The sequence below is a fragment of the Epinephelus lanceolatus genome, chromosome 12, assembly GCF_041903045.1.
Source record: "Epinephelus lanceolatus isolate andai-2023 chromosome 12, ASM4190304v1, whole genome shotgun sequence".
Taxonomy (NCBI): Eukaryota; Metazoa; Chordata; class Actinopteri; order Perciformes; family Serranidae; genus Epinephelus; species Epinephelus lanceolatus.
The window spans coordinates 23,217,028-23,342,372 of NC_135745.1; the positions used below are offsets into that span (position 1 = coordinate 23,217,028).

At 40.5% G+C, this 125,345-nt stretch overlaps 10 protein-coding genes across 24 annotated transcripts; 8 read left to right on the top strand and 2 right to left on the bottom strand.

Moving 5' to 3' along the window:
- Positions 1-3,475: 3,475 nt before the first annotated feature.
- col6a2 (collagen, type VI, alpha 2) lies at positions 3,476-31,300 on the top strand. 3 transcript variants are annotated; one of them, XM_033650383.2, is made up of 32 exons: positions 3,478-3,679; positions 8,554-8,645; positions 8,818-8,918; positions 9,034-9,177; positions 11,095-11,454; positions 11,545-11,565; positions 11,651-11,716; positions 11,827-11,925; positions 12,022-12,048; positions 12,211-12,237; positions 12,344-12,388; positions 12,486-12,539; positions 12,630-12,692; positions 13,931-13,993; positions 14,124-14,177; positions 14,266-14,301; positions 14,390-14,452; positions 16,129-16,191; positions 16,308-16,370; positions 16,454-16,516; positions 18,531-18,581; positions 18,666-18,764; positions 18,857-18,919; positions 19,108-19,143; positions 19,235-19,280; positions 19,367-19,519; positions 19,636-19,730; positions 21,122-21,303; positions 21,395-21,573; positions 21,685-21,723; positions 28,572-28,906; positions 30,275-31,300. In XM_033650383.2, exons 2-32 carry the CDS (start codon positions 8,570-8,572, stop codon positions 30,542-30,544), a joined length of 3,036 nt encoding a protein of 1,011 aa, XP_033506274.2. In that variant the 5' UTR covers positions 3,478-3,679; positions 8,554-8,569; the 3' UTR covers positions 30,545-31,300. The 3 variants fall into 3 exon arrangements, with proteins under 3 accessions (XP_078029246.1, XP_033506274.2, XP_033506275.2); XM_033650384.2 differs by having other exon boundaries at positions 8,558-8,645; XM_078173120.1 differs by lacking the exons at positions 28,572-28,906; positions 30,275-31,300 and adding an exon at positions 25,719-28,490 and having other exon boundaries at positions 3,476-3,679.
- A 2,801-nt stretch (positions 31,301-34,101) lies between these two features.
- Positions 34,102-48,178, top strand: LOC117271741 (D-serine dehydratase). Of its 5 annotated transcripts, none has more exons than XM_078173122.1 (12): positions 34,104-34,166; positions 34,546-34,686; positions 35,159-35,244; positions 36,231-36,386; positions 36,487-36,616; positions 39,013-39,163; positions 39,243-39,423; positions 41,119-41,237; positions 42,543-42,669; positions 45,850-45,912; positions 47,631-47,736; positions 47,830-48,178. In XM_078173122.1, exons 3-12 carry the CDS (start codon positions 35,159-35,161, stop codon positions 47,917-47,919), a joined length of 1,209 nt encoding a protein of 402 aa, XP_078029248.1. In that variant the 5' UTR covers positions 34,104-34,166; positions 34,546-34,686; the 3' UTR covers positions 47,920-48,178. The 5 variants fall into 5 exon arrangements, with proteins under 5 accessions (XP_078029252.1, XP_078029248.1, XP_078029251.1 ...); XM_078173124.1 differs by lacking the exon at positions 34,104-34,166 and adding an exon at positions 34,431-34,447; XM_078173125.1 differs by lacking the exon at positions 35,159-35,244.
- A 1,608-nt stretch (positions 48,179-49,786) lies between these two features.
- On the top strand, positions 49,787-57,095 carry orc2 (origin recognition complex, subunit 2). Its single transcript, XM_033651470.2, has 16 exons — positions 49,787-49,924; positions 50,179-50,253; positions 50,452-50,607; positions 51,835-51,921; positions 52,020-52,109; positions 52,203-52,234; positions 52,379-52,436; positions 52,589-52,890; positions 52,973-53,082; positions 53,172-53,304; positions 53,478-53,574; positions 53,652-53,798; positions 53,883-54,054; positions 56,367-56,428; positions 56,528-56,646; positions 56,748-57,095. The coding sequence occupies exons 1-16, from the start codon at positions 49,876-49,878 to the stop codon at positions 56,829-56,831; spliced, it is 1,773 nt and encodes a 590-aa protein (XP_033507361.2). The 5' UTR covers positions 49,787-49,875; the 3' UTR covers positions 56,832-57,095.
- An 11-nt stretch (positions 57,096-57,106) lies between these two features.
- cfap410 (cilia and flagella associated protein 410) lies at positions 57,107-62,394 on the bottom strand. 2 transcript variants are annotated; one of them, XR_004502944.2, is made up of 8 exons: positions 62,157-62,394; positions 61,991-62,009; positions 61,792-61,838; positions 60,709-60,938; positions 60,461-60,611; positions 60,237-60,336; positions 59,925-60,148; positions 57,107-57,255 (listed from the first exon to the last, which is right to left on the bottom strand). XR_004502944.2 is itself a non-coding variant. In XM_033651471.2 (7 exons), exons 1-7 carry the CDS (start codon positions 62,231-62,233, stop codon positions 59,984-59,986), a joined length of 789 nt encoding a protein of 262 aa, XP_033507362.1. In that variant the 5' UTR covers positions 62,234-62,394; the 3' UTR covers positions 57,107-59,983. The 2 variants fall into 2 exon arrangements, 1 of the variants encoding a protein (XP_033507362.1); XM_033651471.2 differs by having other exon boundaries at positions 57,107-60,148.
- A 180-nt stretch (positions 62,395-62,574) lies between these two features.
- Positions 62,575-65,726, top strand: rpl37a (ribosomal protein L37a). Its single transcript, XM_033649494.2, has 4 exons — positions 62,575-62,662; positions 63,407-63,535; positions 64,103-64,185; positions 65,563-65,726. Exons 1-4 carry the CDS (start codon positions 62,660-62,662, stop codon positions 65,624-65,626), a joined length of 279 nt encoding a protein of 92 aa, XP_033505385.1. The 5' UTR covers positions 62,575-62,659; the 3' UTR covers positions 65,627-65,726.
- Positions 65,727-67,861: 2,135 nt separating this feature from the next.
- On the top strand, positions 67,862-77,111 carry pecr (peroxisomal trans-2-enoyl-CoA reductase). Its single transcript, XM_078173136.1, has 8 exons — positions 67,862-68,018; positions 69,504-69,637; positions 71,284-71,449; positions 74,055-74,136; positions 74,226-74,322; positions 74,416-74,526; positions 75,926-76,037; positions 76,145-77,111. The coding sequence occupies exons 1-8, from the start codon at positions 67,907-67,909 to the stop codon at positions 76,225-76,227; spliced, it is 897 nt and encodes a 298-aa protein (XP_078029262.1). The 5' UTR covers positions 67,862-67,906; the 3' UTR covers positions 76,228-77,111.
- A 478-nt stretch (positions 77,112-77,589) lies between these two features.
- On the top strand, positions 77,590-84,232 carry ndufb3 (NADH:ubiquinone oxidoreductase subunit B3). Its single transcript, XM_033649579.2, has 3 exons — positions 77,590-79,358; positions 83,758-83,886; positions 83,994-84,232. Exons 2-3 carry the CDS (start codon positions 83,759-83,761, stop codon positions 84,145-84,147), a joined length of 282 nt encoding a protein of 93 aa, XP_033505470.1. The 5' UTR covers positions 77,590-79,358; position 83,758; the 3' UTR covers positions 84,148-84,232.
- A 951-nt stretch (positions 84,233-85,183) lies between these two features.
- On the bottom strand, positions 85,184-92,356 carry LOC117271876 (UDP-glucuronosyltransferase 1A1-like). The gene is made up of 9 exons (XM_033650389.2): positions 91,678-92,356; positions 88,951-89,014; positions 88,720-88,868; positions 88,274-88,401; positions 87,237-87,330; positions 86,970-87,095; positions 86,793-86,880; positions 85,659-85,878; positions 85,184-85,552 (listed from the first exon to the last, which is right to left on the bottom strand). The coding sequence occupies exons 1-9, from the start codon at positions 92,218-92,220 to the stop codon at positions 85,282-85,284; spliced, it is 1,683 nt and encodes a 560-aa protein (XP_033506280.2). The 5' UTR covers positions 92,221-92,356; the 3' UTR covers positions 85,184-85,281.
- Positions 92,357-92,698: 342 nt separating this feature from the next.
- LOC117271877 (uncharacterized) lies at positions 92,699-105,833 on the top strand. 8 transcript variants are annotated; one of them, XM_078173130.1, is made up of 9 exons: positions 92,699-95,640; positions 95,789-95,882; positions 97,418-97,495; positions 98,063-98,101; positions 101,960-102,040; positions 102,613-103,085; positions 103,333-103,408; positions 104,984-105,112; positions 105,213-105,833. In XM_078173130.1, exons 1-9 carry the CDS (start codon positions 95,637-95,639, stop codon positions 105,589-105,591), a joined length of 1,353 nt encoding a protein of 450 aa, XP_078029256.1. In that variant the 5' UTR covers positions 92,699-95,636; the 3' UTR covers positions 105,592-105,833. The 8 variants fall into 8 exon arrangements, with proteins under 8 accessions (XP_078029256.1, XP_078029254.1, XP_078029255.1 ...); XM_078173128.1 differs by having other exon boundaries at positions 92,699-95,882; XM_078173129.1 differs by having other exon boundaries at positions 92,699-95,870.
- Positions 105,834-108,648: 2,815 nt separating this feature from the next.
- On the top strand, positions 108,649-110,895 carry LOC117271758 (C-X-C chemokine receptor type 4-like). Its single transcript, XM_033650122.2, has 4 exons — positions 108,649-109,306; positions 109,415-109,623; positions 109,718-110,001; positions 110,095-110,895. The coding sequence occupies exons 1-4, from the start codon at positions 109,292-109,294 to the stop codon at positions 110,688-110,690; spliced, it is 1,104 nt and encodes a 367-aa protein (XP_033506013.2). The 5' UTR covers positions 108,649-109,291; the 3' UTR covers positions 110,691-110,895.
- Positions 110,896-125,345: the final 14,450 nt, after the last annotated feature.

The following is a 125,345-nucleotide window of genomic DNA, read 5'->3' on the forward strand; positions in this document are numbered from 1 at the left end:
AGCCCTCCATACCTTCAGATGAAGTTAAATTAAAAAGCACGAGGGACCACAACATCAAAACTTGCATGTATAAACACGTCTCTGCAAATGTAGCGCCTGCAATGACCAGTCCAGATCAAACTTTTACCCCTTTGATGTGATATTCTCAAAGATATTAATTCCAGTCTCTTGCACCTGCCATACTCAGCTGACCCAAACGACCCCTTCGTCTCCCTCTCCACGCTGATAGCCTCTCATGTAACGGATGTGTACTTGGATGTAAACCCCCTGTTCCCAACATCGCCTCTCATGTCCTGGCCTGGATAACACATTAGCGGCAGTGTTGCTGGTTAATGCATTGGCAGCTCTGCAGGCCGCATCAGAGAATTCAAGCAAATTGGACACTCTGATATGCACAGCAGCCAACACAGAGTCGGCCCTACCCATTGGGAGATGTAAGCTGTTGCCAAGGGCCCTCCTGGTCTAGAGAAGATTTTTAATGAATATGAGACAATAAGGAAATAAAAACTTGACTTCTGATGGCCATTTTTGCCAACAAATAGTGACGAAACAATGTGCTCAGAGACAAGCACAATGGACAATTTACCATCTAATGCTATTTTACTGTCCCCTACAGAGCAATCACTCCCATTATTCTGTGGTAAAAAGGGGTTGACAGACAAAAACTCTATGTACTGTAGTCTATTTAAAGGGAACGTCTGGATCTTATCAAGTGGGGTTGTTTGAGGTATTTATCCATAGTCAGTGTATTACCTACAGTAGATGCCAGTAGGCACGCCCCCGGTTTGGTGAAGCAGGCTGGAGTACCACCATGTGCTGCTGTGGACAGGGGCAACAGCAAAATGTATTTTAGCCACGCAAAAAAAAATCTGTATCAGTCCAAGTGTACGCTATATTTAGAATATTTTAACTGCTTTACCTTACCGCCAGATAGCACTTTCCAACAGGGAACTGGAGCCGTTACATCACTCTCTTTGGAGCCAGACTCCATTGAGAAAAACAGAGATTTAACATAGCTGAAAACAGGAGCTGCTGGTTTAATGCTGTCTCAAATGGTTGGTTGGTTTGTATTATTGTGTGACTTTGGTGTTTTAAAGGGTTGGTTCTGATTCACCAAAGTCACACAATAACACAAGCAAGCTAACTGATTGAGGTAGCGAGGGGACCAGCAGCTCCCATGATCAGCGAGCTAAAATTAGTTTTTGTCAATGGAGTCTGGTGACGAGACTATAGACGGGTAATTGACGCCGTTAACGGCTCCCCTGTCAGAACAGGCTGTCTGACGGAAAGATAAAGAGGTGAAAATACTCTCAATATTGCAGTCACTCAAAATTATATAGATTTTTTTAGGTGGCTAAAATACATTTTGCCGCTGTCCCTTGCACAGCAGCACATTGCTTAGCTTCCGTGTCAGTACTCCAGTCTGCTTCTCCAAACTGAGGGCATGCCGACTGACGTCTACTGTATGTACTACACTGACTGTTGATAAGTACCTCATACAACCCCAAGTAGCCAAAATGACCTGACCCAGCATCGGCTCAAACTCAGCATGCCGGAAGAAATTAGTTGGGCCCTGTCCAGTTGCCCAACTCGGCTGAGACCCATGATGGATGACACCTTAAGGTGCTGACACACCAAACCGACATCAAAGAACTAGCGGCAACGAAAGCCAACTGTTGCGTCGTCTATGTTGCCTCACGTCACCCTGTGTCAGTTGCATTTGAACACACTACAAAGACTACATCTGACGGCCAAGTAGCACGTACGTTCTGCGTGTGCGTGAGAGGAAAAAACGCAAAAAGGGAAACCGGAAGTCCGAGGAACGCATGAGATAAACAAAGTAGCGGAGTGAGTGAGTAATACATCCTGTCAGCCAAGGGGTTTCCTATCTGTGAAGCTGAACACGGACTATTACTTCCAGACGGTCCCGGTGTTTCCTCCACAGGTTCCACTTCACTCAGCTGCCCGACAAACCCGCTGCTTCATCCCACTTTAACCTGAATAACAAACCGGGGCTTGGTGCTCCAGTTGGATCCAAATAGAGAGCCAGGGCTAGCTGGAAGGGTAGCGGAGGCTAACTGGCTGTGTTTCCCTACGGTCATGCTGCGGCTATTCAGGTTAGAGAGGGAAGAAGCAGCGGGTCTGTCGGGCAGCTGAGTGAAGTGGAGCCTGAGGAGGAAGCACCAGTTAGCGCCGGTTTCACTGGAGGCAGATTCACTCGCTACAGGGGCGAGGAAATAAAACCTGAACAGCCAATCAGAGTGATCTCTCTCACCGACAAGCTCTGCAGCCGATTCAACATGCTCAATCCGCAAAAACTAGGCCGACAGACGCTCACCAACGGCCTGACTTTGACCGACGGCCAACCGTCAGCTTGGTGTGTCAGGGCCTTTAGACTGCAACTGCTGGCAATGCCATCCCTGGGACCGTGCTTCAGAAGATCCAAACTATCTCTTTGAGTGCTATACCACAGGCAACTGGACTTGCTAGAGTTCCTTGAAGACGTTTCACCTCTTATCCAAGAGGCTTCCTCAGTTCTGAAGGAGATAACCATGACCTGGATGACTGACAGTCTTCACCAACATATTTAAAGATAGTGTTGCTGCTAATGGGTCCCACTTTAGTCTTTACTTGATTATTTGTACATTATGTGTGCTCAAACCAATACACAAGTAACTCAGTGCCATGAGGACACACAACACTGAGGGGGGGACCACAAACCAAATCCTGCTTACTGCCCCCAAAAGTCTCGGGCCAGCCCTGAGCCAACACATGATCTGCAACAATGACACGACCAGAAATGTGCTTTACATTCAGTGTCGATGTCAGTATGTTCACAGATGTGTACATACATGGTAAATCCTCTAACGGGGAGACCTCCCACCATGTCCACCAATGCTCCGACACATACAAATAGCACCTACATGCATATAAACATGGTGAGCAGACTCATGGACGGTCTGCTAGTGTTTATATCAAGTATAAACTCCTCTCACTCGGCCTACTAATTGCAACCAGATCACCAGACACAAATGAGGTCCATTTGTATGTGTATGTGTGTGTGTGTATGGCGGGGTTAAGTCTACTCTCTATCCTGTTCTATTTCAAACTGGCTCACCACATGTATGAGATTATCTGTGAGAACCTCCTGGATGTTCTATCCCGGGGACATGAGATGGTGTCCACCAGGTTGCCATGTGTTCCACTGAGGGCCACATCCATAAAATTGTCATTTCTCCTGATACTAAACGGACAGTACAATCTGTTTGTGGACTTTAATGTATCTACAATGAAGGATTCTGTTGAAGTCTCCAGCTGCGCTTTGGCATCCTCTTTTACTGGCTCATGGCAGTGATACATGGGGGTACACGCGCGCGCGCTCACACGGGTTCCTGCGGAGCCATGGCGCCTCCAAGCGGACAGCAGCGGGCACTGGGGTGCGTCGTGCGCGCACAGGAGGAGGGATCAGAGCTGGTCGCTGGGGCTGGACCGGGACAGGAGAGCAGCGAACGGACGGCTCTTCTGCGGGAAGTAAACGCGCATCCAGGGCTTTATTTCCCATTTTCTACCTCCCCGTATCTCCCTTTACTTTCTCGGCTTTCCATCCTGCTGAGATGAGGAGATAGTCAACAGAGGAACAGCTGCTCACGAAGTTTTGAAGTTGTTGGAGAGAGTTCGGGTAAGCAGCACTTTTACGCACAACATTGTGCCAATCTCTCTGTCTCCCTCTCTATGTCCTTCCTTACCCCTGTGTGGCTCTGCATGTCTCTCTCTCTCTCTCTCTCTCTGACCCTCTCTCTGTCTCTTTGCACGTTTTCAAACTTAATCTCGTGAACAGAAATGAGGATTTTTTCTCAGCCAAACCAAACTTTGAGTACGCAACCCCGACCAGTTCCCAAAGCAAAAAAAAAAACTTAGTTACATATAATATGAGTTCTACCAGTCGCGCTTTTATCTCTGCATGTTTCTTTGCATGATATTTACCTGTGCAGTGGTGAAAATCTATGAGGACTCCCACTCAGTCCTCTGGACATGGGGAGAGGAGTGGGAACATCTGCAGGAGCGACTCCTCCGCAGCTCCCAGCTGTCAGTCCGCCAGAGGGAGCCACAGCAGAGCGCGGCTGTTGGTCGGTGTGCACTTTAAGAGGGCCTAAAATGATGTGTCTGAAAATACAGTTTTCCTTAAAGTGTTTTTAAAGCTACCATCAGGTGTGAGGCCATTTGGCTTCAAATGGCATTTAAATTTTAGATAATATTGTTAAAAATGACAATCTCATGGCAAATTGTTTGGCTTGTGGGGTGGCATGTATGTTCACTGGGAATTATGAAAGTTTTTCTCAAGAGTGGGATGTTTCACTTGTTTGCCAGTTGTTAGGGTGCAGATGTGTAAAAATGTTGCAGTGGGCATCAGCTGGCAGATGATCCAGTCCCGGACGCTGGCTGTAGAGTGATGGACAGACATCAGACCAGCTGAAGGCTTTGCTGACATGTTGCTACTTGTGTCAGTGTTCACTGGATGTCAGTGCAGTCAGCTGCCCCCCAGAGGCCTTCCCCTCCCACACAGCCAGCAGGGCTGGAGTTTTAATCAGGCAAAGTGGCACCGTCCCAAGCCCCAACTCTCAGGGGCCCTGAAGGCCTCGAATCAACTGGTTGGTTTGTGGTTATTAAATTGATTGTTTATTTGTTGTGGTCCCACATGATTAGTTGTTGGATTTACATGATTCGTATCCCTTTGTAACTTTGTGTTTAGCCAAATTACAAAGTGCAAGGGCCCCCTTACTGGTTAATAACATCAATAAAAATAACTTTTTTTATTTGCTTAAAAAAGTTTCACTAAATCCACATGATAGCACATGAGACAAATTATGTTTGTCTTCCTCTTCGTACTGCTTTTAATGGCATTTGCTAGAATTTACACCAGCTGCTGGAAAACAACCAATCAGAGGCGAGGAGTCTCTAACACAGCTGTCAATCCTGTCAATCACAGTTCTGTTACTGGATTGCCTATATTTTGCCTCAGGTGTCTTCAGAAACATATTTTAGTGTACTGTTTAGCTGTGAAATGAGAGGACACAAACATTCTAATTTTACAGCTAAACAGTACACTAAAATATGTTTCTGAAAACATTGACAGAATCTGATCTCATATTTGATCAACACCACCTAGTTGCACAGTTTGACCGCAGTTCACGAGCAGCGATTGACATAAATGAAAGCTGCGTTAGAGACTCCTGAACCCTGACTGGTTGTTTTTGTTAATGTGCTGTGGATTCTTGCAAGAAGCACACGTTATCTGTTTCATGTAATACTGTGTGGATGTAGTCACAGTTTCGGCAAATATGACAAAACATTATTTCTGTAAAAGTTGCAGCTTTAATCAGGCGATGTCAGCCAGTGAACAAAGATTCTCTGCGAGGGCAGGGAGCGCCTCTGGAGGGCAGCAGACTGAGGCCTTGTGAAATCATGTGGTTTAAAACCAAAATGTGAGTCTTATATATTCAGTCAGCAGCTTGCTCTCTGCTGCCACATGCATCCAGTCTGTTCATTTTGTGTCATCACTCAAAGTCGTGTTTGTATATTTTCTCCTTGACATGTGAGGATGAGGTGCTTTGTGTAGATAAGATAATTAGTTCCATTTTTTGGCGTTGAACTCAAAGGTCACATTTGGTGAAACAGTGAGTCCTTGGGCCTGTATATATTAACTGGATCTGATTGAATTTCCATGGATTACGACTGAAGTTTGGAGGCATGTTAAAGAAGTATTTCACTGATGGAAAGATGATCTTTCTTATAAAACTAGGCTGTCTGTGCAGTAAAGATGCTAATACTTTTGAAAGTGGTGCTATGTGACCAGGAAAAACCAACAAAAAAGCAATAAACACTCCTGGTGATGGGTGACATAATGCAAGTTTCTCATCCAATATGGTTGCAGGCTGCTAACAAACAATCTCAATTAACAGTTACAGGGCAAGCTAAGATGTGTTAAAGTGAGAAAAAGGCAGCGCATTTACTAAATCCTGGTTCATATTTGATCTGCAATGTTTAATTTAACAGTTTGATCTCACTTTTTTCAGCCTGCATCTTTACAATACAGGAATATGGGGCAGTATGGCGCCAGCTTCCTGTTCAAAAATTCTTATATTACAGACAAACAGTTCACTAAAATTTGTTTCTGAAATATTTTAGGCGAGAAATAGACAATGTAGTAATCAAATCTTAGTATATATTTGTTCAGCTCTGTCTAGTTTTACAGTTTGGTCTCAGTTTGAGAGAAAAAAGAGAGACAGGGGCAGGTCTCTCTCTCTCTCTCGATCTGCTTCTATACTTTTTGGTTATGTCTGTCAATTCAATTTTAGAGCCCTGTTGTTTGAAGAAACAGAGCGTTCTACTCTTACACGAATTTCTACATGAGTTAATGAACAGTTAAGTTAATCACACGTTCACTCCAATTGGCGCTGCTGCTCCGTCTCCCCAGACAGAGCGCTCAGAGTACATTCTGCTGCTCCAAGTTCGTGTTCTAAATAACTTTACAGTTCATTCCAACAGTGCTCTGAATTTACGATGGGTCCAGTTTGTATTTCCGAATGCACTCTTTATGTCAGGTGGTGGCGGGCATACGAAAATCAAGGTAACCACAAACACAGAGCGCATTCAAGTCCCGCCCCTACTGGAGGGGAAAATAATTCATTGCTCTCCACTGACTTTGTATCGCGTGAAGATGCCTCCATGTCATTTACACCTGCCAGCAAACAACACAAAAATTCCTAACAGCTGCTTTTTGGTGGGATGCACTGCCAACATGGTAAAGAATCCATAACTAAGTTTTAACAAGCTGCGGCACTGACACGTAAGCTTTTAAGCAGTATGTTGTGAGACATCAGCAGGAGGATATGGGAAAACTGTGGGATCCTGACACTAGGGGTGGGGATCACCAGAGGATCCACAATATGATATTATCGCGATGCTTAAGTTATGATACAATATTATTGCGATTTTAAACTCTGTTTATCTCACTTCAGCCATTTTATTTGCAGAAAAATGTATCTAGTGGACTAAAAAAGCAATTGATGATATCATTCTAGTAGGCTACATAAAGTTTAATTTGTGTTTGTCATAACCTGTCATAAACATTATGTACATGTCATTAACGTTTATGACTGCTGTCATTAAGTGTCATTTGGTTTTTGTAATGACAAGTTGACATTGTTTGGGTTGTCTTGATTATGACAACTTGACATTAATCAAAGTGACATTACCAGAAGATGTCTTTGTCATGACAATAATAATCCTTATGTCACCTTGTCATAAACACAAAAAGAGGTGCATTTATTGAAGACAAAGACATCTTCTGGTAATGCCATCCTGGTTAATGTCAAGTTGTCATAATAAGGACATCCCAAACAAATTTAATGTCAACTTGTCATGACAAAGACATCTCATGGTAATGTCACTTTGATTAATGTCAAGTTGTCATAATCAAGACAACCCCAACAATGTCAACTTGAAATTACAGATACTGAATGATACTTGATGACAGCAGTCATAAACATTTAAGACGTACATAATGTTTATGACAAGTTCATGAGAATGTCATGTCATAGTTATGACAGTGTCATGTCACTCTTATGTAGATACCTTCAAGTAAAGTGTTATCAAACATAGTTTATAGCTTCTTGGGGCGACCTCTAGTTCGCTCTAGTTTTGTAGCAGCCCAGTTTTGATTCCAACCTGTGGCCCTTTGCTGAGTGTCATCCCCCCCCTTTTCTCTCCCTGCCTTCCTGTCACTCTTCAGCTGCACTATAATAAAGCCAAAAAGCAAGGAAATTTATGGTTTCCTTGGCAGAAATGGGGCAGCACTATCTGTACTTTGAGCTAGCGAAAAATCCACAGGTTGAGCTGAGAGATGAGCAGGGAGATTGTAAGATGGAGGGACAGTTCATTTAGACGTACTACCCACATTTCTATGATACAAAGCCGGTCCAAAATCGGTAAAGTTTAAGTCCTGTCTCCAGGTTTTTCCATTAATAATTCATAACACAGCAGATGTCAGCCTTTGTTATGATCAGTCACTTCTCCTAGCTTCTGTTGTTTCCAGTTCCACCATTAAACACAGGAGGGAAGAGCCATGTTCAACTCCCCATCCCTTCAAACCTGTTACATAACTGTGGCAGCCATTTTGTTCCCTGGGCAACAGTCAGTAGACTGTTCGTCGTAAAGCTTAAACTGATACCAGATGCAGAATCCAGATGAAGAAAGTTGAGTTATTTTGTAAATTACTTTGGCAGTCAACTACAACTCACTACATGACAAAATCATAAAGCATGTGGAATAATGAGAAAGGTCTGTATTCATAGACTATGCAGGTTATTTTAAAATAATCACTGTGTCATTTCTTGATTTAGGCTGAAAACTTGTCATCTGTGTTTTTCTATTCTGCACCCTTTTTTCTTTTTCACAAATTCTCTATTCACTTTATTGATTTTAAGAGATGAAGTGAGAAATAAATGAACATGTTGTCAGCTCAGATGTGTGTCTTTTGCCTTCATGTGTCAGACAGAAGAAGAGGAAGATGCTGGGGTTAGAGGTCGCCGCGCTCTGTCTTCTTTTAGGAGCCCTGACCCATGGCCAGCCAACAGGTTGCAGCAGTGAGTGCCATAAAAGTGAACCCTTGTTGCCTCACAGCCGCAGTAACATGACATGTTAATATGTTAACACAGTTTAAGTGACATCACATGGAACATTTCATCCCGCTGATTTAATTGATTTGTGATTTTCCATGGTCGTTTTACATGTGCTTTGTGTGTGTGTTCCCTCCAGAGACGAATGAATGTGCCATAGATGTGTACTTCACCATAGACACATCTGAGACCATCGCCCTGCAGGAGCCGCCTCCTGGAGCGCTGGTGGAAGGCATCAAGGTTCCCCTGCAATTTCATCAACACAAAATTGCCCCGTTTCACGGTGTCGTCATCCCTGAAGTTGGCTGCCATGTTGTTGTGTTGTTGTATAATGTATCGTGTCTTGCCCTTGTAGAAGTTCACCGAGGAGTTTGCACAGCGTTTTCAAGACGAAGAACTCAGAGGTGTTGTGAAGGTCAGCTGGAACATCGGTGGACTGCACTACTCCCAGAGACAGGAAGTGTTCAGTCCCATCGCACCCAGGGATGACTTCATCAGTGTGAGTGACACACACACACCAACTAGGGCTGGGCAGATCGAGATATGAGACTATATATCGTCATAGATTTTGGATATCATATCGTGATGTGGCTTGAATGGTGTTTTTTCATCTTGTTGTAAAGGCTGCATTACAGTAAAGTGATGGAAATGTATAAGCTTACCAGACTTTTTATTTATTTTAATGCTTGCCTTAACCCACTCGGTCCTTTTATCCACATTATTGATGATTATTCATCAAAAATCTCATTTAAAAATATCAAGATGTCTATATCAAGATATAGCCTAAAAATATCGTGATGTAATTTTCAGAGCATATTGCCCAGCCCTAATGCCGACACACATATGCCTACACATCCCAGATACCAACATGTTTAAAATGCGTTATGCAATGTCCAAATAAAGACAAAAAAAACCCAAATACCATTCATTCCAAGAACAGTGGTTGTTATAATGTTAGCACACTTACAGTTTTCTATCTTAAAACTGAATTAAAATGATATTCATTCATTAAAAGAATAGTTTGACATTTTGGGAAATACGCAAATCCATACGATTATGGTTATGTGAGAGTCTGTTAAATATTAAGCAACAGCTGGTTAGCTTAGCTTAGCACAAAGACTGGAAACAGGGGGAAACAGCTAGCCTGAATCTCAAATAAATCTACCTACCGGCAGCAAGATTGCAACAATACAGACTGTTTATTTACTGTGAGCAGTTACTTCCTGAAGTCTCTGCTGGCCGCCTGGCAAGTGGCTAACACATAGTCCAGCACATAACCCCCGTAAAGCAAGGAGCCAGACTAGTCTTTGTGCCAACTAACCGACAATATAGTAAACAGACACGCATGAGAGAAATTTTACTCGAACTGTTCTCCAGAAAACGAATAAGCGTATTTCTGAATGGTCTGCGTATGTCAACCTGTTCCTGGGTCCCTGAGCAGTTGCCTGCTTTTCCTGATTGGTAATCAAACCATAACAAGTCACATTTGACACTGTTTGTAGAATGGATGAGGAAAAAACAAAAAATGAATAACAATTAAATATAAATATAGAAATAAATAAATGAGTGAATGTATATATAAAAAAATATTAATTATTGTGTAAATAAATACAGGAATTTTTTTTAAGTTAATAACTATAAATAAATAAAGGTCTAAATGGATATAGCAATAAGCAAATACAGAAATATAGAAATAAATAAAATAATAAATAAATATTGAAATAAGAAATGCAGAAATAAAATAATTAAAGAATAAATACATACAGGGCCTGTGGCCCTTTGCTGCATGTCATCCCCCTCTCTCTCCCCCTTTCAAGCTTACCTGTCCTGTCCATTAAAGGCAAAATGGCCAAAAAAAAATCTTAAAAAAAAGAAAGGAAGAAATACATGAATGTAAAGATAGATACAGGAATTATTAAATCAATGCAGATATATATATATATATATATATATATATATATACATATACATGAATACAGGAATAAGAAAGTAAAAGAATAAATTAGCAACACTGGAATAAATATTGAAATGAGTAATGCATAAGTTAAAAATAAATAAATGTCAAAAAAAATATGAGACTAGATAGATAAATACATAAATAGGTAAATAAAACTGATAATAATTAAACAGGGCATAAATAAATACTGTACATTTATTTCTACATTTTTTTAACAACTACATTTTTTTTATTTATGTATTTACTGTGTCTGTCAGTTAATGATGTCAGAGGTCCTAACCTCTGCATTTATTTATTTATTTGTTTTTATTTATTTATTTATTTCCATTTTTATTTCAGCATTTATTTATTCTTATAGTTATTTATTTCCATATTTATTTCTTAATTTCTCAATTCATATAGACATTTATTTATTAATTTATTGATAGTTAGGTAATTTTTTTGTCCTCCGTATTTCAGGCCGTCAGAAGAATCAAATACCTGGGTAAGGGCACCTACACCGACTGCGCCATCTTAAAGATGGTCGAGGAAATAAGGGGCTCACCCAACAAAGGTGCCCTGCGCTTCGCTGTGATCATCACCGATGGCCATGTGACTGGAAACCCATGCGGAGGCATCAAAGTGGCAGCAGAGAAGGCTCGCGACGAGGGCATTCGGTTGTTTGTCGTGGCGGCATCGAATAACATCGATGAGACAGGGCTGAGGGAGATCGCCAACTCTCCAGCAATGGTCTACAGAAGTGAATTCATGGCTGTGGATCTGAGCTCAGGCAGACCAGTGACACATATGGACACCATCAATAACATCACCAAAACAATGGTAACGCACAAACACCCACAGAAACACAGAGAAGCATGAAACACAATCAGCACTTCGTCTGCTCACGCCTTGTTCCTTTTGTCTTCACAGAAACATTTAGCATATGTAGAGGTAAGAACGCACACACAACCAATGATCATAAAGGTTTATCTTTCAGGCTGCGTCAATGCTGACTGTTTGTCTTCATTTCCTGTAGTGTTACAAAGTGTCCTGTCTGGAGACGCCAGGGCCCCGCGGTCCAAAAGGCCACAGAGGACAAAAAGTGAGCTTCACACACACACACACACACACACACACGTACTCACACAGAATTTACACACTAGTCATTTTAACCTTCACACATATTTTCTCCTTTCAACTCGTTGACTGCAGGGAGCCAAAGGAGACAACGGCGACCCAGGTCTGAAAGGAGATAGAGGTCGCCCAGGAGACCCCGGTATCGAGGGTCCCATCGGTCAGCCTGGTACCAAAGTAAGACACTGAACATCCACCTGCCCATCATTCATCGTTCACTACCATGCGACAAAGCCTGAAACGATTTTTCTTTTCCTGTTTTCTCGTCTGTAGGGAGAAGCAGGTTCCAAAGGCGATAAGGTGAGATATCACTTTCCTTTTGTATTCATCAATGCATGACTGAAGTCTTTGCACGCATTACTGGGTTTGTAGAGGAACGATAATGATTTCTGGTCTGTTAATAAAGGAGCACATCATATTGATCGTACATAAAATGACTGTTGATCTTCTGTCTGCCCACAGGGAGAGATGGGAACTCAGGGGAAAAAGGTAGGACCATTTATGAATTATTATCCAACTGAATCTATTAATTATCATTCATTTTTATAAAGTAGTTGGTCTTCCACCTCTAATTGTCTCTTCTCTTCATCGTCAGGGTGTGGCTGGTATCCCAGGACGTAATGGTACAGATGGACAGAAGGTAAGGACTGACAAAACAAAACACCACTGACAATCATTACTGACTTAGTAAAGCTGAGCATAGTGGACGTTTTGTAATTTTCTCTCTTCGTCTTCAGGGTAAAATCGGACGGATCGGCGCTCCCGGCTGCAAAGGAGACCCAGGCGACAGAGTATGACATTCAACATGATTTCAAATGATCAGTGCGTCCATATTGTGTTGTGTTCTGGCCTATTTATGATGTGTGTTTGATGCTTTGTAGGGTCCTGATGGTCACCCCGGAGATGTCGGTGAACGTGGTTTCCCTGGAACTGATGGAGAAAAGGTACACGCTCTTCACTTAAAGGAACGGTGTGTAAGATTTAGTGGCCTCTGGTGGTGAGGATTGCAGATTGCAATCAGCTGAAACTTCTCCCGGTTAGAATTCCTTCAGTGTTCATTGTTCAGGAGGTTTTTACCGGGAGCCGCATTATCCACAGAGGTCTCTTCCTCTCCAAAACAAATGGATCAGGTGATAAAAACCGGTAGAAACACTAAATAAAGCAGTTTCATGTTATAAATCAATGTTTCTCCAACACTGTTTGGCACGTCAGAAGCAGCCTAGCCTAGCATTGCTAATGTGTGCTCACCTTTATTCTCTGATAACTTCAGATCCAGACGCTCAGGAGGTTTTTTCCAAGAGCCGAATTATCCACAGAGGTCTCTTCCTCTCCAAAACAAATGAACCCTGTGATCTAAACCGATAAAAACACTGAATAAAGCAGTTTCACGTTACAAATCAGTGTTTTTTTCTGTGCTGTTTGGCACGTCACAGATGAGCCGCTCCGCCAGCATCTGCTATGTATGATCCCCTTTTTTTCTCTGATAACGTAATTTGTGCTCACCCTGTTTCTGATCCAGACGCTCAGGAGGTTTTTCCCAAGAATTATCCACAGAGGTCTCTTCCTCTCCAAAACAAACAGACTGGATGATGAAAATTGGTAAAATCACTGAATGAAGCAGTTGCACGTTACAAATCAGTGTTTCTTCAACATTGTTTGGCATATCAGACACAAGCTGCTTGCCTAGCACCTGCTCATGTGTGCTCACCTTTATTCTCTGGTAACTTAAGATCCAGATGTTTGCAGGGTTTTTACCAGGAGCCACATTTTCTGTAGAGGTCTCTTCCTCTCCAAAACAAACAGATCCGGTGACGCTGCTTTTTTGCAGAAGGGCTGCTACCTATGGTGGCTGACACAGAAACACGAAAAAGCCAATGTCCCTATCTAGAACCAGTGTTTGGTTTGTCCATTCTGGGCTACTGTAGAAACATGGTAGTGCAACATGGCGATCTCCGTCGATGAGGCCCTGCTCCCTATGTAGATATAAATAGCTCATTCTAAGGTAACGAAAACACAATGATTCTTATTTTCAGGTGATTATGCACTAAAGAAAACATACCTTATTCCTTTTCTGCCCCTATATTGCCCTAAATCCTACACACTGGACCTTTAAAACAAAATTCGTCTGCCATCCAACCTGTGGTTAAACTCTGCTAACTGTATGCTTGTGTCCTGTCTTTAGGGTGATCCCGGTCGCCCTGGAAGACCTGGTCCCTCTGGCCCGCCTGGAGAGGCTGGACCAAAGGTAAATCACAACACAGACGCGGGATATTTGTTCTTTTCTGAGACAGATATTAGGTCTGAGGTCGTGTTAAACGGCTTGAGGAATGTTGGAGGTGAAAGGTGGAGGCTAAACTCTGGTGCTTCTTCCACAGGGAGAGAGGGGAAGTCCTGGATCACCTGGTGTCCCTGGACTGAAAGGAAACCCCGTAAGACAAATCACCACTAGCAGTAACACGTTCAAACACACTCTCATTACATGCATCATGTATCTCACCTGTGTGCTGTTTTTTTTAGGGGGTCCCTGGACTTGCAGGATCTAGAGGAGAGCCGGTAAGAACATCTGAGTTACTCATAACTTAATGTCCCCCTTTGTTGTTCATCTACATTGGCTTTGTGTTGAACTGTTCTTGTGTTCTAGGGGAGAAGAGGAGACTATGGGCCAAAGGGTGCTCAAGGGCCAGACGGAGTTAAAGGAGACAAGGTAAGAATTTATGAACATAATTGCACAGGTGTGATACATGTCTGTGTTATGAACTTTTTGCCTTGACTAATATCATAATGTCCCTAAGTGCAGCCCACGGGCCAGAGGTGCCCCCCAGAAGCATTTAGTGCGACCCCTGTGCGTGACATTAAATGCCTGTATTATATTTTAATCATCCACGGTCGATTTCAATGTTTTCACTTTCAGTAGCTTACAATTAATCTAGTGGGCTGAAAAAGAAGCCAATGTGGAAATGCCATGATCTGGAGTTCTTTGAACAGCCACTTGAGGCTAATTTCAAAAGCCAGTCAATTCCTATGGATAAAAATATAAAATAATGGATGTAGCTATGGTGACAGCCATCACCATCTTGTTTTTTGGGGGCCAGACGTGACCATATTTGGATGAGAGGGTGGAGGTGTGGAGGAGTGAGGGGTGGATCTGACTCATAAAGTGGTCCTGCCCTTAATTATGCATAGTTTTAAGCCTTAATAAAATGTAAACGGGTGAGTTATGTAAAATTCAGCCCCTGTACAGTTGTCATGAATGTTAAATTAGCTACAGAGACCAAATCTATTTTTGTACCAGGCTGTAAACATGTTTATTTCTGCTGTAAAGTTGGGCATTTTTTTACATGGGGGTTTATGGAGACTGACTCATTCTTGGAGCCAGCCTCAAGTGGCCATTAAAGGAACTACAATTTTGGCTTCATTTTTTTAGCCCTGGTGATTGCCACTTGCCACCGCTGTGTTAAAATGCCCAACTCTACAACAGAAATAAACATGTTTACAGCCTGGAACTGAAACAGTTTTAGTCCGATTCTAGCCCGACACAGCGTCGTACGGTGACAGCTCTGATTGTGAACGACGAGTGTCGTACGCGCTAATCCATCGTTTCATCTCGTGTAGTATGTCATGGTAGACGACAACCGACACCACGTCTGGGACCTCTCACAACGTTCCAACAGAGAGTCTAGCATTTTTGATTTTCTTTTTGTTGTTTGCAACTTCTCCCGTCACAGCCGTCACTTTGACCAATAGGAACACAGTGTTAGCTGCTGCCATAGACAACTGTATGACAACAACAGTGACTGAAATAATAGTAATAATAATAAAAATAGGACAAGAATAACCTGATGACATCGCACACGTCGTAAAATGATTGGTGTGGACCATCATGTAGTCTGTCATGTCTGTCGGCCAAGTCACAAGACTTACATACCGCAAAATTAAACCTGAAAGCTAAGAACTTTTTTTTTGGTTTATGTACCAGGCGAGTACATTTTTGTTTTATTGGTTTTAAGCCTGTTTTTCACCAGCGAAAATTAGCATTATTGTTACCACAGTCAGCCATAGCTGTAAATGTGCTGGGCCAACCATGCTAGGAGCTGCCATTAGGGTAAGATCCACCCTCTCATCCAAATACCGTCCAAGATGGCGACAACCAAATGCCAAACTCGAGGCTTCAAAGCAGAAGAACATAAAGCAATGGGTGGCGTCATGGTGGCTACATCCATTGTTTGGTACAGTTAGATGCATTTATTACACTCGGCTACTGCGTCAAACACTAACAAATATCAGTCATGAAAACACTGAGCATCTCTGGCTCAAATGATTTGTTTCCTGAGATACATTACTCAATCACAAGGGGGCCTCAGTGCTGATTTTATGTTCCAGGGTGAAATGGGACCAGAAGGCTCAAGAGGACTTCCAGGAGAAGAAGGACAACCAGGCGCAAAGGTGAGAGGAGCCATGATATACTTGTAATGTGTTTATTTTCATCTGAACACCATACGCACCTATTTAGTGTAGCCCCTTCTGTTACACCTGCAATCAACTTTCTCTCCTCTCAACAGGGAGACAATGGGCTGCCAGGCCCCAGGGGACCACCGGGGACAGCAGGAGAGCCTGGAAAAAATGTACGTTAGAGGTTTCAGTGGGGAATCATATGAAAAAGATACAGTACTTCATTTAGTCCACATTAACACTGTTTGTATTACAGGGCACCAGAGGTGACCCTGGTGATGCTGGACCTAGAGGAGAATCTGGACCACCTGGACCAAAGGTATGTGTCTCTGTGTCTGAGTTAAGTCTGATTTATACTTCTGCGACTGTGCGGCACATGCGTGTTGTGCTTAGAGCTCTTTTTGATTTCAGCTCTTGTTGTTGTAATGGATGTGAGGTAGTTGTCTAGAAATCTCAGCTCTGATGTCCAATCAAAAGTCTGCAATGCATAGTGCGTTGTCACATTGTTCAGGAGGTGTGCAGCATAATTCTGTAGCTCCGTGGAGCCCCGCAAACCATCTCTGTGGCCCAGCGGAAGCTGTGTGCGGAGGGATATATTTTCACTGAAGAGCGCTGCACAGTGTAGATGTGCACACGTGATTATGTATGTGCACGCGCTTAGGTAAGATGGCTGCCAACAAAGAACAAAACTGGTTGTTTTTGTGCCACCAAATGCAGGCATTTTTTATTTATCTAACCATAACCAAGTGGTTTTTGTGCCTGAACATAACTACATGTTAACCAAAGCATTGTGCAAATGTAAAGTTTCAACATAACCGCTGCGGAATAAGTTACAAATGTTACATATCCACGGTTTGCGGAAACCTACAGTTCAAACACTTATTCTTGCAGTTGGGTTGAAGATCTACAGGAAACCTGCTCAGATGTACATCAGTGGTTCCATCAGTCCAAAGAATGCGTGCTCTCCCTCCTCAGACACAATTTGTCTGCGGACTGCATGGGTCAAAATTTAGAATATTTCCTTTTGAAGGATGGCAGACATCCAGTTGTCTGTTAGCTGAAGCTACTCACATCCTCTGGGCAAACATAACGTTTCGTCGGCTCATCTGCCCCTCCATCAATAGCTGCTTTCACACTACATTCCAGTGGATATGCCCCCACAGTGGAAGCCCCTTGTATCAAAGATATTCTGTGGATCTAAAAAGCAGCTCCAAAACTGTCTTGACAAATTTCTGTGTTTTTTTCTCAGCCTGATTAGTTTGTCCCCAATATTGAGCAGCTCCTGGTTCCACAAATCTCTCCCTAAGTTTAACGTTAACTGTCCCATGAGCTGACTCCCAACCGTCGCACTTTAACCTGATGTGATGACATTTTTCACATCAGACTGGAGGAATGAATTAAATTTACACATTTTAAACATATTTTTATGCTCACGTGTCGGCGATAGCTGTGGCCAGAGCCACTATGATTTTGGGTTGTTCATTCGTCCTATCCTTGTTAGCGCAGTATCTCAAGAACGCCTCAAGGGAATTTTTTCAGATTTGGCACAAATGTCCACTTGGACTCAACAATGACCTGATTAGATTTCGGTGGTCAAAGGTCAAATATCAAGGTAACTGTGACCTTGTCTGTCTCATTCTTGTGAACGTGATACTTTAAGAATTAGGAATTTCCTTAAGCTTGGCACAAATGTTGGACTCAACAATGAACTGATTGGATTTCGGTGGCCAAAGGTCACTGTGACCTCACACTAATATCTAACAGGATAAATGAATGAAGTGATGATATTTTATATCCAAAAGGTCAAAGGTCAACTTCACTGTGACATCATAATGTTCTGAATAAAACACTTTTCTGGCCATTACTCAGTCATATCTCAGCAACAGAAGAAGAGACGTTTGGTCAGATACTTAATTGGTGACACAAATTTTGGGTGTCCACCCTGAAACTGTGCAGATTGTACAGCATGTGTGTGAAGCATCCATGTTTTCACAGACATGGATGCAAACTGTAAGAGAAACTTGACTAGTATGCAGAGGTGGTAATTCTGCTTTCATATATTTCCTGGCAGGCTGTATCATGTGCCATTCGGAATTTAAAACAAATGTTCAGAAGGCCCATGAATTATGGTAAAATAGCCAACTATTTTCAGGCTGTGTCAATAGGGGGTGCTTCAGCACCCTCAGCACCACCTTTCCACACCCATGGCAGAAGCTCTGCGCAAGTTTTTCCGCAGACGTATAAATTAAACTGAAGTGTGTTAGCATCTTCCTCAGATGTTTTCAGGTGGCAGTTGCAGTTTGTCTTGACTCTTTCTTTTGTGTTTTTTTCAGGGAGACCCCGGAAGACCTGGCTTCAGCTATCCTGGGCCAAGAGGAGAACCGGTAACGTGAACATGCGCTTCTCCTTACAGTGGCCAGAAGGAGTGATACACGTTGCTAACAAAACTTCCCTCTGCTGTTGTACAGGGTGGCAGAGGAGATGGCGGCAGCCGTGGACCTCGTGGCAGCAGAGGAGACTGTGGTCAAAAGGGTGAACCAGGAGACCAAGGAACTCCCGGAGAGCCAGTGAGTAAACTCAGTGTTGTTTCATGTATGCTGTTATGAAACAAAAGGTGTACAGTGCAGGTACACGATGCTAATTTTTCTGCTTCCAACAGGGTGAGCCAGGTGCTCAGGGTGAACCTGGTCTAAGAGGGCCCAGAGGAGAGCTTGGGCGTGATGTAAGTATGCAAAAATCACACAGGTTAACCCACATACAGGTTCTCTCCTATAATATCAGTTGCATCCAGCTAGAAAACGCAAACCTAAGCTGATGTTTTCGTATGTTTACTTTTTGTTAACGTTATCTGCTAGCAACCGGAAAAGCTGAGAGGCAAGATGTGATTTTATGTGTTCTCCTTCTCTACAGGGAGATCCTGGTCCTGAGGGAGATCCCGGCCTCACTGTGAGAACACTTCATCTTACCGCTCTTTTATCACCAACACATTAACAGAAACATGATGGATATAATGATGATATAACGTTTGTTCTTGCAGGAATGTGATGTTATGAACTACATCAGGGAAACCTGTGGCTGCTGTGGTGAGTTTAATGACCACTGTGCAATCATGATCCGATGGCACACTGATAGGTCGTCACATTCTCACAGTTCGTGTTTTTGTCCGCAGACTGTGAGAAACGCTGCGGAGCCGTGGACATTGTGTTTGTGATTGACAGCTCAGAGTCAGTGGGTCTGACTAACTTCACCCTGGAGAAGAACTTTGTCATCAACACCATCAACAGACTGGGATCCCTTGCTAAAGACCCTGAGGCAATCACAGGTAGACATGCAAGTCTCCATGCACATGTTCCCTTCCTTCTTAAATGACAACAGAATTAGTCTGTCTTAACAACATGGCTGAGAACTTGGTGTAAACATGGCTGCTTGTGTTCACAGGAACAAGAGTGGGAGTTGTTCAGTACAGTCACAGTGGAACCTTCCAAGCCATCCGGCTCAACGACCCCAAGATCGACACATTGTCTGCCTTCAAGGTCTCAAACACAAACACGTGCAAACTGCTTTGAAGTGTATTTTTAGGGTGTAGCACAGACTGTTGTTTTGCCTTTTTTTGTCCAGATGTTTCTTAATTAATTTGGGCTGATGTGCTGTCTACACACGTAAAGCAGATGGGAGTCATGTGTCCCTCTCACTATACTTAAAACATTTATCAATACATGCAATCTGGGATGCACGGCACCTTAAAGAATAAGGCTGGCAATATTCTATATTTTTCTTGGTGTCAGAATATCCCATAAAAGACCAAACCCAAAAATACATTTATCCTGATAAGAAGTCTTGCCAGTGCAGATAAAAGTTCACGATCATGAACATGACCACTGTAGTGTATTAAGTCAATCCCACATACACTGTCCTGCTGCCGTAAATACTCACTAAAGCACCAAATGTGTATTCGTCCACAACTGAAAATAGTCCCCAATATAATTCACTTTTCACTCCTGATTGAGTAATGTTTGCTAAAAGCTACAGTGCCCAGGGTTTAAAGAAATTTATTAGACTTTGTAGAAAATTATACGATATGCTTGTGACCTTCTTTTTATAAGGCTTACATCTTCACTGGGACCCAGTAGGCTCTGGACAAAGTGACAAAGACACGGCACGGACATTAGGAGACAGACTAACACATTGTTGGGTTTTGGTCTTTTGATGGGGATGATTGACAATAAGAAAAATAAAGAACACCACACCTTTTTCTTAATGTTACGTTACCCTCAAAGTGACCTCACCTAACTTTTTAGGGTAGCTCAAACCTAATTTATTCATTTATGACATATTTTACCTTTTTTGCTAACACTGTGTTTGGAGCTGATGTTTGCATTTCTGGCACAAGGGCCTTGGCAGCAGATTATTTGAGCCCTGTGGGTTGTGAGGTGGGGTATCAGTACTTCCCGCAGATGCTTGATCAGATTGGGATCTTGGCAATTAGGAGGCCAGTTGTGACGCCTTGAGCTCTTTGTCACGTTCCTTGGACCATTCCTGAACAGTTTTTGTGGCATGGCACATTATCCTGCTGGGGGTCCACTGCTATCAGAGAGTGCCGCTACAATGAGGGGGTGTTCATGGTCTTGCAACCGTGTTTGGGTGGGTGGAGCGCATCAGGTTGCATCCACGTGAAAGGACCAAAGGTGCCCCAGCAGAATGTTGCACTATAACAAGACGGTTGATGTTTTTCACTTCACATATCAGTGGTTTTAATGTTGCGGCTGATCAGTGTATATGTGTGTGAACAGGTGTTTCCATTTTTGCCATCAAAATTTGAGAATAGTACTTTCATTTGAAAGTTGCGATCTTTTTCACAGAACCAGCCCACAGTAAGGTTATGTGAACTAGGAGCACCTTTGTAAAACTGATCTCCACGATTCAGGATGCAGTGAAGCGCTTGGAGTGGATCGCTGGAGGAACATGGACTCCATCTGCTCTGAAGTACGCCTACGACAACCTGATCAGGGACGGCCGCAGAGCCAAGGCCAAAGTCAATGTGGTTGTCATCACAGATGGACGCTTCGACCCCAGAGATGATGACTCGCTGCTCACCTACCTCTGCAGGTGCCTGACACTGGGGCTGCGCTTAGAGATATGTTTAAGCATTTGCAGAGAAGAAGAAGTTCTATCTCATTGCTTGTATTTGTGTGAGCAGTGATTCCAGTGTTGACGTGAGTGCCATCGGTATCGGAGACATGTTTGACCAAGCTGAGGAGAATGAGAGTCTGAAGAGCATCGCCTGCCAGAAGGATGGCAGGGTGCTTGGCATGAAGCGTTTTGCAGACCTGGTAGCTGATGAGTTCATCGACAAGATTGAAACAGTGCTCTGCCCAGGTACACTCATTACAGTGGCAAACATTATGTACATTACATTTATCTAGTGGATCATGAAGCTGTTTTTGTTTCTGTTTTGTCTCTGACATTCTGTTTTTATCTGTGCTTTAGATCCTGTCATCGTATGCCCTGATCTCCCTTGTAAATCAGGTAAGATTTTACAACAACATCACTTAATGTCTCAGAAGAATTTCAGCATTTAGGCCTGGGTAACAAGCATTATTAAACAGTTCAGATTATTTGAAGTGGGGTTGTGTGACGTACTCATTTATAGTCAGTGTATTACATACAGTAGATTTCTGGCAGCACACCCCTAGTTTGGAGAAGCAGGCTGGAGTACTGACTTGGAAGCCATGTACTGCTGTGGAGGGGGGCAGCAGCAAAACTTATTTTAGCCACTTGTAAAAAAAAGTCCCAACCAGCAAACTCAATATCAGTTTAAGTGTGCGGTACATTGAGAGTATTTTTAACGCTTTACCTTTCCATCAGACAGCCTGTTCCAATGGGGAAGCCGTTAACTGCTTTAGTTCCCAATCTATGCTCTCCTCAAAGTCACCAGACTCCACTGACAAAAACAGTCATTTAAGCTTGCTGAACACAGGAGTTGCAGGTCTACTGCTGCCTCATTCAGTTAGTTAGTTTGTGTGTTGTGTAACTTTGGTGAATCCAAACTAACCCTTTTTATCACCAAAGTCACACAATAACCCAACTATCTATCCAGTTGAGGCAGGGGCAGACCAGCAGCTCCTGTGTTCAGCACTGTTAAATTACTGTTTTTCTCAATGGAGTCTGGCTTTGAAGAGAGCGATACAACGGCTTCATTTCCCCATCAGAAATTACTGTCTGACAGTAAAGTACAGCAGTGAAAATTTTCTGAATATAGTGTATACTGAAACTGATAATGATTTTTTTTAGGTGACTAAAATATGTTTTCTTGTTGACCCCTCAACAACAGTACATTGCTTAGCTTCTGCGGCAGTAATCCTGCCTGCTTCTCCAAACTGGGGGTGTGCTGACTGCCATCTAGCAACACACTGACTACGATAATTCAGCCCATTCAACCCCACTTGAAAAAAATCTACCTCTTTAAGGCGTCAATATGCTTCAAATGAAGTTCTTGTCAAATTGTCAAACAGCATTTGAAAAAGCGTTGGATTTGAGAGGGATGTGTCTGACAAGTTTTGTATCTTTCGAAAACCAACAATTATCTTTCATGAGCTAAAAAGCCACTCTGAAATAAGGACATGTACGATTACAAGTATACTCTGTGAATCTGGGGTTACATCGTTGTTACATTACCTAACTTACGTTGCCTCCATGGTAGAGACACCCACCTGTCACTTAAAGTGACCATGCCCCAATTTGCCTAACTTTAAGCCTTAATAACCTTTAAACAGGTGAGTTATTTAAAAATGTATCCCGTGCAGTTGTCATGAATGTTGAAATTAGCTATAGAGACCAAAACTGTTTTTGTATCAGGCTGTAAACATTTTTACTTCTGCTTTAAAGTTTGGCGTTTTAACATGGGGGTCTATGGGGATTGACTCAAGTGGCCATTAGAGGAACTGCAGTTTTTGGCACTCCCACTGTGGCTTAATTTTCAGCTCTGTAGGTTGTCCCTTGGCCAAAACACATTACAAAATCCCGAAAACACAAATGCATTAATGGAAAAACACGAATTCAAAAGCCACAACCTCAGTGAGCGTCGGCAGATGTTAGGAATGAAAAAGGCAGACTATTAATGCTTTAATATTCACATTTAAGTACTCTACCATCTAACATTATAATGCTATAATGAAGCTAGCTATGCAGTAATATTAGCATTATGTCATTTAGCTAATGTAAGTCAGTCAGATGTAACCTAAGCTGTACTTGTGTATGGAGACAAAGCTATAATAATGCTGATTTATGGCAAGTCACTCAGCATTTTATTGTAAGTGGCATTTGACAGAAACTAAACAGTCGTGTGTGGTTTTCAGCTTAAGCTTCAGCTAAAGGTTTTATGTTGTCTTCATGGTAACCTGAGAGTTACTTTCATAAATATGAAATTATAAAGACAATGTACAACTTTGCGCATTTTTGACAATCACATAGTAGTAGTCATCATAGTTAGCAAGCGAACAACGTTACACTTCCAGACCAGCAGCTCCTGTGTTCAGCACTGTTAAATTACTGTTTTTCTCAATGGAGTCTGGCTTTGAAGAGAGCGATACAACGGCTTCATTTCCCCATCAGAAATTACTGTCTGACAGTAAAGTACAGCAGTGAAAATTTTCTGAATATAGTGTATACTGAAACTGATAATGATTTTTTTTAGGTGACTAAAATATGTTTTCTTGTTGACCCCTCAACAACAGTACATTGCTTAGCTTCTGCGGCAGTAATCCTGCCTGCTTCTCCAAACTGGGGGTGTGCTGACTGCCATCTAGCAACACACTGACTACGATAATTCAGCCCATTCAACCCCACTTGAAAAAAATCTACCTCTTTAAGGCGTCAATATGCTTCAAATGAAGTTCTTGTCAAATTGTCAAACAGCATTTGAAAAAGCGTTGGATTTGAGAGGGATGTGTCTGACAAGTTTTGTATCTTTCGAAAACCAACAATTATCTTTCATGAGCTAAAAAGCCACTCTGAAATAAGGACATGTACGATTACAAGTATACTCTGTGAATCTGGGGTTACATCGTTGTTACATTACCTAACTTACGTTGCCTCCATGGTAGAGACACCCACCTGTCACTTAAAGTGACCATGCCCCAATTTGCCTAACTTTAAGCCTTAATAACCTTTAAACAGGTGAGTTATTTAAAAATGTATCCCGTGCAGTTGTCATGAATGTTGAAATTAGCTATAGAGACCAAAACTGTTTTTGTATCAGGCTGTAAACATTTTTACTTCTGCTTTAAAGTTTGGCGTTTTAACATGGGGGTCTATGGGGATTGACTCAAGTGGCCATTAGAGGAACTGCAGTTTTTGGCACTCCCACTGTGGCTTAATTTTCAGCTCTGTAGGTTGTCCCTTGGCCAAAACACATTACAAAATCCCGAAAACACAAATGCATTAATGGAAAAACACGAATTCAAAAGCCACAACCTCAGTGAGCGTCGGCAGATGTTAGGAATGAAAAAGGCAGACTATTAATGCTTTAATATTCACATTTAAGTACTCTACCATCTAACATTATAATGCTATAATGAAGCTAGCTATGCAGTAATATTAGCATTATGTCATTTAGCTAATGTAAGTCAGTCAGATGTAACCTAAGCTGTACTTGTGTATGGAGACAAAGCTATAATAATGCTGATTTATGGCAAGTCACTCAGCATTTTATTGTAAGTGGCATTTGACAGAAACTAAACAGTCGTGTGTGGTTTTCAGCTTAAGCTTCAGCTAAAGGTTTTATGTTGTCTTCATGGTAACCTGAGAGTTACTTTCATAAATATGAAATTATAAAGACAATGTACAACTTTGCGCATTTTTGACAATCACATAGTAGTAGTCATCATAGTTAGCAAGCGAACAACGTTACACTTCCTTCTCAAACGGCAAAAACCTTCCTCCTCCAAATGTGTAGGCAATAATAGTTCCCCTTTGCATTTGTGTCGTAGCTTTTGCATTTGTGTCAAAGCCTTTGCTTTAGCATTTGTGTCGTAGCTTTTGCATCTGTGTTGTAGCTTTTGTTTTTGCATCTCTTTTGTTGCTTTAGCATTTGTGTCCTAGGTTTTGCATTTGTGTTTTCTGTTAATGCGCTTATGTTTTTCAAATTTGCAAAGCCTTAGATATGCAGATGATTTGAAACATCTCAGACACCGTACATACAGAGAAGGTATAAACATTTTGGCCTTCATGTTTGGACAACACTTGATACCACCTAGTTTGTTTGAAGCATACTGACGCCTCTAAGCTATGTTAAGGATTGGACATGTTGCGGCTTGAATTAATGTCAGTGTGTTTTTAACACAATTACGTCATTTCACCTCCTTTGTTGTGATGCAATAATTCATGTCCCTGTAAAGCCAACACAAAAGACCAAACTTTCAATCTAGTGCAACTCGGTGTAGCCGCGGCATCTTTGTTGGCTGTGTTGATGCGTCGTGTCTGTGGGACCCCGCCCACAATGTTATTCCGCCCGCTTGTTTCAGGAGGGGGCATCAGAGCGGGGCAAACCCCTCTCCCTTGGAAGCCACTGGCCGAGGAAGGCAGCCCCTCATTGGTCCCTACCTCTTTGGAGGGTGTGACCAGACTGCTGAACGGCCTGAGCGAGCAGCAGTACGGGGTTGGCGTTGCAACCATGGCGTACACAGCCCAGAGAGCCAAACTCGCCCAGGGGGAGGACAGGCAGCAGTGGACCCAGCTGTTCATCGACTCCTTCAAATATGTCTATGGAGACATTATGGGAGACCCAGAAAAAGCCTTAGGACTCTGCTAATGCTAATATGCTAACCATGCTACCTCGCCATTATGGACGCCAATAACTAATAAGCTTACTGCTGGACATAGAGTAGATTTTATTAAAACTGTGGGCATTTTTTGTAAGCTCTACGAGTGCAATATACACTTAGGCTGATGCCATAGGATTGCATGATATAAGGCTGGCCCTGTCCCAAAATTTCAAAGCAGCATTATATACACTTATTGTATATGATGGGCCGAAATTCAAAATGTGATGCTCCTTCTCCTCATAGAGTATTTCTAAAACAAAGGAATTCTTAACTCACAAAATGACCCTTTGTATATTAATTACTCAGAGCATGTTATCTTGAATTCACAAGGAATGCATTGTTTTTCTTACATGCCTATACCATGAACGAAGAATCCAAAAAAACCAAACATTCTTCATGAATTGAAGTAAATGGGGAACATGATTAATGACAGCAAAACTATATCAAAACATGGGTTTACAAACACTCCCACAACATGTGCAGAATAAACCAAGTCTTATATATCCAAGCAAATGCTAAGTACTTCTTAAACGCATACATCTTGGTAAAAGTTACGATTTATACAACGTCTGTAACAACAGTCTCATGTGCGGCCGAATGGCATGCCTGGGTAATCTATTTAGCATTAAAATGTAAATTAAATTAAATCTTTCAAAAGTCTTAAAAATCCTAAAACATAGTATGTAGGATATTATTTTTGTCCATCTGCCAATGTGGCTGCTGGATTCCAAATCATAATAATAATAATAATAATGATACCATTTAGACGCTTGCATTTTATACCAGCATTTGGCTTGTGGCTGGTGCTATCTGCATTGTAAAATCTCAAAAAAAATTGGTACCAAATGCCTCTCACATTAACATAATAATGCTGATCAAGAAGAACCAACAACACTCATATTCATCTACCATATCCAATTAACCGGACAAGCTTTTTTCAAAGCAACCCAAATAGATCCTTTTATGATAGTAAGTAAATTGTTTTTTTCACATGTTCCAATCTAGAAAGTTTTAGTCTAGAAAGATCATCTAACTTTTTAACTTGACCAAAAGTCATGTTTTATGTTACAGTAAACATTTTGGCAGAATTGTTCCTAACCCTGAGAGGGACTCTGGTTCAAACCTGGGGTGGGGGGGGGGGCCTTTTCTGCGGAGTTTGTACGTTCCCCCTCTGTCAGCATGGGTTTTCTCTGGGTGCTCCGGGTTCCTCTCACAGTCCAAAGACATGCAGGTTAATTGGTGACTCTAAATTGTCCATAGGTGTGAATGTGAGTGTGAATGGTTGTCTGTCTCTATGTGTCAGTCCTGTGTCCTGGTGACCTGTCCAGGGTGTACCCTGCCTCTCATCCAATATCAGCTGGGATAGACTCCAGAAGATGAATGAATGAATGTCCGTAACACCAAGCTTATTGATGTCGGATCATGTTTTCTTTTTTCACTCTTGGTTATTATTATCAAATCGGCCTTAAATTTCATTCTCAAATTCACTCAAATTTTATATTGTAACGTTCTAGCATACATGCATGTAGTTTTGCTGCCCATTAAACATTGTCCCCAGTGACTTCTAATTATGGAGAATGTTTGCTTTTTTTGGATTCTTCATTTATTGTAGAGGCATGTGAGAAAAACAAAGTTTTCTTCACAAGCTTCAACGTGACACGCATTGAGTTAATGAAATAAAAATGGTCATTTTGTGGGTGAGGTATTCCTTTAACGTACAAGGAGCTGCCTCTTAGAAAAGTATGTCTGTTACAAATATGATACATATCATTCCTTCCATCTAAGTGGAGCAACATTTTCCATTCACATGGAAAGCGGATGTCGTCCATTTGTTGGAGGCAGAATGGTCTGTAGAGCCATTCTGTGTAGTGTACAGTGGCTCTTTGATGAAGCCTAATTTCCACTGTGAATCACGAGCTCGCTGAATCACTCCGATGACATTTTTTTTGCTGTTTTGCACATATCCATGGTTACGGCCTTTACTTTTTTTTCTCGTTTTCTCTGTGAATGAGTCATGTTGGTGAAAAGGCCATGACATGTGGAAAATATCTGGTTTTATACATGTCACAGTATACTGTATATGAGTCAGAGGTTGGTGTATGTGGATGTTTGGTTAATTGTCTTGGCACTGACAATGAAGGAACTATTGTATGTTATGCCCTTGATTGGTGCATGTTTTTTTGCATGCGGCTTGGCTTGTGTGATGACTAGAAGAAAATGACTACAGAGCAGCTTTAACCAAATTTCATGTTAGCTCTGTGACTGAAACTTGCTGATGTGAACTATGTTGTGAGATGTATTCATGTTTTAATGTCTCAAGAGAATAAAATCATAGAGCAAACTAAAAAAGTGCTTTCTTGATGAGGCTACTACTTATATCAGAGGGTTTACATGATGTCAGACAGATCGACTGCAACAAGCATGTAAGGAAGTACATTAAGTTACAGTATATCTTTGCTGGCTTTGACCTCCGAGCATCTGTGTTCCAGCTGCAGCTCACCGAACACCATGTTTGGTTTAAAACTTGTAAGTCTGTGTGTGTGTCTGTTCCAGAGCCTGCAGTGGCTAGCTGTGTTCAGCGGCCAGTGGATGTGGTGTTCCTGTTGGATGGTTCTGAGAGGATGGGACTGGAGAACCATCGCATGGCCAAAGAGTTCATCGCAAACGTGGCCAGTCGCCTCACCCTGGCCAGTGGCCCAGATGACAAGAGGAATGCCCGCTTTGCCCTGCTGCAGTACGGCACACCTTCAGAGCAGCGAGTGGAGTTCAAGCTCACAGGCAATCTCTCAGTGATCTCTGATTCACTGGCAGCGATGAACTACCTGGACTCCTCCTCTTATCTGGGCAGCGCTATCATCCATGCTGTCAACAACCTGGTGGTTCCAGAGGTATAAACACAAACACTTGTCCTGTGACAGAAACGTGTAAAGGAATAGTTCAACATTTTTGGAAATTTGCTTGCCTAAGTAAAATAAGACCAGGCCTGTTATGACAGCCAGTCCACCCCACCTGATCCGCAAACGTATGCATTATTCAATGACCTGTACCCGACCTGCAGTCCTGCAAGCCGGGGCTGAAAGTTTCTGGTCCATGACCATCCTTTATAACAACCTACCTGCTGTTGGCTATGTTGAATGTAATTTTCAGTATAAATCAAAATATAAAAAGTGTTTTTCGTTTAAAAAATACAAACATAGGAAGAAAGCAAGTACTCACCCATCTTTTAAGTGGTTGGAAAGTGACGCAACAGTAGTGCATATTTAAAAGATTCAGTGTGGACAGAGAGGTGCATGCTTGCTCTTAGGACACAGTGATAGGCCTACATATTTTGAGAGGTACGTAGTTTTACTAGACATTATGACAATAGAGATTTACGTATGTCAGACTTCAACAGATTTTCCTGGTCAAAAACTGAATAAGTGAAACCCTGAGAGCAGCAGCTCTGATGAGAAAGCTGCTTCCTGTATGTGTTTGAGAGACAGAGAGAAAAGAGAGATGGAGAGGGGCAAGAGAAGGTGGAAGGTGGACTGTTGCACAGTGTTTCTGTAACTTATTAACTTTCTCAGAAAGCTGCTTTGTCACTTACTGACCTGCCCGAAACCTGCAATACTTTTTGACAAGCTTACCCAAGCTGGTTGTGGGTCAACCAGTGCTTCACTAGTGGGAATGTTTCTTGGCTAGATGTAGTGACTTCTCTCCTGATTGCCTGGCAACCTGAAAGGAATACTTCACGCCCCAAATGACCTTTTTGCTTTTTTTAATTAATTACTCACCATGTGTTACTTTGAATTCGTGAAGAAAACATTTTCTCACATGCCTCAAGTGAGCAAAGAATCCAAAAACAGAGAAAATTCTTGATAGGATTGAATCTTTTTATCCCTGTTCAAGTTAGCGGAGTGCTAAACTGGAAGTTAGCCGCTCAGTTGCACTCGGCAGTGCTCGGCCATTGTATGTCTCCAGTGTGTTTGCTCTAAGGGCTGCACAGTGCTGAAGTAGTGCCGATAATCTCCGGATCATGAGGGTCATTTTGTACATGGCAGTTGAACCATTTTGGCTTCATGTGCCACTGAGAAACTTTCATAGGCATGAACGGGGCCCCTCATTCAATGCTATATCCAGTTCTCCTAAGAGATCCATGGATCCAGTGGCCAATGTAGCATCTATGTTTCTATATCTATGGTATCAATCTTCTCATCTCGGCTCTTGGCAAGAAAGCAAAAAGTGTATTCCTTTAACATTTCCTGTTTCGTTTGTAGGTTAGAGCAAACCAGGCTCGTCGCCACGCTGAGCGTGCCTTTGTGTTCATCACCGATGGCATCACAAGCACTGACCAGCTGAGTGAGGGCGTGGAGGCCATGAAGCGAGCCCAAGGTGTTCCCACGGTGATCGCCATGGGAACAGAGACGGATGAAGAGGTGCTGAAGAAGGTGTCGCTAGAGGACTCGTCGGCCATCTTTAGAGGAGTTGACTACACCATGCTGAACAAAGCCTCGTTCTTTGAGCGCTTTATCCGCTGGATATGCTAGTGAGGAACTGTCAATGCTCTGCACCACAGAATTAGAATCCACAGAGTGAAAGAAGGGCCAGCTCCTTCAAGCGTACACGTAAACACACACAGAGGCGTCAACAGACCTCTGTGGTTATTATCATTACTGGATGTAAGGCACTGAGGCGGCTACATATCCCGTTGTCATGGGTGAAGATTCTTTGCAAAACAATCCACGTAGGACCGGCCGACACACAAACACATAGGCATGCAATATCATTTGTAACTTGATTGTTCTATTCTTTCTACATCTATGGTCAGCATCTTTCAACCAAAGACACTCATAAGTATCCCAGAGGAGAGGTGTATGATTATTCAATGTGTACGAAACTAATAGTACGCTTTATTTTGTTTTTATTTTGTACTGATTTTCAGTTTGCAGAAAAGAATTCTCTCTGTCTCTTTGTCTCTTTCTCTCTCCCTCAGTCTGTTTACACAAAATCAGTATTTACATTAAAGGTGCTAAAGTAGAAATAAAGGACAAAGCCATCTGAGGGGTTCTCAAAACTTTTTTTTTTTTTTTTACATCATGTTATGCTGTAATTGCTGTAGTTTTTTTCAGGGGATAAAGACATGTAGACATATCTTCTCTAGGGCATAAAAAAAAATATCACGAACTCAGAGAATCGCACAAAGCTGTATGCTGTAGTTAATTACACATGCATCGAAAGACAAACATAAAAGAACCAAATCTGTAAACACGAAGTCCAAATAAAGCCTAATGTGGTGACCCCAACACTGTCGTCTGTTTTTACAAGATATGATAATGTGTTAATATGTTTATAATCAAAGTGCAGATTGTTATTAAATCAGTGTAACTTTAGGGACTGTTCTTTATTTATCAGAGGAGGGGGAGGGTGGCAGCTGGGGTGTCACTTTGGTTTTTTGTTTTTTACCCTCTCCATAGCTACAAATATTTCTCCTTGAGCCTCCCAGAGTGACTGAGGGAAAATGAATGACCCTCCCTCCATCATAAATTAGTGATTAGATTTTAGAAGTTACCCTCTGGCATTTGAAAGGTGAAAGTTGAGGATGAACTCCTGGAGTTGAAAAAAGCCTCAGTTTTTCAGCTGATTTGTAGGGCTGCCCCCTACTAAGAATATTCCTAGTCGACCAATAGTCGTCATTTAGGGCCATTAGTCGACTAGTCGCCCACATGTTTAAGATATTAATTTAATTAATAAATTATATATCTTGAGCGGGGCAACACAATGGTTTGAGTTGAAGGTGTGAGGAAGAATAGTATCAGTAACATTGTTAACACTGTGCTACATTACAGAGAAATACAAAACCGTACTAATGAACCTTCATTAATATAGGCCTATATTTTATCTACAAGTGCACGTCACACACTGAGCGAGCCGCCTGTTAATGACGCTGTCAGCAAAGCAGTCATGATTGTGCTAAGTGGCTAATGGGCATGTAGCTACTTCCATGTTTCAGATGATACGTCATGTTTGTAGTCGACCAATGAAGATGAGTTTACATATCACCTTGGGTTCGTCCTTCAGCTTCTCAAAATGATCCCACACTTTGGATTTCCTGCCCGACATTTTATTAACTAGCCTGTGTAGTAACCACAGATACCAGCCCTGGAAATTAACCTGACTCCTGTCTGACTGCTGAGCGTGGTTACTTCCTGTGTCTGTCCTTTCAAATTAAATTCCCACATGGTCCAGTCATATAGGTTTGGATTTACTTTGACAGGATGCAGCTCCTGACAGAGTTTCACGTTTGTTTTTTGTTTGTTTATTTGTTTGTTTTTTCTGCAACTAAGCGATCAATAAAATCCTGCCAATTAATGACCTTTCTTGTCAACTAACATTTTGTCGAAATAAATTAGGAACAGTCCCTGAGAGGAATGGAAGTGGCTCTCAACAATGATTTTAGTAAAGAAAAGACGTATTGAAAATGTAACACAAACATACATCATACAGTTCGCCCTTCTTGAATGTAATACTAATAATTGAAATCAAAATTATTTGGATCCAATGAGACAAAGTGTCTTGATCCATAATATCAAGTGTGAAAATGGGGGTTAGTGCATTTGGCTCCCTCTGCTGTACACAGGAATACAGAGCTGCAAATTCAACAGTGTATTCAGACTAATCCATTACATTATACAATTCCGAGCGTTTACACATTTTTAAGGCAAATAAACTTTTCACTGCACGTTTATTTGACAGCTTTAGTTCCTAGTCATTTTGCAGTTTCATACAATTAATACAAAATAAACATTTTGCCAAATCAAGTAATAAATTATGACACAATATTGTAGATGAAGCTACCACGCAGTATATAAAGTAATCAAATTTTGCCCCATGAAATCACATTCACACAAGGATATACTTTTATTTCATGTTTGTCAAGCCTGTTGTTTTTGCCTATCCTGGTGCTCGTGCAGAAGAATGAGTGTAAATCTTTATTTAGAGTGACACATCAAAATGGAAGCCCATTTCTGCCACCAATGTTATAAAAAAAAAATCCTGAAGTTTTTAGAATAAGAAATGAGCTAGTATTTTAAGATGATAATTTACATTTGCAAAAATAATGACTTATCTCAAAATAATGACTTAGTATTTCAAAGTAATGAGTTGGTATCACAAAATACTAACATAATATCTCAAAATAATGACTGTTTAGCAAAATAATGATGTATTTATCTCATAATAATGACATGATATCACTAGTATCTCAAAGATAATGACTTATTTATTTCATAATAATGACCTAGTATCTCAAAAATAATCACTAGTATCTCAAAGATATTGACAACAGATACTAAGGCATTATTTTTTAGATACTAAGTGATTTAAAAAAAAAGAGTTTGTCATTATAATTGGCTTAGACGATTTTTTAATCACATAGGAGGGAATGGGCCTCCATATAATCAAACTGGTGCTTTTTTTATTAATAATTTTATTTATTTATTGAAGAAACAAAAGTATATTATATATTTATATATATATATATATATATACAGTACAGGCCAAAAGTTTGGACACACCTTCTCATTCAATGCGTTTTCTTTATTTTCATGACTATTTACATTGTAGATTCTCACTGAAGGCATCAAAACTATGAATGAACACATGTGGAGTTATGTACTTAACAAAAAAAGGTGAAATAACTGAAAACATGTTTTATATTCTAGTTTCTTCAAAATAGCCACCCTTTGCTCTGATTACTGCTTTGCACACACTTGGCATTCTCTCCAAAAAAAAAAGTGGTACAAATCCAGTATCACTGGAGTTTAGTCACTTTAGTTTCTTAAATTATGTTTAATATCCACCTAAAATATTCTGGCATACATACAGTGATAAAACAAATCACAAATTATTCTCGTCCTTCACAGAAAATAAAATAATTTTCAATATGAAGTCTAAATCTTTACATTGTCTCTTTTGTTGAAAATACTGGATGCAATATTTTTTTTAAAGTAAATCTATTTAATATATTATTCATAAAGAATTTCTCCCAAGCTGCTTTGTATCAGTGAATGACTCAATCCGGTCAGGAGGTTTGACCACTCCAGGACACCGTAAGTGACGTGACTACAACATTATCACATGTCGGAGAGAAAGTAGAATCACTGCCTAACGGTAAGTCATCTGTAATGGTTAATGCAACTTCCATGCATTGTCTAGTTTTAATATTTGTTAGATATGTCGAAGAGTCAACAATGGCTGTTGCTAAAATAATAATAAAAATAATAATAATATAGAGCTTTTTAAACCTTTTTAAACATGTATTCAGTGGGAAAATGAGGGCTGTGTAATAACCCAAAAAACATTTTGGTGTGTAGTTCAAAGTTCCAAGTCTGTACAGTAGTTACATAAACACGAGGCCTTGCAAAACTGCACAGAGTTGGGAAGAAATGCAGGTATGTGCTGATGCAGACTGGTCTCGTGCACTGTTCATACCTTTTATTGCACAAAGTAATGCACCAATATTCCTACATATTACATTGACTGTGTGCAGAACCCATGTCTTTGGGAGGGTGCGGTCACGTTACCAAGGCGCTGATGGGAGCAACCAAGGAAGCGGTCCTTTAAGGACGCGGGTCGGGGCGCTAGGTGGTCTTCACGGGACTCTCCTCGGGACACGGGTGTCCGAAACCGAGTGAGTGTTTTAGACATTTTAAGGTACACCGTCACCACCTTTGTTTCCCTAAACCTAACCACGGTGACTTTACCTCAAATACGCAACGTTATTCGTGGGCACTAACCATTGTCTGAGCATACGTTGCTACCTTAAGGTCCAGCGTCTAGGTTTTAGGGGGACTTTTAGGTTGAATCCAGTGGTGAGGGCTGCAAATTGCAACCAGCTGAAACGTCTCCCGGTTAGGATTTCTTCACTATTCAGTGTTCAGGAGGTTTTTACTGTGAGCCGAATTATCCACAGATGTCTCTTCCTCCCCAGAGTAAACGGACCTGTTGATTTAAATCATAAAAACATAGATTAAAGCAGTTTCATGTTATAATTCAGTGTTTTTTCTACAAGGGTTGGCTTGTCAGAGACAGGCTGCTTGTAAATCTGTGCTCACCCTCTTTTCCTCTGATAACTGAAAATGCTCATTGTATTTCTGATCCAGATGTTCAGGAGGTTTTTTACTGGGAGCCGAATTATCTGCAGAGGTCTCTTCCTCTCCAAAACAAACGGACCTGGTGATTTAAACCGGTAAAACACTGAATAAAGCAGTTTCAGGTTACAACTCAGCATTTATACAAAGCTGTTTGGCATGTCAGAGACCAGCTGCTTACCTTGCTTACCTAACACAGGCAATTCTGTGCTCATCTTTTCTCTTTGATAATTTAATTAATTAACACCTTAAGTTTTCTCCTGAAGTATGACATCTTAAGACTTAATTTCTCCTTAGCTGGGTGACTTACATAGTTGCACAGAATCCCTTAAAAGGTTCCCTTAGTCAATGAAAGACATTAACTCATTTACTGCCTTGAAAGAGATTTTACAGTAATTAAAGTTTCCATAAAGATTGTTTGTTTGCTTGGACTCACACTTTCACACTTCTGATGCCTGTTATCATCTCACAAAGTTGGCTTATAGTTAGATAGTGGAAGAAATGGCAGAAGAAAAGAAGACAAGAAAACCTCTTGTGCAGCTGTTGAGGGATTCCTTAAGTGTGAAACCAAGACAAGGAGAAAACCATAAATACTTCATTGAACATTATTAGGAAATCGTAAGGAGAAGACTTAAGGGTGTTTTTGTGCAACTGATTTATTTGGAGGAAACCTTAACTAGGATCTTAACTTGGTGTTTTTTTTATGCAACCGGCCCCAGATGTTCAGGTGGGTTTTTTTTTTAGCAGGATGTCTCTCCCTCCTCAGAACAAACAGACCAGGTGATTTAAAGCGGTAAGAACACTGAGTAAAGCTGTTTAATGTTTAATGTTAACGTTTTGGTGAGGGATTTGGGACAGTAATATAAAATGGGAATACTCAGTTAAGTACAACTATGTCAATTTTAAATTAAGTGCAGTACTTGAGTTCATGTACTTACTCCCTTTCACCACTAACTGTATGTTTGTTATGAGAAGAATAGAGTCATTGTCACGAGCTTGTGGGCTGAAGCCAGTCATGCACAAGAATTTAATTGCATTAGAAGTAACTGGGGTGTGTGTGTGTGTATGTGTTTGTTTGTCCCAGTGCTGCCAGTATGGAGGGAGAGGCCATCTCCACCCTGTCTACCCCTGCTCTGGTGTTGGATGTGGACAAAGTGAAGAGAAATGCCCAGAGGATGATCGAACGCTGTCAGAATTTGGGGGTCCAGCTCCGGCCACACGTGAAGACACACAAAACCCTGTATGAACACACACACACACATACACACACACTCCTACAATACATTTATTCAGTCTGTCTGAGACACTGATGAGGTCTGTGTATCTGTGTTTATGTCTAGTGAGTGCGCTGACATAATGACAGGTGGATCACGGAGGTGCATCGTGGTTTCCACGCTGGCAGAGGCCTGTTTCTATGCCGACCACGGGTTTGATGACATCCTCTATGCGTACTCTCTTCCCTTTGATAAGGTCCTTTCAACTCACACACTGTAAACACCAGTTCTGTATGTTGTTATAATTGAAAATGACAAAATTAAGTTAACTCAAACAGTCAGTATGCATCCTGAAATCAACTTTTTTGAGCGTGCTGTAAATGTACACTGTTGTCCCATAAAGCAAGAGGCCTGTTTCATAGGAGACATTTTTACAGCTGGACATAAAAAGCACGTGTTTAATGATAAAATAAAAAATGGCTGAATTCTATTAAGTGTCTTCAGTTTCAGTTCAGCTGGCACCAGATGTCATAGCCCGTTTCCCACTGTACACAGCCGCTGTTAGAGAAAGCTGTCCTTGTGTTTGCTTTTGTTTGTTTTTCCTTTAATACCACTTGTGAACACTGTGTGGCAGTTCCATACAGACAGGGCCGTATTTAGATGGGCAGAGAAATGCAGTTTTTTGACCGTGGTCATGGCGTCAGGGAAGAAGATAGTGAAGCGGTAATCAATGCGACTAACTAATCTTACTAACCCGTCTGTGACATTGAACGTGACACACCAGGGGAAAAAAACAGAAAGGCATACTCATCTGATGCAGAGGCGTGTATGCAGCTGTGGTCTACTGGTAATCTGAAAGGGATCTAGGCTAGGAGTATAGCCTATTTTTTGCTGGATTTTTGTGTTTAAAAAAACTGCATACATGTGCTAATTTTAGTGAAAAGGGAGGATATGACATCAGAAAGACAGTGGACTCTTACATCAGACAGACATTGAATTTTGGTTGGAATGAAAATCGGGTTGACGATATTTTAAATGTCTAATGACATTACAATTCCATGTGTGGACGTTGATGTTATTCTTCATACCTTACGACTAAATGTTGTTACTCTCAGTCAAGATGATGATGGCATGAGGCATTTGGAAGACAGTGGATTTTTGTTACTAAACAGCACAACTTTAATCCAACAATATATCACCGTCAAGTATTGCCAGTTTTTAATGTCAAATGGATGCTGGCACTTAACATTCTGACATGAGAATTTGGTCACCTGACATCACAACTGAAATTCAACCAAATATCAAAGTCTAATATCTAGGGCTGCCCCCTACTAAGAATTTTCCTAGTCAACCAATAGTCATCATTTAGGGCCATTAGTCGACTAGTCGCCCGCATGTTTACGATACTAATTTAACTATTAAATTATATATCTTGAGCGGGGCAACACAATGGTTTGAGTTGAAGGTGTGAGAAAGAATAGTATCAGTAACATTGTTAACACTGTGCTACATTACAGAGAAATACAAACCCGTACTAATGAACCTTCATTAATATAGGCCTATATTTTATCTACAAGTGCACGTCACACACTGAGCGAGCCGCCTGTTAATGACGCTGTCGGCAAAGCAGTAATGATTGTGCTAAGTGGCTAATGGGCATGTAGCTACTTCCATGTTTCAGATGATACGTCATGTTTGTAGTCGACCAATGAAGGTGAGTTTACATATCACCTTGGGTTCGTCCTTCAGCTTCTCAAAATGATCCCACACTTTGGATTTCCTGCCCGACATGTTATTAACTAGCCTGTGGAATAACCGCAGGTATCAGCCCTGGAAATTAACCTGACTCCTGTCTGACTGCTGAGCGTGGCCACTTCCTGTGTCTGTCCTTTCAAATTAAACTCCCACATGGTCCAGTCATATAGGTTTTGATTTATTTTGACAAGGCACAGCTCCTAATAGAGTTTCACATTTTTTTTGTTTTGTTTTTTTCTGCGACTAAGCAAAATTAAATCTTGCCAACTACTGTGTGATTGACTGTTAGGGGGCAGCCCTACTAAAGTTCTTGGTAGCCAGCTGGAATTGCACATGCTGGCTCACTTTAAACAGAGTCATCGTTAATGTTATTATTTACATTTTTTCCTGCTGTTTTCCTTCTCTGACAAGTCAAAATGTCTGCTGTGAAAAACGCCTCTGCATAAAAGTAATGGAGAAGTTGCTCACTGCTGCGTTTCATTAAAACAACTGCAGGTGGTGCTGAAACAGCTTTGTGAAGATCTAAAAAAAACCCAAAAGATTTAATGACAAATCAAATAACAATTGTTTTGTTTTTGTGAATTCTGAAGTCACAGTTGCATAATTTTAAATGTTAAATTGATTTCTTGCATACTAACTGTAACCTTTATATTGACCATATGATAATTAGTATGTAGTACATGTGTAATATAAATTAAGTATTGTATGTTATACTATATATTATGTTAAAATATAATTGTATTATAAACTAAAATAGATTTTGGTATTTTACTTACTTAATGTCTTGTGTGACTGAATCAAGTGATCACAATGCAATAAACATACTGACATAATTTTTTTTGCTTTTTTGACTTGAATCACACTCGCTTATGTCTGAATATGTGTGTGTGTTTATAGGTGGAGCGCTGTGCAGCCCTGTCAGAGCGGCTGGATCTCTTCCAAGTTTTACTGGATCATCCTGATGCTCTGGATCAGCTCAAAAAGAGACCACTGAGAGACGGTCGGCTGTGGCATGTCTGGCTCAAACTGGACTGTGGCAACGGGAGAGGTAAACACACAACTCATCTTCAGCTGCTGAGCTGCGGAAGTCAACAGCCTGCTGATCTTCTGTTTGCTCTTTGCTGTAGCTGGTGTCCTGCACTCAGACCCTGAGGCGCTCAGGTTGGCTCAGGCCATCGCCAAGACGGAGGGTGTGGAGCTGACAGGAGTGTACGCTCACTGTGGGAACAGCTATAACTGCAGAGGAGTGGAGCAGATACAGGCCGTCGCCCAGGAGACCACCAACCTAACTCTGCAGTTCATGGAAAAGTATGGAAAAAAATATAAGACCAGTACAGGCCAGTCATGTCGTATGTAACCTGCCACAGAGATTGGTTAAAATACATTCAATGTTTTCTCAGGCACATGAGGCACTTTTTTAATATTAATTACATTTGGTTTACTCTCGACCTACCTGTACCATTTTACCTGAGTTTTTAAAAGAAGTCCATTTTTTCCCTCTCACACAGATTTACACATCAAGTTTCTTTTTTTGGCTTGCACCGGCGATAGCCAAAGGCAGTACGTTTTTGAGTTGTCTGTCCACAGGTCCCACTCTCTAGAACACAATATCTCAAGAACACCTTCATTAATCTCCTTAAATTTGGCACAAATATCACCTGGGACTCATCGACGAACGGGTTAGATTTTGGTAGTCATAGGTCAAAAGTCAAGGTCACTGTGACCTCATCTCTCTCACTCTCAAGAACACAATATCTCAAGAGGACCATGAATTTATTTAAAAATTTTGCACAAACATCACTTGTACTCAACGACGAACTGATTGGAAATTGGCGATCAAGGGTCAAAGTCATTACAACCTTGCATCCTTCTCATTCTCGTGACGGTGACATCTCAAGAAGGCCTTGAAGGAATTTCCTTAAATTTGGCACAAACATCCACTTGGACTCAAGAAATAAACCAATTAGTTTGTGGTGGTCTCAGGTCAAGGTCACTGTGAACTTCCATCCGTCTCATTCTCATGAACAAGATATCTCAAGAACACCTTGAGGGATTTTGTCCAAATTTGGAAAAAAACATCCACTTGGACTCAAGAAATAAATCGATTAGTGTGTGGTAGTCCAAGGTCAAGGTCACAGTGACCTTGAGTCTGTCTAACTCTCATGAATATGGTATCTCAAAAACACCTCAAGGGAATTTCTTCAGATTTGGCACAAGCATTCACTTGGGCTCAAAGATGAACTGATGAGATTGTGATGGTCAAAGATCAAGGTCACTGTGACCTCAAAAAACAATCTTTTGACCATAAATCAAGAATTCATATGTTAATTATGACACAATTTCACACAAATGTCTAATAGGATAAAATGATGAAGTGATGGCATTTTATACCCAAAAGGTCAAAGGTCACCTTCACTGTGACATAAGTTTCGGCAAAAACACTTATCTGGCCATTATTCAAAGTCATATCTCAGGAACAGAAGGGGTGACATTTGGTCACATACTAATCTTGGGTGTCTACCTTGAAACTGTGCCGATTGTATAGATCTTCTGTGTGTGAATTATCCATGTTTTCACTGACATGGATGTAAACTGTAAGAGAATCTTGTCTGGTTCGCGGAGGCATACAACCAAGAGGCAGTAATTCTAATTGTACCATGTGACCCCAGAGGGGCTCTACAAACTGGAGCTTAAAGTAGAGTGAATATTGGACTTGAATGATAATGTTGCATCATGTTTGTTGGTGGATGTGTAAATGGACTGTTTGCTAACATGTTTGCCATATTAGTAGTTCAGTGTTGTGTTTGCAGCTTGTTGCACTGCCCCCAAGTGGCCAAAAAATAAAATTAATGCAGATTTAAGTTGTGTAACCTTATTGATAGTTACCACTATATCACATTAAGGCCTTAGTGCACTTACAAGTAAATAATCCATTATATTTATGTCTTGTGAAATGCTTTCTTGATATGTTCTTTCTGTAAACTTCTCTGGTTTTGTTTTCAGATTGAAGGCTGTCGGTATCACCTGTAAGTCCAGCATTGGCTCCACCCCTTCCTGTAGTCACCCAGTCAAAGACATGGGGCAGCTCAGCGAGGTACATCCTGGAAACTACGGCTTCTACGGTGTGTGTACGGATGTAGCTGTAGTTGTATCAGTGTTAGCAGGGAATTTTTTCATATTTGACACAAGTGTCCACTTGGATTCAACAATGAATTGATTGGTTTTTGGTGGTCAAAGGTCAAGGTCACTGTGACCTCGTGTGTCTCATTCTCTAAAATACGATATCTTAAAGCCCCTACAAGGAACTTTCATTTTGAGTTGATTTTGGCGACCCTGTGGACAAAAACCGTAGTGTTTTGCCGGAATGAAGCCTACATTTCCCATGAGCTCTAGTGTGTATTGTCGTAAAGACGCTTACCTGGCTCGCGCATGTGTTTGATTTGGGGATGAATGAAACAACAAGACGGGAAAACTTTGCCCCCGCTCCTATCGGGGATCCCAGCTCACCTCTGCCGCGCCCCAGCTCCACCTCGGTGCCTCGCCTCTTTATTTCTCGGCACTCGCTGGACCCTGTCGACGCCTGGCTGGTACCTGTCGTCGGCCTGGATGAGATGTTCCAGCCCTGCAGCCCCTGCTCTCCTCGTCCCCGCTGGCGCGGGGTGAATCTGCGCAACCTGCGGCCTCTGTGTGTGGCTCCCCGGACAGCTAACACCGTGGACCCGCCGGCTCCTGCCAGGATTGGGCTGGTAAATGCTAGATCGCTAGCGAACAAAACGTTTATCCTGAAGGATTTCCTGACTTCCCGAGGATTGGATTTTCTCTGTGACTGAGACGTGGCTGACTGTTGGTGAGTCCAGTGCTTTCACAGAACTTTTACCCGATGATTGCTGCTATTTTAACTCCCTGTGGACGTCGGGTCGAGGAGGAGGAATAGCGACTATTTATAAGAGTCACTAAATGTAAGCAGCTCGGTAAGATAAAGGGTGCCGTCTGGGTGCCGTAAATCGCTTCGTCCTGGAAGCGACCTGCAGCGGACCCGGAGACAGTTTCCTAAAGGTATGGATATACACTATATAGAAATAGGTTATCTTCACACCGATGGTCTCATTTGCTGTTGTAGGTCACGCACAGACATCAGCAGAAACGAGAGACTTTTGCATATCCAGTTAAAAGTTCCTTGTAGCGGCTTTAAGAACACCTTAAAGGAAATTTTTCAAATTTGGCACAAATGTCAATTTGGAATCAACGATAATCTGATTAGTTTGTGATATCTCAAGAACGCCTTGTGGGAATTTCTTCAAATTTAGCACAAACATTCATTTGGACATTGGAGAATGAACTGATTAGATTTTGGTGGTCAACGGTCTGGTCTATGTAACCTCATCTGTCTCATTCTTGTTTGTTTTTTTTCTTTTCCTGTCTACTAGATGTGCAGCAGTCTGTGATTGGTTCATGCACTCTGGACGATGTGGCTGTGAGGGTTTTGACGAGAGTCATCGGACACTGTCCTCACAGGAACCAGCTCCTGATTGACTGTGGATGGACTGGCATCAGGTACCTCCATCATTATTGTTTGCCCTGTTTTGTGGTTGCAGAATGAACTTTACCTCTTCACCGTTCTACGATGACATAATCCTTAATGATGCACTCTCCTCAAGTCTTTTTGACTTAGATCCTCCTCCAACAGAACGTTGAGTTACATTCATTTATATGTAAAAGTCCCATACATCAACTAGAGTTTATTTCCTCTCAGCTGATGATGTTCACCAACTGGAGCAGATACATTAACCACATGTTTTACTCACCGCTACATTATTGATTTTTATGCTGAAGCATCATGTTTTCAGGTTTTACTGGCCCATTCTCATGAACGTAATATTTTAGGGAATGTTTTTCAAACTTGGCACAAATGTCCACTTAAACTCAACAATGAACTAATTAGATTTTGGTTGTCAAAAGGCCAAGATCACTGTGACCTTGCATCCTTCTCCTTACATGAACGCAATATCTCATTAATGCTTTGAGGGAATACTTCCAGATTTTGCACACACGTCCACTTGGACTCACGAATGAACTGATTAGACTTTGGTGGTCGAAGGTCACTGTGACCTCACAAAACCTGTTTTCATGCCTCCACGATAGCCGTGGCCTGAGGCATTATGTTTTCAGGCTCTCCATCCCTCCATCTCATTCTCGTGTACACAATATCTCGAGAAAGACTTGAGGGAATTTCTTCAAATTTGGTACAAACAGCCACTCTCAAATGAATTGATTTGAATTTGATGGCCAAAGGTCAAGATCACTGTGACCTTGCATTCTTTTCATTTTGTGAACGCAGTATTTCAAGAACGCCTCGTGGGAATTTCTTCAAATTCGGTACAAACGTCCTCTTGGACTGAAACAACAAATTAACTGATTAGAATATAGTGGTCGAAGTTCAAAAGTCAAGGTCACTGTGACATGTTTTTTTTCCCACCATCTCAAAAATTCTTGCGCTAATCATGACAAAATTTCACACAAATGTCTAATAGGATAAAATAATGTGATGCTGACAATATACAGTCAGGTCCATAATTATTTGGACAATGATACAGTTGTTGTCATTTTGGCTCTGTACACCACCACAATGGGTTTTAAATGAAACAATGAATACCTGCTTAAAGTGCAGACTCTCAGCTTTCATTTAAGGCTTTTTTCAAAAATGTAGTATGAACCGTGTAGGAATGACAACCATTTCTTCACACAGTCCCCCGACTTTAAGGGCTCATAAGTATTTGGACAAACTAACATAATCATTAATTAAACAGTCAGTTTTAATACTTGGTTGCAAATCCTTTACAGTCAATGACTGCCTGAAGTGTTGGACACATAGACATCATCAGATGCTGGGTTTCTTCCCTGGTGATGCTCTGCCAGCCCTTTACTGCAGCCGTCTGCACTTCCTGCTTGTGTTTTGGGTGTTTTGCCCTCAGTTTTGGCTTCAGCAAGAGAAACGCATGCTCAATTGGATTCAGGTCAGATGATATGACTTGGCCATTGCAGAACATTCCACTTCTTTGCCTTAAAAATGTCTTTGGTTGCTTTTGCAATATGCTTCAGGTCAATGTCCATCTGCACTGTGAAGCATCGTCCAATGAGTTTTGAAGCATTTGGTTGAATCTGAGCAGATAATGTAGCCCCAAACACTTCAGCTTTCATCCTGCTGCTCTTGTAAGCAAGACAAGACTTCACTAGAATAAATACAGAGGGTTTATCACAAGATGCAAACCATTAGTTAGCCTTAAAAATGGAAGGCCAGATTAGAGTTTGTCAAAAACCATCTAAAAAGCCTGTACAGTTGTGGAACAGCATACTATGGACAGATAAAACAAAGATCAACTACCAGAATGATGGGAAGACAAGAGAAGGAAGAAGGGAAGGAACTGCTCATGATCCAAAGCACACCACCTCATCAGTGAAGCATGGTGGAGGTACTGTTATGTCATGGCCATGTATGGCTGCCAGTGGAACTGGTTCTCTTGTATTTATTGATGATGTGACTGCTGACAAGAGCAGCAGGATGAAAGCTGAAGTGTTTGGGGCTACATTATCTGCTCAGATTCAACCAAATGCTTCAAAACTCATTGGACGATGCTTCACAGTGCAGTTGGACAATGACCTGAAGCATACTGCAAAAGCAACCAAAGACATTTTTAAGGCAAAGAAGTGGAATGTTCTGCAATGGCCAAGTCATATCATCTGACCTGAATCCAACTGAGCATGCGTTTCTCTTGCTGAAGCCAAAACTGAGGGCAAAACACCCAAAACACAAGCAGGAAGTGCAGACGGCTGCAGTAAAGGGCTGGCAGAGCATCACCAGGGAAGAAACCCAGCATCTGGTGATGCCTATGTGTCCAACACTTCAGGCAGTCATTGACTGTAAAGGATTTGCAACCAAGTATTAAAACTGACTGTTTAATTAATGATTATGTTAGTTTGTCCAAATACTTATGAGCCCTTAAAGTCGGGGGACTGTGTGAAGAAATGGTTGTAATTCCTACACAGTTCATACTACATTTTTGAAAAAAGCCTTAAATGAAAGCTGAGAGTCTGCACTTTAAGCAGGTATTCATTGTTTCATTTAAAACCTATTGTGGTGGTGTACAGAGCCAAAATGATGACAATTGTATCATTGTCCAAATAATTATGGACCTGACTGTATATCCAAAAGGTCAAAGGTCAACCACACTGTATCATAATGTTCTGCAAAAACACTATTCTGGTCATTATTCAACGTCATATCTCAGGAACAGAAGGGGAGACATCATCGTCTGTGCTGCTGGGGTTAAGATGTGTGTGCATCCATGTTTGGAATATGTAGTTTCTTTGCACCAACATCCATATTTGAAGCATTTTTTGACTGTCATGGCTTCAACTTTGTGCTCTGTCCTGTTCCTCTGGTAGTCCACCACAAGCTCATTGGTTTTGCTGATATTGAGCTTCACCTCATTGCACCATGTGACGAAGCTCTCTATCAAGGCCACTGTAAAAATAGTCTCTGAATGAAGACAGCATGTTTCTTATTGGGAAGTATAATTTCCATTTCACCTTATATATTGTTTGAGACTGGACAGACATGGATGTAAACTGCAACTTGACTAGTCATTGAGGCAGTAATTCTACTTTAATATCATCATTGCAGCTCTCTATTGTTTCCATATTGTCTTTAAACCTGTTTTTGATCACTGCTCTCAGTCTAGACGGAGCTGGAAAACTTCCCACTGGATATGCTGTGATTGAAGGACACCCAAACCTAAAGTAATGCTACCTACTCTTGTTTCTAGTCTCAGTACTAAATTTGAGAGTGACTGAAGTTCTGATGAAATACAGTACAGGCCAAAAGTTTGGACACACCTTCTCATTCAATGCGTTTTCTTTATTTTCATGACTATTTACATTGTAGATTCTCACTGAAGGCATCAAAACTATGAATGAACACATGTGGAGTTATGTACTTAACAAAAAAAGGTGAAATAACTGAAAACATGTTTTATATTCTAGTTTCTTCAAAATAGCCACCCTTTGCTCTGATTACTGCTTTGCACACTCTTGGCATTCTCTCCATGAGCTTCAAGAGGTAGTCACCTGAAATGGTTTCCACTTCACAGGTGTGCCTTATCAGGGTTAATTAGTGGAATTTCTTGCTTTATCAATGGGGTTGGGACCATCAGTTGTGTTGTGCAGAAGTCAGGTTAATACACAGCCGACAGCCCTATTGGACAACTGTTAAAATTCATATTATGGCAAGAACCAATCAGCTAACTAAAGAAAAACAAGTGGCCATCATTACTTTAAGAAATGAAGGTCAGTCAGTCCGGAAAATTGCAAAAACTTTAAATGTGTCCCCAAGTGGAGTCGCAAAAACCATCAAGCGCTACAACAAAACTGGCACACATGAGGACCGACCCAGGAAAGGAAGACCAAGAGTCACCTCTGCTTCTGAGGATAAGTTCATCCGAGTCACCAGCCTCAGAAATGGCAAGTTAACAGCAGCTCAGATCAGAGACCAGATGAATGCCACACAGAGTTCTAGCAGCAGACCCATCTCTAGAACAACTGTTAAGAGGAGACTGCGCCAATCAGGCCTTCATGGTCAAATAGCTGCTAGGAAACCACTGCTAAGGAGAGGCAACAAGCAGAAGAGATTTGTTTGGGCCAAGAAACACAAGGAATGGACATTAGACCAGTGGAAATCTGTGCTTTGGTCTGATGAGTCCAAATTTGAGATCTTTGGTTCCAACCGCCGTGTCTTTGTGAGACGCAGAAAAGGTGAACGGATGGATTCCACATGCCTGGTTCCCACTGTGAAGCATGGAGGAGGAGGTGTGATGGTGTGGGGGTGTTTTGCTGGTGACACTGTTGGGGATTTATTCAAAATTGAAGGCACACTGAACCAGCATGGCTACCACAGCATCCTGCAGCGACATGCCATCCCATCCGGTTTGCCTTTAGTTGGACGATCATTTATTTTTCAACAGGACAATGACCCCAAACACACCTCCAGGCTGTGTAAGGGCTATTTGACCAAGAAGGAGAGTGATGGAGTGCTGCGGCAGATGACCTGGCCTCCACAGTCACCGGACCTGAACCCAATCGAGATGGTTTGGGGTGAGCTGGACCGCAGAGTGAAGGCAAAGGGGCCAACAAGTGCTAAACACCTCTGGGAACTCCTTCAAGACTGTTGGAAAACCATTTCAGGTGACTACCTCTTGAAGCTCATGGAGAGAATGCCAAGAGTGTGCAAAGCAGTAATCAGAGCAAAGGGTGGCTATTTTGAAGAAACTAGAATATAAAACATGTTTTCAGTTATTTTACCTTTTTTTGTTAAGTAGTACATAACTCCACATGTGTTCATTCATAGTTTTGATGCCTTCAGTGAGAATCTACAATGTAAATAGTCATGAAAATAAAGAAAACGCATTGAATGAGAAGGTGTGTCCAAACTTTTGGCCTTTACTGTACATATTTCTCTCCAGGTTGTTGTCTATGACCCAGGAGCACGGCAGAGTGGAGCCCATGTCGGGACAGCTGGACTACAGTAAATACCCCCTGGGCTCTCTGCTCACTCTGATCCCCTACCATGTGAGTACAGTTCAGAGTGGAGTGAAGTTCAATGCTGTGTGTGTTTTATTGTGTCACTCTCTTGTTTGACCCTAAATCTATTGATTTTTACAGTCGTGTGCAAGTGCAGCGATGCATCCCGTGTACTATGTGCACTCTGAGGGCCGTCTGGTGGGGAAGTGGACACCAACACGTGGCTGGTGAACAGCTCAATCATACATCACCTTGTTAGGATAGCTACATGAACCCTGGAAGAACAACTTCCTCGAGCTACTCCTGCTACCTGTAGTTCATTCCAAAGTATAAATGTAGAGCTATTCCATAATCACGGATTATCTACTTTTTGTACACTTACTCCCCAGTTTGTTTGTTTTTTATCTGAAGCAACATGGAGGAAATAAGGGAAAAAACACATCTGTCTGCTTTTAAATGATTAAATAAATAAATCTTTCTTTCTTTCTTACATCAGTGTCTTTATAATGAGTCAGTATGTCAGTGTCAGTTAGACCAAGACAGCAGGAGACTGTCCATACACAATTGAATGTAGCCAGACATGCTTCTTTGAACCTTGCTCTTAAAGAAGTGTTCGTGAATGTTTTAAATATATTTTATTTAGTTTTGTATGCAATATTCAGTCACTAAATGTAATTATTGAAAATGTGGGAGAGGCTTTGCCCACAGTTTGAACTACAGAACAACAGCTGCTGGCATGGATTGATTACTGAACGGGCCTATCAGGCACAGGCTCAGGGGCCCAAAGTGTCAAGGGGTCCCCCTGGTTTTCACCTGCAAAATGTCACTCAAATTAATGTGAAATGACCCAAAGGAGACTCGAAATGACCACAAAAGGCATAAAGATTACTTTAAAGAGACACAAAACAAACAACATTACCACAAAGAGATGCAAAGTAACTGCAAAGAGTCACAAAATAACAACAAATAACGCAACGAGACACACAAAAAAGAGACCCCAAATTACCTAATCATGCCTGTTGTCTCATAATCCGCCCATGGCTGCTTGTGAGTTCATCATGATGTATATTTGTGCAGTCAGGGAGTAAAAATATTATATTATCTTAGAATTCTGAGCAAAGATTTCATGAGAAATTTTCTGGATTAACAAGAATATGAATTTAAAATTATGAGAAAGGTTTAGTGTCCACCTTTGTTGTTTCAGAAAAACGAGAAATTACAAGATTTTTATTTCTCTCTCTTTTTTTTTTTAAGAATAGTTTAATGGGCGTACCAGTCACAGGCCCAGGGGCCCCTTCTGGTCACCTGCAAATGTCACTTAAATTAACATAACCAGGAAGAGACTCAAAATGACCTCAAAGAGATGCAAAGGAGCTGTGAAGAGACACAAAATATCCGCAAAGAGTCACATAATGACCAAAGAAGACATATAATTAATTCAGAGACACAAAATGACCAAAAAAAGACATAAAATTAATTCAGACACAAAATGACTAAAAAAGACATAAAATTAATTCAGAGACACAAAAGGACCAAAAAAAGACTCTTGAAAAAAAGACACAAAATTAACTCAAAGAGACACAAAATGACTACAAAGAAATGCAAAACTACAAAACAGAGACACAAAACCACAAAGACATGCAAAAAAACAACACAAAGAGGCAAACCACCACAAAGTCTGTGTGTCTTGCTCCAATGTAGTAGAGGTGGTGGGGCCTTTTGCATATTTGTGCCCATGGGCCCATTGTCTCATAGCCCACCCATGTTCTCAATTTCTACTTCTTTTTCTCCTCTTTTTCTCTTTTTTTAATAATAGGTCTGCAAACGTTTCTGGCACATTTTTAAATAGGTGTCACTGTGATTAACATTTCAGTAATAACAGTGAAGTATAATGCCACTTATATGGTATTAATATTATTATTATTATTATTATTATTGTACTAGCTATCATTCATTACCATCATTATCGCTGTTATAATTGATTAAAATCATAAATCTGAAGTCTCAGCAGCCAGTGAACTGCAGTTGTGAAGCACCGTGCGAAGTGCATCTTGGGAAATGTTGTTTTCACGGAAGCTAACGCTCTGATTGGCCACCGTGTGACCTTTTACTTGTCACGTGGTTTAAAAACTTCAGCAGGATGGCGCGGAAAGTTGTCACACCAGCACACAGTGTGGTTCTCAGTTTATGAAAGATTTGTTTACGTTTTTCTCGGACGATACGGACTCATTATCCGGTAAGTTACCGTCGTTTAGACCCGGTTAGCTAACGTTACTGTTACACTTTACTGTGAGACGTTCAGGGAGAGACTAATGTCCACGGAGAGACTAATGTAACGTACAGCACACTGACTGACAGAGAAGAACTAACGTTACATTAAAAGCAGTAAAGGCTATAGAAGCTAAGTGTGTTTGTGTTGTGTTTAAGGCACTGCTGAGTCGTTAGCTTTAAGCTAGCTGCTGTCACACTGTCTGTTGTGTTTCCCTGCAGTGATGATGAGTGTGTTGGAGGTGAAGTTCATCGGTGATGGAGATGCTCTGGAGCACATCGTGGACAAACAGGAGGGTAAGAGCCACACACTCACTTCACCTCTCCTGCTTACATAGTTTATGTTGTTTGCAGGTGGCTAACTATCACTAAGTGGGACTTTTATACATACTGGTGTTTTCACTGTGTGGTATTAATACCTTAACTGAAGTAAAGGACCAGAGTATTTCCTCCACCACTGCTGACTGCTCTTTCTGTCTGTGTATGAATATTAAGGTGTGCAGAGCAGCAGTGGGGCCGTTCAGAAGATGGTAAAGTTTAAGGGCCCAGCTGGACGACGGGCCAGAGAGGATGCAGAACATGATGGGGATGAAAATGGAGTCCTTGATGAGCAGAACTACGTCCAAGCTCTGGGAGCAGACAACGCAGAAGGTGAGTGAAGGTCTACCTGTCAGGGTTTTTCCACCTCTCTTTGTGTTGTAAGGGTGTTTTTATTGAACTTTATTCAGCCTGCTGCTAAATGATGACTTTGTTCACTCCATTTGCATCAACGAGAGTAGACTTAGTTTGTATGCAGTATATTAAAATATATCGTATTTTCACGATTTATCAATGTGGAGCTGTCGCTGCAGCTGCACTTGAGACTGTCTTTCGTGTGTTGCTGTTCTTCCGTGCTGTTAGATGTTCTTCTTCATCATTTGGCATTTAACAGCAGACTAGAACACTTATTTAGCAGATTTACAAATCCTAGGATAGCAAAGCAATGACCCACTCTACTCTCCCTATGATTGGTAACTACTCGTTGCTTTCGTTGGTTGGATTGATTAGGTTTAGGCAAGAGGAGTGGGATTTGTTAGGCTTAGGGTAAGGCTAGGGTAAAAACTTAGTTACAGTGATACAGCAGATTATTTTTCAGAAAACGTTACATTAGACATCGGGGGTTATTTTTTACTTGTCTTAACAGAAACCTGCACGAGGCTTTGAAGTTACATTTGCCTGAACACAGAGTTACTTGCCGTGGGCAAGCATTAATGTTGAGTCTTGTATTTCACGTAATATTGCATCGACTGTATCGTCCAGGTGTGTCCAAACTATTTTGAATGGGGTCCAGATCAGATAATGTGGCAATGACTGGTGGCCAGCTGCTTTTTGCATCCATGTGTGTTATTAAAAAAAAACAAATCACATACAAATATAAACGCAACCATTTCATCTTTAAGTGAAAAAGTATTCAACTTTACACAGCTCCTGAGGGCGGCGGCCATTGCTCTTGACTTTACGCTTCTTTGCTGTGGCCATGTCTGCTACCAAGCAGGAAATATATGGTCTTAGGTTATTATCATTTGCTTGTTTACCGTGTGTTGTTCCTATTTGGCGTATGTCTACAAACTGCATGATAATCTTGCCATCGTGGAGTGAATGACAAAAATACTAAGTGATCTTGTTTCATTAACCAAAATATTGTGTTAATTATATAGTATATTTTTGAAAGATGAGCTGAGGGTTATTTAGAATCAGTCTGCAGGCTACAGACCAGCCCAACCCTACCACCTGGTATCTGCGGTACTAAAGAAAAAGGAGTAACATTAAGTCATTAAGAATCCGTCTTCGTGGCGTCCCTGGTTACATCTGAGTTACATAATTTTCTTGGTTTTACAGAGGATGAGGAGGGAATGTACAGAATGGCCGGATCCTCCATTTTCACCTTTCAGAAAGCCAAACGTGGACACAGCATGGCCCAGACTGGTGAGAGCCTCCCACCTCTTCTGTCATACATTCTTGACATCAGCTGCATTTATCAGACGATGCTTAACTTGGTTTTGTTTTTGTGTTGTTGCAAACAGCAAGTGAGTTGGCTCGGACTCCCGGGAAAAGCGTGACCTTCAGCACGGCCCCCAACACTGAACCCTCGACTCCCACCCGAACAGGACGCAGTGAGTGCAGCACACTGTCTGTTTATCTTTTACATGTCTGTCCATCCTGTACATTTACATACAACTAAGTCTGTTGTTTGTCTCTCTGACTAGACCACAGAGGTGAAAGCAGGACACCACAGAGGGTGAGACCTGAAGGGATTTTTTGCTTACTTCTCATTTACACGTCAGATCCTACAAGCTTTTATAATGATGTCGCCATTTTTCTTTAAGCTGCAGTGTCAAACATGTTGTTATTTTAGAGTTAACCTCTATTTTCTTTGTGACAGAGCAAGAAGGTTCAGTTTGTCTCCACAACACCCCACAGACTCAGGAAGAGAATAACAAGTGAGTGTTATACGTATGTTACAATTAAAATAGATGGTGGCCAACCAATATTGTGTTGAACGATAATCTCTAACAAATGGTCATTTTGTGGCTGAAACATTCCTTTAAGATATAAAAAGTCCGACTTTAGCTGAGCTGTTTGATGCTTTCAGCTCCCAGCATGAGGTCGGACAGCGATAGCGAGCTGTCGCCCTCTGACTCTGGGGAAGAGGAGGATGAAGATGGGATGGAGCAAGAGCAGAAAGTAAAGAAAGAGGAAAAGGAGAACTCAAAGACTCCAAGAACGCCCAGTAAAGGTTTATCTGCAGCTCTGTACAAGACTCCCGCCAAGAAAAGCAAGACCACGTCTGAAGCCCCCAGTATGATCGAGGAGTACTTTGAAGCCCATGGCAGCTCAAAGGTCTTGACATCAGACCGCACCCTGGAGCGTTTACACACCCCTAAACTCGACAGGGTCAGTATATAACAGCCAGCGTTATAAATGTATTTAATGAGCTGCGTTTCCGTGTAACTGAATCCTTATTTTGTGTTTGTAGGAGACGTTGGTCCAGCTCCTAGAAGGAAAACCTTCCTGCTTCTCAAAAGAGATCCAGCAGCTCCACAACAGACACAGAAAGCACTTTAGCAAATGGATGTTACAGTTACAGTGAGTGTGGTTCGCACTTTCTTTACATCGTGTCTTTTCTTTTGTGATGTTTGAGAGACGGAATGTGAGTCTGTGTTTGTTTTGTGTAGGTTGGGATTCAGCGTGCTGGTCTATGGTTTGGGAAGCAAAAAATCTCTGCTGGAGGATTTCCGTGTGTCTCAGTTGGCTCAGGAAGTCCACCTTGTGGTCAACGGGTTCTTCCCCTCCATCACTCTGAAATCAGTCAGTATGCACAGAAGAATCTCTACAACATAAAAAAGCTTTGTTGGTTACAACTTAGATTTAACACCACACACAATACAGTCATATACCACATGCCCCGCTGAAATACCAGGAAGGTATGAAACTAGATATCGTCCAAGCCTAAAACTCATCATACTTTGCTTTCATTGCAGATCTTAAATGCTCTGACATGTGAGGTTCTGGAGCACCAGGGAAGTTTCCGCACCCCCTCAGACCAGATCCAGTTCATCACTCAGACCCTTAAAGACAGTGAGTGTGTCAGTCGGTCGTTTCTGTTCTCTGCCTGTCATTGAATTCTGTTTTACAACTGAAGCATGTCCTCGCAGGCCCAGATCTCCATGTGTACCTGTTAATCCATAACATCGACGGCCTGATGCTGCGAGGAGAGAAGACCCAGAGTGCACTAGGGCAGCTGGCAGCCCTGCCCAACCTGCACTTGGTGGCTTCTTTAGACCACATCAACGCTCCTCTGGGTGGGTGTTTCTAAGTGTGTGTGCTGCTGTGGTTATTACACTGAAATGTATTCTCGCAGCTGAATATTTCTTGTGTGTCTCCAGTGTGGGACCAGTTTAAGCAGAGCCAGTTTAACTGGCTGTGGTGGGAGTGTGTGACCTTCAAGCACTACGCAGAGGAAACGTCATATGAAAACTCGCTCCTGGTGCAGCAGACTGGCGCTCTCGCTCTGTCCTCCCTTACACACGTGCTACGCAGCTTGACGCCCAATGCAAGGTACCACACACACACACACACACACACACACACACACACACCTTGATGTCATTAACTGTCAGAGTTGTTAAAGGGCGGCTCCATTATTTTTTGTATTTTTTAGGTTTTTACATCATTCAGTAGCTTCCCAGCAGTTATCCTTATGTATTAAAATCTGAAAATTCTTATTTTGATTGTATGTTTTAGTGTCAAAATGCTGTTTTCCCAAGCTCCTCTAACAATGTTTTCCTGTGTGACCTGATGTCAGTGTCTGTGTGATGACATTGCTACATACAAACCCCCCTAACCCAGGTAGTGATCCATTTTGTGACTGAACTAAGCCTTCTTTTAGAGTTGTGTGTTATCAGTCTTCAAAAATAAGCCTTATTCCTCTGAAGTAACGGCGGTCAGCACTCTCCCAGTTTGGAGAAGCATCACGGCATGAGCACTCACCAGTGTACTGCTGTGGACGCTGCATTAGTTAAGATCTGAAAGTCACACAATAACACAAACAAACTAGAAAAGTGCATCCAGTAGAGTGCAGATCTCAGCCAAGCAGCCCAGATTGGGGCCACTGACAGTTCTGTTAATTCCAGCAGACCCAGCACAGTGCGTTTCAAAAGCATCCATCAAGTTTTCCTCACAGGCACTGTATGTGAAATATAAATACAATGGAACTATGACGATGAATGTGTTTTTGTCTTTGATCCATGTTGTTCATAACTTTATCTGTAGGCTACAGCACAACAAAGAAAGAAATAACAACAATAAACACTATTAAAATAGACAAAAAACAAAGTATTTAACCATGCAGCCTACTTACTTACCTGTGGTAGAAGCACCAGTATCAAGGAAAATGACCAAATCAACAAAATCTCTAAGTCTACAAAATCATGCAGGCAAAACACTCCTGGTGTGGTATGACACCATGCAGCAGACAGAACAAAGCTGGGCCGCAGCAACGACAGCTGTAATGCAGCGCAAGATGGCAGAGATGATAATAAAAAATTGGGGACAAATTTATCTCACATTCTGTCTAACTATAGTGGGATGTAACATATCTGGTATGAAATTTATGTGCTGATGCTCTAGTTCAAAATAAGACCACACCTTTCCATGGTTGTCCATTTTCGAGCCTCGAAAAAGTCTAAAAAGTGTCCTGTACCAGGCGATTAATCTTGTTTTAGCCAAGACAAATTTCAGAAAACTTGCAGCCCCTGCCAACTGACTAGGAGGAGAAAGGAGTCAGCAGTCAATAGCCCCTTTTACACTGCCAGATTTTCCACGAATGTTGGGCCGTTTTGCTAGCAAGCTGTGAGCGTTTATACACACAGAGGCGGAATGGCGATTTGATCCAAGGTGCCCAATTTTCCGCCTCCTAGGGTAGACATATTGGCGGAACCCTTTAAGTTTAAACAGACCGAGGCGGCCTTCTGCAACGTGAGGGGCTGTTGAAGACTTGTGGGACTAACAGGAAACAGCTGATAGCAGGAGTTAGCAATCAGCTAGTAGCACGAGGGAAACGCAAACCTGACAGACACTGTAAAGATGAGCAACTGGGGAGACAAGGAATTGCACGCCCTCCTTGCCCTCGCAAACGAAGAGGCCATTAACCGTCAAATGACGGGGACGGTGAAGAACGGGCCGATTTACGAGAGAATCGCCACCTGACTAGCCACGGCTTCCCTCCCACGTCACTGTTTACGTCACATGCTGAGTTACATGTTTTGTTACTTGCTCACGCCCCCCATTGCCCCGAAAAAGGCGCATTATGTATAAACAAAAGTAGATAGGCGGCATTTTCCTGCACTTCCCGATTTTGTTTTTATACTGCCAATGCTGAAAAAAGACTGATTGGGCTTTCCTGCAAATTTGCACAACTCCTAGCTAAAAAGGGCTATTGACATTAAAAAACAGTCACGACAGGTTTTTCTAAAATTCCGAATCACCACAACCACAAGATGTTCTTGACCATGCAGTCATACATGTGCGCACAAAATATGAGGCTGATAGGTCTAGTAGTTTGCGAGATAAGCTGCGGGCAGACAGATACACACACTCTTCACAATATCCCCTTTAGGCTTACACCTGGCAGAGATAACTAACAAATCAAGGTAGCGGTAGACCAGCAACTCATGTTCTAAGTAAAATTACTGTTTTTGTCAAAGTAGTCTGGTGGCTTTAAAGAGAGCGATGTAACGGCTTTACTTCCCTGTTGGAAAAGCCAACCGACATCTACTGTAGGGAATACACTGACACAAATGGAGTCAACCTTTAAATGATTAATGAATTGCTTGAATTCTTCATGGCTCTCTGCCGTTTTCTTTTTGCAGAGGAATTTTCAAACTGTTGGTGAAATTCCAGCTGGAAAACAAAGACAACCCTTCATACACAGGTGTGCACACACAAACCTTCAAATTGCTGTCCAGATTTCACCCCTTAAATGTGTGTGTGTCGCTTTGTGAGTGTAATTTGTTCCCATCATTGTGTGCAGGATTGTCATTCCAAGATTTCTACCAGCGTTGTCGAGAGGCGTTCTTGGTGAACTCCGACCTCACGCTGAGGACTCAGCTGACTGAGTTCAGAGACCACAAACTGATACGGACGCGCAAGGTGGAGTCCTGTTTCACTTTAGAATTCCTAACTCTATATCAGTGATGAAACTCTCCGCAGCCTTGACTGTCTCACCTACTTTTCTTCCCACTATTCTCCAGGGTGCAGATGGAGTGGAGTGCTTAATCGTTGCGGTGGACGCCAGCACACTGATGGATTTCCTGGAGAACGAAGAGGGTGACTGAGAAGAGAAGGCTTTAGATTTATAGTTCATCCACTGACTTTACCAACAAATAGTTTGGTTGAATCTGTCACTGACATAAAGTCCCTGTTACATCTGATCAAGATGAAGACATGAGCCCAGTTTACAGGCTCTGCACAGTTTAAAATCATGGATTAAATTAGTCAGACATGCCTCATTGTAGCAATGTGACATTCACGTCTTGTTTTGATGTAATCACCTTTTCAGCCAACATCTGTATAATTAAAATCAACACTTAAAGAGCTAACGAGTTGTTGCAGTTACATTGCTTTAATTACAGAAATAGATTTACAGTTAGCAAAAACATACATTCTTTTGTGTGTGAAGGCAGGAAGGCATGCTGCTATAACAAAAAAAAAACAGAAAGCAAGGGAAGTTGTTCAATACTCTCCTCCACATGTAAAAACCTGTAACAGAAGGGAGAGGTCAGCAAGACTACACGTGCCATGCAAAATGCCATGTGAAGGTAACGGGTATAAAAGGGAGCGTTTAAGGATCCTGTTTGTAATCCCAAGAAAGAGGTTAAAGGATGAGTTTGGTATTTTTCACCTGGATCCCATGTTTTTGTGTCTAAGTCACTAATGAGAACGATTTTGAAACTGGTCCAATTGGCCAAACAGGCTGCATTGAAACCACTCAGAGCATGTATGCAAAGTCAGTTTACGTCCACTAAAATTGCTTGTTTTTGACACTGACAGGCTCGGTTTGTTATTATTAGTGTCTGACAACATTATGGAGAGGATCCCATACTGAGATAGCCCTTTTTGTTAAAGAGTAAGATCCTTTTGTTTAACCAGAAACAGCCCCAAAATCTTCATTACCAAACCCACCAGACTCCATTTAAATAAACAGTAATTTTAGCCTGTATATAGCCAGCATGTTTTCACATCTAACTGGGTGAATGAAGAGTTAATTTCAACTAAACCAGAGTTGGTGATTGTTGGAACAGTGTAAAGACAAACCAAGACGACTTTTGTAATTTTTAATTTGTATCTGACAGCCCTGAATTAGAGATGTTCCTATACCATTTTTTCCTTCCCGATACTGATTCAGGTGTCTGAACTTGCGTATCAGCTGATACGGAGTACAGATCCAACACCACTGCATTTAAAAAAAAAAAAAAAAAACAGCTGTATACAGCTTACCCTGTACGTATGTGAAATGATTGGTATTGATGTATGGCACCACTCAGGTTAAACACTTTGAAATTCCTGAACAGATACATATAGAGAATCAGGAAAAGTCATGGAATTAGTACAAATAGTTAAAAGTTATGGAAAAGTCATGAAATTTTGTTGTGTGTGCTGAAATTCTTCCAGTAATCTTTTGGTGGATAACCTTCCACGTGATGTATCATAACAGCAAATTAATTTTCTATAGCCGTTGATGTAACGTAGCTCTAATATGCATAGATATGTGACAACGTTTAGATCACCATCACATAGGTTTCTTTTTTTCTCTCCGCCCCCCATCTCCTCCTGAAATTATGTTTAGATAGATTTTAAATATGTGTAAAAAATGCCAGGCAAATTTGGAAAGATTTTTTTTTTTCAGGCCCTTGAAAGGGGAAAGTCTTGAAATGTCCATGAAAATGTGTGGGAACCCTGGAGAATGAATGCCATAGAACTTTGTTTAATCCAGTGTAAAATACTGCCACATTGCTGACATTTTGCTAACAATACGCTATTTACAGAAGATCAATTCTTCTTCACTGCTCTAAAACAGTAGCTGCCAGCAGCTGCAAAATGGAACTTGCTGTGTAGGCCACTGTTTCAGAGCAGCAAAGAAGAATTGATTTCTGGGACAAGTGACCTTCTATCTGGGTGTGAAACTATTTTAAAATTTATTGATATATTTTGCGTGATTTTGGTTCGGTGCATAGACTTGCGTACTCGCCAATGCCCAATCCAGCATTTTAGGCAATATCAGAGGCATTTTTGATACTGGTATCAGCATCAGACCATCTCCTCTTTAAATAAAGTGTGTTTTATGATGGGTTTGGCAGAAGCAATTTTGGGGCTGTTTCTGGTTCAACAAAAAGATAATCTTTGTCGGGATTCTGGCAGCGCAGTGGTGCCAGGTGGTGGTTAGCATTGTCGCCTCACAACAAGAGGGCTCCTGGTTCAATCCCAGGAGGGAGCCCTTCTGTGTAGAGTTTGCATGTTCTCCCCGTGTCAGGATTGGGTTTCTCTCAGTACTCCAGCTTCCTCACACAGTCCAAAGAAATTTTTTTTAGCTTGAATGAAAGATTACACACTCCCCTTTAAAATGATACCAAAGACAATATTGCGAAACATTGACAGATGTCCTCTACATGAGTCTAAACCAGGATATGCACCAGCATCTGAAAAGCCATTTCCTGAGGGGGTAGGTATACTTCATGAGCTGATAACTATGATACAGCTACCACTCAGGAACGGCTATCATACCATAATATCATCTACAGACATAGATCTTTTCAAAAAGTATAAGTAAGCTTTGTCACCTTGAGTGGTACCGACAAGTGAAATTTTGGGCTCTAAATATAAGTTTTCTCTATGCCAATAAAGCCCTTTAAAATCAATTTAACTAAATCCCTATGGACGGCATGGTGGAGCAGCGGTTAGTATTATCCCTCACAGCAAGATGGTTCCTGGTTCAAACCCGGGTAGAAGGGTTTGAACCGTCTGTGTTGAGTTTGTATGTTGTCAGCGTGGGTTTTCTCCGGGTACTCCGGCTTCCTCCCACAGTCCAAAGACATGCAGGTTAAGTGGTGACTCTAAATTGCCTGTAGGTGTGAATGTGAGTGTGAATGGTTGTCTGTCTCTATGTGTCAGCCCTGTGATAGTCTGGCGACCTGTCCAGAGTGTACCCTGCCTCTCACCCAATGTCAGCTAGGATAGGCTCCAGCAACCCCGCAACCTCTAACAGGATAAGCAGTTACAGACAATGAATGAATGTAGGATCCTTTCCATAATGTTGTCAGACACTAACAGCAATCTGAGCCTCTAAGTGGCAAAACAAACACTTTCAGTGGACGTAAATTGATGATACAAACGTGCTCTGAGTGTTTCCAGGTTGAAAACATCAAACTTACCCTTTAAATATAAGAAGCGGAGGGAGAGGTTTGGCCCTGAGTGCATGCTATGAAACGTTTCAGTGTTGGATGTCCGCAGTTTTCTGTGTCTGCAGTGAATCTGTTAGCGTCTCTGAGTCCAGTGTGTGCATCTGGAGTCTGTTCTGAGTCGCTGTGTATACGATGTGAAGCTCCTCTTCATCCAAATCCCTCAGCAGCAGCAGAACTGCGTCCAGAGTGTGTGACTGAAAATACAATTTGAATTGACTGAGATTAAAACGTGTATTCAAACACTGAGTTTTAAAAGGCAATGTTTCGGAGATAAGAGGGCACCTTTTTCATTGATGGTTTGTTTTCTCTGGTTGACGGAGAACAAAGAGAGGGGAACTTGTCTCTGGAGAGCGGCTTCATCCCCAACTCTTCCCTGATTTTGCTAAAAACAAAAATCAAGTTAGAAAGGCTTTGTTCTTAAAATGTGTACACCATTATGACAGATTATTTTCAATCAATGCGTGTTCCATTTCCTGTAAGTTTTAGTGTCCATCCACAGGGCTTACTTGGTCTCCTCCATGTTGTAGTTAAGAGGGTCATTCTCTGTCTCTGCATCTGGAACTCCATTGATGGAAAGCTGGTTTTGGATGCTGCCTGGGGGAGTGGTGACCTCCTCACCCTCCGCAAGAGCAAGTGCAATCTCATCTTCTGTTACAACTGCAAACACACACACAAACACCGTACACATGTCCTTCATTACAATTGCTTAAGCTCGCAATCATTTCTACTTGTCCCACACACACTGCACACTCACCTTGGTTGTCGAGCTTCTGGAGGCGAGGCAGGCAGCGCAGTACAGTGAGGCGATATTGGCTGGAGTCGGTCCCACAACAGGGGTTCTCTGCTAACCAGAGCACTCTGAGACGCGTCAGTGGACGCAGATGGGAGAGCTCAGAGAGTGAGGGAATATTGTTCCTCCTCAGGTAGAGCTCACACAGAGACAGACAGCCAGACAGAGGAGACAGAGACGAGATGCTGTTGACACTACAGAGAGGGAGAAAAGGAAGAAGGTCACAGCTGGGAGTCACTGATCATCTCAAATGATTCAGGTACATCCCCCCCGCTCATGGCAACTCCCAGATGGCAGTGGCCCCCCCAACAGGACAATGCACCATGCCACACTGTAATAACGTGCTCAAGGCGTCAAACTGCCCTCCTAATTCCCAAGATCCCAGACTGATTGTGCATCTGTGGGAAGTGCTGATACCCCACCTTACAACCCACAAGACTCAAATAATCTGCTGCCAACGCCCTGGCACCAGACACCACAGGACACACCCCTGAAGTTGCACCATTCCACATCGGAAAAAAACTGCCATGAATGGCCCAAGGAACGTGACAAAGAGCGCAAGGCCAATCTGATTGAGCAACTGAGGGACATGTCAGTACCTCAGAGGTACACCCCATCCATGGGGCTGGCTCTGACCTGTTGATGCATGGACACAAGAGAAGACCTCTGGGAGCGTTTGCAGTGAGTGCTGTGGTTTATGAGATGGGGTACCAGCACATCCCATGGATGCTTGATCAGATTAGGATTTGACACCTTGAGCTCTTTGTCGCGTTCCTCAGGCCATTTATGAGCTGAGGAACCAGTGCCATCTGGGAGTGCGTTGCCATGAGGGGGTGTACTTGTTCTGCAACAGTGCTGGAGTGGGTGTAGCGCGTCAAGTGTTATCCTCATGAATGCCAGGACCACAGATTTCCTAGCAGAACATTGCATTGTAACAAGATGAGCAGTGTTATTCACTTCACCTGTCAGTGGTTTTAATATTGTGGCTGATCAGTGTAAATGTGTGTGTGAATGTGTCAGAGAGAAAGCAAAGCTTAATGTACCAACCTGAGTGTCAGCACCTCGATGTTGGCCATTTGGGAGAAGATAGAAATCTGGAAAGAGCATAAAGGGGAACACTTTTATTATTGCATGGATACATACATACAACTTTAATTACACATATTAAAAAGAGGAGTAACGTCAATTCAAGCATGAACAGTAAATTCAGTGTAAAATCAAAAACATGAATTAACAGAATACTCACATCAGTCAGGTTGCATCCCCTGCAAGAATTACGTGAAATGTTACCACAAATGGGAGATATACAAAATATATAGGCATTCCTGTCAACCTTGAGTATCATCATGTAAACTAAAAACCAGCGAAATAACTGGTGACGTTAACTGGTATGCTAAAATGTAAACACTTACCAGCAGTTCAGTTTCTTCACGCTGTCCAAGTCGGAGGCCTTAGCCTTCGCGAGAACCTGTTTCCGTGTTAGCTTCATGGCTAATCAGCTCATTCAACTGCCAAGAAATAATGTTTTTAATGCACTATATGCTCACGGGTAACAAAGACCGCATTATGACAGACGAAGTGGACAAACATTTCGAATCAGCAGCGGGGATGTTTCCACCATGTCAAATACGCATGCGCATATCCACCGAGGCGTCCTTAGTTACAGTCATTTCCGGTATAAATATTGCCTACGTAAAGAAATTATTATTATTACTGTTGTTAAAACTGTGCAGAAGCACTACTATTTGGCGAAAGTACTTTATGTTTGATATATATAGTAGAATAGTTTTATTTTTATGTAGTAGCGGCAACATATTGCAAAAACTCAAAGTCCCACAATGCAGCGCACACGAATGGGTAAATCGCGCCTGCGCGGTATGAACTCCCTCTTTGGACCTACGTCTCCACTGAAACGATGGTGAGCGAAGAATGTCCCCTTCCTAATCCGTGTCAATCTGACATATTCTGTGCTATAAATGCTATAATCACATATTTGGAGGCTCTGTGATCTCCATGTTTGTCAGACCTGGCCGTTATTAACGATGATTTTGTGAATATGTCAACAGCAAAAACGATGTTTTCATGTCTTGCTTTGAGAGAAATGGCTGCCACCATTGCTATGCTCTCTGAGCTCCAAGTACCAGGCGGGCCAGTTGTATTAGCTTCCCGTCGTTGGTTAAAACCTAAATTCATGCTGCTTTAGGGAACCAGCAGTGAAGCGAAGTGCTGTGCTTCGTGTTTAAATAGAAATTGTTGTCTTCCAACCCGGTCCACTGTTGCAAAGTCTGTTTGAGTTAGCTAGGAGGCTAACGTTAGCTTGATTGGAAGAAGCTAGGCTAGGCTAGCTGGATACACCGCTTGTGACACAACTTCATTCACCCCGGTTTTACAAGTGTTTCCGTTTAATAGTTTAAAACGTGTGTTGAATACTTGCAGTAACATGACACGTAGTCCTCCCGACTGTATAACCTTCATAGTCACAACTGTTTGCGGGGTTATTTGGAATATTTGGATATCCGGTCTACTGTTGCAACAGTACTACCTGGAAGTTAGGAGGCAGACGTTATCAGCAGTTTTAGCCCAGTATGTCAGAAGTGGTTACTGCTTGTACACCTGCATTGACGTTGCGTATTGTAATTTTAATGTGTGTTCATGTTCACAGGCCAAGCGTACCAAGAAGGTGGGGATCGTTGGTAAATATGGCACACGTTACGGTGCCTCGCTGAGGAAGATGGTGAAGAAAATTGAAATCTCCCAGCACGCTAAATACACCTGCTCTTTCTGTGGCAAGGTAAGGACAACCCAAAGAAACTAAAATACTGTACTGTCACTCATTTATCATCTTATTCGGGAAGCAGTATTCCTATTACATGTACATCGATCAGCCAAAACTGCTCAGGAATGGCTGAGGGATGTGACAAACTTCCCCAGATCCCAATCTGATTTAGGCTAAGTATGATGTGCCTGCACCCCAGAAGCACCCCTAATCCACAGTAGGGCCTCCTTGAATCAGACTTGGCTCTGACCTGTTGAGGCATGGGCATAGGACCTCACTTGGTTTGCAAAAGTGTTTGAATGGGTGGCGTGTGTAAAGTAGCATCCACATGAACACCAGGACTCAATGTTTCCCTGCAGAACATTGTATTGTAACAAGATGTTCAATGTTATTCCCTTCAGTTGTCACTGGTTTTAATGTGTCGGCTGATCGGTGTGTATACTGATGTGAAGGAACACCAGGAATTCCTGCAGCAGATGTCACATTTTCGTGTTTCTTGGAGAGTGCACACATAATGTTTGGATATTATGTCTGGAGAAATTGACAGACTTTTTGTAACTGTGCTAACTTTTATATTGACAGACCAAGATGAAGAGGAGGGCTGTTGGTATCTGGCACTGTGGGTCCTGCAGGAAGACGGTGGCTGGAGGTGCCTGGACTTACAAGTAGGTTTCTTTCTGCTGTGCTGTAATTCTGGCAAGTCATAGTAACCCAAACTGGGATTGTAGCTGTGGATGTGTTCATAGCTATTATTAAAAAGTAGTTTTGGATTGAGGGCTGCATCTTCTGCAAAGCCCAGTGACTTAACTACCAACAATCATATTTCTGTACTTTTGACTGTTGTAAGGGCCACGTCTGGGTTTTGTAACGCTGTTTGACAGTAAATGGTCAGAGCACAGATGGAATTACGCTCATGGAACGAACAGCCATACAATTTGTTTTCAGACAGAAAGCTGGATGTCATTCATGTCAGTGCTAATCAGTGGTGTCTACATTTAATGTCCGACAATGATTAGCCTTTTGAGTTTGTGCAATAAATAGGTTTCCTATTCAGCGCCAGATGGTTCAACGTATCTGCAACAGATTTGTTTGCAAAGCTTATGGGAGGTATTGGTCAGCAACAGTACCACTCATCACACCAACATATCAAATGTCACACAGCTGTACTGTACCTTGTAATCTCTGAGATTACCATGCATATGAAACTAGTGACTCAAGGATTCAGTCAGCTCTTCCAGATTTTCTCAAACAGCCAGGGAACATTTGCAACATCGCAACCTCCCAGTTCTGGAAAAAAGAAATATGATTCAGCAGCTACACGTGCATTTCTTCCCTCAAATTTTGTTAGAAACAAATTTTGTTGGATATTTTGGGGACGTCTGACTTCTCCAAAACCGCAGCCACGTATTTCTGTTAAATATTGGAATGAAAGTTGATGACAGCCCAGGGGACCGCACATTAGTCCAATTAGATGTAGGGAGGGTTCATGTTAGTGTCAACGGAGACAACTGTAAATCTCCCAGTGGGAAGCCTAATTGCAATAAAAAAGCTGTGGCCTTGCCAGACCATAATATGAAAAATGATTGGATGGCTGGGCCAACCTGCCATTTAAAAAAAAAAAAAAATAAATAAATAATCAATTTTATTGCATTGAACAATGTCAGTGAACCACTGAGCCACTCTGTAGAACTTTCAAATGAAGTATTTCTGTGAGTGCAGGTGACTACGATAAACTGGAATTAAAACAAAAGTGTGGAAATGAATATTTATGGAGCTAAATAAACACAGGAATGAGAAAAATACGAGAATAAATTAATTAATTTGGCAAAATAAAAGAATTAGTGCTGAAATACATAAATGCTGAAAATGTTAAAGTAGGTGTAGAAATAAATGTACAAATAAAATGAAGTTGATCATTACATAGAGCATATCAGTAAGCTCACGTTAAACATGGGATGGGTATCTCTGACTATGGAAGTTTGGGATATTCATCATAATGTAAACACCAAGTGTAAGTAATGTCTTTGTTTTGTCTCTTTCAGCACAACTTCTGCTGTCACAGTCAAGTCCGCAATCAGGAGGCTGAAGGAGTTGAAGGACCAGTAAACCAGTGCGATGATCACTGGTGGATTTGGGACTTTTTCTATAATTTAACCGACCTGGACATGGCCTCAACATCCACAAATAAATCGGTCTGGAGCGGAAATCTTTGTTTGTGTCTTTGTTCATCTCTTTTATAATATAGCAGTCGAATCAAGAAGATTCCTCACGAAACATGCACGAGGGAGAAAGTTGCTCTGGATCTCAGGGAGCCAGTGAGGTCAAAAGAAGTACAACTGTCTAAGTAAATTAGCATTTAATTATGCCACAGTATAAGAAAGGGTTCTCCTGGCCTGTAGTTTCTTGACAGTAAATGCCTGTGTTGTTTCCTTTTAGCATGTCAGACTAATAACTCAGTTTTGTGTATGTGCACTCTCTGAAACTGGAGTAAGAAGTATGCTTTATTGTCAACCTGTGGAAAATGAAATTAAAGCTCCAGTACTCTACCATGGTGTTCTAATTATAAAAGGTAATTGGAGAAATACTCAACCACAGCTTAAGTGTGACTATAGACCTTTTTCACAGCAGATATTGACTTGACACAAACAGGTGTAAATAGTGACAGCATTTCATATATCCAACATTTCTGACATCTGGTATCATAAAGCTTTAACGTCCCTGAGGAATCTACCGTACCTACCTACAACATGTACATACCTACACAAGTGACATCATTACATTGCTGGCTCACTGTTTTGATTCGGCACACCTACATGTCCCTAAGGTATTATTGATAACACTTGTTCATTTCCCTCAGCGGCCTGTCAGTGTCTGCCATGGAAAAGATTAATAATGCTTGTTTGTAGTGGAGTACATACTGTATGTAACAGTGGATTTGTATACTGTCACTTTAATTGGATGTAAGAGGATAAAGTTTTGTTTTTTTTTTATCTTAAATGATCCTCAGCACAGGTGAATAAGTACCTACAAATAAGCATACATACAAACAATACAGATTTACAGTAAAAGAAATTGCAGAAAATGTGCAGATTATAGAATAAACTTTTTCGTTCAGGTTTAACTGTTGCACTTATATATTTTAAATTGTCACTGACTTTTGTGAAAGGAATAATTTGCCTGATAAGATTTATAATAGGGATGCACGATAATATCGGCACATCATTGGTATCGGCCAATTTCAGAATCGGCTAACATGTTTTTCTGTTTAATTTATCTGTCAAATAACTTATTTATTGGCAAAATACAATATTGTGAATCCATAATTTATAATGAAACATCTCGTTATCTGTTGTATTGTACAAATAGTGAAAGAGTCCTATTTGAGACGATTAAAGTACAGAAAACTTTAAGTTTTTAATTTACTTGGAAAAAAATGTTCACAGGGCTCGTCTAAGCACAAATCTGAAAATATTTCAAAATCAGTCAGACTGCTTGCTTAAAGTGAGTTCTTCTTATTCTTATGTAGTCTTTAAACACATGACACTACTGTTTGTATTTCATTATATTTTAGGAAAAACCTGGCCCTATGTCCCCAGTGACTACATATAGTATGATGAGGAAATGGCTGTGTCTAAGAAACTACGAGTACAATCAAGTATTTGGTTTCTGTGAACTCATAACACGTTAACTTTCCAAGATATGCACACCTATGCAGTGCAAAAAAATTCCGAAATACTGACTTTAACTACTGATAAAAGGGTGGCTTTTCATGTAATTTTAAAATTTCAGTTTTCCTAGTGTGTCTGCACCACATGTCAACACTTTAGACCATTAGTTCTCAACCTCTTTTTGTGTAAAGGATCCCTACAGTGATACACACGAGGTCACAGATCCCCCATTTGATAAGATTTCGCTTCAGGGAGCTCCATCTGAACAGATTTTGGTTGTCTGATAAAATTAAGACCAAAAGTCTATAGTTGTAAGCTACCCTTATCACATTTACTCTCACTGGACTTCAGAATAAAATACTGAAAATAAACCATTACTTATTTTTCTGGGGACTCCCTGGGACCACTGCCTCAGACCAATAACAACAATTGTTTTGGCATTTTTCCTTATTATTCTAAACATGGTATTTGGATACAAGTATATTTCTTAGTCACATTAAATACCAACAACTCAGTCAGTAGCAATTTCAGTTCAAAAAGACCAGAAAAAAAGTTCACTAGTTCATTATATTTTACATCACGTTTATTGTATTGAAACTGCAGTAAACAGTAAATTCCTGAAGATGGCAGCACCGTAACGCCAAAGACACTCACTACCGTCACATTACCAGCAGGGGGCGTGGCGTCGACTTCTCCTCAGTAGGTTCCAGAACCAGACATGGCGACGTCCAGTGTTTTCAGACCAGGCTTGTTTAACCATAAAGTAGCGATTGTAACGGGCGGCGGGACCGGTATCGGTAAAGCCATCTCTGCAGAGCTGCTGGAGCTCGGTGAGTGAAGCGGTGTGTGGGGTCAGTAGACATTAACTGGACACAAGGTTACAAATGAACAGCAGCTGACTGAGGACAGGAGCCCCGTGAACTTCGGCACAGATCATTTATTATTGCACATGATTCAGTAGATTTGCCCCCTGAAGACAGTCATCAGAGAGTGAGGAGTCATTCAGTGCTTGCTTTATGACACAGGGAAAGAAAATGGTGCTCATCTGACGGGTCACAGTATTTGGTGCAGCACCTGGACAAAGTTATTCTGTTCCCCTCAGATTTCAGTAACATGAGAGTTAATTCACCCCTCGAGTTTGTCATGGCTGAATAAATACTGAATAATAACTTATATATTTTGGCCTGACCTAAGAGAAGTGTCACATTTAATACACGTATCTTTGAATAGCTTTGGTTCTAATCTTTATTACTGAGAGCACTGCCATGCATATGAACAGGGATGGGCAGTATTTCTATTACTTGTATTTAAAATACGTATTTCAATTACATTTGAGTATTTTGTAATTTGTATTTGATAAGGCCCATAAAAAGCAAATGTAATTTGTAACAAAATACTTTTGAGTGAGGTAATTTTGTATTTAAAATACTCAAAATACTTTATCCACGAATCAAAAAACAAAAATAATGGGCTACACATTCTTATAATATTGGATTTAAAAATATTTTTAAAAAAATATTTTTGTCTCTATTTTTTTTTTTAACTTGGGCCATTCAATGTGCCCTTCACTGACCTAGTGGTCTGTTTTACTGGACTGTGCATAACATAGAAAATTGTATGTTGTTGTGGTTGATGCTTGGGATGAGTATGCTACAAATGAATTGCCTCACGTGGGATCAATAAAGTTGTCTGAATCTAAATCTGAATCAATAAATAATATTTTAGGGTAGCCTACATGTCCCTAGCTTTTTCTTTCTGAGTTACTCACAAAAAGAATTGAATCGGTTAGTATAGCGCCACCTATGGACGAATCGTGGGCATTCTTTCTGGTATAGTTACTCAGGGTCTCTAGTTACAGTCTAAATTTTGAGCATTTTTGGTCAAGCACTTTTTGAGTTATTCACGAAAAGCTTTGTGGACCAACTGACCAACCGACCGACCGACCGACCAACAGAGTGACCTATAGAGCTGCAGGTCGCTGCTAAAAAGAAAAAGAAAAGAAGTATTTTCTGTCTTTGAAAATACAAAATACATGTATTTTATTTTGATACCTTTTCTGGCACCAGTATTTTGTGTTTTATTTTGATACATTTATTTGAGGGGTATTTTCTATCAAAATTCATTTTGATGTATTTTTGCTCATCTCTGCATATGAACAATCACACAGGAGCAAGCGCTGAGCGATTCTGACACGTGATTATTCCCAATAATTACATCACATAACCAAATGTTGATTAGAAAAATTATGTTATAAAGTGAGCAGGCTGCCAGTACTGTTATCATAGTTTTGTCATGACTAACTCTTTTGTCGTCAGGTTGCAGTGTGGTGATCTCCAGCAGAAAGGTAGAGAGGTTGGAGGCGGCAGCTCAGGAGATGAGACAAAGAATCCCTGCCTCCAGCCCTGCGTGTGTCACTCCTCTACCGTGTAACATCCGAAACGAGGACGAGGTAAATGTGCACACACACACCTTCAGCCTCTGTATCTGTGTCATGTTGATGTTGTCAGTGCTTGATCACCAGGGGCCTGTATCACGAAGCGAGATCAACCTTTCCTGGGTTACCCAGACCTATCCTGGGCTGACTAACCCTAACAATGGCAATCAGGATAATCGGTATCACGATGCTGGATATCAACTCGGTAACTCAACCCAGGGTTGCTTTATCAAGAGCTGTGAACGCGCACGCAGCGGACCAATCACAATCATGAGAGAAGCGCAGCATCACTGAGCGTCACTGAGCGTCCTCACAGAGCGCTGTATGTGAGGGAAAAAAGGTATTTCTCGTGAGGATCAGAGATTAATTCTACTAAAATATGAGGAGAAAAGCAACATTAGAGAAAAGGCCAACACCGTGGCAGCTGCAGGAGGAGGAAACATGCGTGGCAACGCATAACGGGATGAATAATGTTTAGCTTTAGTTTAGATTAGGCCTAGTTTATTTGCACATAGGCCTAATGTTAAAAACAGACAGTATAAAATTTACAAGATTAAAAAAAGAAAAGTGCCGGAAAGGTTAGAAGCCACTAAAAGCTTATCAAAGAAATTCCCCTGTCAAAACATCAATGAAATCACATAATAGAGAAGAAAAAAAACATGTCAGGAAAGAAGAAATAGAGGAGGAGAGAGGGAAAAATCAAGACAAAACAAGGTAGCAAATAAAATGATGTGTAGGTTAAATTACTCATCACTGGTTCAAGTAGCTACAGTACCTGTACCTGTACATCTGACACTGATCACACCCTTGAATCCCATGAAATCAATGCTGCGCAGATGAATTGCATGTATTACAATTATCGTCTAACATCATTGCGTCTGATAAATTGGTCTTCTTTGTCATAACGTTATATATGCTACAATGAAGCTTAAAACTGACGCCACAATTAAATCATATCAACACCAAATTGATAGTCTGAATAAAATCATCCTGATATTGAGCTGTGTTAGAAATTAACAGCTGCGCAAAAATACACCTAGTCTCCCTCTTTAAAAAACAAAAAGGAAAATCCCTCAAACACCATGAAGTGTAGACATGATAGGCTACTTTCCACATTTCCAGCAGCAAAGCTGTCAATTAGGCCCATTATCTTTAACATGGATCATTTCCTCCAACAAAACAAAATGTTGGGACTAATTAATGGTGCTATTAAGTGTCCGCAAATGATCAGTTTCTTTCTTATGAAGGGGTGGGATGAAATTTTGTCTTCTTTCCACTCCTTTTTGAACAATCTTTTCATTGTCTGTTGTTGTTGCTTTCTTTTCTTTTTTAATGTTCAAAATAAACTTTCAAATCAAAATCAATCAAATGAATTAAACTTCCCGTCATGACTGGGCTGCGTTTCTGTCAGCGGAGTCATTTTTTCCGAACAGCTGATTGGCCAGTGGGTGGTGCTTTTTATAGGATCAGATTCAACCCTGAACTTACCCTGCTCCGGAGCAGGATAGCCGTTCAGAGTAAGTTACCATGGTGATCTACCCCAATAAGAACTGAACCGGCTTCGTGAGACCGAAAACCCAGGGTTAACCCTGAAGTTACCTCGCTAAGACATTAATCCTGCTTCGTGATACAGGCCCCTGTTCTGATTCCCTGTGCCGCAGGTGAAGAATCTGGTGTCATCAGTGCTGAAGCGGTTCGGCAGGATAGACTTTCTGGTGAACAATGGAGGAGGTCAGTTCACCAGCCCGGTAGAACACATGTCCTCTAAAGGCTGGAGGGCGGTGATCGACACCAACCTGACAGGAACCTTCCACTGCTGCCAGGAGGGTAAGCTGACCGCTAACACTGGCTCAGTTATACAGAATGAAAAATGACATAAGTTGGCTATCAGCAAATTAAAATAGATAAAGAAATATGTAAGTAAATAAACACAAATAAATGAATAAAATAAAAAATAAATACAGGGAAAAATTTATATTAATATATATATATATATATATACAGTACAGGCCAAAAGTTTGGACACACCTTCTCATTCAATGTGTTTTCTTTATTTTCATGACTATTTACATTGTAGATTCTCACTGAAGGCATCAAAACTATGAATGAACACATGTGGAGTTATGTACTTAACCAAAAAAGGTAAAATAACTGAAAACATGTTTTATATTCTAGTTTTTTCAAAATAGCCACCCTTTGCTCTGATTACTGCTTTGCACACTCTTGGCATTCTCTCCATGAGCTTCAAGAGGTAGTCACCTGAAATGGTTTCCACTTCACAGGTGTGCCTTATCAGGGTTAATTAGTGGAATTTCTTGCTTTATCAATGGGGTTGGGACCATCAGTTGTGTTGTGCAGAAGTCAGGTTAATACACAGCCGACAGCCCTATTGGACAACTGTTAAAATTCATATTATGGCAAGAACCAATCAGCTAACTAAAGAAAAACGAGTGGCCATCATTACTTTAAGAAATGAAGGTCAGTCAGTCCGGAAAATTGCAAAAACTTTAAATGTGTCCCCAAGTGGAGTCGCAAAAACCATCAAGCGCTACAACGAAACTGGCACACATGAGGACCGACCCAGGAAAGGAAGACCAAGAGTCACCTCTGCTTCTGAGGATAAGTTCATCCGAGTCACCAGCCTCAGAAATCACAAGTTAACAGCAGCTCAGATCAGAGACCAGATGAATGCCACACAGAGTTCTAGCAGCAGACCCATCTCTAGAACAACTGTTAAGAGGAGACTGCGCCAATCAGGCCTTCATGGTCAAATAGCTGCTAGGAAACCACTGCTAAGGAGAGGCAACAAGCAGAAGAGATTTGTTTGGGCCAAGAAACACAAGGAATGGACATTAGACCAGTGGAAATCTGTGCTTTGGTCTGATGAGTCCAAATTTGAGATCTTTGGTTCCAACCGCCGTGTCTTTGTGAGACGCAGAAAAGGTGAACGGATGGATTCCACATGCCTGGTTCCCACTGTGAAGCATGGAGGAGGAGGTGTGATGGTGTGGGGGTGTTTTGCTAGTGACACTGTTGGGGATTTATTCAAAATTGAAGGCACACTGAACCAGCATGGCTACCACAGCATCCTGCAGTGACATGCCATCCCATCCGGTTTGCGTTTAGTTGGACGATCATTTATTTTTCAACAGGACAATGACCCCAAACACACCTCCAGGCTGTGTAAGGGCTATTTGACCAAGAAGGAGAGTGATGGAGTGCTGCGGCAGATGACCTGGCCTCCACAGTCACCGGACCTGAACCCAATTGAGATGGTTTGGGGTGAGCTGGACCGCAGAGTGAAGGCAAAGGGGCCAACAAGTGCTAAACACCTCTGGGAACTCCTTCAAGACTGTTGGAAAACCATTTCAGGTGACTACCTCTTGAAGCTTATCGAGAGAATGCCAAGAGTGTGCAAAGCAGTAATCAGAGCAAAGGGTGGCTATTTTGAAGAAACTAGAATATAAAACATGTTTTCAGTTATTTCACCTTTTTTTGTTAAGTACATAACTCTACATGTGTTCATTCATAGTTTTGATGCCTTCAGTGAGAATCTACAATGTAAATAGTCATGAAAATAAAGAAAACGCATTGAATGAGAAGGTGTGTCCAAACTTTTGGCCTGTACTGTATATATATATATATAGAGAAGTAAATCTAGGATGTACAAAAAAAAGTAAGATATTTATGTATGTCCTGTTTAATGATAAACTTTAATTTCTCAATGCATTTATTTATTTATGTATTTATTCTGTATTTATTTATCTATTCCTGTATTAAATTATACATCAAATTTTTTAAGCCAGTTTTTTTACATTTATTAATTTCTGTATTTATTCCTGTATGTTTTATACTTTTGTTTATTTATTTATTGTTGTATTATGTATACCTTTATTCATTTCTGTATTTTTTTTTCATTTATACCTGTATTTAATTATACCTTTATTTATTTTTTCCTGTATTTTTCATATATTTATTTATTCATTTCTATGTTGTTTATTTATTCCTGTATTTATTTATTAATATATTTTAATGTTAATTAATATATAATTTATTGCGGCATTATTTATAACATTATTTATGTATGTATGTATGTATTTATTTATTTCTGCTTTTTTTCATTCATTCCGGTATTTCTTTATACATTTGATAACTTATATATTTATTCCTGTGTTTAATTACACCTTTATGTATTTTTTCTGTATTTTTATACCTTTATTTGTTTGTTTATTGCTTTATTGTTTTTTTTTGCAATAATATATATATATATATATATATATATATATATATATTTATAATATTAACTTTATTTATGTATGTATTCATTTATCCCTGTTTTTACTCCTGCATTGATTGATTTTTTTTCCTCTCAGTATCAGTGTGTGTTTGTCAAAGCTCTCAGTGTGACTGTGTTGCTGTTGTTTCCACACAGTCTACACAGCGTGGATGAAACAACATGGAGGTGTGATCGTCAACATCATTGCCGACATGTGGAAAGGCTTCCCAGGCATGGCGTAAGCAGCAACACCTCACTAATTTCACACGAGTTTGCAGCTCACACACTCTTCTTCTCTTCTGTTCAAACACTGTATCTCCCTGACAGACACACAGGGGCAGCGAGGGCAGGAGTGGACAACTTAACAAAGAGTCTGGCCATCGAGTGGGCGGCCTCAGGAGTCAGAATCAACTCTGTGGCACCTGTAAGTCCAGGTCATGAGTTAACAAAGAGTAAGTGTAAGAGGAGGTCTGTAATTGTGTCGTAATTTATAATCTGCCCATTTGTCTGCTTGCAGGGAATAATCTTTTCCAAAACTGCAATGGAAAACTACAAGGACATTGGACCAACAATTTTCAAGACGGCCATTCCATTAAGCCCTGCGAAGAGGCTGGGAGTACCAGAGGAGGTGAGTAACCATCTAATGACACCCACAATACCCTGAGGAAAGGTGCTCATGAAACATGGAGGATGAAAAATGACATGTATCGATAAAAAAATGTATAAAAAATACAGAAATGAATTAATAAAAGAATAAACAATTACTGAAATAAATGCAAAAATAAATGAATCATAAATAAAAAAAAATAAATGCAGAGTAAAGGACCTCCCGCCTCATTAACATACAGACACAGACATACAGAAATAAATAAATTTAAGATATTTATTTACTAATATGCTGTTTTGTTGTCAACTTTTATTTATTTGCATTTATCTATTTATTTCAGCATTTATTTATACGTTTAATGTGTTATTTATTTATATATGCATACATTTATTTCCAAGTTTAGTTATTTATTTCTGTATTATTCTGTATGTATGTATTTATTTTTATTTCACTTTGTTTTTAGTTATAACCTTATTATTTCTGTATGTATTTATTTTTGTGTTTATTCATTTCAGATTATTTTTGTATTTATTTATACATTTATTATTTCTGTGTTTATTCACTCCTATATTTATTTATTTATTTCAGTTCCTTTTTATTTATACACTTATTATTTCTGTATTTAGTCATTCCTGAATTTATTTATTTCAGATTTCTTTTATTTTTTTGTATTTATTTACACATTTATTCACAAGAGGTCTCTCTTGTAAAAGAGATTTTCAATCTCAATAATAATAATAATAATGATAATAATAATAATAAATTATATGGGACTTCCTTGTTAAATAAAGGTTAAATAAAAAAATGAATGTATTATTTCTGTATTTATTTATTCCTCTATTTATTTATACATTTATTTATTTCAGATGTTTTTGTATTTATTTGCATTTATTTATACATTTATTTATATCTGCAATTTTTTATACATTTATTTATATATTTATTTTAGATTTTTTAATTTTTTGTTTCGTTTATACATTGTTTATGTATTTATTTATACATTTATTTATTTCAGATTTTATTTATACTTTTATCTATTTCCATATTTATTCATTCCTGTTTTTATTTATACATTTATTTATTGATACTGGAGTTAATTTTCGTCCTCCATAAAGAAACTCCATAAGAGCAGCTTTGTTATATTTAAAAGTCTTTTAACTATGCACTGCAGTGTTCTATAAAAGAATACATATGCAGAACAATTTGAAAATCCCACTTGTTTGGGGGATTTTAAAGTGCTTAATAAAGTCCTTGTCCTACACATGCAAACATCTGTCTATAGCTGATGACACTGTATTGTGAAATGGGCTAAGCTGTATGGAAAAACACACCATAAAATCCATGTTAGCTGTCAGAAACTGTTGTGATTTCTTCTGTTTTGTTTGTTTGTTTGTTTATAAAACTGTGTTTGAATGTTTAGATCTCATCAGCGGTGTGTTTCCTGCTCTCTCCTGCTGCCTCCTTCATCTCTGGAGCCACCCTAAGGGTCGATGCAGGACAGAGTCTGTACCACTCCATGTGGGAGATACCTGGTGCGTACATCTTGCTATAGCATCTAAACAATATATACACTATATATACTATACAGCATTCTATATTGTATGCTAAATTGTTGTGTGTTCTGTGTGTCCGTCTCCAGACCACAGTGCATGGCCCGAGGCTCCAGAGGGAGAGAACCTGGACGCTCTGAAGGACCTGCTCAACCCGCGAAGCAAACTCTGATTCACTTTTATGGCAGAGTCTGAACCCGGGTCATAAACACACAGTTGGCCAACCATCATGGACCATGAGCTGTAAAGGCACCATAAACACAGTCAATGAAACAAGACACCAGAGTGGCCTGGGTAGAAGATGTTCTGATTTGTTATTATTGCAAATAATGTAAATAATTGTTTGTAATTATTAGCAACATGAGTGTCTGATTAGTTTCTTGGATGATAAGCTGTGACATAAACTGTTGAAATGTATGTAGAATGTTTTTTCCAATGCCTTTGTCAGTAAACACAAAGTGCTTTTAACAAAGTGCTTTAAAAGTGGAGACTAAATATAGAAACAGGAAAGGAAAATGGCAGTGATTTATTTTAAATTTTGCACTGATTTAGTGTCTCTGAGGCTGATTCAGGAGCTAAAATATTAAAATCACCTTTGGTTTTTTGCTTGGACCTGAAACGGTTACTGGTTCCACAATAAACAGCAGTAAATGTTTTGATGGTTAGTATCACCATTTCAAATTTGAATTATCCTTAAAAGAAGTGTTTGATTGCTGCACTTTTAAAACTCACGGTAAATATGCAGCATCAACCAAATGTAGCAACAGTCTCCCAGATGCATGGGTTTCTTCTGTAATTCCCTGAGTGGGCGTGCAGCAAATCTGGCTTCTGGTCCCTGTCCTCATCAACAGTGACAGACACTCGAGCAAGCATGTCAAAGACAGACTTTCTCTAATGTTAATTACTGCACATTTGATATGGTTTCCATGTGTTTACATAGGATACAAGCTATGTTATAATTTTAATGTTCATGCAAACAAAAACTGCTGCTAATTTTGTTTGTGGTTTTTAATAGAAAAAAAATAAATTCAATTAAATTAAAAAACACTGACAAAATTATTTCAGCGTGTGTATCAGTCACTTTTGGACATGTTCAGCATATTGTAATAATACTATGATGATACTTAGGGATGTCCCGATGCGGTCCACGGATCAGCTATCAGCACCGATCACGCTTTACAAAATCGGAATCGGTAATAAACGATCTGAGGACTCAAAACAACAAAAATGGCCAGGTTTTTCATCTATGTTGTTCATTGTTGCCTCCGCTTTCCAATGTATTGTAACTGAGCGTCCTGGGTTCGCCTAACTGAGTGCAGCTAATGAGCAATAAATGGACAGGAGTCGAGACAACAGGTTCAGCAGCCACCGCTTCTCTCTTTATTCCGAGCAACACAGCCACACCTAACGGTGCAACCTAGCCTACCACATCCCTACAGCAACTCTGGAGGGACAGTTTGTTTACAATTCAGAATTTGTTTACATTTTATACTGCTGAACCACCGATGAGCTTTTTGGTGGATGCATTCTTTTTTTTTTTTTTTCCTTAATGCTTTGCAAAGTATCAGATCGGATGCAAAAAAATGTGATTGGGACATCCCTAATAATACTTATAACCATGATAATATTGGTTACTATAATTGTGATTATACAGGGAATTGATCATGTAAGTCTTCATAAGACTCAGACTTGTGCCATAGATGATCATTAAGAAAGTAAAATGTTTCAGTGATGCACAGAGAACAGATGCTTTACATTGACTGTCTTTAATATACAGCTACAATACAGTAATTATTAATTTGATATTTTAATGTAACATGATTCCTTTATTTTGTAACTTGTAAGGATAAATAGACAATTAAAATAACTTGTTATCTTAATATATAATCTTACTATATAATGACGAAAACTCTGTGTGTCTAAAGTTACACATTTTTCTCCTCACTGACTTGGCCAATCCATGTGAAACTTTGAATGGGCATATCTCATGCCCCGTATGTCGTAGAGACATGAAACTTTGCACGCCTCAACAACCCATAACTTCCGGTTATATAGATTTTCCGCCATTTTGAATTTTTTGAAAAACATTTAAAGTCGATCTCTTCCTAGGGAGTTTGACTGATCTGCATGAGACTCTGTGAACATAATCTAGGGACCAACATCTAAAGTTCCCTCTAGGCAAAAGTTGGAAAACTTACTAAAACTGAGCTTCTATAAGGCAATGAATATTGTGGAGGGCGTGGCTCATCACATAAAGGTGTATAACATCTCAAGGGTTTCACTGATCACCATGCAACTTTGTAGGCATATGACCACACATAATCTGAGGGGACCCCTCCATTATTGACCCCATCAAACAAAATGGGGGCGCTAGACAGCTAATTTCTTATCTAGGCCTAACCGCCATATTGATTTTTACTAAACTTGGTAGATATGTAGAACAGGATGCCTCAAGGTGACTGGAGAAATTTAACTCTAATTGGCAACTGGGTGGCGCTATAACAACAGAAAAATGCTTAAAAATGGCTAAAATGCGACCGATCGCTGTGGCTCCCCCTGTGGCCCAATGTTTGGTTGTTGTTTTTTCTAATTTTTGGTATCATGGTATGGTATGCTGTACATAATCACAGAAACTGTCAGTGTGTCATTCTGTCTGTCCTACGTTTTTCAAAAATTCTGTCTGAATACATTGCTCTTCTTAATGGGTTCAGTTGACTATCTAATCTGCAATTTCCAATGACCTGTATCCCAAACACACACCATGTGAAACTGTACGTGGGCAACTGTGCACTCAATGGGTATAGACTAGTTACTATAGTTTATGAGACAGAGAATAACATCTGCAGTTATATGCCAATTACCTTACAGGTAATAATCTCAGTGGCCTTCTCCAATGAAATAAATAACTTACTACACGAACAATGAAGCTGCAATAAGTGAAACATTCAGTAACTAAGATATTGGCCTTGCTACATTGATGGGGTTGCTGATGTAGTAATGTAGTAGGCTTGAGTATAATTTCTTGCAGATGAACACATTTTTTTATTTTAACCAGTCTAACACAAGTAGTATAATGTCATTATTAAAACGGCAGGCATTCATGACACAGCAATTAATGATCACTATGTGTTAATATTTACCTGTAAACGGATTTACTTGTTCTCAAGAAGAAGTAGCGCTGCACTGTCAAATCGCGTTTTCCTTTAGTATTTTGTCCCGAATGATTTACCGTAATTTTGCCGTAAAACAACGTTAGCTGTCGTAATCTTCGGTCCAGAAACAGAGGTCACAACACAGGCTCAGGTACAGTGTGTATTTCTGTTATATAAACTCTTACCTTTCCATATTCTGTTGCTTTTTCACAGTGGCTGGCAGCACTATCCTAACACATATGAAGGTGTAGATAGTGCGTCTTACAACAAATGCTGCAATTTTATTTATTTATCGAAGGGGACGTAGCTAGCAGTTAGCTAACGTAACGTTAATGTTAGCTGAGCCTACCATCGCTTCACTGCTGTTTGTCGTCACTTTGACTTAAAATCAAAGTTTAGATCCATCATGAACGACGGGATCATTTATTTTTAGGTGGATCAGTTAGATAAGTAATTAGTCATAGTGAGTGGATTGAGATAGCGAGTCAATGATAACGTCAGGCGCGTGTTAAGTAACGTCCGACACCTGTCAGTATTAGCAGGTTTAAAGGGCAACTAAGGTATTTTTCAACCTGGCCCCTGTTATCACACATGTTTGTGTCTAAGTGAGTAATGAGAACAGCAATTTTTTAAACTGGTCCAGTACTGAGCGAGAGGGCTGCAGTCAGCAGCAGCGAAACAGGCTTGACCACTTGGGGTATCTGTGCACCCTCAATTTATGTCCACTAAAGAGTGTTTGGTTTTGCTCCTGACGGGCTCAGGTTATTGTTGTAAGTGTCTGACAACATCACAGAAAGGATCCTTACAGAGATAGACCTTTGTGTTAAAGGTCTATCCCATTAATATGTTTATATAAGTGTATAATCACTATAAAATAAAATTCGTTTGGTTTTCGTAGCCTTATAATTATGCTTATATATATATATATATATATATATATATATATATATATATATATATATATATATATATATATGTATATGTATGTATATATATATATGTATGTATGTGTGTATATATATATATATATATATATATAGCAAGGGCCTTGCTTTAGAGAGGTCGCCATCTTGCGCCGCCATGTATGTACGGCGGCCCGAGCGGACAATCCAGCCAGCCAGAGAACGCGTTTCACGTGTATAAATAAACCAAGAAGACAGCGGAAGGAAGGAAGAAGGAGGAGGAAACAGCAGAGTGTTAGTAGTTCGTCGATGGAGAGTAGTGAAAAGTTTTTTTAGTTATAAAGTTTGCAAATGGACCACACTTACCACACAACAGGAGAGAATGAACCCGAACTGTCATCTGCGAGGAAAAGAAGACGCAGCTTCACTCCTTGTGATGCACTCTCTGCGGTGCTTTTCCTCCTGGTGATATCTCCCCAACGATGGTAGCAGTAGCACCGAATCCCATTCTGTGCAGCAAAATGGGAGCGGAGGATTCAGCCTCTCTTCTCGCCCGCTCAGCATCCAAGTTCCTCATCTGTATGCTCCAGCTCAAACAGGTATGGCTCTGGGTCTGTGTCCGCTACAAGAAACTCTTCAAAATCGCGTTCAAAGTCGTCCATTGCAGCTACTATAGTCCGGAGATATTGCTAGGCTAAATAAACAGCTGAGCTCTGTTTACCGGCTACGCTGTCACTCAGTGTGCGGGCTGGAGATTGGTGGAGCAGAGAGGGGAGGGGGTACCCGCTAGGTACTGTAAGTGAGTATGAGTGTATGAAGCGTGTGTTACGCTAGAAGAGTCAGAGTTTGGGACGGAGTCTTTTACCCCCTGGAGTGTTACCGGAGTTTTTGGAGTGCTCAAATAAACGGGCCTTTTTCCTGAACGCTACTCAGGTCTCCTGCTTGTGAGGGATTCATTACAATATCGTAACATGGTTTAGATTTCTAAATAAATATTCACCTCGTCGCTAGATAGACCTACTCCTGAAAAACTTGTGTCTGCGCAAGGCTTTTTGTCCCTATGAGGCCACCGTCATTTACCCGACGGGAGGGGTGAGCGAGTGAGCCCTGCAATCTAGAATTTGACCACTGATGTCACTGTTTTCAACCCATTTTACACACTGGCCCTTTTTAAAGGGTAAAATTATTTTGTTTGACCCAAATATGCTCTGAATCTGCCATCATCAAACCCACCAGACTCCATTTAAATAAGCAGTCATTTTAGCGTGTATAGAGCCAGCATACTTTCACATCTAACTGGGTGAATTAATTTCAACCAAACAGAGTTGATGAATGTTGGAAAAGTGGGATGTTGAACCTTGACAGCTTTGTGATTTTTATTTTGTTATTTATTTTGGTCTTTGAATGATTTTTTTTTTTTTAGGATGATAAAATTACTCTTCATTTAAATGGAGCTAGGTAGGTTTGGTGATGACGATAACAAGACTTTTTCTGGTTAAACAAAAAGGCCTGTCTCTGTCGGGATCCTTTCCATAATATTGTCAGACAATTAGAATAACAATCTGAGCCTGTCAGTGACAAAAACAAGCACTATAAGTGGACGTAAATTGATATTGCACAATTGCCCCAAGTGGTTGCATTGTAGCCTGTGTTGCTGCTGCCAGCTGGAGCGGTCTGATTTAATTACTAGACCAGTTTTGAAAACTTGTTGCCATTAGTTACTTGGACACAAAAACATCAGAAAATGGTGTCTAGGTTGAAAAATACCAAAGTTACCCTTTAATGTTTGAAGGGCAGAGACAAGTTTATTCGTTTGGGTATGAATTAGAAAAGGACAGTACACATTTTTAAATTGTAATGTTTTTATTGAGTTTTAAGAACAAAACGACACACATAACATTCAACAGAATATACAACCAAAACAACTCAGTGCAGCTCACGGATCAAACATCTATAAAAGGAAGTGACAAATGACAAGACATGTTAGTCCCCTACTTTATAAGAATAGTTGAAATATAAAAATATAAAAGGCTCCCATGTTCCAGTGAACATGTCATCCTTTGAGTGCAGGATACATGTCAAATAATCCACAAATATATATTCAAGTGTGACCCCATGCCACTGTGTTTTAGTTAAAACTCTGTTATTCAATTCAGAAGTATGCACCTTCTTGCGAAGAATGTTAGTTTATAGAGTTTACCTAAGCTTTTATTAATTTCCTGTCCTGTAACGTCCCAAAACCTCCGTATCTTTCGGCAAGACCACAGGCAGTGGGTGAGACTACCTGTCTCTGTTTTGCACAACATTTTTATTTAAGAACAGCCTGATGGCCCAGGGAAAGTAAAATGCAGCGTTGGGCCAGTAAATCTAGCAACACACTTAGCCAATTGGTCAAGTGGCACTAAAAGAATTAAACACAGGTTTTTTTCCAAAGCTGATGATGAGAACAACATAAAGATAAAGTTTACGAGCTGGAGCACAAGTGAGCATTTCACTTGGAAAGCATTTCACTGAGCATTTCACTTCCTGGAAACTGGAGTTTAGTTGGGTGGCGTTAGAGGAGGTGTGCAAAACTCTGTATTGTGTGCTTTGCCGCAAGTTAGAGAGCAGGGCTTTGCAGTAAAGATTAAACATGAAAATTAGCTTAAGTTTTTGTTGTATTTTATACCTGCTAATAAATTAAACTGTTTTTATAGGGGTAAGTAAAAATTATTGTTGAACCCTGAATTTAATTTATCCATCTTTTAATTTTTTTTTTTTTTCAAAATGATTCAAGCTCTTCTGAGTGACAGTCCACATTTCTGATGTTACAAGTCTTTAAAACTACAGCTGAGCCTAAAACTGGCTTTTTACTTTATACTTGCACTTACCTGTTAACCTAACCCACTCTTATAACCATATTCTCATATAAAACCCCTTCTTACTTGCAATGATTGAATAAGACAAAGATGATTTGTCCAAAATCAGTCTTAAATTTGGCTAAAAAATGTCTTGAACATGTCTTTAAAAGCATTAAATTCAAATGTCTGATACCTGTAGACACCCTGTAAATGTATGGCGTCTGGAAGAGAAACATGAGCTCTGTGTAAAATCATGCTTTGAATAGATTTTATTCTATTTACAAACACAAGGTTTTTACACTTTCCCAGACATCATCCTATTTATCATCTTTAACATTTATATTGAGCTCCTTTTTGCCACATTTCCTTCAATATTATGAAAAAAAAAGTATAGAATTTCTCAGGACAGACAACACTTACATTATACAAACATCAGTATCATTGTGGCATTGTTTGATTGACAGCTCGTTTGGACTCATGGTTTCAACAAAACAAAACATGTAACCACATAAAAACTCAGCATTTGTTAAAAATGTATTCACAAAATGTTGTGATTTCTGTGTTATACAAGGTATAGAAGAAGAGAAATAGAATGTGGCCGATTCAAAAAAAAAAATTATCTGCATTAGAGATGAATGATTAGTTGATTAATCAATTAGTTGATGGACAGACATTTGCTTTAACTGTGAGAAAAATTTTGGCGCATTATTTGTGACTCATGTCTGCACGTTTCTCAAATTAAACAACATAAATATAATGTGTCTACCAGTAGGCTGATATATAATCGTACATCTGTGTCTGTTTTCAGCATGGGAGGTGACCACGGCCACAGCAAGATGTCTCTGCCTGACTGGCGGCAGTGGAAGACAGAGGGAACGCCACTGGAGTTCACACAGCAGAGGCTGGCAGCCAGAGGCCTCAAGGATCCGTGGGCACGGTTAGTATTTCTACCTATATGAGATGTGGCTAACTGTTAAGTAAGTCTTATCCCTGACCCTGCTCCGTATCTTTCCTTCCTGTCACTGTCACTCTCCCTGTGTGCAGTAACGAGGCTTGGAGATACGCAGGCGGCTTCGCTCGTGCTGTGACTCTCTCTGAAGTGCTGCTGAAAGGATTCAAGTGGGGCTTTGCTGCCTTCACTGTTGCTCTGGCTGTAGAGTACGCCCTGTTCCCACCGAAGAAGGGCGGCCACCATTAATACTCATCATTGTCCCTCAAACACAGACCATAATGGAGTCTAATAATATTATGTATTTTCTGTTTAATAAATGTTTTTCTGATCACTCCATTGCTCCCCTTATTCTTCAAACACTCTGTTTCATCTTTAAGTCATAAACAAATTCACTTTGCATTTAAGGATAACTTTGGTATTTTTTCAACCAGGACCCTATTTTCCCATGTTTTTGTGCCTGTGTGACTAATGGCAACAACAATTTTTTAAATTGAGCCAGTACTGAGCGAAGCCGCCAAAGGAGAAGCCATGAAGACGGCTGCAATGTAACCACTTGGAGCATGTTTGTTTCCATCAATGTATGTCCACTCAAAGTGTTTGTTTTTGTCACCGACAGACTCAGATTGTTATTCCAGGTATCTGATATGATTACGGAAATGATCCCTACAGAGATAGACCCTCTTGTCAAAGAAAAAAGTCCTTTTGGTTAACCAGAAAAGGACACAAAATGGCTATTGCCAGCCCCACCAGACTCCATTTAAATAAACAGTAATTTTATTATCATAAAACACAGTTCAGTAAAAGTCCACAGAAACAAAATAAATTGACAAAAGCCACCTTGGTTCGTCATTCCACTGCTCCAACAACCACCAACTCTGGTTTAGTTGAAATAAACCTTTAATTCACTCAGTTAAATGGGAAAATATGCTGGCTCTATACATGCTAAAATTACAGATAATTTGAATGGAGTCTGGTGTGTTGGGTGAGATTGACTTTGGGGCTGTTTCTGGTTCAACAAAAAGGATCTTACTCTTCAACAAAAAGGTCTATCTCTGTAGGGATCCTTTCCATAATGTTGTCAGACACTTAGTATAACAATCTGGGCCTGTCAGTGACAAAACAAACACTTTCAGTGGACATAAATTGAACATGCATATGCCCTAGGTGATTATATTTCAGCCTTTTTAATGGCTGCAGCCCTCTTGCTCGATACTGGACCAGTTTCAGTTGGTCACTGAGACACAAAAACATGAGGAAAAAAGGGTCCAGGCTGAAAAATACAGAAATCACCCTTTAATATTTCAATAATAATGATGGTGTTTTAATCTCCATTAATATACAGTGTTGTTGCTGAGATGAAGGTGCAAACATAGTACCAGCTCAGTCCTGCTTCCTCTTCCTGCTCAGTTTCCGGAGGCAGAGTTTCAAGCATTTCACTGTCACTATTACAATAACCAGCACCACAGTAACCAGCAGTGTTATTACATCCAGGGAGTGGTACTGGAACCAGTTGAGGTCATGGACAGCAGGTCTGAGATGTTTGGCCCCTTTGTGCCGCATCACAAATTCTGTCCAGTACACTGAGAGGTCGAGAGGGTCAAGTGGCCGGTCTTTATGGAGAGCTGACAGCTTCTGTATGTTCTCTTTATACCTGGATATAAACAGGTTGATGGGAAGAGTTTAAGAACACAGCACTGAGATGAGAGGAACTCCTTTATAAAGAGATAACTGACATTGTGAGCGACCTGAGCACTCACCTGGTGTCATTGATGACCTCATTCAGTGCCTGAAGAAGGTTTTCTGTAGTGATCGAAAAAATGTCCAACACGACTCCGGCTTTTCTGCTCACCAACCTCGCCGCGTTGTCAGGCTGCTCTGCCGAAATTGGCACCAACACCATGGGAACAGCGTGGCACAGTCCCTCAAAGAGACCGTGGGAGCCAGCGTGAGTGATGAAAGCCCGAGCTCCAGGATGTGCTAAAACACAACAGAGAGAGAGATGTTTATGGAAAACAAAAACAAATAGGTACCAATAAATAATTGCAGAAATAAAATCAACAAATAAAACAAAATAAAATAATAAATTAATATTGAAATACATGCAGAGATCAAAAATAAAAAAATAAAAGAATGAATTAAAAAAACAAAATAAATGCTCAAAGAAATACATAAATAAAAATAATAAATATTGAAATACATACAGAAATAAAAACTAATGAATAAAAAAAAATAAAAATAAAAAAGAACAAATAAATACAAAAATAAATAATCAATAAATGCTAAAATAAATACATAAATAAAATAAATATTGAATGCATATCGAAATAAAAAATATCTGTTGAAATAAACACATGAATAAACAAAATAATGAAATAAATACATGAATAAATGCATAAGTAAATGCTGAAAATAAATAGAAATAAATAATTGAATGCATAAATAAAGAAATTAATGAAAAGGTTACGACCTCCTACATCATTAACATACTGATGCAGAAATACATATACATAAATAAATGTAGATATACAAAAATTTAGAAATAAATTGAAGATGTTTATGTCCATTTTAATGATCAACTTTTATGTTTTAATTTATGTTTTTAATCTTTCATTTATTTAATATTTATTCAAATGTATTGATTTATAATTCATTTATTTATTCTTATGTTTATTCATACATTTATGTAGTTATTTATTTCTGTATTTATCTATTTATACATTTATTTATTTATTTGTTTCCATATTTATATGTATATTCCTGTAGTTATTTATTTATTTATTTATTTATTGATACTATAGTATGTTTTGGTCCTCTATAGATGTTGGGTTAGTTCAGTTTTGAGTCATGTGTTTAGCATGTCAGGATGTTTTTATTCCAGCGGATTTACAGACCTAGCAGGTCATTCTGAGGCACCCAATTCATCAACTTCACATTTTCTGGGATGCTGTCAGGAACCGGCCCGGTGTACCTCCATATTACCTATCAAAACAAGCCACGTATCCTTTATTGCTCTTTGACTGTTGCATTGATGTATGGTTTAAAATACATTGTCACACATGTTGACAAACCTTCTGTGGAATCTGTCTAAAGGCTTCTAGGAAGACAGCTGTCATCTCTACTGGCATCTCTGACACCATGGTACCCAGAGTGAACACCACAAACCCATGTTCTCCCGACACCCAGGACTCCAAATCCTGCAAACACACACACACACTCTCTTTATCTCTCAGTCTTCCTGCACTAAATGCAGTGATACAACACAAAGAGGAAGTAAAATAAATTAAATAGTTGAAATGTTTTTATTGTACGTAGAATCAAAAACACAGGGGACTTACTTCAGGCAGAGGATTTCTCACGTCACAGTTTATTCCACCAACTAGTACAACGTTAGGCATGAGTGGGTGTGGGAACTCCAGTGTGAAGTCCATCCTGTTAGACACAGAATCACAATATTTATTTGAATAGAGACAAACAATCTAAAATATTTTTTAGTGTGCTTTAGTGGAAATTAATTACTAATTCCTAATTACTATATATGAATACTAGAATAAATGAATAATTTGTAAAATTGTAAATACAGGCATCATTAAATGAATATGGAAACAAACAAAAGTATAAATAAATAAATACAGGGATAAATAAATAAATGTATAAATACATACTGTATACATAACATATAATGTGTAAATAATACAGAGAGAATTAAGTATAGGAACAAAATAAATAATGAATAAATGCATTCAGGAATGAGGAAATATATACAGAAATAAATGTATAAATAAATTAATAAATAAATAAAAATAGTAAATGAATAATACTGAAAATAAATAAATAAATACATACAGAAATAGATAAATTAATAAATAAATAAAAATGTGATGAAATAATACTGAACGAAATAAATAAATGTATAAATAAATTCAGGAATAAATAAATACAGAAATATATAAATTTAACTATAAATAGTCACAAGAATGAATAAATAATACAGAGAGAAATACGTATAGTAACAAAATAAATAATGAATAAAAACATTCAGGAATGAAGAAATATATACAGAAATAAATGTATAAATTAATTCAGAAATAAATAAAAATGTAAGTAAATAAATAATACTGAAATAAATAAATACAAGAATAAATAGATAAATAAATTCATAAATTAAAAAATGTAATGAAATAATCAGGAATAACTAAATGAACACCAAAATAAATAAATGCATGAGTGAATAAATAAAAGGATAAATGTTGAAATAAATATAGAAACAAAAAATAATTGCATAGATAAATAAATGTAAATGTATATTTGTGTCATTGTTTGTCCTCCATACTTCTTTTCCAAACCATTAATGTATAACCTTTGCACATATTACCTCAGCAGCCAGATAGCAGAGTCCGACAGCACTTCAGCTACGCCCACCTCCTCTCCCAGGAAACGATAGGCTATGTTGTCAAAGTGCCAGTAGAGCAGTTTGCATAGCAGCGGCTCCAGTAAAGCAACCTGTAGGTCAGAGGCATCACAGAGCAATATCAAAGTAAGGCGTAGGTGCTCAGCAGTAGAGTTGAATTTCAGTCGTATTAGTTAAATTTAACCGTGGTTGCGTCAAGGCAACATGTTCCATCACCAACATCTCGGACATACATGACTATTTCTGCAGATTTATGTGACAAATGGAGAAAGAACTGACAAATGTGAATTAGAGGGATTAGTGTTGTTAACACATAACCTGATTTACCCAGTAAATTGGAGTAGAGTTAATTTTGAATAATTTAAACAGCCATCCTTCATGCATGCACCTGCTGATGCACAAGCCCTCACCAAAGTGTTGAACATCCTCTCCTTGAAGCTCATCTTATCCGTGTATCTGGTGAAGTAGCGGGGCACATATGAGGGTGGCGAGGGGCAGCCTGCAGACTTCATATCCAAACCACATGGAATTCCCCTCAGCAAATTTATAGTGGGGAGACCTGAAATTGATTTCATGTATGACTGGTGAGTAATAGGCAGATGTATAAGAGCACACAGAATCAAAGTGTGGCAGAAACTCACCTAATTTCCGTGCTATTAATGAGCCTGTGGGCACCATGGGGTCTGTTAGGACAGCATCGAAGTTCTTCAGAGCGAAAAGGTGCAAAGGAGAAATGAGGTAGACGGGTGAATCTTCAAAACTGTGCACTAATGAAGCACCTTTGCTCCTATAAATATGCTCATGCGTTGATTGTCGAGAAGAGTGCGGGCTTTTCAACTGATGGCAGGTTTTTTTCTCAATCACAGCAAAGTCTAAGAGGTGGAAAGTAGCACTTTTATATTTCAATCTGTTTGAAACAATGGCGGCTGTCTGGCAAAAAAACAATCTCGTATCACAGTTAAATAGTGAGCTAAACATGTTTCTGAAAACATTTGAGGTGAGAGATAGGCAACTCAGTAACAGAGTCTTGTTTTTTATTTGATCAGCTCTGTCAAGTTTTACTGCTTGATCTCAGTTTTATTGGCCTTCATTTTCGCTATGCAGGAAACAGAATGGCGCCCACTTCCTGTTCACAAGCTGAACACGACACTAAAAGATGTTTTGAAAGACACTGTATGAGAGTTAAGTTCAATCAGCATGGCCGAATTTTACTGTTTGATCGGATTTCGGTCCGAGTGTGAGACAGAGAGCGGGAGCGTGTCAGTCTCCTGATCTGCTCCTGTCCTCGTGGTGGCATCGGTGGCAGGCAATACAAAAATGCAGACGTACAGCCTGTAGTTTAATCAACAGCCTGAGAGCCAGTGAAACTCCATCAGATGACATAAAGTACGTCATGTGGTTGGGAATCAGTAGACTACAATATTTAATTGTAAATACGTTTCAATAAGCTCCACCATAGCTATTGCAATTCCAGTGATTTTCCAGTTCATGAAAGTTAGTTGTAACATTTTGGTTGCCTGAAAAAGTCTTGCTCAGCATTTGGTTGTGCTACAAGACCCTTGAATACTGTGTTCACACTACAAGCAACAACGCAACACAGTGACCAGCTACATTATCACTAGGTCGCCGTCGAATATCTCACTCAAGCGCTCTTGAACATAGTTATGTTCTCACAGACTTGTGTGTGTCTGCTACTTGCAACAGTGCACCTCCACTGAACATCATTTAAAGGTTGCACTTGCTCAAAAACATATCTGTGCTTTTTTAATTAATGTCTGAGCACCATTTTATCGTCACATTTCGTCACCCCATTGCATCCCTGTGTGCACCACAATGCACATGAAGCTAGCATAGTGTCAGTTAGCTAAGGTAAACAAAACAATACCACAGATAGACACAAAAGCATATGATTGGTTGTCACTTCACCACGTCAGTGGAGTGCTGAAAAAAAGTTGAAGCCAGTTCAGCTTTGATTTGTAGCATGTTACACCTGCCTGTAGCGACAAGTATTTAGCGTCAGCTTGTAGCTTAATGTCACCTTCCATCGAAAATGACTTGTAGCCTGTTGCTCATAGTGTGAACACAGCATAGGGAGTAGGATGTTTCATTTTTTTCAGTAGTTAAAACTAGCAAAAATTTAGCATTAATATTGTCACAGTTAGCCGTAGCTGAAAATGCACAGTGCTAACCAAGCTAGGAGCTGTAGTGTTAGGGTTAGCACCACCTTCTCATCCAAATATGGTCACCTCTGGCTCCAAAAATCCAAGAGGGCGACGGCCAAAATGCTGACGCTTCAAAGCGGGAGTCCATAAACCAGTGGGTGAACTTGGACAGTGACTTGCAGCATCAGAATCCAACGAAAAAGGGCATCCTTTAATGTCGGCATGATACGCAGCATCAGGGGGAAATGCGGCGGGACAAGGATGAAAGTTAAGGGGCGAAAGTCTGACTGGGGCAGGTGGGAGTAGTGATGGAAGGGTCCAAAAAGCACTTAAGATTCTAAAACCAAACCCTGTTCATTTTTGCTAAACCTAAACCTAAACCCAGCCATGTTTTTCAGAAGGAAAAAAATCAATTTGCGTTGTTGTTCCCATGTAGTGCGTTTATTTTGAAAGAGACTGTATATAAATGGTTAATTTCCTGTGAAAACAGAAGTGTATTTTGAAAGAAGACAATGCATGTGACAGGCAGAACTTGACACGGTGTCCCAGAACATCAACAACCAATGCACCCAGGGTACCTTGCACGTCATATCTGGACGTCGAAAGTCCATGACCAAACGTCAATATGTGACGAGGTTGGAGTGAGAGTGTGTTGTTATTTGATACAGTCTATGGTCTTTACGTGCTTATTTGGACATTATGTGTGCTTAAGCTAATATTTATAGTACACAAGTTGGTTCAGTGCCTTGAGGGGTTCTCCAAACCAAATCCTGCTTAGGGCCCCAAAAAGTCCAGAGTCTGCCCTGAATCCAATACAACAACAGCCCCAGAAGGTAGTTCAAGAGTAGTAGACACAGTCTAAAGCAGTGATTCCCAACTGGTGGGTTGCAGATCCATTCTGAATGGACCACATGTGACTACCAAACATGTCAAGTTTATAAAAAACACTTTATTTTTAAGTACAGTGGATTTTTGGCACAGAGCCTTTACTTTGAAGTGCTGTTTCCTGCTGTAGAGTGAGTGAGTGACTAACGGACAGCTACTGGACAGAGACAGCAAACAAGCTCAATGACATGGCCAAATGCACATATGATGACGAATGTGTTAAACTGTGTTGACCTTGAACTCATGACTGAGGAGAAATCTGGACCCGTGGCTGTATTTAATTTTGCTAGCTTTCAAACCTGATTCTGCATTTGCACTCACCTGCTGTGCCAGATGTGAGATCACACTGTCATTGAACAGCAGGCTCTCTGCCGTGGTGTGGATCAAGCCTGTAATCTTCTGAATCTGCGCAAATCTATTCCTTATCTTCTCCATGAAGGACTGTGCAGATTTCTGCAACATGTCCTTGTGTGTGGACATGATAGAATCAATATAAGCCTTCTCATAAGGAACAGGATAGGTCACAATGTCGTAGAAATCCGCTGGACCCAACCGTATGCTGACTTCTGGTATCACAACGGTGACCTGGTGTCCACGGCGACCCATTTCTTGGACTATTGCCTTCATACCCACCCAGTGACTCCCATCCATGGGCACCACCAGCAATTTTCCCAAGAAACCTGGAGAAGCAGAGTCACCTGCATGGGTGTTTTCAGTGGTTTCAGCCTCTTCTGTTTTCACCTTCTTCTCTGGTCTGGAGTTGTCTGCCACGGACCCTTTAGTTTTATCCACAGCACCATTCACCTGCATGTCCATGCTCAGCAGCAGGAACACAAACGCTGCTGTTTTCCACATTGTGCTCATTCCTCTGCAGCTCACTGAGTGCAACACAGAGAAAAGGGTGAGGCTAAGAGAAGGAAAAATGACACGGAAACACCCCCTTCTCTGTGCTTTGAATGCTTATGTAAATAATTCCCGCCCTTTAGGATCCTCTGACTGTTTAAATTCCTCAGTGAATTAGACTGCAGTTGTGTGTGTTCAAAGTCCTCCAGTCAGTTGGACTCCCTGTGATTGAATTACTGTGTTATTATTGGTATCAACACATAAAAGAAAGAACACAATTACAACCGATACTGCCCCTGGGGACTGGAGGAAAGTTCAATGGAGGAAGCAACAGTGTTTGCAGAGGGATTTCTGGTGCAACTTCACCTGCGTCCAGTGTGCATGGAGAAGGGAAAAAGTCTGAAGAGGACAATAAAGAGGACCAGGGATGTTTCCAGGATTTGATGACATCAAGGGCATAGCCTGGACCTCTGCAGGGGAGTCCAAGGGGAAGTAATTAAGTTAAGTATTGTAAGATAATCTCTACTCCAGTCAGGCCTGTTTCTCTGGATTTCCCATGCAGCATGTTCTAACATTTAAAGGCAGTGAGTGAAGGGAGTGGATTAGCAACCAACAACCAACTTGTTCGTGAACTTTTTTGGAAATGTGCACAACTAACTACAACATCAGCTGGGTCCTGCATAATGTGATTTTGTGGCCCCTATCTTGTGAGGGGTCCATGTATCAAAATTAAACTCTAAAACCTTAATTACTGTAGTTTATTTTTGGCTTTTCTTTTCTTTCTTACAGCAGAAATTTTGACAATGAAAATCACAAGTGTTGGATTAGCCCACTAGCTAAATGGTATTTAGCCATGATTCATTTTTATAATAAAGTTGTGTTTCATCGATTCACCTCAGGTGACAAACAGAAAACTTGGAGCTAGGTTGTATCCCTATCTGTCTATGACAGTTTTAACTTTTGTCACATAAGTACAGTATGTGATGAACACATGGAGACTGTTAGTGTAATCTGTAACTTCAGGTTTCAGTAGCAGCCATTCACAACATCAGCCACAGGGTTACACAAAAATTCAAGGACATAAATCTGCTTGTTATGGTTCATTTTTAATCTGTTTTTTAAGTTAAGAGAGCTGTCCAAAATGGGAGCATAGAGTTCGCTAACACAGACATGAGGAAACTGAACGGGCCTACCTGGCAGAGGTCCAGCAGCTTAAAGTGTCAGAGGTCTCACTGGACTTCACATTCAAAATGTCACTTAAATTCACACGTACCAACCAGGAAGAGACTCAAAATGACCACAAAGAGACACAAAATGACTATAAAAAGGAAAAGAGCCACAAAGTGGCCAAAAAAGACAAATATTTACCTTAAAGACACAAAGTTATAACAAAAAGAGGCAAAACTACTGCAAAGAGACCCAAAATGACCAAGAAAGAGACAAAATGATCTCAAGTACCAAAAAAGGACTACAAGGACACACAAAACAAACAAAGACACAAAATTACCACAAAGAGACACAAAATGACAAAATGACTACAAAGAGATAAAAAATTAACACAAAGTTACCTCATACAAAATGACAACTTAAGAGGTAACAAGCCTCAAAGAGACACAAAACAAAAACAAAAAAGACAAATATGTACCTCAAGACCCTAAATCCCTACAGAGACATGAGATGACTACAAAGAAAGACACAATACCAAGAAATAGACTAAATTACCTCAAGTAGACACGAAATGACCACAAGGGCACACAAAACAACAAAAAAGACATAAAATTACCACAAAAAGACACGAAAAACTACTTTGAAAAGACACAAAATGACTCCAAAGAGGGAACAGAGGGACACAAAAGAGATGCAAAACAAACCAAAACACAAAAAATTACCTTGAAAAGACAAAAAATCACAACAAAGACACAAAATTACCTCAGAGACATGAAATAACTAATGAAACACAAAATGACCAAGGCCACACTAACACATAGTGTATATATTTTGGTGGTAGACAACATATATATGTATAAAAGGAATATTGGTTTCACAATACTATTATCACTTATTTATAGTGATAGTCTTCTCTTTATGTAGTGAGTGCAGTGTCCCTCCTGAAGATGTCTCCAAACACTGTGGATTTGATTATCATAAGAGACTCAGACTCAGCTGAAACTGACCTGGAGAAGAGAGACCAACATTTATGTTGCCCCTCATATTTTTATACACAGAGGAGACTGACCTGTTGATACCTGTTGGGACTATTTATAGTAGAGATTTTCATAGCCTTGATTAAACAGGGAAAACCACCGAATGTAGTGGATCAAAGCGAGACAGCGACAAAACAGTACAAGTCCGTGGTAAATATATTTTGATAGAAAGTTAGTTAAAGTTAAAGAAATGACCTGCTCTGATGCAAGTAATTACTGTGGCCTCTGTACAGATCATAGTTTTTTGTCCAAAACTTATGAATCCTTTGTCTTAAATTAGGTTCTGCAGCATGACATGTGGACATGTAAAAATGTCACTGTATCTGAAGGACCACATGTGTACTGATGTGGAGGATTAGGTACAGACATGACGACAGTTTAAAAAGTGACAAAGCTAATAAAATGTAAACAGGTGAGTATAAACATTCACCCCCCCCATACCTTTGTCATGAACAGAGAAATTAGTTTTTGTACCAGGCAGTAAACATGTCAATTTCTGCTGTAAAGTTGGGCATTTAAACATGGGGGTCTATGGGGACTGACTCACTCTTGGGGCCAGTCTCAAGTGGCCATTCCAGAAACTGGCACTTTCGTGTCAGCGTCATTTTTCAGCCCTGGACGTTGCTGCTTGCCTGTTGATATGAAGCAGGTGTGTGCGCGTGGCAGCAGACGTACCTCTGATGCCACCGTCGGGTCAAACAATGCAATGTTCTTGTCCATTTTTCATCCTTCCTATATTTTTTGCGTGAAATGATTATGACACCATCACAGCATGGACTTTTAGTCTTGTTGTATTTATGGAGGGAGCATGATTTTTCTTTGTCACACCCAAAGTAATGCTTAATTATTTACTGAAATACTTGTATTGGACAAAACTGTTAACTGTGATTTATATTACAAACATGGTAACAGGATGAGCCCTTTAAATGCATCAAAACCCATAAAAAGATATATGTCAATTCAATGTTTAAATGTCCTGTTACCATAGACTATTAGAATAATGGACGTAGCTACTGTGACATCACCTATTGTCTTGTGCACTCTCATTTTGAAGAGTTAAGTTCGGCATTCTGCCCATCACCAATTTCATTTTTTGGAGCCAGAGGGGATTTGGGCAAGAAGCGCTGTAGTGAAACAAGGGGTGGGTGTGACTAAGAAGCCTAGGACATACTCTGCACTCACCCTGTCACCTACAGCAGCCACACCCTTAATTATGCATAACTTTGAGCCTAAATGGGTGAGTTATGAAAAAATTCACCCCCCATACAGTTGTTGTGAGCGGGGAAACCATTTTTCAGCCTTGGACATTGCTTCTTGCCTGTTGATATAAAAGATCTAAAAGAGGTGTGTGTGCATGTGTGTGATTGATCTCTCCCTCTTTGCAGCAGTCTCCTCCCCATCACTGTCTTCCGTGGTCCTCTTTGTGGCCATCCACCCTGCAATCAGAGGCTCAACATCTTCCAAGAGGTTAGCATCAGGGTAAGAAAGAGGTGCTCATCAAACTGCAGAAGCAGAGTAACAAACCCCTTGAGGAGCAGGTAGAGGAGGGGTTGAAGGGAGGAAAAGGGAGAGCAGGACCCTCCACCGCAGGGTGCAGTGCTGGGAACCTACGCTCACCCAGCCAGTTACTTACCTGAAGCCCAGCCTCCTGGATCCCGTCACCCACCCCGACAGGCAGGACAGGGTCATCGGGGGGCTCGCATTGCTTCCTAAAGAAGAAAAGATTCATTTAAAATAAAGTCACATTCTCCACGTGATAAAACAGACCAAACTGTTGAATCTCAACCCATAAGCTGTCGTTGTTACAAACACTCTTTAAACTATCTGTATATAGACTATCCAAGAAAATGTTACCCACAATTCTGCATAATTAAAACCATGCTCACATTTCCCGGTTTTGCCTCTGACAACACAATAAAAGTCAGACTATAGCAGTCAGAACAATCACACATAGTTGTGTCATGACAGAAGAGATGATCTGCAGGAACTGTGTGTTTCTAAGAGGATGTCACTGCCTCAAAGATAAGCTGTGTTAAACACTGAGATGGAGCCAAAACGTTACACAATAACGCGCACACGCACAATAAAACGTTGGCACTTTTGATAAATTATACACAATGAATAAAAGGGCCTCTCCAGAAAATAATAAGAGCAAAATCTGTGTTTTCTCGACACACTAATTGTTTCTATTCAGTTAACGTCACTCTCCTAATTTATGAGTTGCAAATCACACGGCGCGGAGGAGACGGTGGCACTTTGGACGCAGGACGTGCGCAGTTACTGCATGAAACCACCCTCATCTCTTCCTTTCATAAGAAAATAGGACCTGAACGAGCGAAGCAGATTTCAATATTCAGACAATAATAACATGTCAGGTAAGTTAGCCTACAAGCTGTGAGTGCAGACTGAACAGCTTTTGGTTGTAGGTCCAATAACTGTCACACACAGTTCACCTCATCTCTTTTATCCAGACTCAGAGCAATATATTCATCTGTTTGTGCACTTTGTGGAATTTCAGGAAATTAGTTCACTAATGTGACAAATGTAACTTAATAAGACCCGACAACATCCTCAGCTATGCACACAGAGGAACAGGCCCCGGTTTGTTTACACCTGCGCGTGGTGACGTCCTGGCGTTTGCTCCTATAGCTTACGTTCCATCGTCTCCATGGCGCACAAGATAATAACATTTTTGGTACCATTCAAAAAAAGGCAGAGTCACCATCTATATCGCAAAAATTTCGACGACGAGTTTGGAAAATGCAACACCCTCAAATAAAAATAAGTGTTTTCTAATCACTACACCTGTAATCATTATTTTACAGTACACCGAGAAAAAGTCAAGTTTCACTAAAAAACAACTGTGTTTCCCAACAAGTTGACTAACATTACTGACTCTCTTTACATTCAACAGTTAAATGTTCATTTTTAGCTGAAATTCTCTTCTAAGGATTTAAGGAACATGAATAAAAAGGCTAAATTTGACATGATATTAACAAAAGATGTCTTACCAGCAAAGGAAGTCATCCACTGCCAGGCTGTGGTCAGCAGGGGCTTCACCGCGGGGAGTCCGCATGCCATGTTGTCAGCAGGTACGGTTTGATGGAGTTGAAGTTGACCTCGTTAGGTTTTTCTTAAGCTCAGTGATCCAAGTGTTTGTTTTCTCTCTACTTATCAGCAGAAGGTTTTGCAGTTCAACTCGAGTTAAGTCCAAGTGCAAAAGGGGAGTTTGAAAGGTCTGCAGCCTTTATATACCCTCAGTAGAGCCGTTCTGTTGCCATGACTTTAACTGACGCGTGTGTGTGCGTGCGTACATGCGCGTGAGCGAATGAGATTTCATATACAGTGCATGGATGGTATATGGAGGCTTTTGGGCATTTGTGTGTGTACTGTAGGTTTTACATAGATAGGTGATGTGTATGAGCTACAGTGTATGACCCATCCATACTTTTAATTTTATTGATTTGTATTTCTTAGATACAAAATAGTGAATAGAAACAGTGCAGACTGTAAATGTGCCTCAGTGTATTCTTCCATCAACATCATGCCAATATATCATTGCATTTCACTGCTGCTTCACATCTAACATGGTATTTTAGTTTGTTCTGTTTTGTTTTAATGAAGTGAATTTACCTCCTCTGATCCTTGTGTATGCTCAGGTGCTTCCCAGGGGCCCCGAAAAACACCAGGTTCCTCGTGTGAGTATGGGAATGTACACTCAAGTACAATATCGACTGACATGACAGTGCTGCTTTCTAACCCATCTTGAAGATGGACCCTTTATCACAATATAGTTTTGAGACCTGTTTTTCTTAAACTTTGTGCTTTTGAGGAGTCGTTTGTAAAATGTCACATGCTAAAATGAACAGCAACATTTCCTCACATTTAGCTCCAAATGTTTAAAAAAAGTGGTGTGACTTTTTTAAGTCACTTTGTTTACCAGCTTTACAGCAATATTTGTGAGCTTTGTCACACTGACCTTTCTTTTAAAAAGATAATGCCACTGTTCTTAATATTAAATCTAAATGTCCTTTACAGACAGTTTGCCAGCGCGTCTTCAAGCTTCTACTTTTGTACTTCCGCTGACAGGCAGAGTGAATTTGCGCATATATATATAGGCTAAATATAATATCTATATAATATTTAGTTTAGATATAACATTTAGATTTTTACATTGGTATTAAGGCAAATATATTTTTTCACAGGGCGGGAGAGGACGCTCGGTGTGTATGCATAATGATTGGAGGAAAGGCTGAACCCCTTTGTGATTGACAGCGCTTTGCATTTCGAGTTCAGTCCCATGCAGATATTTGTAAGCTTAGCTTAGCTGGCAAACCCACTCGATGCGGCGTCTACGTATATATGTCTATGGTTCTGAGTACCTACCCAGAGGCAGGGACTTGTTTAGCCCCCGTAAAAGTTCCGGAACTCTGTCCTTAGGGGGTGGTTCCTGCGGTGGAGACACGCACCAACGGCCACGGCCCCGTAAAATTACCCCGAAGTTCCTGCGGTGGAAACGGGCCTGTGTGTGTTGTAGGACAGAGAGGAGGTGGGGCCTTGTACATATGTATACCCAGGGGCCCATTGTCTCATAATCCGCCTATGGACACAAAAACACAAAATATGAATTTACAGCATTCACATATAAACACACATACACATGTTTTAATGCACCTTGGGTTTTAACAGCTCTGGAGAGAAATCTCAATGGGACTTCCTGGTTGGTTAAATAAATAGACTATAGCTTATCAGCACATTAACATCTGCTTGTGAGGCATAAACGAGAGAGACTGGTCGGTCAAACAGCTGCATCGTTAAACATGTTTTGAATAATGTCGTTTGAATGTCTGATAATTTACGGCAGTTTGTCATTTAAACGGTCGTCCAGTTAGCGGCGGTAAGGCGCCATTTTACCTCCAGCGTCAAACAGTAGCAGTAGAAGAAGAGTCTTCAACCAGCCGAGTCCTCTTCCGCCGCGCGCAACTTTAAGAAGTTATCCTCGAGCTCAACAGCCTCAGGTCCACGAGCTCAATACGGCACGAGCCAGAATGTTCACAAGTAAGCGCCTCGCTGTTTTGTAGATGAAGGTGTCGGTAAAAACAAGTAAACATGTCAAGTCACGTAAACTTTGAACGAACGGAGAATCAGTAAGTTGTAAAGTTTTAGCCTAGCTTCACTGCTGATGATGTCTTCACTGTTAGCCTTCAGTCTGATGGTGTTTACTGCGTTTAAGTCCGGCTGGCTTAGCCAAGATGCTAACATGAGCTAAAGGGCTGTTTAATGGGTTATGGACAAATTCGTGAGTCAGGCTCTCCATCATTACCTGTTCTTAAAGTCCTGTTCTCTGGACCCTGTGTGAAAACCTAACGTCACTACCAGACCACAGACTAACTGAGAAACAGCAGGCTTGAGGGGAAAGTAGTGCTTCAACATCAAGACACAGTAACTTTTGCTTGGTAGTCAGTACCAAGTTGTTCAGAGGTAATCTGGTCAGATTTCAGCCATCCATTGGATTGTATCTTGAAAATGGGTGATAAGATTCTGAATTCAGTTTAGATAATGTAATCCAGTCTTGGTTTTGATCTGGATTAAACCTTCAGTTATGCGTTCAAAACATTCCTACAAGGATTTGGATACCTTGGACCCAGATAAATCAGGATTATCCTGAGAGGGCTGGATTCTACTTGTACAATATTATTCCTCAATGTCATGTTCACTTGTCAGTGTAGTGCAATATTATTAATATCTGTGTTATATTTAAATTTCATATTAATTCATTTCATATTTACATTTTAGTACTACTTATTATTGTATATATTTTATATTTATATATTCTCATATATTTCATTTTGATCTGTTTTTGTCTTTTTGTATTTACATGTATATCACTGTCCACATACTGTTTGATTACTTGCAGCTGTAACACAAGAATTTCCCAGTTTGGGATCAATAAAGCACCATCTATCTATCTATCTATCTATCTTTTTATATTTTTTATATCTATTTTTTTCCCACCATTTCAGTTAATTTTTAGTAACTCTTGTATTTACCACACTCCTATTGTAACTCTATTAGGCACTGTTTTTTGCTTCTGCTCCTTGAAGACACTTCTGTCTTGTATATTTTTAAATATTTAATACTGTATTGTTAGAAAACTGAGCCCAGTGAGTGACCCTGACCCAGGACACCCACTGCTTGTCTGTTTGATACTAGTTGTGAATAGTTAAATTGTGGTCACTGTACTTGGTGTTACTGTAATTTGAAGCATTCTCTTGCACAAGAATTCCCTCCGGAAATAAATAAAGTTATATTGAACTTGAAATTGAATTCAGGGTGGATGTGAAGAACACGGGGTAATAAAACCTTTAAATTGATCAAATACATACACATTTATTTACATTTTGCACCTGATTTGTTGAACAGGTACTGTGATAAAGGAGAGAAAGCAGATATTAGGCTGCCCATCAAGCCTTTCAGTACAGTAATGTTAAAAAAAGAAAAAGGGGGGGGGGGGGGGGGGGGGGGGGGGGGGGGGGGGGGGTGGGCGGCATTGTCTCCATAAAATAATCCCCCAAACAGCTGTCAATATCAAACAAAAATGATTAAACCTCAAAGAGCTGCGTTTTGGTCTTTTTGGCGGCACCTACGATGATAAGTGATAATTACAGTGTGTCTGTTGGCAGACTCCCTACAATGAGTTATGTAATCCCATTTAGAGAATTTAGAGAAATGGTTCTCTAGATTTGGTAATCTTGGGAAAATATGTACCTGGATCAGGGTGATCCAATCCAATGTTGCGTTGAAAAACCAGCACAGAAGTAAGATGGATTTGCTGATCTTGGACTGCAAAACATCAGATTTTAAAATCTGGATCAAAATGATCCAAATTAAATTTTTTGAACAACCAGGCCCAGATGTTTAAAAGTAATCTTATTAGATTTCGTCTATCGGAATTGATCAAACCTTTAATGTTAGTTGTTCAAAAGAGAGGATTCCAAAATTGGATTAGATTTCTTAATCCAGTCTTGGCTTTGATCTGGATCAAACCTTCAGTATGTGTTCAAAACTTTTTAGTAGGATTGGGATACCTTTGATGTAAAAAAAAAAAAAAAATCAAGATTATCCTGATTCTAGTAGAGGGATGGATTCAGGGTGGATTTGACAGTGTAATAAAACCTTTAAATTGGTCAAATATATAGACATGTATTTATATTGTGTACCTGATTAGTTTAACAGGTACTGCGATAAAGTAGATAAAATAGACATTAGGCTACTTATCAAGCTTTCCGTACAGTAAGGTAAAAAAAAAAGGTATGTTTCCCCATAAAATAATCCCCTAAAAAGCTGCCAATATATAACAACATTTTTTAAATCTCGAAGATCTGTGTTTCAGTCTCTTTGGTGGCACCTACGCAGATAAGTGATAATTACAATGAATTACTTGAATTGAGATGAAGCAGACACATGAACAAGATCATGTTATCAATACCGTGCTGTATATTTCCTTTTTGCTGTTTTGATTTTCTGTCACTAAATTTTTTTTGTTGTCTTTATAGGCCTGCGACAGACAGCGAGCATGAGGTAGAGGGCTTGGAGTGTTTCACTAATTCGTTGTCCATTAGAGTACAGTATTACAGGTAAGACCCACAAGAGAACTGTCTTAAAGTTTTCAGCCTGTGTGACTTAAGTTAAATTGTGAAATAACATAAAGCTGCATTAGAAGTAGTGGAAATTAGTTTTAAAAGACTAAAGACTGTCACTTTCTCCCATCTAAAGACAGACACCCTGAGTTTGTAGTCACACACTACAAAATTTTGCCAAGACTGTGGATTGTGCAGGGTCACTATTTGTAAGACTAGTTTGATTCCCTTTGAGATTATCTCCCACCCTGCGCCATTTGGCTATGAGGGTAGCAAACGCAACAAAATCACAAGACTTAAAACTTAATATGGTATTAAACATGTTCAATTTTATGGGAATGTCAAGACAAGAAAAAGGCTGACTTTAGGCTGGTTGGACTGAGTTTCATGACCACTTTACACCAACTAAGATAAAACTCTCATGATCTTTTTCCAACATTGTAAATGTGTCTGCCACAGTGAAATTGTTTGAAGTAGTTGGTTTAAGGCTGGCATTAGTGACCACATACCAATGTACAACACATAATAGGTGCTTTATCACAGGTAGTCACTGTCGCTCTCTGTCACAGGTTATTTGAGTATTCTCTGAAGTGGAAAACACCCATGTCTCCCAGACGCTCCTCCAGACTATCAGAGGTCTCCAAGAAGAGCCCCCAGGGAAGTCCCAGCTCAGATGAAGAAGTTATCCAGCGCAGGTTGAAGGGTAAGAGACAGAGGGCGGGGCTGAAGAAGACCAAAGAAGGCAACAGTGTAGTTACAGATGAGGGGAGGGACATCATTGACATCATCAACAGTACACATGATGCAAAACGCGTCACTGAGGACGATGGAGGAAAGTTTGTATTGGTGTCTGAAGGAATGGATGAGTCAGATGACGATCGTCACTCTGTTGCCAGCAGCTTAGCCTCTGGTCCTTCTCTCCTTCGTAACGCCTCTCCAAAGAAACCGAGGCCCTCACAAGGCTTGTGCTCAGCCTGTAAGACTCTCCAGCAGAGGGCAAAGAAGATGAAAGCACCAATTAAAAACAAACTCTTAGACACTGGTGAGTGCACTTGTTCCTTGTTTTATGAACAGAAGATGAAACTGTAACGTCTGTGTGGGGAAATTGGGCCATTGCCACAGAAAATACTTATGACAAAAGATATGAATATGTCTTCAGTTGCCTTCTGCATTGCAGTAATTGCAGCATTGCTATAGCACAACACATTAATCATCCTGTGGAATAGCCCATATTCAGTGCACAGATGCTTGCTAACAAGTTCAAGCTCTCTTTGTGGTTTGTTCCTCAGATCCCAAGTCCCTGACATGTGACCAGTGGGTCCTGATCAAGACCCGGAAACCAAGGAGGCTGCCTAATGTAAAAGGGTAAGACTGCTGCGTGTGTGTGTGTGTGTGTGTGTGTGTGTGTGTGTGTGTGTGTGTGTGTGGTTACTGACTTCAATGGATAGTTTGGGTCTTTTGAAGTGGGGATGTATGAGGTAATTTTCCACAGTCAGTGTGTTACCTACAGTAGATATCAGTCAGCACACCCCAGTTTGAAGAAGCAGATGGGAATACTGATACGGAAGCTAAGCAGTGTACTGCTGTTGACATTTTAGCCCCCCTACTCTATATTGAGAATATTTTATCTGCTATACCTTGCTGTCAGACAGCCCTTTGTGATGGGAACTGAAGCCGTTATCTATGCTCTCGCTGCCTTGATCACTTACGTTGTTTGTGTCATTGTGTGACATTGGTGAATCCAAACTAACCCTTTAAAACACCAGAGTCACACAATAACACAAGTAGGCTATGATTCGGTGCTGGTTATTGTTGCTTAGCAACCTCAGATGAAACCTACCTCCACGCTTTTTAAAGTTGGCACATAGGCAGCACAATAGTAACACCCAAGGCCCGACCTTGCATTTTCCAGGTGGTTAAAGTCAGGGCATGTTTCCTGGCCTGAGCTGATAGAGGCAGCAGTAGACCAGCAGCTCTCTTGTTCTGCGAGGTAAAATTACTAGCCCTGTTTACACAGAGATCACGCTACAGGGCCGCTATAAAGTCACTTCTTTATGCTGCCTTTACTTTTTACATAGAACCATCAGCATCATTCTGCTCCATAAATGTATGTGTCGGCAGAGCTTTATAAACAATAACAATGGCAAAACGTGGCAATAACAGTCATTTACCATCCCTATTATATGGCTGCTGATCTCATCCTCTGCTCGGAGGGTAAGGAACTGCTGGACCTCATTGTTTTTCCCAATTTGTGGACATTTTCGGCCAATCTTCTTCTTGGAGTTAGCTGCTAACTGCTAGTAGCTACTTTTTAAATCTCAGCAGTGGGTCACACGCATAACACATCATCATGATCCTGTCCTGCGAGCCGTGCCATTTATACTGACGCCGTTTCAGTGTTGTTACTACCTCCAATGGCAGCTCAAAGGCGAGATAACTCTGTCCCCTCATTCCACGACTGTACCGTTTATACAGAACGGCGAGGTGGAATAACGACGTGAATTTCCCACCTTGAAAAGGCACTATGAAAGAAGCTACTGTTGTCAATGGAATCTGGTGGCTTTTAAGAGAGCATAGATAACTGCTTCAGTTCCCAGTTGGACATCACTATCAGACGGTAAGGTAAAGAATTGAAAATATTTAGAATATAGCGTACACTTAAACTGATATTGAATTTTTCAGGAAGCTAAAATATGTTTTGCTGCTGCCCCCGTCCACAGTAGTACATTGCTTAGATTTTGTGTCACTAATCCTACCTGCTTCTCCAAACTGGGGGCGTGCCATCTGACATTCACTGTCGGTGATACACTGACTGTTGATAGGTAACTCATACAACCACACCTCAAAAGAATTCAAACTTTACCACTAAGGTGCAATACTAGCCATGGAAATTCACATTTAGCTGTCAGCTCATTATAATGCACCTCTCTGTTTTGTCAGGAAGCTTTTGATCCATGTCCAGCTGGTTAAGAAAAGACTTAAGGTGAAGAATGGTACAAACCGACTTGCGCAATGTGTGGGCGAACGAGAGTCATCGGCCTGCTGGAGGCCGCACCCTTTCCTTCAGAGGTAATGCATCTGTACACATAACTTACGTTTCCTACAGTGGAAGAGCAGATCAATAACCTTACATAAAAACTGACTAAAACATGGTGCGTTTTCATGTCAGGAACCTAAAACGTGTCAGAGTGCTGGTGAAAAAGGCACAAAAGAAGACCAGGAGAAAGAGGACAAGAACCGGTTCTCAGAGCACTCGTGTCGCTAAGCAGCAGCGTCGCCACAGCAACAATCGCATCAGTGACAGCAGTGCGGATATGAGCGGTGCTCACCCAACCAGCGGCCACTACAGCAGTCCTGGTCATAGCAGTGACAGCAGTGAACCAGACATAAATCTGTCTGTTGAGTTGATTCCTTCCTTAGTCACCCTGGAAACCTCTGAGCCAAGAGGGACTCCACCCGAGCAGAAAGCACCAAAGAGGAGGGGAGGATTCAGAGACTTGCTTGTCCAGTTGCGTGGCAGCAGCACGATTGTCAGAGAAACACGTTAGTGAGGTGATTTTTTTTTAAGGTTACAGCAACAATATTCAGTTAAGAATTTAGTATTTAAGCCATAGTTTGTTTGTTTTTTTGCAGTTCCACATACTTGCATGTTATTTATTTTTTTCAGAAATTTCAAAATAGCATTTATTTAGAGTTACATTCAACTGGACAACTGTAAATATATATATATATATATATATATATATATAATGTGAACTAGGATAACATGAATAAAGTGGATTTAAAGGAACAGTCCGTGGTTTTGGAGATGATGATGACAGTGAGGGGGGTCAAGACTAAACCAGATTGAGTTTGATTTCTAAGGAAGACGGTGTGTCGATGATTTCTCCAAACACCTCCTGATCATAGACAACTTTAATGATGATGAGCGGGTAGGACACGTTGCTGCCTCCTCCCTGTTGTCCAGACCTTCTTTAGTTATTGTAGATTTGTCTTCACAGGGATGGGAAATCAGACGGCTTCATTTACCCATCTCGTTTAAAGTCCTCTGTCCTGATTTTGGCGTTTTTTCCTGGTTGCAAGTTATGGAACCGAGCTGTGTTCTATAAATGTGGTTAACAGGTTAGTTTGGGTATTGGGTAGTGTTTGACTCTTTCTCTATAAGACCACATGGTGGCGCCACTTAACTGAATCCTCCAGTATTTTAGCCAGGAGCTGTTAAGTGTGCTTTTTTTTTTTAAACCTTTTGACTCATCACAGCAGGAAAAGCACTGGTGTGATTAATAACTAACAATCATTTAGTGTCCCAGTGAAGCAGCGTGCACAGCAGCCCGGGTCATGCATGTGGTTTATATCGTACGCATCCTTTAATTAATGGAATTATTTATGCCTGTTTTTCCTGTAATTACCTTTTAAAAAAACCTTACTGATCAGCAGTACAACTCAGATTAATACTGTCAGTGTGTGGAGGACAAAAATGACTTAAGTATCGATAAATAGATAAATAAAAACAGGACTAAAAACATGAATAAATACAAAAATAATTGAAATAAGAATAAATAAATGCTTAAATAAATAAATAACATAATTAGATAAAAGGATATATGAATAAAAGTTGAACTTGGAAATAAATAAATACAGAAATAAATGTTAAAATAAATATAGAAATCAATGTATAGGTGAATACAATTTGTCATAAATATGGAAATAGATAAATACATGATTAAAAGAATAAATAAAAATGTTGACATAAAAATGTAAATAAATAATAAAAGAATAAATGCTAAAATAAATATAGAAATAAATCAAAATTTAAATAAATGAAAAATTGTAGAAGTAAATATGGAAATAAATAAATGTATGAATATAAGAATTTAAAAAAAAAAAGTAAATAAATATGGAAATAGATATACATTCAAATGTAAAGATGATAAACGGGACACAAATATTTTACATGTGTTGAACTACATTTATTTATTTATAATGTATTTTAGTGAGGTAGGAGGTGCTAACCTTTGCATTTACTGTTATGCATCTATTATGTATCTTCATATTTATTTCAGCATTTATTCATTCTTGTATTTCTTTATTCCTGTAGTGATTTATTTATTCATGTATTCATTTACTGTATACCTTATATAGTGTTGATACTTGTGTCATTTTTCATCCTCCACATTAGAGCAGGCACACGTTCCTAAAAGCAGCTTTACCTATTAGATATTTGTGTAATTTTAATGAGGATAATCCAGGAACAGGTCTTTTTACACAGCAATGTTATTTTTGCGATGTTTGTGCTGATACCAGTGAATGTGGAGGAAGGATGGAGAAACGGGAGAGATAAGGGACTGAGAGTTTAGTCTTGGTGCTGTTTACTGATGGGATTAATGTATTGGGAGAGGATGGGATTTAAGGTCAGAACTGCCAGTGCCAAACCAGGAAATGTGTCTGCTGACCGACACTCTCTTTTACAAAAAAGGACTAACGCTGTAGGGATTCTTTCCATAAAGTTGTCAGACACTTATAATACCAAACTGAGTCTGTCAGTGGTGAAAACAAACACTTTTAGTGGTTGTAAAGTGATGGTGCTCGATTGCTCGCAGGGATATTACATTGCAGCTGGTTTCTTCCTCTCCAAAACAAATGATCCAGACAATTTACGCCGGTAAAAACACTGAATAAAGCAGTTTCATGTACAAGTTTGTGTTTCTCTGATGCTGTTTTGGCATGTCGGAGACCACCAGCTAACCTAACCTAACTAACCTAGCTAACCGGACTAACCTAAGCACGAGGGGGGACAGGGCTTTCTCCATTGCTGCTCCCTCCTTTTGGAACTCACTCCCTAAATACATCACAGACTTTCCCTCAGTCTCCAACCTCTCAAAGATTGTGATCTTCTCTTCCCTTTCTGTATTGTTTCCCTTCTTATAGATTATTTCATTTTTGGTTTTGTTTTGTTTTGTTTTGTTTTGTGTAAAGCACCTTTGACTATCCAGAAAAGCACAATATAAATCCAATGTATTATTATTATTTTTAATGTTCACAAGGTTTTTATCAGGAGCAGAATTAACTGCAGAGGTCTCTTCCTCTGCAAAACAAACAGGCCAAGTGATTTAATCCGGTAAAAACACTGAATAAAGCAGTTTTACATTAAAAAAGAAAAGGTCTGTGTTGGTGGGTGATGCCAAAGCGTCCTATCTAGAGCCAGCGTTTGGTCTCTCCATTCTGGGCTATTGTAGAAACATGACTGTGCAACATGCCGATATCTGTAAATGAGGTCCTGCTCCCTATTTAGATATAAACGACTCATTATTAGGTGAAGAAAACATGTTGATCTTTATTTTCAGGTGAGTATACACTAAAGAAAACATACTCATTGTATTATATTCTATTTCTGACAATATATCCCCATAAATCCTACACTGGAGCTTTAAATCTTGCTTAATGACACTGTCAACCTTTTCAGTTTTCAGCAGTGATTTGTTAAAGTAGGGTGAATCAGATAGGCAGACTGAAGAAAACGAGATTTTGTCAAGCTGAAATCCTTTTTGTAGTGAGTTTTATCAGCATTTTAAATCATTAATTAATCAGTTAAATCAACAAAACACTAACAGTTCGGGTCTCCATAATGGAAGACTCTGAGGGATGTGCTCCTGCTCACATGGGTGTTGAAACATTATCGTTATGTTGCTCTTAAAAAGGTGGCACACCCTAATATCACACTCACACGGTGTTGCTGGAACACAGCTGATAATCATATCACATTCACTAACTGAGACACACGTTCCTTCTCTCCTCCCTGCGTCTCCTTTCATGTTAGTCGATGCATACATGCTTCTATGCATCACACAAGACAATGATGCAAACACAACAAGTCTGTTCACTCTCTGCTGAGGGCTGAAACACATATTGCTTGTCCTGATTTAACAGAGCGTGGAGTTTGGAGACTGTCACACACACACACACATTACACATTGTCTGATTCCCATCGGCGGTCTTTCCTATTGCCAATAGTTCCTGATTATCACAACCCAGAGGTCTCAGGGCCAAAACAATTCAAGCAGGGTACACACACAACACAGTATCCTGTGATAGAGGCACTATCAGCACCTGACACCTCGAAAACAGGAAAAACGTTTCAGCAGGAACACAGATGTGTTGGTGCGTTGAGGGGAGGAGCGTGACACGGCTATATATCCCCTGTGGACGGAAATCTTAACTTCACTCCGCTGAGAGAGGAGAGGGACCGTCATGTCGTACTATGAGGTAAGGATGTTGGTCATGTGTGGAGCTTTTATGTAAATTAACAAATCTGGATCTGCTTTTGCTTCCTGCTCTTACTCATCATCATCATCATCATCATCTCCTCCGCAGCATATCGTCTTCGACTATGACCTCAATGACACCGGCTCAGGTTCTGGTTCTGGTGACATGGGGGTGGATCTGCAGGAGCTCTGTGACATGGAGCATGTGATTACTGATGAGCTCCAGCAGGTCTTCTTGCCTGTGGTCTACGCCCTCATCTTCATCCTGGGCATCACTGGAAACGGCCTGGTTGTCATAGTACTGGGCTGCCAGCGCAGGTGAGAGGTGGAGGGTTGGTGGTTGATCTGATGAATCTCTTTGTGTCTGTGAATCACTAGGCTTAATGATTTCCTCCGCTGTGTTCGTCCGCAGGTCAAAGTGCAGCCTCACAGACCGGTATCGGCTACATCTCTCTGCTGCTGATCTCCTCTTTGTTCTGGCGCTGCCGTTCTGGGCCGTGGATGCAGCTCTGGCCGACTGGCGCTTCGGAGAGGTCACCTGCGTTGGTGTGAACGTTATCTACACAGTCAACCTGTACGGCAGCGTGCTCATCCTGGCATTCATCAGCCTGGACCGCTACCTGGCTGTAGTCCGAGCCACAGACACCAACACCGGCGAGCTGAGGCAGCTGCTGGCACACAAACTGGTTTATGTTGGTGAGTGTTGAAAGATTTTTACTTTTTGCAACTCTTCTGTCTGACCTCTGACTCCCACAGTCTCTTACCTCTCTGTGCCTTCTCTCCCTGCAGGTGCCTGGTTGCCCGCCGGCCTCCTGGCAGTGCCAGACTTGATCTACGCCCGCACTCAGGAAGGAGGCGAGGGGGCCACTCTGTGCCAGCGATTCTACCCAGCAGACAACGGTCCCATCTGGGTTGCAGTCTTCCACCTCCAGCTGGTCCTGGTGGGTCTGGTGATCCCAGGTCTGGTCCTCCTTGTGTGTTACTGTGTCATCGTCACCAGGCTGACCCGTGGCCCGCTCGGGGGTCAGAGGCAGAAGCGGCGAGCTGTCAGGACCACCATCGCGTTGGTCCTCTGCTTCTTCGTGTGCTGGCTGCCCTATGGAGCGGGCATCTCTGTGGACGCTCTGCTGCGCCTGGAGGTCCTGCCGCGCAGCTGCAGACTGGAGGCCGTCCTGGGCGTGTGGCTGGCGGTGGCTGAGCCCATGGCGTTCGCACACTGCTGCCTGAACCCACTGCTGTACGCCTTCCTGGGGGCTGGGTTCAAGAGTTCAGCACGCAGAGCCCTCACTCTGAGCCGAGCCTCCAGTTTGAAGATTTTACCACGAAGACGCCCGGGGGCCTCCACGACCACAGAGTCCGAGTCCTCCAGTTTACATTCCAGCTAGTGTTTGCTTGTGCTGTATATATGTGTAAATACTGTGTATATGTGTGTGTGTTTAGTGTGTGAGAGGAGCAGTCTGCTGGCCCATGACTTGTCTTCCTCCTTCACTGTGAGGTTTCTCCTGTAAATACTGTCATCAGGTTTGTTTCACTGCTGCTGTGCTTGTTGTTTACTGTTGTAGATGTTTGTAATAAAATATGCAAAATACCCATATGTGTGGAAAATGTCTTCTCTTGTGAAAAAAGTATCTTGCTTCCTGAGTGAAACTGTGAATTCTTGTGAAATTTAACCACTTGACCACAGCTAATGCCACTCTCACACAGACAACATCTCAGTGGGTGAGATTGATATCATTAAGACCCAAATTAAACAATTCAGTGTCTACTGAGCGAGCTAGTGAGACGGTTGATGAAAGCAGCTCAGTTTTATCACAGCAAACACATGGGTAAGCGACAGGAAAGGTGGAAACAAGTGTGAATCAAATCTTTTTGGTGTCCAACGCTGCAAATCATGGTTGTTTTTTGGAAACACTACCGTTTTAATTTGTGTGTTTTGGGGGCAGAGTTGGCGGTTAACAGACACAGATTCTTTGAAAAAAAAGTTGCCATTAGTTGGTATTGTGGCGCGTGCTCTTATCTTTATTATGATCAGCTTGTCTCCCTTTAGACTGAGTCATGATCACTCAGCCGCCTGCCATCTGAATCCACTGATCCGGAGCACGAACGCAGTAAAGTTCCTTTGAAAAAAAATGAAACTGCTTTTTGAAAATGGTGCGATAGCCAGGTGTATCTGAGTCACACACCTCTGTGTGTGTGTTTGTGTGCTGTTTTGGGGGTGCAGATTTATGCTGATGATATAAACAGTTTGCGCCTTCTACGTGAGAGAGAAGGGAGCATCAAACGGTCAGGAGGTCCATTTTTTCCAATACTTCAACGCTCACACAGACACACACAAAGTGCTTCCCACATACTTACTTCCACTTGGAAGTGAGAGAAACAGAAGCTGGAAGTTTACTGTGTCCTGTTTCCTGGAGCAGAGAGGAGGATTAAGAGGAGAGTTGTGAGAGAGACGAAGGGGAAGAATACAGTAAATCAGCTCCACAGTGAAGGGTCGACTCTGTGGCATCACTGTACCTGTGTCGTATCTATGTAGCTTTATATATACAGAAATGTGTTGAATCATTTCAGTTTTATTATGTATTCTTCTCCATCTCTCTTTCTCTTTATCTGTCTCACTCACTCTCCGTCACACACACGCACACAAACACAATTCTCTTCTATTCATAGTGTTTTCAAAACAGGAAAGACTTCCTGCGGCTCATTTTAGGAAAAACAAGCAGCTAAAACAATCAAACAGCCGAGCAGCTCTGCACTCGACAACACAGACAGAGAGCTGCTGCAGAATAAATCAGTGCAGAGACACTGAAGGACATCATGAATGACCAGATACAATGTAGACATGTAAACATACATATGAAAAGAGGTAAAACTCAGGATGTTTGTAGTGCTTATGAATTATACAAGTAGGAAAATGTCATGACCCGGGTTATATATTTTACATTATTTGAGTCTCAGTTATGTGGGGTTTAGCAAATCATAAACCCTAGGTCTTGTCCTTGGCTCTATGAATGGAGTGCAATATTTTTATTTCATAGCACCATTAGGTCAAAATTTAATTGTGTACAAAACTTCGGCTTCTGATTTGATTTCATGTAATAATTTTGATCATTTAAAATAATAATACAATAGAATATATTGTAAAAACAACAACAACAACAAAAAAGCCAACAAAACAAACAATAAATTATGAACAGACATACAACGAGAATCATAAATTAACATTTCATGTCCGAAAAGGAGTAGGAAGAAGCACCCAACTCAATCCCAAACCATACTGATCCATCACTCATCAAACTATTACAGATACACTCTCCTCACCATCGATCAATCACACATTTACACTACTGCACTTCTAAATACCTGATAACCAATATTACCCCGTGTATAAAACAAATACGATAATACAAACTGTGAATACCGACAACAGTCTCACCCTGAGCGTGCTTTATATCCTCCTGAGACCCGAACTTTGGTTTGCATTTTCAATTTCTCCTAGCTATTTGAGATCAGTAGGACCTGATAAGTTTAAAAAACTAAACATTGTTAGCGATAATAAATAAATAAATAAATAAAGTCCTAATATCCTAAAACGACAACAATACAGAACTAAAGTCCTCAAAGGAGATGATGATAAAGTCCCAATGTTCTTCAACGAGCTGATGAGAAACTCCCAATGTCTGCGAACGAGTACTTCCTAATTAATAGCGTCTTAGCTTGTCACTGTTGCTAAAAATGGTAAAATGTGTACGGCATATCAAACTAGAAACATTATTAATCATAACTAAACACGTTTCAATCATTAAATGTGATCAGGTTTTAGACTTTGTACACTTTTGAGTTGGGATCAGCTGCAGACTGACTTTGCCAAGATGGCCGCCATCTTGTTTTCACATGGATTAGTGTATTGTGCTCTTACTACCACTAGATGGCACAAAAAAGTGTCCACAAACGAGGACGACAGGTCTAAGTTAAGAAGAATGAAGTATAAGGTCCAATAAACCCAAAATGTGATATCCTCATATGAGGACACAGGGTCTCAGGAGGATATTGGCTCTAATCATTTCTATACCTTGTGAAAATACTGTCTTTGTTCCTCTTTTCAAACTGTCTGGTATCTTTACTCTGAAAATCAACCCACAAACTGATGCACTCATACTTTTCAGAGTGGTGTGAAAACAACATTGAAATTTAATCTACCTCATAAGTTATACCCCCTCCACCTCTCTATCCAAGAACATTGTTTTTGTATTTTGCCAGGTAGTAAGTCATTTCTTGCATGACTTGAGCCATTTTAGAATCCTCCAGATCTATAAATTTCAGTTCATGTGACTTCAAAAACAGGTTATTAATGTGTCCCGATATTCAACATTGTGTAAAATTCTTATGGCTCTTTTTTGCAGTATGGATAATGGCTGTATGGTGGTTTTGTAGGTGTTTCCCCAAACCTCAGCACAATGATTTCATCAGACAACAGTGCAGAGTATACAATGCTTTGTAATCCAGTGTGTGTCTGGCTTTGCCGAAAACTGGATCACTCCTTGTCAACTTTGTTCTTACATATACTATATGCAGTTTCCTGCAGGTTCTGTGGTCTATCATCACACCAAGAAATTTGTTTTTGACCAAATTGCATAATATTCTCCTCTGCGTCAACTGTACGTTGTGTGTAGTGCTAACTGGCAAATGTTAGCATGCTAAAATGTTAAACCAGTGTTTCCCAACTGGTGGGTTGCAGTCCAAAAGTTGGTCGTGGGTTCATTCTGAATGGACTGCACGTGACTTACGAATGCATCAACCTTGTAAAACGCACACTTTATTTTTAAGCACGGTGAATTTCTGGCACAGAACTTTTATTTTGAAGTGCTGTTTCCTGAGCCTAGTTTCACTCTGAAGTTGTTGAAATCCAGCGCTTCGGCAGTGACTTGCGGCGTCAGAAACCAACGAAAAAGGCGTCTTTTAACTAGCCTGAGTGTCAGACTGAAGGTTCTGGGAGCTTCAGTCTGACACTCAGGCTAGTTCCATTGAAGGCGATTTACAAGGGGGAGGGAATTTGATTTTTTCCCTAACCAATCAGTAGAGATCAACGACTCACCCAGAATCTGACGTCATTAGTATCCATGCCTCGGGGGGGCCGAAAACAAGCGAGCATTGCCCGTTTAAAATGTCTCCGTCGTCGTGCATGCCCAGCTGCATCGCTGTTAAATCAAGTTTAGCAGCTTCCTTAATTTGGTCCTCCATTAACGTGAGTAGTGGCGAAATACCTCGATAGCATCGTTAATGTGGTCTGTAGGATCTGTAGCGGTCGCCATTGTTGCTATCCTCACCAGTTACCCACCGGCGTACAGCTTGACATCAGCGTGGCGCTGATTGGCTAATCGCTAGACCCCCGGCGTTCATTGGTCCGTCCATTGTTTGGACGAGATAAATCGCAAATTCATTGCAGTATGCCAGACCAGAGATGCAAGCCTACTCAGTTGAGTGGGCGGGGTCTATGGTCTGGAACCAGGCTATCTTTTAACATCTGCATGATAGAATAGAAGAATAGAATAATACTTTATTGTCTACCTTATGCATGCAGAAGGCAGAAATTTGTCTTTGACTTGCAAGACAACATAAAATCATAAAACATGTTCCAACACAACAATAACCCATTAAAAAAATTTACATAAATCACAACAGAAGCAACATTACAAGACCAAATCCAGTAAATATAAAGTGCAGTGTGCTGAGGTAGTTGTTTAAAATAGTGTGCTATGTATTGATGTAGCAGGCCGGCTTACTGATTGAGATGGTTGAGATGGTTTATGGCAACGGGGACAAATGATTTTTTGTAGATGTTTTTCATTGCACAGGGGACTCTGTACCTTTGCCCTGAGGGTAGTAACTGAAAACAGTGATGTAGAGGATGGCTGCAATCATCTACAATTTTGTTACTCACCCATTGTACTGCTCTGTCATAATGATGGGACAGGTGACCTTGTTTTCGGCCTGTGATTTTGCTGCCCAGTTTGACTATTTTAGAAAGCTTTGCCTTGTTTTTAACAGTTAGGTTTCCGAACCAGGACACAATGTTAAAACAGAGAATACTTTCAATTAAAGATTGATATACTCTGTTTAAAGGGCACTGGCTGACCTCAAAGCTTCTTAATTTGCACAGCATAAAGAGTCTTTGCTGTGCTTTTTTATAGACACAGCCTACATGTTCTGTGAATGTAAAAGATTGATCCAACACGGTCCCCGTTGTTGTATGTAGTTGACATATGCATTTAATGATTGTACATCTGTAAGTCGCACCACCAGGGCCATATCATCTGCATATTTAACTAATGTAATATTGTGTATGTTGCACTTGATCTCATTTGTATAAACAGAAAATAATATCGGTGATAAAATGCAACCTTGAGGAACTCCAGTATTTAGCACCAGACTGTCAGACATGGAATCCTTTACCTTGACTTTTTGAGGTCGGTTATATAAAAATTCTTTTATCCAGAGGATAACGGCAGAGTTTACTTGCAGATTAAGAAGACGTGATAACAAAATGTCTGTATTTACAGTATTAAATGCGGAGGAAAAGTCCATGAAAAGAATCCGTGCACAAGTTTTTGGTTTATCCAGATGTTCAGTCACTGCTTGTATTAGAGTCAAGCTGGCATCCTCCGCCCCACGCCTGGCTCTATAAGCAAACTGCAGTGGGTCTAGTTGTTCACAGAGTTCAGTTTTTAGATGGTTACATATGTCCTCGTCCTGGCGCGTTTCCTCCTGATAGTGCTGAGGGCTGTTAAATTGACGAGGACGAAAGTTAAGGCGGCAAGATCCAAGTGAGGCAGGTGAGACCGTAAGATTCTAAAGCCAAAACCTGTTCTTTTTTCCTAAACCCAACCATGTGAGTTTGTTGTTGAAGGAATAATTACGTCAACCGAAAGAAGACAACGCATGTAACTTGCAGAACCTGACACGACGTCCCAGAATGTCAACAACCAACATACCCAGGGTACCCTGCTCGTCGTATGAGGACGTGGAAAGCCCATGATTAAAACGTCAATATATGACGAGGTCCGAGTGAGAATTTGTTGGTTTCCTGCTGTACAATGAGTGAGATGACGGACAGCTACTTGACAGAGACGGCAAACTAGCTTGATGACATGGCGAAACACAAGTATGATGCTGAGTACATTAAACTGTGTGGACCTTGGACTAATGACTAAGGAGAAATCTGGACCCTGTGGCTGGACCAGTTGGGAACTACTGGTTTAAACAATACTGTGAATTCTATGACTATTGTCTGACACACTTCAGCAGACACTGTATCCTCACTAGTCTGACTCACCGGATGTAAACTGTGGCCATAAACCTGCCATTGGGCACAGATGTTAGCCGGCATTGTCCCCTCCTTCTGCTATCTGCCTGTTACTGTTTCCAAATTCCCAACCTCCAAGTGAACAGCTTACATGGCAGCTTTGTTCTTCCAGTGAGTTGTTGTGAAGATTTAACTAATAAAACAACTTGTGAACGCACATTGGAAAAGCCTAGACTTCCTCTCGCAGGACTCTCATGCCTGATGTTGATCAGTTTTCTGATACAGCCAGTCAAAGTTGATTTGCCACATCTTTAACTCTAGCATCACCATGCCCCAGTGACAGGGACTTCACTAATGTACAGATCCGTTCTGTGATATTGTCATAACAATGTTCTGCTCCAGACTGTCATGACCTGGCTCTGAAGCCATGACAAAAAAGAGGGAGACGCAGTCTGAAGGCAAAATAATAAATTATTTAGTTACACAGGAAGAACAATTTTACATACAGGAAACACAAAAGCAAACTAAAGGTAATGATGAGATGTGTTTATCAGTAAAATCAGTGGTGAAGGCACTCGTGTATCTGCATGAGTGCTGCATGTTGTGTGGGGTGTTGGAAGTGTGAAAGTAACAAACAATGCTTTGAAGGAAGAGAGCGCCTCAGACAGAGTGATGAGGTATTTATAACCTGAGAGCACCAGGCCCAGGTGCTCCCAACAAGGACAATCACTCCACCCAACAGTTAGCCTACCTGAGGTGTGTACTATGAAGCAGCATTTGAAGTTAACAAGGTAACTTCGGGGTTAACCCTGGGTTTTCAGTACTATGAAATCAGAGTTGACTGTGAACTAGTTGATAACCAGCTTTGTAGTACTGGTTATCCAGATGGCCGATGTTGGGGTTAGTCAAATCAGATAATGAAAAGATATCCTGGGTAAGCTGAAATGGCTTCGTGGTACAGGCCTCTGGTGCATTAAAGCAACAGAACACAGACCATCAGAGGACTGTCACAAGACATATACAGCCAGCAAATCGAGTCTAGTGAGCTCTTCCAGAGCCAAAGTTTAGTCAGGCTTCACCTCTCGAGCTCCGATTATCAAATTATGTTTGTCGTTTTTATCAGTAAACGTCAAATCACTCAGTGACAAATGACTGTTAATTTTTTTTGGTCGTGTTTCAATGACAGTGCTCGCCTTACCATGTGCAAATGTTCCACCACACCAAGTTCACCCTTGACACTATTTTGCAAGAGCACCGGCACTGCATCCTGGACTTAGCGCCACCCAAGATGACTGTGATTGGTTCGAAGAAACATAAATAAACCAGAGCGTTTTCCCCCCATTGCAGAAAGATAGTCAGTGATTCCAGATATTTCTCTGGTGCTGATGGAGTGCTGTGGAGATTGGTCTGGCTACATGAGACTATATCCTTACTGATGATGCTGAACCAGCCGTGTTAGAATAGAAAGAGTATAGAATAGAAAGCTTTATTGTCATAATGAGATTACAGGTGCCACTCCATTAGTGCTTTTAAAAACAGATACAACAAGATGTATAAACCACAAATGATAAGATAAATGAAAAATAATAAAAGACAGTGGTTAAAAAAGTTCTACCAATTTTACTTCTTGTTTGTTTTCTTGGGCTTCTTCTTAGTTTGGTTGTCAGCTAGTGAAACACACGCAGCTTAGCTTCAATCACTAACTCTACATGTCAGGAATACTCCATTGTTTGGCTCCCTGGTTGCCTTAAAATAGCCCCCCTGCTGCATTGTGCTAAAGATGGAGGTCTTCGGTTAAGAGGACTACCTGCTCTGTTCTCCAAGTGTGATTGTGAGCACCCATGAACTTGAATGCCAGCACTTAAACCTCAGTGACTGTTTCAGTGTGCGGGAGTCCACCATCCAAACAATGAACATGTGTCACCATGTGAGAAGGAATACAGCAGGAAACGACTCTTTTTAAACCGTCTCTTCCCTCTTATTTTTCATATCCTGCTGCTCTTATGACTGTTTGTTCTCATCGTCTTGTTTTCCACCACATATCTGACACCTTCAAGGTTTTAATCTCTGAGCACATGCTGGTTTGGTGCCTGCTGCGTGATCACACCACAATAGATAAGAGACAGATTGTATTTGATCTGTTCCCACCAGCCGGATGTTTGCAATATTAGCATACTTTCCACTTGTAGTAGCAATAATGAAACCACTGATGAAATGTGACTGTACTTAAATGTATTTCTTTTTAAGGTAGTCTACTGAATAAACTGTTTCTACATCTACTTTATACCATTACTGATGCAAACGCTATATAAAAAGACCTTCTCACAAACCGTGATGGCACTGGTGCTCTTCTGACACTATGTGTGTGTGAGTGTTGGGATTTTGTGTGTGTGTGCCCGCAGATGGTCAGGTTCCCTCATATTGAGACAAGCTGAGTTTCCTGCTTCTGAACAATCGTGGGAAAAGCAGAGGTCAAGACAAAAGGAGAAAAAGAGATGGAGAGAAACACTGGGCTGCGTCCAAATGGCCCACAATAACTTCCTGCTTTGTTCCTGGTGGATTAATACAATGTGACAGGTGAAACCAATAGCCTGCCGGGAGTGTTTGTATTGACCTCCGCAGGTGGAGACGTGAGAATGATGTGGGAGCAGAAATAGACATTAATGGAATAATAGAGGAGAAATCAGTGTTGGTCGCAGATGGCGCTGGAACTGAAGCCTGCAGAGGCTGACTGCACACTGCTTGTGTGAGTCTGGATTATATAAATTTAAGATATCCTCCTGACATTGCTCTTCAGCAAGGCAAGAGTTGAGCTCAGGGTTGGCTGCACTATGGCTGCCCACAGCTCCTGAACACTTTCTTTTACCAGTTGGATAACACTTGTCCTCTGAGCCCATTGGCTGTCGGTCTGACCACAATAAGTCTTTGATGGCAATGACCACCGTTTGGGGGTTCCAGTGTAGCCAAGGGATATCTGGACCAAGACTTCCTCTTCCCTGCGCCGCTATCTGATGATGAATGCAGAGAAATAAGTCAAAAAGCTAATGAAAGGTTAAAATGTCGTCTGACGGCAGCCTATAGGTTCTCAGATTGCATTTCGGCCAATGTGTCCCATCTATTTTGCTGTCCACATGGGGCACGTCCAGTCTGAAGACGACATGCATCCTTTTGCTGCAGTGTCCAGGTCAAACAACGTATGTCCCCAACAGGATTTTGGGTAATATTATTACATTCACAATGTCACCTGATGCCAGTTTTGGGCAAGTTACTCTCAAAATGTATTAGTGCTAGTTACCTTCATTTGAAAGTAATTAGTTACTTATTACACTACTTTTGCGTTACTTTCACCAAATTAACCTCAGAAGAACTCTTTAAAATGGATGAGAGTCATGTTGTTTCACAGCAGGTAATCAAAGCAATGAGTAACTTATTACTTTACACAGAGAGTAATATTGTAAAGTAACTTTCAAAAGAAGGTAACTAGTGATATGTAATGCATTACATTTTGAGACAAACCTGCCTTGGTCAGACACTGGTCAGAGGTGTTGCCCAATCAGCAGTGATGTGTATATAAACCAAACTCTGGTTTACGTTCAATTTTTATATGTTAGTCCATGGGCCAGACCAGATATCGGTACCACTCAAGGTGGCAAAACTTACATATCATTTTTGAAAAGATCTATGTAGATGATATTATGGTATGATAGCCGTTCCTGAGTGGTTGCTGTATCATCGTTATCAGCTCATGAAGTATACCTACCCCCTCAGGTAAATTGCATTTCGGATGCAGGTGCATATCCTGCTTTAGGCTCACGTACAGGACATCTGTTAATGTTTCACAATATTATCTTTGGTATCATTTTAAAGGGGACTATGTCATCTTTCATTCAAGCTAAGATGTGAATCTTTCTGACCAATATAGAGGTCACTGGAGCTCTTTAGACTGCAAAAACACACATTTTTATATGATTTTCGCCTAAACAACATGCAATTTTTTAGCCCTGTGTCATGTAGGAGCAACAGGGACACAAAATACAAAAACTGGGATACTCACAGGACCACAAGGATTCAGATAATGTATAGTATACTCATACTATATCATTGTTACAGGGCATTGTGAGCCTTAAATTAGATTGGCATTATTAACTGGGTCAGATAAGGTCAGAAACTGGTCTTTATCTTGACTTCATCTTCATTTGATTACTTCAGGTTTTGTATCAAATGGTGACGAACAAGAGAGGAAGTACCGAGACATCTTTTTCACCTGTGTTCTTGATGCTGTCTTTAAACAAGGTAATGTACGTTTAAATGATAATCTCAAATAAAATATCCAAATATTTTTATGAATATGATTGTGGAGAGCATAGGGTGTGGTCTTTGTCACCGATGGCCAATTGTTTGTGTTGCATGTTTACAGATAACATTCCACATTGCTGAGGCTGAAGACTGAACATTAACGCATTGTGGAAGCATCTTTTTAAGTTTGATTAATGTAGGCCTACATCATTTATGTTTTAAAGATTTGACTTAGCTATTTTTGTATGAACAGAAGAGTAGCCTTTACATTTACATATTTCTCATTAGTAAGCTTGGTCATATCTGTTAACGTCTGGGAACTCTTAATTTATATTTAACACTACTTTTGGACAACAAATCTGTGACTTAGTATTGTTTGTTAGTATATACATTTCACAAGGCTACATCTGATCTTGTGTATTGCAGTTGAAACTGCCTGACTATGGCCACCGATGAACAAGCAAGTAGCAACCCACCACCAAAGCAACCACAGGGGGAGTAGTCCAGGCAAAATAGCCTTTTACGACAGACTAATTGTAAGAGAATTTTTTTCACCATTTATACATAGAGTGCATCATCCTTTGTTCTGATGATCAAGGTAAACTGGTTTCTCCGAACCATCCTGACTCCTGGAAAACACTGCTCAGGGCAGCTCAGACACGAAAACATGCACCAGTTTTGGAACTGGCAAAGGACGTTCCTGAAGGACAGATTCCAGCAGTCTACTACCACAGAAATTGTCGCAGTATCTTCACCATGAAGAAATATCTTGACCGTATCCTTGAAAAAGAAAGGCCAATTCCCAGAGAAAGAATCGAAAAGACCTGCTCGATGTGCCTCAAGTACCTCTAGGACATATCCTGCAGAGTGTATCTTTTGCCAGAAGACTTCCAAATATCTAAAAGGACAGAAGACAAGAGAAGCACTGATACAATTTGGCCAATTGCGTGCTGATGCAAAAATCAGGAGTGCAGCCCAAAAGAAAATGGACAGCAGAATCCTTGCCATAGTGAGTAGAGACCTTGTTGCAGCTGAAGGGCACTACCACAATTCATGCTATAAAATATACACCAAAGAGGTCTCCAAAGAAGAGGCTGCCAACACTGAAGATGGTGGTGATGCTGCCGATGATGCCCAGTATGAAGCTGCTGTGAAGCAGTCGTACAATGAGCGGTTCCTCTTCATCAGGACAGAGATTTTTGGCAATCCATGTGTGATAACAATAACTGGTCTCATTTCTAGATTGGTGTCTTCAATGAAGTCCCAAGGAATAGTCCAAGTCAAAGAATCAACCACAAAACACATAAGACGAAAGCTGGAGAGTGAATTTGCTGGATGGAAAGAAGATGAGGGCAAGCTGGCAATTTACTGGATGCGCTCCCCACCAGCACCAGATGTAGTCCTGGAATTGCTAACATGCAAGTGTGTCCGTTCATGCCAAATTCCAAGCTGCATATACTTATCAAATGGACTGGCATGCACAGATATGTGGAAGTTACAGACATGCAACAACCAAAAACTGCAGGATGATCCAGAACATGACTTCGAACTCGAGGAGTCAGAGGATGAGAGAGACGAGCAGTTTGAGTGACATTATGGGGTGTTAATTTTGTTTATAATGTTGTTCTGTTTAATAGGTTGTTTATAAAACTCTAAGTGGTTCCTTATCTCATTGTGGTGTCCTTTATGTCCAGTAGATGTATGATAAAGACAGACCACTTTGTGAGATTATCCTAGTGGCTGTTCTGTATAGTTTAATAGGAGCCTAGTACTGCTCTTCTAATTTAAGGCTCACAATCACCCCTGATAAGAAATAGTATAGGCATATTCTACATTTCCTGAATCCTTATGGTCCTGAGAGTGTTGTACATTTTGTGTTTTGTGTCCCTGTTGCTCCTAGATGACACAAGGCTAAAAGATAGTATATAATTTAGGCGAATTTTTTTTAGCTTGAATGAAAGATTACACACTCCCCTTTAAAATGATACCAAAGACAATATTGCGAAACATTGACAGATGTCCTCTACATGAGTCTAAAGCAGGATATGCACCAGCATCTGAAAAGCCATTTCCTGAGGGGGTAGGTATACTTCATGAGCTGATAACTATGATACAGCTACCACTCAGGAACGGCTATCATACCATAATATCATCTACAGACATAGATCTTTTCAAAAAGTATAAGTAAGCTTTGTCACCTTGAGTGGTACCGACAAGTGAAATTTTGGGCTCTGGCCCATGGACTATGTACAATAACACTTCCTACAGCAGTTGCTTTGGTAATTTAAATATAAGTTTTCTCTATGCCAATAAAGCCCTTTAAAATCAATTTAACTAAATCCCTATGGACGGCATGGTGGTGCAGCGGTTAGTATTATCCCTCACAGCAAGATGGTTCCTGGTTCAAACCCGGGTAGAAGGGTTTGAACTGTCTGTGTTGAGTTTGTATGTTGCCAGCGTGGGTTTTCTCCGGGTACTCCGGCTTCCTCCCACAGTCCAAAGACATGCAGGTGAACTGGTGACTCTAAATAGTTCGTAGGTGTGAATGTGAGTGTGAATGGTTGTCTGTCTCTATGTGTCAGCCCTGTGATAGTCTGGTGACCTGTCCAGGGTGTACCCCACCTCTCACCTTATCCAAACAGGCGTCCAAGGCAGCGTGCCTGCACAACACAACAAGGGTGATCCACAGATTACTGTTTCTCTTCTAATAAACATTTTTGCTACGTTCTGTCGGGGCTGAACGCAGCCATGAAGTCTTTATGTGTCAAAAATGATTGGTCAGTACTACTCAGACTACAAACAGAAACCAGAACACTTCAGATATCAAAATCTTGTCCAGTTGCCGACATTCTGCACACACATGTAGATATCTGTTGGTAGACAGTAGGTAACACTTAACCATTTAACATTTATCAACAACGTCAAAACACTTAATAAATCACTCAATGATAACACTCTGTAATGTAACTGGAAATGTTCTAAGTGTTTATCTATGAATTTGTCAACTCCTCTTATGAAGCATCCACAAACAGATAATGAATGACTGACACACAGTATAATGTAGCTGTAATTATTTGATGATATATCAACAAACACACATGCACTTATTCCTTACAGTTTGTTATAAAGCATTTATTGACTGTTTATAGATGCAAACAAACACGAGGCAGGTCTCTGAAATGGCAGTTTCACAAAGACGGTCTTAACTCTTTAACTCTCAGCAGGAGCTTTCAGCTGCATCGTATGGCCTTCACCATAAGTCAATTGTCACTAGAAAGGAAAAAGTATGTTTTTAATGGATATAAATATAAATATACAATGAACAAATTGCCATCGTATCTCCTGTAGAAACAGCTCTCTGTGGTAGTCCTGAAACCAGACTTTCATTTCACTGCTCTGTGTTTTTATTCTTACACTTATTTTCTCTATCCCTATGTGCATCTGTGTTTTTGTATGTGTTGTGCATAAGCTACTTGTTGCTTTTATTGATAAATCACATATCTGAGTATTGAGAGGTACAAATGCCCCTGATGACCGCAGGTAGTTGGGTTCTACCTCCCTACTACCACTATAACCATAAACACACTGCTACAGTGCATTGCTCTGTTTCTTTGCCCTTATTAACAAACAGCATCCTCCAGTGGTCATTTTAAGTTACTACACCATATGCTCAGTGGCTGTTGGGTCAAGTTGTATACTGTAAATACACAGGAAGCTACATAGAAAGTTTTAAGTTGTTTTGGAAAATAATCAGCTTACCCCTGCGTCTTTCGTTTTTGTTTAAAGACGTACATTCTGACAACATCCATCCACTTACAAAACAGATGATGAACAGTCTGTGATTTCAAAATAAAAATCTGTTTGTCCACATTCAGTCAGTCATGCAGACTTTGACATCAAATATAACAGCAACATTGTGATTGTTAGAAGTAAAGAAGACAGAAAATTAGTATTTCCTGAATTCTTTTTATCTGGTGTTGCTCTTAAAGCGTGTAATGAGATTAAACATCTTGGTCTTTACATTGTCAATGATTTATCTGATGATAAAGATATCCACAGATGGTGTCACAGATTGGATGCACAAGCTAATACGCTTGCTTGCAAATTTAGCATGTGTTCAGTTAACGTGATGATAACTCTTCAGAGCATTTCGCACCCTGCTGTATACTGCCCACTTGTGGCGCTCCTACAGGAAGAGCAACATGCAAAGACTTGTGGCCTATAACAATGGCATGGGACTACTTCTTAAACTTCCACGATGGTGCAGTGCCAGTCAAATGTTTGTAGATGTTGGTGTACCTACCTGCCCTGCTTTAATACGTAATCTTATATATCATACATGTGCAGGCTCTCTGTCTCAGAAAATAGCGTCGTCCAGGCCTGTAACCTAGTGTATCTGATATCTGTGACAGAGGTGATTTTGCAAAAGGTACTCTAGGTCACA

Coding starts and splice junctions, on each gene's coding strand:
- col6a2 (XM_033650383.2), top strand. CDS start 8,570: ATGCTGGGGTTAGAGGTCGCCGCGCTCTGTCTTCTTTTAGGAGCCCTG. Junction 12,540..12,629: donor AAGGAGACCCAGGCGACAGA/GTATGACATTCA, acceptor GATGCTTTGTAG/GGTCCTGATGGTCACCCCGG. Junction 19,281..19,366: donor GGAAACCTGTGGCTGCTGTG/GTGAGTTTAATG, acceptor TTTTGTCCGCAG/ACTGTGAGAAACGCTGCGGA.
- LOC117271741 (XM_078173122.1), top strand. CDS start 35,159: ATGTTCAGGAGGTTTTTTACTGGGAGCCGAATTATCTGCAGAGGTCTC. Junction 41,238..42,542: donor TGGAAACTACGGCTTCTACG/GTGTGTGTACGG, acceptor CCTGTCTACTAG/ATGTGCAGCAGTCTGTGATT. Junction 42,670..45,849: donor TGTGGATGGACTGGCATCAG/GTACCTCCATCA, acceptor CACTGCTCTCAG/TCTAGACGGAGCTGGAAAAC.
- orc2 (XM_033651470.2), top strand. CDS start 49,876: ATGAAAGATTTGTTTACGTTTTTCTCGGACGATACGGACTCATTATCC. Junction 53,305..53,477: donor CCTCCATCACTCTGAAATCA/GTCAGTATGCAC, acceptor CTTTCATTGCAG/ATCTTAAATGCTCTGACATG. Junction 53,575..53,651: donor CACTCAGACCCTTAAAGACA/GTGAGTGTGTCA, acceptor ATGTCCTCGCAG/GCCCAGATCTCCATGTGTAC.
- cfap410 (XM_033651471.2), bottom strand. CDS start 62,233: ATGAAGCTAACACGGAAACAGGTTCTCGCGAAGGCTAAGGCCTCCGAC. Junction 60,612..60,708: donor CCAGAAGCTCGACAACCAAG/GTGAGTGTGCAG, acceptor GTGTGTTTGCAG/TTGTAACAGAAGATGAGATT. Junction 60,337..60,460: donor TACAACATGGAGGAGACCAA/GTAAGCCCTGTG, acceptor TTTTGTTTTTAG/CAAAATCAGGGAAGAGTTGG.
- rpl37a (XM_033649494.2), top strand. Junction 63,536..64,102: donor CCTGCTCTTTCTGTGGCAAG/GTAAGGACAACC, acceptor TTATATTGACAG/ACCAAGATGAAGAGGAGGGC. Junction 64,186..65,562: donor GGAGGTGCCTGGACTTACAA/GTAGGTTTCTTT, acceptor TGTCTCTTTCAG/CACAACTTCTGCTGTCACAG.
- pecr (XM_078173136.1), top strand. CDS start 67,907: ATGGCGACGTCCAGTGTTTTCAGACCAGGCTTGTTTAACCATAAAGTA. Junction 74,323..74,415: donor GAATCAACTCTGTGGCACCT/GTAAGTCCAGGT, acceptor GTCTGCTTGCAG/GGAATAATCTTTTCCAAAAC. Junction 74,527..75,925: donor GGCTGGGAGTACCAGAGGAG/GTGAGTAACCAT, acceptor TTGAATGTTTAG/ATCTCATCAGCGGTGTGTTT.
- ndufb3 (XM_033649579.2), top strand. CDS start 83,759: ATGGGAGGTGACCACGGCCACAGCAAGATGTCTCTGCCTGACTGGCGG. Junction 83,887..83,993: donor CTCAAGGATCCGTGGGCACG/GTTAGTATTTCT, acceptor CCCTGTGTGCAG/TAACGAGGCTTGGAGATACG.
- LOC117271876 (XM_033650389.2), bottom strand. CDS start 92,220: ATGAGCACAATGTGGAAAACAGCAGCGTTTGTGTTCCTGCTGCTGAGC. Junction 88,869..88,950: donor ATTAATAGCACGGAAATTAG/GTGAGTTTCTGC, acceptor AATCAATTTCAG/GTCTCCCCACTATAAATTTG. Junction 86,881..86,969: donor TTAGACAGATTCCACAGAAG/GTTTGTCAACAT, acceptor TTGTTTTGATAG/GTAATATGGAGGTACACCGG.
- LOC117271877 (XM_078173128.1), top strand. CDS start 95,758: ATGTGTGTGATTGATCTCTCCCTCTTTGCAGCAGTCTCCTCCCCATCA. Junction 102,041..102,612: donor ATTAGAGTACAGTATTACAG/GTAAGACCCACA, acceptor TCTCTGTCACAG/GTTATTTGAGTATTCTCTGA. Junction 103,086..103,332: donor AAACAAACTCTTAGACACTG/GTGAGTGCACTT, acceptor TTTGTTCCTCAG/ATCCCAAGTCCCTGACATGT.
- LOC117271758 (XM_033650122.2), top strand. Junction 109,624..109,717: donor GTACTGGGCTGCCAGCGCAG/GTGAGAGGTGGA, acceptor GTTCGTCCGCAG/GTCAAAGTGCAGCCTCACAG. Junction 110,002..110,094: donor ACACAAACTGGTTTATGTTG/GTGAGTGTTGAA, acceptor CTCTCCCTGCAG/GTGCCTGGTTGCCCGCCGGC.